This window comes from Lates calcarifer, linkage group LG17 (genome assembly GCF_001640805.2).
Source record: "Lates calcarifer isolate ASB-BC8 linkage group LG17, TLL_Latcal_v3, whole genome shotgun sequence".
Classification (NCBI taxonomy): Eukaryota; Metazoa; Chordata; class Actinopteri; family Centropomidae; genus Lates; species Lates calcarifer.
This window is the reverse complement of record NC_066849.1, coordinates 26,974,440-27,116,246: the sequence shown is the minus strand read 5'-3', so window position 1 is coordinate 27,116,246 and position 141,807 is coordinate 26,974,440. Positions and strand designations below refer to the sequence as shown.

The window sequence follows — 141,807 nt, the reverse complement described above, 5'->3', positions numbered from 1 at the left end:
ATTTAGGAGACGATTTTATGTGCTAACATGCTAACTTACTTCCTGGTTTTCACAAACTGGGACTGGGACTGAAGACTGAAACCAGGAGAGAGGAGGCTGTTAGAGCTGATCGTTAATGAACATGGAGGCAGAAGTCATGAAAAACATTTTCAGCCAAATACTTTCTCCCTGTTTTATAATGTCTGGATCTTCAGTAATCAAAGAAACACACTGTGCTAACAGCCCCTCTCCACGTCCTGAGCGTCACAGAGAAACATCGATTTTAACATTAAACTGTTTTATTCAGTGTTTTTTACTGGTTTTAATCAGCTGGACTGTTTGTTTTAAAGAGGAGACCTCTGAGGAGAATTCAGCTCCTGAACCATCAACACTGAAGGAATCTGAACCTAAAAACAAGCTAGGCTAACGTTAGCAGCTCAGCTAACAGCCAAAAAGCACCAGAAAAACAGATTTTTAATGTGAAATAGTTTTAGTCAATGTTTTTTAGTTTGAATTATCATGTCTGTTCCCAGTAAAAACCTGAACCATGAAGGAATCTGAACCGAAAAACAAGCTAAGCTAATGGTAGCAGTAGCTCAGCTAACAGCCTACAGCCCCTAACTGAAGTCTGCGTCGTTTAACAATGAAACAATGGAAACAATAACTCCTGCGAAATCTATCAGGATAAACTATTACCTATTTTAACTACCTGTAAATGTAGTTAAAATAGGGAAGGAAAGGAAATATCTATCAGTATTAACTCAGCACTTGTGGAAAACGCTGTCACACGTGGGTATAATGTTGCTGAATTTTAGGAAAATGTTGAAATAAAATACACAGATTTAAATATTTCTCAGTATAAAGTGATAAAGCTGCAGTGAACATTCAGAAACAAGGATCTGTCTGAGTAAAATAAAATACTGCTAACTTTCAAACTTTAAGTTTTGTATTTTAAAACATCTGTTTCATGAAACACGAGGATCTTTAGAGATAATCAAGAGGATTTAAATATTTACATGAACATATTTTCATAATCTTGTTACATTACGTTGGTCGTCTTAATTCAGATGAACAGTTCCTGATGAAACTGACTTCATTAAAGTCAAACTGTGACGCTGCTCAGCTTCACATGGCTGAGAGGAAACAGAAAATATGTCGAGCGTTAATGTTAAACAATTCCTGGGCCGCAGGCCGCCGGGTGGACCTGCTCTAAAATATTTAAATTGAATCTGGAACAGAGCCATGGGTGCTTGTTTTAAAATCAGTGTCTGCCCTGCAGGTTTCAGCGTGAGCGGCCTTCTTCCTCCAGCTTCAGGTCAGATATTTTCCAAAATGTAAAACTGGATGTAAATGGGACATATTCGAGCACTTAGAGGCAGCGAGGCTCGGTGAAATCCAGCCTGCAGGGCTCCAAGTGCACATGAGAGTCATCAGTCATCGCCTGTGACGAGCACCACCTGCTCGCTGGGGACGACAGTATGGAGGCCGTCCATGATTAGCGCCCCATGCTAACTGCTGTGACAGAGGGGCCCGTTCAGGGAGGAGGGGGGAGGGTCCTACCAGGCGACAGCACTGATTAGCGTAGATTAATAGTAGTTAATATCATCAGGGACTTTTCACTGTGTCGCCAGAGAACACACTCTCATTAATAAGTGCTTTTAATTACAGTCATTAGCCTGAGTTTGTCCTCTTCTAAACAGTTCAGTTTGTTTCCCAGGACCTCGATGTGTGTGACAGAAACGTCCCCGAGCGGCACGAGGACGGAAAAAACACTCCAGGCACGATGGGAGGAAGACTCAGAGACAGAAACTCAAACTGAGACGATCAGATACTCAGCTCACATCAGATTCAGAGAAGACGGACAGGAAAACAAAAAAGTAGGAGGATGAATCTAACGGAGTCAAAGCAGGCACCTGATTCCTGATTCGTCCTGCAACCTGAACACAGCAGGTGACTTCAGGGTCGTTGACGTTTGTATCACGGTTCTGGTCTCGGTTTCGAAATCGTCACACCTGCACCAGTTCTTTATCACTCGCCAGGAGCTGAAGCTCCATCACGGCTGGTTGTGGACATATTTGAGGACGTCAGAGGGACAGTTTGAGGTCCTGCTGGAGATGTTAGATGATTGTGATGCCTTTACTCACAGTGTCAAAGCTCAGAACAATTGACTTAATTACATAGACACAGTGTGACTGCTGTGTCTCCAGATCGTTGCACATTTAGAGGAAATTATTGCAAAGTTACCCAAAGAGTGAGAGGGTGAAGGTGACCACGAGGACTTGGTGCGTCCAGCCCAGACCACCAAGCCACTAAGATGCTCCATATCTTTCAATACAAAGTCCAGCTGCTCTCCTCCACAGAACCCTGGTGGTTCCTGTTCAGACTGAATCCACCTCCCTCTCTGTGTTCAGACCCCCCGCTCCGGTCTGACAGACTCTGGGTCTGCAGTGATCTTGTGTGGCTCACAGAGACCCGGAGCAGCAGAGTCTTTGTTCTTTCAGCCCCCTGTTGCTCATATAAGTTGACAGCTGCTGGGTAATAAGTGTTTAAATGAGATAATTAATGAGTGCTGTCAAACGGACACAGTCAGCTCTATTAGGGCCCAGAGCCGTCCCTCCTCCTCCTCCTGTTAACACTCAGCTTCACTGATGGGACTCGTTACTGAAAACAGTTCAAGATAAAACTGATCTGCTCACTTCATTCAGTCACACTGAAGGCTGCTGGGTCATTACAAAGACGTGAAGGGAATCAGCAGCTGCAACGTCTCTAAGAGGTTACACTTTCCCCCCAAGAAAATATACGATTTTACACAAAAAAAAGTTTTGATGTTTTCTGAGGTGGTTGTTCTTTTTTGAAAAAGAGATAATTTACTTGATGGGAGATAAAACATCTTTTCAGAATCAGTTCTGACGTAGCAACATTTCACTCATGACTGCTGTTTAGCTCTAGAGAAGAAGAAAAACAACACCTTCCATTTTCTCTCTCAGGCGCCAGCGACTGGTCTTGTTTGTCTTCATCCTCTTTTCTTTCTCCTTTTCCTTCGTCTTTGTCTTCATTTCCCATAAAAACGACTCCTCGGGTCATTTGTGCAGAAGCTAATTACGACCTGTAGTTATGTCTTCAGTTGTTGTAGTGCCCTCTAATGGCCAGTGGTAGTAATCATGACATGACCGGAGGAGGAAGTCTGCTCACAGTCGTTTCTTATCATAACCTTGACGTTATCTTAGTAAATGACTAACAAAGGAAACACTTCTAAACAACCTGTTGTGTTCAGGTTGCAGGACGAGTGGGAAAGTTTTTGAAATAATGAATCTGAGCTGCTTGATGGCTGAAGTGTTTGGTAGCAGGTGACCTGATGGCTGAATGGACCGTTTACTGAAGGTCATTCCTCTACTTTCTTTCAACCATTTCCTGTCCGTCTTCACTCAATCTAATGAATAAAGTGCTTTAAAAAGAGAATATTTTGGTACAAAGACACGTCTCTCCTGTAGAAGATAATGCAGATCACTTCTTCTTCTTCTTTAAACTGAGCCCATTTAAATGAACTAAACACATAAACAGTATGTCTGCTACAGTCGAACATAAAAAGGTGTATTTTCACTTCAGTATATTTTTTTTATTTCCTTGCCGTGTGTGCTCTTATTTCTCTTTTATCACCATCATCTTGTGTGGTTTGTGTTCTCACAGTAGCAGTGGGACAGCAGAGATGCTACAGAGGCTCCTGAGGGGCCCCCCCCCGCGGCCCCCCTGCTGGGACCGGCTTGGACCGGGACAACGCCTTTGGTCATGCTTCCAAATGTTTCCATTGATGGGCGAGAAACATGTTGGACGGCGTTCCCAGAAGAGGATCCTCCTCTCGCCGACGCAGCCGGAGCCAAAACTCAATCAGGCTTGGACGGGTGGAGGAGAGGGGTGTGGGTTCTGTTGGCAGCACAGCGTCCCATGTTGAGAGAGCGATTCGTCCCAGGCAGTATGAGCATGAATTATTGAAGGATTAGTAATGATGATGATGATGATGATGATGATGGTGGTGATGGTGGCCGAGTCTTCCCTTCCTGGCTGTGGACGGACGCAGCAGATGCCTCTGTCCGGCTCAGATGATTTTCCTGGTCACGGACTGTGATGATAACGCAGTGAAATCATCGTTACAGCTGAACAAAGTCAAACATCCTCAGACTTAAACGGTTTCTCAGCTTTATTATGTCATGTAATGACCTGTTATTCAATCAGTGGACAGGATGATCGGCCGCAACACAAGATTACTTTTCATTCAACAAAAACATTTATTAATTCAACTTGTGTTTGTAGGTTTTGTGGGCTCTTTGATTACATGCTATAAATGGTCATTATCTGTCGTTCTCGTTCGCTGGTCTGGAGGAAGATTCAGATGTTTATTTTGCACTAATTCCTACTGATAAACTGGAAACACAGTGAAATTAAACTCTGTGTACACGACAACTGTTTTTGCAGTAAACAGTAAACCTTCGTTGCGGTTTCGTTGACTCGACGACAGCATTTTCATTTCCTGAAAATGTGAACTTTTGTAGTTCTTGTGAAAACTGTGATGACACTGCCTCACCTTGTGCACGGCTCTTACATTTTCAGCAGAATAGCCATGTACGAATAGAAGAACAACAACAACAACGGCAGGTTATTGAGCTGTGTTTTTGCCGCAGACTCTCACCTACTGGCCTGGCAGGATACTGCACTTCCAGTTGCTTTTACAAAGACGGTTGTCGTGTGAATGCAGAAGCTTCTTTGAAACACAAGAAGATTCACAAACTTTTCTTGGACTCTTCCTGGGTTATATACTCCATCTCCATCGCTACACCTTTGGCAAACCAGTCATTGCTGGTTGACGCATTACTACCAGTGAAGCAGCTGCAGTCTACTGTGAAATCCCTGAGGTTTACCTGGAGCTGATCAGGCTGAATCAGTGTTGTGTAAACTAAACTGAGAGCGTGAACATAACAAAAGTCCATAAATCAGCTTCTGAAGAGGAAATATCTTTGATCAGAGGAGGATTTTCTTTCACCAATCAACAGGATGAAATACCAGCCACGTTTGTAAAGGTAGAAGCATCAAAACAGCAACTAGTCAAATGTCCAGTTCTTGGTTTTTCACATCATCTAGTTGTTATTCATTGTTTTAAACTGCAGTATATTTCATTATAGTTTATTTTTTCACTTCTTCAAATGTCATCAGTAAACATTTGTCATCCTGTGTGTGACACAGTGAATGTAAACGCTCCTCCACCTCCTCCCTGATTTACCTGCTGCCTCCCTCTGCTCAGCGGGGGAGAGATGCCGTGACTCCCCCACCGACCAAGCCCAGAGCAGAGGCGACATATGGACAGGTGCAGTGGGAGCACTGGGAGCACTGGGAGCACTGGGAGCAGTGAAGGGGAAGGAAGCTTCAGCCAGTTGACATGAAGCAGGAGGAGGAGGGTGGAACATCAGCAGAGTCTGTGATCTCTATATCCACAATGAGAGTTGACCAAATGTTTATGGTTCACCAGACGTTGCCGAGGTGACAGTTTCTTAGCCTCTTCCTCTTCCTGGATTTTTCCACCAGACAGAGAGTTACTGGTTAAGGATGAAACCTGACTGGTTCGTTTAGACTCTCACCTCTCTCCCTGAAGACTTGATTGTTCCCCCCCGCTCTGATCTTTATGCTAAGCTAGGCTAACCAGGTCGTGACTACAGCTCAACACAAAGACGTGAGATGAACATCCATGTGAACAGTGTGTCTGACTCCGTCTCAGTCTGGACTCCAACAATGTGAGTGACTGATGTGTCTATTATGGGAGGACGGTGACGGAGAGATAAAAGAGATAACAGAGTCTTTTCACCGCAGACAGCTCCCAGTCGCTGCTGATGTTCTCCAGCAGGTTCCAGTGAATGGGAGGTGCTGGGAAGATGGCCGACCCTCGGCCCAGGGAGCAGGGGGTAGTGTTTTGTGTGTCTGAGTCTGTGTCTGTGTTGATGCTCATTACACAGTTGGTTTCCACTTGTGAATGATGGAGGACAAAAACAAAAAGCACCACCAGCAGAATGGACTTCAGCAGCCTGTTGGCAGCTGTGACCCAGCTGACACTTTGTACAGTGGCTTCAGAAAGTTTTCAGACCCCTTCACTAACTCCACTCCAAAACAACATGACGTGACTTCACTGAGCTGCAGCGCCCCCTGCAGCCACGAGAGGTAAACTCTATCAATCTGAAACACTGCCCAGCGCTGTGTATTACCCATGATCCTCTTCTCCTTCTGGAGCAGGAAGTGCTGTCTCTCTAACTAACACACCAAACTCTGTTTCTAACTCTTGATCTTTCCGTCAGTTTCCTGGATGCTCAGAGACGAACGCTGGTTTTAATGACTTCTAAGTCAACTGATCTACAGTTCAGCAGTTTAAAGAGCAACTTGCAGATTTGAGACCACAGTAAATCTGAGACCACAGTGTAGGGAGATGATGTAGAGTATATATGTATACATACATGAGGGTGACTTTTAGCTGTTTTTGTGAGAGAATTTTTCTTCCACATCTGTTAGAGTGAGTTTAACATTAAAAAGCACAGATCCAAATGTGTGAGGTTTTAAATGTGTATGACCGCTAACGATGGCTAATAATCCTCCTGTATTTGTGCAGCCTACACAAATACAGTAATTAGAGATGATCACCAGAGGATATCTTGATTTAAACAGAAACAAACACCAACACACTGACTCCCCCTCCTGACATAACCTGATTTATGTCGTGTAAAACATAAACTCCTAAATAAACTTTTCAAATAGTCATTTTCAATTCAAAGACAATTCAAAGTGTAAATTTCTTTAAAAGTATAACCTCTTGAAGCGTCTGTTAGAGTGTGAGTTACACAGAGAGTCTGAAGCTGTTTTATTTTAAGCTTCAGTTGTTATATAATTTTGCTTTAATTTTACATCTGCAGAGTTTAATGTTTCTGTGCTCACGTGTTCATTTGTTCATACATGTCCATGTGTTTGTGTGTGTGTGTGTGTGTGTGTGTGTGTGTGTGTGTGTGTGTGTGTGTGTGTTTGCATGCATGCGATCCACCTCACCAGCAGATCAATTAAAAATGGTGAATGAATAAATGAAAGGTGTTTAAGCTGAGTTGCCCATTCAAGTGACAACAGCAACTAGCGTCTCTGGCAACATCTGGACCCCCCCCCCCCTTTCATATATGTATAATAGATGTGCTGCTCTCTGAGCGGCCTCAGGTGAGAACCGTCAGCTCTGCAGGTTTGAAACCTCACAGCTCTGATTTTAAATCTTTTAAACTCTTTCACCTGGTTCCTCTCAGGGTCCTGGACTCAGACACTCCGTTAAACCAGTGTGTCTTTCCTGCTGAGCTACAGGATAAAAATGCATTAATTATGAAGCGTGTGCGTTGTGAAGAAATGTGAAATATAACTCCTCGTGTGTGTTTTTCTCTGACAGCGTTTCTGTGCTGAGGTGCAGTGGAGAGGCGACGACAAGATCTGCAAACAAATATCACGACTTTACACTTTAAAAATCGACTGGGTCTTGAGGTTCAGTGATTCGACTACAGCACTGAGCAGTGCCTGCAGGTTAGATCCTTCCCATGTCCACATCACACATTTCTTTTATTCAATAAGGAGATGTTGATGCCTCAGGACTTTAGAGACCAGTAACTGAACATTTTGACTGTCACATCAGGGGTTTTAGTCATTTTACTGGTTTAACCCAAACCAGGATCTTTTCCTCACTCTAACCAAGTGGTTAAAACTGTTAAAACCAGTCTAAATATACACACAATTCACAGTTGTGTTAATGAGACCAGGTTGGTTTTCCTAGGAAACCTGGACTGTGGTTCAGCTGCTGTTTTCAGCTTTCAGCCTCCAAGTTTTCTTCTGCATTTAGTCGTTTTTTCCACTACTTTCAGCCTTGCTCTCAGCATTCACACTGCACTTTCTTCAGGAAATGCATCTTCTGGTTTGTAGTCTGTTGGTGCTACAACGGTGGAGTGAAGAGTTTAAATATAGCAGATGAGATGATCGGGAACAGGTGCAGGTGGATTGGTGGGAGAAGATCAGCAGTTATTAAAATGTTTAGTAACTGAAAATAAAGAGTTTTATGCCACAGGTCAGCTGCAGAGTGTTTCCTCTGCTCTGATGAAAGGTTTACCTTCATCACATCACAGACCAATCAGGAGCTGTAAACACAAGTCACATGGACTGACAGGAAGCTCATTCATCCGTTCACAGTTTTAGTGACTGAGTCAAACACGTCACTTTATTCATCATTAGAAACCCTGTCTCGTTCTAATTAGGTTTATATACAAGTCAGAAATGTTCTGTCTTTATCTGATTCACTGACTGCAGAGGTCGGACTGAGGTCAGAACAAAAGGTCACGACTGAGACCAGAGTACTGAAAGAGTCAAAACAGACCCAAGCTTTAGCTCGGCGCTAAGTGCTAACCAAGTGTATTAAATTAGAAATTAAACATTTAATGCAAGTAGAAGAGTTAAGTAAATTATGTAAATGTGTTGTTCAGTGTGGCGCACAATGCCGTCCTTATTTCTCTTGTTTTTATTTTGAAGGTGCTGTGTGTACTTTTTTGCTACCGCTACATAGTTAGCAATAGCATTAGCAGCTGTTTGAAGAAAAGTTCAGCATCAAACTCTATTCCTTCACTCATCAGAGGTGGAAAACAACACCAATGTTCTGCTTTTATTTTTATAATTTCTTTCCTTTGTCTCTGAACGTGGTTTCTTTCTTGAAGCAGGTTGAGGTGGAGGTGGCGCTAATGCTAACAGTCGCTTCCCATGAGTTCCAGCCGTCGTTGCCTTTACAAGATGTTAGAAAACGTCCTCTGAGCAGAGCTTCTTCTTCATCCTCTCATGTTGGTCGGAGGACAGACTGGACACTACAGTGACCCACTATCACCTCCTGAGGTACAAAGTGGTATTACAGGACAGGGACAGGCTGCGGCTAGCTGGTTAGCATGCTAACTTCAGTAGATATCTGCAACATAAGACGTGTTTGATCCAACATCAAAACTCTTATTTTTCACCTTCTGTTAATGATTTTAGTTTTTTTTATGTTTTAAACTAAATATTCAATACTTAAATACTTTAAGTTTATCATAGATTATACATATACTTTACGTAGGCTTTCTACTATATACATGGATTTTCTTCAATTAAATTCTGTATTTATTGCCATTTTCTTTTGCATCTCATGTATTTGTACTTACATATATAATTTTTAGGAGACAGTCTCACTCATTAAATCAGCTTTTATCAAAACTGATTCTTTTTTTTGTTTGTCTCCAGCATTGCTGTTTAGTTTTTGTCCTCAGTGTTTTATAGACACCAGATAATCTGCATCTGGTCAGAAAACTCGTTTTGGTTTTTAATATCTTTTAACATCTTAAACCTTTCTTTCTTTCTTTCTTTCTTTCTTTCTTTCTGTCCACCATCTCTTCCATTATCATGACCCATTAATCTGATTGTAATTCCACATATTCATGTATGAGTGTAGATGTGTGTGTGTTTACAGGCCTGCAGCAGTGTGAACTGATCTGAGACCTGCCTCAGTGTCACATGGCAGATACACGATGTTGCTGCACAATGATTTCACATCAGTCCAGCAGCTTTCTCTTTATTTTTCAGGATCCAGATTAAAGAAGCGCCTCAGGCTGATGTTTGACCTAAATCACCAGAGGAACCATGAAACCAGGATCAACTGATGGTTCATCATCTCTGAGAGGATTTGTATAAAATTTAACTCACAAATGAAACAGAGTCATGCATGTTAAACAGACTGTGTGTGTGTGTGTGTGTGTGTGTGTGTGTGTGTGTGTGTGTGTGTGTTTCATGTTGGCAGATCTGGGCTCTCCTGGTCGTTCAGTTCATTTTTCTGGCTGTGAAGTGTCTCACTGTCATCTGAGGCTCCACCAGCAGGGGGAGCTGTGCTCGTGATGCTGCAGGGCTTCACACACACACACACACACACACACACACACACACACACACACACTTGTACAGCACACACAGGTACAGAGAGGTTTGACCCTCTGTGGTTTGATGCTGAAGCTGAAATCTTTTGATTCCATAAAAACAAACAGATCAGATCCAAATATTGATTCATACTTTATTTATATGACCTGAATTTAACTGAGATTAAACTTCACCACATAACAAACAAATAAACTAAGACAGAAAACACATTTATAAAATCATGAACATTTCTAATATGATCATTTCAGTCACCACATTAAAAAACCAAAACACTGGAAGACAGTCATCCAGTGATGAACACATGCACATACAGTACTAATCCAGTATATTTAGTCTGGAATAAGAGTCTCCAGGCTCCTCAAAGGCAGAAAAAGACTGATTGTGTTGTTTTAATTTCTTAAACAGAATAAAACACTTTAAGAACAAAATGACAAAATAAAAAAGTTTTTATTGTGAAAGACTTTGGAGGAAAACTCCACAGCGGCGTCTTTTATTCTGTCTGTAAGACAGAATCATTTCAAAACAAATATTCTAATAAAGTTTAAGAGTAAAGTAACTTGATCATCAGCAGGAGTTTATGAACTGTTACCTACAGTAACAGGTGGTTTAAAGAAAGTTTTTCTGCAGTAAAAGAACTTTTCAAACCACTTAGATCAAGTTTAAAAACATGTTCACGCTGCCTTTTTATCATCTTTTAAATCAGTGTCTTTCTATTCAAATATATGAATCAGATATAAAACAAAATGATAACAAAACATGACAAGATGAACGACAGTAGATGAAACTATAACAGACAAGAAGAAACTCAGTAACAACAGCTGAATATGTGGATAAAGTGTCAGAGGAGGTTTGAATGGAAAAGTTTAAAGGTTAAATCTTCTCATCAGAACAAACAGAGTCTGTGCTCAGCTCGGGGTCATGAAGCTGCTGTTTCTGATGAACACTCACCAGTAATTGATTAAATTAACAACCACATTAACATAATCCAGTGTCTTTATGTTCTCCTCTGTGGGCGAGCGAGGCCCAGAGCTAATCCCCTCCCTCCCTCTCTCTTTCAGTCCATCCATCCATCCATCCGTCCGTCCATCAGTCAGGCTGTCCGCCCTGTCAGTCTCCATCAGTCTCCGTGGCGACGGGATGCTGGTGGTAACCCGCGGTGATGGGAGGCCACTCTAATATGTAAAGCAGGCCGTCTGGACGCGGGCCGAGCTGTCAGGCGTCCCGGCTGCCTGTAGCTGCGAGGGAGGCCGCCGCTCGGGTCGACCCAAATCTATGCTAATTTGACATTTCCAAACTCATTTGCATATGTACACATCAAAGTTAGTTTTTTTTCCTCTCCTGTAATCTCTCCTCTTTTTAACCTCCTTCCTTCTGCTGCTGCTGCTCACTGTAAACACTTCACACATGTAAACAACAACAACAACGTCATTAGCTTCACATCACAACCTAACCTAACCACAAAAAGCTCTGCACAGGAAACTGCAGTTCTCTGTCATTTTAAAGTGAGGCGTTTGTGTTTTGCTTCTGTAACACGTTTTCTTTTAGACTGGAGGAATGAAAACGTCCAAAATACACATTCAGGTCTCCACTGCACTTTTTATTTACACAACGTTTTCTCCCTAAAAACACAGTGAAAATCGATTTAACAGCTGCTCAGTATATTCTGACAAAAACTGTGAAAACCTTTTGACTTGAACATAAAAACAAAATGAAACGAGAGTTTTGAACCTGGTTTTATCCAGTGTTCAGATTTCTGTTCTGGAAAATTATGCAAATCAGCTCATATTTAATTAGATAATACCTCATTTGCATATTCAGACATTAAACTTTAATTAGTAAATGTGTAATACCTGTAGCTCATTCACTCTTTACTTTTCTGTTTTATTGTTTTTTTTAAATCTCTTTTTGTGACTGAACTACACGACATGTTTGGTGGCCTGTTAAAGACCGTGTGTGTTCAGCTAAATTATAAAGATTAAATGCATTTTGTTTTTTAATCAAAAGCAACTAATGAATTAAACAGACGCCTACATCTGTGTGGTGTTAACATGTCTTTCCACCTGCGATAAACAAGCAGTGGAACTTAAGTTTTTTGTTGTTGTTAAATTTATTTCTTGTGTAATTCTAAAACAGATTCAGTAATATGAACAAACCAGTGACGTCAGGCAGCTGATTTATTTTTTTAAATTCTATAAAATAATAAAAAAGAATTTAAAAAAACTAAAAAACAAAAGTTTCAAACATCAATCAAACAAAAGTCTGTTGATTTAAACTCAGTAAATAAAATAAATACTGAATACTAATTAATTTCTTATTTCTTGCAGAGTTTCCACACACATACACACACACACACACACACACACACACACACACACACACAGCTGTTGTGCAGCAGCAGCTCTGACATGCAGCCGTCTGTGGTCACATCCGTCTGTTTGGTGGCTGATGACAGAGCGCTAACATCTCCGGGCGAGGACGCCTCCTCCTACCCAGAAGGCCGTGCTGCTGGGGGAGCGAGGAGGAGGCTCCCCCACCTGTGTGAGGCAGAGGGAGAGCCCGGCACAGCTGTGGACGGAGGAGGAGGAGGAGGCGATCTGCACGGTGAGAAATCAAAGAATAAAAATAAGAAACTACAACAAACCTGATTCTGTCCTTTAATTGAAACACTGAGCCATTTGAATATGACCTGAAAACATCCTGATAATGTTTCCTTTAACCTCTGCTGTGATGTGCAGGACCACAGTCGACAGCTCTGCATAATGAGCGAACAGTCGGGGGTTTGGTTTTAATCCTGCGCGCTCATGTTTGACCTCCGCTCCGATTAGAAACACGATCACGGCTCCGTCGTCCCGCCTGTTTGACATTCAGAGGTTTATTCAGCTGCAGGACGCCCGCAGGCGACGGCCACCACCTCCTCCACCTCCACCTCCTCCACAGCTCTGCGTTAGCATCAGGGGAGTGGACGCAGAGGTTTAAATGACAAATGTGCTGTTTGTGAGGAGTCATTAGAGATAATTAACCACAGGTTCAGTCTGACGACTCTGGTCTTTCCCTCTGTTTGTTAAACTGATCAGATGAGATACAAATTAAACCCCTGACTCACTGAGGTCACCTGATTAACCAGCTGGACGATCAGAGTTTCAGTTCGTCTGTTGCAGTTTCCAAACACTGAAACTTCTCGGATACCTTCCTGAAAACATGAGCTAAGACACGAAATCAAGCAGATTCATGTTTAAAACTGACTGAAAACATTTTGAAAATGGAAAGAAAACCACAGAAAGAACATGTGCTGTAGTTACTTCAGTTAGTACACCACCATGTAGGACTAAAGGTGTATTCCAGTTGTACTCAGAAGAAGAGTTCCGAGTCAGAAGTTTGAACCTGAACGCCTCCTGAACTCAGAAAGCCCGAGCAACATACAAATTCAAGATGGCTGCCACTACTGTTTATAGCAGTTCAGTCTTTATCTGTGGACATGTTGCTACGCTGTTTGTAGAGCGTTGTTATCAACTGCTACAGCTAACAGCAGTTAGCAACGACAGTGGCTAGTCCGGGATACAAATTGGTTCACGTTCATGGCGAAATGTTCCTTTTTTGTCAGTTAAATTTTAACTCGTGTTTTAAGAAAATGTTTCTTCGACTTCTCAACCAGAACACAGTCAACTCCCAGATCCGAGCTCTGAACGCACCATGAGGTACGTAACATGTGACCTCAATTGTCGTCCGCCAAAAAAATATCCCCCAGCCGCTCCGCTCTCCTGTCATGAAACTGTTTTTTTCTGTTTTCCCTTTCTGGCATCTCTTGTCCTGAGGAGAACAGAGGAGGGATGAGTGAAGAGCTAGCTGCATTTCTCCGCCACAGATTCAGCCGTGAAAAAAAGACTGTTGACGTCCAGGAGGCATAAAAGACGTGAGTCCTTCCTCAGCCGCCATTTTCATAAGTTTGAAAATACAGGAAGTAGTACTCTTGAACCCTGATTTTTTATCTTAGATTTGTTTAATTTTGGAAAATGAAATCAGCCGAATTCACCGTCATCACTTCCTGTTTGCTGTTTACCTTCGGCTGTTGAGAGATTTATCACTGGATTACTGTGAAACTGAAGGACATGTAAAAACAGGAGGGTTCTCAGGCAGGTTCTGCGTCTTTTCTCAATGATTTCTGGTTTTTGACCTCCTCATTTACAAAACTTTCCCATGATTTTTTATCATATTTTTAACTTTTCAAAGCCTCTAAATCATTTGCTCGGTTACTTGTTTTTTTCCAGCCTTGTAAAATGTAAAACTGTAAAATTTGAATTTTATTTTCCTCCCTGAACAGTCTTACATTCACAGCCTGAACAACATGGAGGCAGCACGGAATCACTGGGGATGTAAATGTGACGCTGTGCAGCCGCTGTGTGTTTTACCGGCCAAACTGTCATCATGTGACGTTTTCACACCCTGAACGTCTCACACACACACACACACACACACACACACACACACACACACACACATATACATGCTGGCACTGTGCTGCTGTTCGTGGCTGCAGAGCGTCTGGGGAGAGGTGGTGGACGGACGGGTCACCCAGCGCGGTTGGCAGCTCGGCTCCGGCCTTGGCTCGGCTCGCCACCGCCGTCTGCATGCACTCATGGTGTTGGCAGGTCACACTCAACCCCCCCACCACCTCACCCCCCCAACACACACACATAAACAAACACACTCATCTACATCAGCCCTGTATAATCCTCCACACCTCCTCCTCCTGGCTGCAGATTACACACCTACATGTTAGATGGGAGATGAGGGGTGGATGGTGGGGAGGTGGGGCGGTGATGGGGGTGGGGATGCCCCAACTCCCCCAACACCTCCCACACACACACACACACACACACACACACACACACTCTCACACACACACACAGAGTCCTGATGTCAGCTGGCTGTGAAAGGCGGAGGCTGACCGCTCGCTGTGATTAAGCACCAACTGGGCTCCGGCCAGCGGACTGGAGCCTCGCCATGCTGCCCCGTCCTGCTCCTCCACCAGCCAACATCCTCCTCCTCCTCCACCTCCTTCATCTCCTCCTCCGCCTCCTCCTCCTCCTCTCTGAGGATGTGTCCACACTCAGCTGGCTGAATTTGAAAGCTCATCTTTTCTTCTCTGTTTCGGCCTGACACGTTCACACTAAGCAAATTTAACACCCAGAAAACAGAGATGTTTGGAAACCTCGTCGGTTGATTCACAATAGAAGAAAACTCTGTTTTTCTAACCTCCTCTTTAAGACCACGTCCACATAAAACTGTTTAAATCTGAGGATGTCCATCAGTGGAAACCCTTGGAAAACTCTCACTTGTCTGTAACCAGAGTCTTGAACGTGGGAATGAAAGATGTTCATGTGACATGGAGACAGTAATCAGTTGTTCTAATATTACAACGTGAGATCAAAAAGTTCTGAGACTGCACCTGTGACAAGCAAAGACCATACCTACTGATACACTGCTCCCAGATCTGTTCTGTAAGATCGACACCTCCACCGTGTGAAAACGACGACTCCCTCAGCTTGACTTTTATTTTGACGAAGGGAGACAAATCTGTCAAGTTGGACAGGTGGGGAACAACGATTGTGATTGCAGCTCTAGTTCTAGTTGGCTGACCTTCAGTGTGATCCGTCTGTACCCGAAATATTCTCACACCGCTGATTTTGTTTTGTTGATGGGGGTTCAGTTCGGGGGCGTCACGCTCCTTCCATCATGAATACAGGAACCCTGAACGTTTACCATGAGGACGGCATGACGGAAAATATTAGTGGTTTTGAAACCTTGACTTTTTACCTTGAAACCGGTAACCTGCCCACGTCTGGTTGGTGCCACTAAAAAACTTGTTCGTTGTCATCCTCTGGTCTCATATAATTTACGTTTCTTTCTCACATGTAAACTGTGATTTCCAGTTCAGTGTGAACATGGTCTGAGGCTCTGTTAAAGGTGTCGTCATGAATAATTCTGATTCGACTGTTTTGGCACAGTACGACCATCAGAGAGAGAAAGGAGGTGAGTAAACATGGACTGAGGTTATTTCTATAAAATCCAGTTTCCGTGCCCTCCCCCATCCACTCAGAAACTGTTAAACAAGGTGTGAAACGTGACAGAAATCAGAAACTGTGTTAGATACAGTGATGTACTGAGTGCGTGTCTTTGTGTCCATCAAAGTCAGTGTTTGTCCCTGACGACCGACTTCCAAAAAAACACCAACAACCAACATGCTAACTTCGGTAGCTAACTGCAACACAGGACAAAGATGTCTTAAACATCAAAACTCTTACTTCTTCACATTCTGTAGATAATTTTATTTCATTTTTAAGGTTAAAGTTAAGCAACCTTTAACCTTAGATGAGTTATTTTCATGATGATCGTATCTGATCATATGACAACAACACTGTTTCCTTAGAGTTTTGTTTATAACTGACTAATGTTTTGAAAAGCAAGATATTTCTTTCCATTTTGAAACTTTTAATCAACAACATGAGGAAATGTTATCAAGCAAAGCATCTGCAAAAAAAAAGGATTAGTTTTCCTTCAAAATGTGCTCAGATGATAATAATAAATAATCACGGTTCTGTGTAGTCATTTGGAAAGATTGTGGTTTTGGTGAAATATTTAAAAAGTCTTAACCGAACCTTAAAAGTGCTTAAAAGTACAACAGACTCAAAAAGGATCAAAATCTATGCAGCTGAACGTCGAACACTTTTACATAACGTCTGCACAGAACCAGAATATTAACATTTTCTTGGCTGGAAAAAAGACACAAAATTCAGGCAGAGATTTGTTTGTTTGCTCCAAAACATTTTAGCAGAAACTGTTCAGTCGTGTATAAAAATCCTTTCAGGAGAGGAAACCTGATCCAAACATCTCTGTTAGCGTCAGCTGAGGCTCAGGGCTCTTCCCTCTGACAACCTGAGGCACTGATCTGATATTCAATCAATACGTGATCAATCAGACTTCATCAGCTCTGTCAGATCAGAGGACGACTCCGACGTGTTTGATAAAAGTGAGAAACGAGGAGACGAGAGAAAGAAGATGGCTTCCTGTTCAAAGCAGAAACACTGAGGACGACGGCCGAGCTCCAAAGATAGAAAACACACACACACACACACACACACACACACACACACACACACACTCCCAGCAGGACAGGACAGGACTCTGGCTGATGATGCATGAAGTCCGGACTGAAGCCAACTCCTCTCCAGCCTCGCCGGGCTAATCTGAAGCTACTGCTCGCCTGCTGCTTCACTGAGCGCGCTCTGTGGGACACACGCCATCCAGCCCGCCTCGCCCCGGCCTGCAGCCCCTCCATCCATCCATCCATCCATCCATCCGTCCATCCATCCATCCATCCGTCCATCCGTCCATCCGTCCATCCAGGGACCCCCCGGGGAGAGCAGAGAGATGTCACGTCAGAAGAGTTTAGAGGAGTTTGTTCTGATATCGACACAAGATGGACGAACAAATAATTCAGAGGAAGTGACACGAGGTGACGAGAGAAGACAGCTGCTGTTTAACTCATTTAATCAGAGGACAAACCCACTGAGATGCAGCATGTCAAATGCTCACAGAGAAATTATTTATTAAGTTCTATATTTTCTCCCCCTGTTCTTCAAATGTGGTTTAAATAATCCAGGTTAACATGCAGTTATCAGGCTGAAGCAGTTTGATTGATTTCTTGAACCTGGATGAAGCCATCTTAGAATAATTTGCCCTTCCAACAAACCAAGCTAAAAACCTGTGCAGTGTTTCTCGGCCTCTCACCTCAGAGTCTGAATCTGTAAATCTCATCAAATGTCTTTATATTTTACACCATTGAATGTCTTTGGGAGTTTCCTGGAAATAACTTTAATTTGATTCTGAATTCTCTGCTGTGAAAACACCTTTAAAACAGTCAGATCCATTTCACTTCTGACTGGACTTTAACTGACTTTAAAAAAAATCTTTTTGTTTTGTGTTATTGTGAGTTTATTTTAGCATTTTTTAAACATGTGTTTTGTAAATCACTGTTATTATTGAAGGGCAGCTCCACCAGTTTTCCACCTCGACGTGTGTTTCCAGGTGTTGGTGAGCTCCAAAGGACAAAAACAAGATGGCAGCAGGAAGTATTCCTCCATCCTGAGAATGAGGTGAAATATCTCAAAGTTCTCTGTTTGATTTTTACATTGATTATCTGGGAGTTTGCTGTTAAATAATCGCTGAGAAAATTCAAATCTTCAGCTGTTTTTTCAGCGTCGGTGACAGAAACGATGTGTTCAGGGTGTAGCAGCAGGTCATGGGTGTTTTCCTCACGCTTCTGTGATTACTTCACTTGTTGTTTTGTGCGATGGAAATGTGATGACTCAGCATCAGGAGCCCTTCAGGTCTGCACTGAGATCAGAGTCAGAGTTTTGGCGTCTCGGTCGGTCTCAGCAGGTCTCACCGGCCCCCAGCTACGACCCAGAACCACTTTAATATCATGTGTGTTTGGTCGTGTGCCCAGGTTGTCCTGCCATGTTCCTGTGTTGGTGATACTGAGCGCAGGCAGCCGGGGGGGCCCTGAAGGCACCTGTTAGTCTCGTTAATGGCCCCCGTTCACATATTAATCAGATCCATGGACAACTCATCGTTAACAGGCTGATGTTGTGTGTGTGTGTGTGTGTGTGTGTTGATGAGGGTGAGAGGAAAGGTCAAGGGTCACCGCTCAGTAACGAAGGAGGAGGAGGAGGAGAGGCCGGTTGTCCTTGCGGCAGTGAACGCACCGTCGAGCCGCTTCCTCATTTCATGTGGAAAAACCAACTAATTACGTGGAAATATGATAATGTATAACGCTGGGGGAGCCGCCCGCTCCCACCCACGCTTATTACCCAGACTCCCCCTGCACCCTTCCCTCGCCCTCCCTCTCTCTCCCTCTCTCTCCCTCTCTCTCCTGGTATTTCTCCCAGGGAGTCTCGCCCTTTCACGACTGGAGAGACATTAGCGGCCGCTCCGGTTTGTTTTGCATCAAGACGACGCCTCATTTGCATAATCTGAGGATGAGCTCCTCCCTCCTCCTCGCTGCCAGGGAAGGTCAGACCCCCAAACTCCCCCCTAAACCTCCCCCTCACCCTCATCTTCCTCAGGAGGTGATACCTCCCCCTCTTTCTTCCCTCTCTTCATCTTCTCGTCTGTTTTCTCCTCCGGCCTCACCTGATACTGCCGGTCAGGCTTCAGGCCTCAGTGTGTGTGTGTGTGTGTGTGTGTGTGTGATCCACTTCTCCCTGTTGACCCAACATGAGGGGGAGGAAGGAGGGGGAGGAAGGAGGGGGGGGGGGGGGTGTCAGTCAGTCAGTCAGTGGTTGTGATGTATTGAAGCTGACAGGTTCCCAGTGCGACTCTCAGCCTCCACTGGTCACCAGTACGACTCTATAATGGGACTAATGGGCCTGAGAGAACACACACACACACACACACACACACACACACACACACACACTTGTCCTTGTATCTAACAAAAAATAGTTCAGTTTTGTTTATATCAGCTCTAACAGCTTCACTTGTACCACAGGTGTTATTTTATCATTACTTTTTGCTGCCATCCAAAAATGTACAATGTTTTCAGCAACACTTTATATAATAAATTATTTTTTCACTATAACAATTGAAAAAAATCTTCAGGCTTTATTACCTTGTTTTTTTAACTAGTAAATGAATTTTACTAATTTTGTATATTTGACTAAAACTGACCAATAATACTGAAAAAAAACATGAAAATGATGTATCCATGTGTTGGTCTTGATTTGCCCACAAAGGTGAAAAAAAGAAGTTTTTCATAATTTTTTTCTACATGTCCTAAAAACAGTCGAATGAACAACTGTATTTTCCCATATTTGAAAGTGACTCTTTAATAGGAAAAGTCTTACATCTAACAACACCTGACTGTATCATTACTAACTACTATTAAATACAGAGAAAGATGTAGGAATTTATTTTGTTCTTTTTTTATTTTTGGGTTTTTTTTGGGGTTGTTGTTTTTGTGTGAAAAATTCCTTGAGCAGAACCGGGCTCATGTTGGGCGGCCATCTGCCTTGGCCGGGTCTCACGTCTTCCATGAATAAGATGTATTTCCTTACAGTGGGTGAGGGAGGGGGAGGCAGCTTAGTTGCTGCTGGTGGATGCTGGCACCGCTGGTCTCTTCCACCTCTGAGGTTTTCTTAAACCTAGAAAATGGCGGAATCTCTTGAAGGCTGATTTCCTTGGTGCTGCTGAAGTTCCAGGTGTTTCAGTCTGGGGTGTTTCACTCAGACCATCCTCAGGATTCTCCTGCATGGTCTGGTCCTCGGTCTAGTCCGGCTGGGGAGTTTCAGTGGGTTCCTCCTCAGGAATCTCCTGCTCTTCCTCTTCCTCTATCTCGAGTTCTGTGGAGAGCTCCAGTTTGGGCGAGGGCTGAGCAGTGAGCTGAGCCTTCTCCAGATCTTTTTCCCTGAAAGAGTTTGACCTCCTCCAGAGTCTTCTGGAGACCATCCTGGTCATCCCTTGTCTTTTGGACCACGATCTTCAGTTCTTTGAGATCGGCAATTATCCATCTCTCCACCTGAAGCTCAGGTGTGAACACACACGGACCCTCCTCAAAATACCTCATCTGGTTGGGGAGTCTCATTCTTGTGGTCAGGAATCTCCTGCTCGGTCTGGTCCAGTTGGGGTGTTTCATTCGGACCCTCCTCAAGATTCTCCCGCAGAGTCTGGTTCCGGTCTGGTTCTGGTTCCTCATGAAACCACACACATAACAAACACTCATCCATTCAGAACAGTCCACAATTCATGTTCACGTCCTTCAGCTGGTCCTGTGCTCACAACTAAAACGTAACATTAACTATGGCGAAGGTAGAGGAAATATGTGCATTATAAAATCTTTATATTGTTATTATCTCAGTTAGTAAACTCTTGTTTTTCAGGTGGATAAATCCAGAGAGAGGCTTCGAGATCGGACGTGGCAAAGTCACCCAGAAAATCAAGTCAACCCTCATGTCTCCAGTCTACTGAAGGAATGAATGGACTTTGAGTGGGACTTTATATAAGTCAGTGAACACACACTCTCACACTCTGTTACCTAAATGTTCTTCAATGTTTATTATTTTATTTCACAAACTTAAAAAGACACTTTGAAGCTGAGTTTATCAAATTACAAGGTTTAGAAAAACGTGTCAGCAGTTAATTAGTTAATAATAATATCTAGTATGATGTATTGTATATGAACTGCAGTTCACAGTAGAAATCTAAATGTACAGTACATCTTGTAAAGTGCAAATAACAGTAATAAACTGCTGATCCTTCATCAGTATTTTACTGTAAAAGACGAGACAAACCCTGCTCAGTAAGCAGTGGAGCTGTGGAGGTAAAGCACAGACCCACGCCAACTCACACATGTTCCTGTACCAAAACAAACATGGACGACACCCAGCAGCTCGTGCAGAGACATTTTAGCTGAACAACAGTGGGAGAACGGAGGAAACAAAGCTCAGAGTGGAGCAGAGGGGTGAAGGACGGCAGAGCTGACAGAGATGAGGTTAAAAGGAGTCTGAAAGGTCGGAGGTCACACAGAGATTCCAGGGAGTCTGACCAGAAGCTGGATCAGAGCAATGTGATGATAAAGCTCGGTAAGACTGTCTTCCTCTCTGCTCCTGGATCCAGAGTCTTCTCTCAGTCTGAGCGTTTAAACACATGTTTGTCAGAGAAACCAGCAGGAAACCTGCTCCTCCCTCCACTCGTTTCTCTTCTCTCACCGCTCCAACCTGAACCAGCACGGGATAAAACTGGACCTGAGATATTAAAATAAAAACGGCGTCCGTCTCTCGGCCCGTCGGTCGAGGTCAGGGAGCTGTCGGCCTCCATCAGCCGAGGCCGATCAGGAATGTGTCGAGGCGTGCTGAACTCTCGGTCCAACTGTTGCCGTCAGTCACGTCCCTGACACGACAAAACCATGATTAATGTAGAATCAGTGACATTTCCCTTTAAATGAACTCCTGCAGCTCAACAATGATCCAGTCTGAGAAACCTCTTCCACATCAGTGAACGACCAACACTGAGCCTCTGAAACAGAAACCATCATGTAACCTGAGATCTCTTAAATATAATGACTTCATATTTTATCTTACACTTTAGAGCTGCAACAGTCAACTGACTGAATCTCTTTATCCTAATAAACTGAAACTTTAGGTTGAAACGTTGGACTGTGACAGACTGGATGGATGTTTTAAAGAACTGAAAACAAATCAATAAAATAATCAAATAATGTCATAATAAGGAACATTAGCTGCTCTCTGTTTACTGATGAGAAATTGGAACTATTTTTGTGCAAAAACAAATGTCAGTTTGATTAAATTGTTTGATATTAGCATCAATGAACCTCCACCATTTGAATGTGAAAGCAGATGATATTTTACTGCAGATTTAAGATCATAATTATCTGATTATTATTATCTGATTATTTTCATGTTTCTGCCTCACAGCTCCTGTGGGTTTGACTATTTATTAGCGTAGCTGCTTTTGCCATTGGCTGTAATTACTTCATATTTGTATTTATTGGTCTTATTTATTCATGTTACCAACAACACTGCAGCACTGTAAAACACTGCCTTTAAAATCCTTTGCTGTTTCTAATTCTAATGAAGTTAAACTTTTAATTTAAAGGGAGAATTTTACTGTTTTTTTTTTCAGATGAATGACTGGAAACAGCCTCAGTTTGACTCTGAATGTTAAGATGATTTAAATCCTTTAAACTCCCTGTTTCTCTGCTGTGACCTCTGCAGTCAGAGGTCAGATGAAGAAAGTTGTGTGGAGTTGAAGTGTGTCTGTCAGACTGGATTTAGGTTTGTTCGGAGGCTTCGGTGCCAGAAACGTCGCTGCGGCTCTGACTGACTTCCAGTCCGCTGTCCGGCGCTTCTCTGATTGCTTCTGACTGCTACCCTTTGCGTGGTGACTTTAGACTTTGCCACGGCGTTTGGCCCCGCGCCCACCTCCTCGGGCCCCGAGGCCCCTGTCAGCCTGACGCCGTGACTCCTCCACCGCCTGAAATTAATTTCCCTTCCTCACTGACCCGTAATTAAACCCTGGAACAGCCTGTGCCGACGAGCCGAGGCGGGAGAGAAACAAGAGGAAGAAGAATTCTGCTTTTCCTCAGAGTTACTTTGTGAACTTGTTCCTGTCCTCGTGATCGGGGGTGTTGAATCTGCAGAGGCTGCAGGCCTTCCTCCCCACACCTTCTAACAGCTCTGTTGGCCGGGAAAGAGGATCGGCCCTCGCCGCTTTGAAAGACACTTTTCTGGAGTCGAGTAATTATCAGGTAAAGCGGCCGACACCCCTCCAGTCTGAGCCACGGGTTTCTGCACAGCCTCTTTACAGCCACAAATAAAGTGAGAGATTAAAGCAGCTCGGGGTTTGGATCCGTCGGCTGAAGCCTGTGCGTTGGCAGGAGAAGCAGAGTGGGCTGCTGCCAGCCTCGTGGCACCGGTTCAGCCTGCGAAGGCGCTGGAGATGCGTCCACAGGCGGGTGGCGGGCGGTGGCGGCGTCCTCCTCCCTCACAGAGGCAGAGGAGCCGAGAAAGCAGGACGTCTTTATTAAGAGATTCAGAGTGAAAGGCTGGATATTCGTCCGTCATCACAGTGTCTGTGTGGTCCATCTGTCAGAGCTGAGACACTGAGAGGAAACAGTCACTCAGACACACTTCATCATCATCATCATCATCATCACACCTGCTCAGAGCTCGTCTCCACTTCCTGTGTGGAGGAAAACAACTGATTTCTCCACAGCCACACTTTTCTCATCGTCATCTCAAAATGGCGGCTCAGTGACGCTACAACAACACGTGGAGCAGAGAAATGAGATGAGAGAGATTATTATCAACAGTGCTGATGAAACGACTGATCAATTCATCTAAAGCAGAGAAAAGCGAGTCCAAAGCAGCATCACCGAACAAAACCCAAAAGTATTCACGTCACTGTCATGTGTGTCAGAGAAAAGCAGAAAATCCTGGAGCCAGTGAACGTTTCACGTTGTTTCAGTCGTGATCTGGTTCCAGCTTCATCAGTTTGGTGAAACAAAGACAATCGACTGTCTGAGGCATTTTAAGAGAAAATCTGAAATGAAAATCGTTTGGTTTTGAGCTGCTGGTCGGACAAAATAAAGCTGAGAAGTGAATTTTGAATTGTTCCTGGCGTTTACAGAAAAACCTCAGCAGACGTCCTGTGTTGTGTTTAGAGCCGTCACTAACGTTGGAGCGTTGTTTAAGTGCTGGGTTTCTTCAGTTTTAGTCAAATATACAAAATTAGGTCTCGTTCACTAGTAAAAAACCAGGTAATAAAACCTGAAGATTTTTTTCAATTGTTATAGTGAAAAAATAATTTATTATATAAAGTGTTGCTGAAAACATTGTACATTTTTGGATGGCAGCAAAAAGTAATGATAAAATAACACCTGTGGTACAAGTGAAGCTGTTAGAGCTGATATAAACAAAACTGAACTATTTTTTGTTAGATACAAGGACAAGTGTGTGTGTGTGTGTGTGTGTGTGTGTGTGTGTGTGTGTGTGTGTGTGTGTGTGTGGTGAACAGGTCAACTCTCTCACTCAGTTGTGAACAGCAGCTCAGTGGGGGGGGGGCTTAACGAGGCTAACAGGCTGAAAGGACTGTGACACAAACACAGGCCTCCGTCCGGAGCTACGCTAACAGTTTCCCTCTGCTTCTGCTCTTTGTGCTAAGCTAGGCTAACACGTCCTGAACCCACCTCTGTGCTGGAGGTGGAGGTGGGAGGAGATATTTTCTCTCTGGCCTCTGTTGGTATCCAGGTTTTATTCACCTTATCCGGATCTTTCCCTTAACCTGAACCATCCAACGGACAAAGTACAGATAATGTGACCTGTAACATCCATAGTCCACATGTTTGTTGTTGTGTTTGTGGAAACTGCAGGACTGTAAAAACGTGGAGAGTAAGAGTTGGATTTTCACATTAATCTGTGACAGAGAGAGAGAGAGACGAGGGGCTGTAAAAATAAAAGTCCTGGAAACCTGACAGCACATTTCCTGTCTGCTCTCTCTCTCTCTCTCTCTCTCTCTCTCTCTCTCTCTCTCTCTCTCTCTCTCTCTGTGGATTTGCTTTAGGACTCAACCGGTCGAGGAAACTCTCTCGCCCTTTGTTCTCTATCTCTCAGTTTCCCCCCTCTCTCTCTCTCCATGTTGTTGGATGCCAGACGTCTCAGGGTGACGGCGAGCTGTTGAATGGGGGGTGGTGGCAAACAGTGAGTGTGAAGTGTGTGTGTGTGTGTGTGTGTGTGTGTGTGTGTGTGACAGCATTCCTCTTCCTCTGGGCGCGTGCAGAAGGTGAAGAAGACGGAGACGAACGCAGAAGCTCCCGGTAACTCAGAGGTAGGTGCCAACCAGCTTCACACACACTCACACACACTCGGCTGTTGCTGACACACACCTTGAAACACACATCAGAGGAGAATGAGGGGATTTCCTTTCTTTTACTCTCTAATTCTTCTGTCTTTTTTGGTGGTGGTGGGTGGGGGGGGGGGCTTCTTTCTAATGTGAAACACTCACATGCTTGTAAACACACACATCCAGGGAAGTGTGTCCCTCCAGTTTTACGGGCTGAGGATGTGACTACAGCCGCAGGAGTTCAGTGGAAACTTTCTCTGAAGTATTTAGTCGAGCTCCTGCAGGTCTGAAGCTGCTACCTGCTGCACAACAACACACAGCTGCATCAGTACGCACAGATACACTCATGTACGCTAAATTCAGATATAAACAGGTAATGAATGCGTTACAGAGACAGGTTTGTGCTTGTTTTGGTTCTTGGTTTGAAGCCTGACTTCTTCACCAACAACAGTCTTAATAGTAATAATAATGGTGGCAATGAGAGCAGAAATAGGACTAATAATTTGAAGTATAACAGCAGGTGTTGAGTGGGATCATGGGAGCAGCAGGAGGCCTGACTCTGCAGAAAGAGAGAAGAGATGTGAAAGAGCACGAAACTACAGGAGAGGGAAGATATGGAGTTAGTTTAGGAACATGCAGAGAGAGGAGCTCAGTGCATCATGGGATTTACAGATTCAACAGTTAAACTCATATACAAACTAAAAATAAAAGAAGCTGTTAAATACAGGTTTGGACAGAAACTCGCATGCGAAGGCAAAACCAGGTCAGTTGCCTTAAAAATGGTTAAGTACAATGAACTGATCTGGGTTCACAGTGCAGATAAACAGTTAAACTCTTAAGTGACGTAAAACATTTAACTCAAATAAACAGGTGAACTGACTGATGTTAATTCATAACATATAAAGTGATTGTAGCCTGTGTTAGCAGGAACAGTTAGCAACACGACACCGTTCATACAGCACGTTAAGCTTTACAGTCAATAAAACAGAAACTGATGTTGCTCTGATACCAGTGGAAATGAAAAATATTTTCCTCTGTGCTTCTTCAGCAGTCGTAGCACAACAATAGTGGCAGCATTTGTTGTAGTTTTAGTTGCTGTAACTGGTATTTGTAGTAGTTTTAGTGTCTTGTGCTGCTTCACTGTTTAAAACATGGAAATCTGAGGGAAGCACCAAACACCTGGTATGTTTGGAATGAAACTAATCCAGTTTAAAGGCTTTAAATTTGGGCTCAGTCAGTGTGGGTCTGACTGTGGTCAGATCTGAAGTTAATTATCATGTTTCATTCAGAGCTGTGTCGGTTCACCTCCGAGCTGAAGTCTAATGTGTTTCCCATTCAGCAGCGGTGAGTCACTTCCAGCCGTCGCACACAGCAGCAACAGCTGGTGGATCATTTAACAGACGTCCTGCCTCAGTCCTGAGTCCAACGTTCAGTCCTTTTCTGCAGAGGAGAGACACCGGTCCACAGGATGTCCAGGTGAGATTAAAACTAACTCCTCTGTTATGTCTTCAATGAAGAACTGAAACGGACCTAAAACTTTATTGTTTTATGTAGAAGTCCTGCAAGACTAGGAGTGTGTGATCGAGCTTTGAGCTAAATGCCAAATTCTAGAGGGAAAGATTCATCCTCTGGGGAACACAAATGTCTGAGCCAGGTTAGTATTTGAATGATCTCTCCTGGGAAACGTTCATAAGACGATGGTGGCATGCTAAGAGCTTTTAGGCCTCCAAAATAAGAGCGAGCAATGATGAGATAAGATACTGGATATGATGCAAGGAGCAGGAAAAGACACTTAGACAGCAAAGGGTTGAATTTGAATTAGTCTCTGCTCTGACTGCTTTCTACTCCTTAACAATGGCTGGGTGTTAGCATTAGCAGCCAGTTTCTGCATCAAAACAGCAGATAAAGCGTGATTTCTCAGACATGAAGCTGACATAATCGAAACAAGTGGCTGTAAAATAAATCTATATAGCCTATAATCTATGTAGCCTTTAGTTGTTCATGTTAAAAATGACAGAAGTCGCTTTAACAACACCTCTGCACACCTGTGGAATCACTGTGAAGTGGGTGTGAATGTTGGGTTGTCAGTTTTGGAAATGCAGGGACACAGCTGATTCACATGAAGTCTGATGTTGGAGAGGTGCTGGTGAAAGAGGTGTCTGGGTAAAACAGCGTCTTAAAGAAGGGAATAACTGCAGAGGTCAGGCCCCCTGAGTCGGTTCAAAGCTGCACTGTAGTGAGTTCAAAACTGCTGCTACTGAGGTGATTTAACAAACGCAGATCGAAGGCAAAATAAGATCCTAACCAGCGTTTTCACAAAGTTTCCAAAAAGCTAAATAAAGGTGTCACCGTGAGGTAAACTGGCGTCCAGCTGCAGCCTCTAACTAACGAACCGACGCTCGTCTGGCTGGATGGGAAGTGACACGCCGGCTCCAGTTGGTGCCCCTGCTTTGATCCTGAAAACACCTCCCCCTCCTCTCCACCCGTCCCATGCCACTTCCAGCACCTCTGCGGGGTCACGCAGATTAACCTCTTGTTTCCTGCAGTGGGCTTTAGTTTGAAGTGAAATGGAGGGTGAAAGCGTTTTCCGGCCAGGAGTGTGGAGCAGCGGGGGCAGAAGCTGAGCCAGCCAGCTGCATGCTGGGAGTTTTTTTTTTTCTAAGGGTTTGGAGGAATTAGAGGAGTTTTGGTGTTGGCCTTAGAGCAGGAAACAGATCAGAGGTTTAAGGGATAAATTGAGGCACTGGAACACATCTCTTTGTGCTTGTCTTCTGTCTCTCAGTCTACTTTTACTCTTTTCTGTCTCTTTACAATCTGACTTTTCAACAGGAGGTAAACGTGCTGGTCCAGGGCGTCCACGTTAATTTACACCCTTCTTTCCTCTGCAGGTTGTGGTGACTCTGGAGAAGAGATGAGGCTGTGGGGCCGAGGCAGACTGACTGGAAAATGCTAAAACACTGAGACGCTTCTCAGCTGTCGTTCACCATTTTCCCTCAGAGCAACTTTTCTCACCTGAACCTGTGAAAACAAGAGGCGGCCACCTGGTCGATCCCAACATGGCTGCTGTGTGCGTGTGGTTGTTGCTGCTGGTGGTGACGGCCGTCTGCAGGGGGAGTCTGGTCGTGGTAAACTCAGGCCTGGACGTCACCAGGGGTCGCTCGGCGTTCGTCACAGAGAAGGTGCTGAAGATCGACGTGGATCCGAGCGCCGACTGTAAGGTGGAGGTGGTGATGAACGAACCCGTCTCTCAGAGAGTGGGGAGGCTGACGCCACAGGTGAGGACACACCTGCTGACCATCTGACACAGAACCAGTGCAGTGTTGTTCCTGTGGTTCTCCTCTGTCTGTGTTTGCAGGTGTTTGACTGCAGCTTCCTGGAGGACGAGGTCAAATACGTCCACAACGGCAGCCCTCTGCTGAACGAGGACACGGTGATGCTCAGAGTCTACAGGTCAGGATTAGTGAAGGACTGAACATAAAATATGTTGAAGCTCATCGTTTTCAGTTTTTATAGATTTCTCACTGAACATACCCAGATTTGTTTCAGAACTACAGATCAGTTTTAAACTGTTCTAAGCATCTTGAACTTGTGTTTTCCTGCTGCAGGACGACAGTGATCACTGCAGTAGAATATTGTTCCTGTACAGGTGTGATTCCTGCATTTGATTAAACAACATACCAATAATGCACATAGATATGAAGTGCAGAAATGATCCCTCTGGAAATAAACTGCATGTTCGAGCTGAAATAACGACGCTCACTGTAAGAATTGTGATGCTGCTGATAACGTTCCTGTATTGTGTGTAACAGCTGTGTTTGAGCTGGGGATAAAGAATCAATGTCGACAGGTAAAATGAGCAGGAACAACCTTTGACAGCTCCTGCACATGGAGATTTTAGAATCTAATTTCCACACAAGCTTTTGTTTAATTGGTCAGAAACGTTGCTAAACTCGTCATTTATCTTCTCGTGAATATTTGTCTTGAATTCATAATAAAGCCTGACTCTAACGTGCTGTGTTGAATCCGTGTGGAGGTTCACGTCCTCAGACACGCTGGTGGAGACGGTGGTCCTGCCGGTGCGGGTGGTGGACTCGGGGTCCGGTGTGGTGGAGCTGGGCAGCGCTCCCCTGGTGGTGCCTCAGTTCTACGGTTTATCCAACGCCATCGACGGCGCCGTGCTCAGCATCAGGACCGCGGCCGACCTGGTCTGCACCGTCAGGCTGATGACCGCCGACGCCCACGTCCCCGCTCTGGGTCAGCTGGTGAGGGAGGAGGACTCCACCCAGAGGAAGGGTACGTCACAACGGGGTAACTCTGCTCTAGGTTAGTGCTCAGGTAAGTCAGACGGCAGGTAACCATGGCGACAGCACTGAAGCTTCACCTGTTTGAACCTTTCAGGTGAACACCTGTTAAACTGACTGCAAACACATTTTAAAACATAAAGGAGGAATAAATATAAAATATAATAAATGATTCATTTGCTCTACTAAACAAATGTATGAATACTTTACAACATAAACACTCGTTATCAGCACAGTGTTTAATATAATAACAGCTATAATAATCATAATGATAATGTTACTAACTTCTTAAACAGCAGTGAGACATGTAGAGGTAAACAAGTAAAAGAAAGTATTAAAATATAAATGTAAATACAGTAAAATCAAATGAAATGAGAAAAAGTCAATATAAAAAAAAACATTAACATTAAAAATAAAATTAAAATTAAAAATAAAGACGACAATGACAATAAAACAACATAGATACACATAAATAAAAATGATGATGACATAGATATTTTTTACTTGTAACCTTTATTTAAGCAGGAAGTCCTTGAGATGAAATCACTGTTTCGAGGCAGACCTGGTCACGACAGCCGATCATTTCAAGGTTCCAGAAACAACAGATACATGAGACAAAATCCAATTCAGGAATAAGATTTGGTCTCTTCTTCCTGGGAGACAAACTCCTGGACGTTAGTAGAAGAGGAAATTTAATACAAAATAAATCAGAACATTTTATTATGATATCAATTCATTTACTAGTTTGGGGTCAAAGAAAGGTCAGAGGTTCTGTTTATAGTGGTTGATGTGGTTCAGTCCCAGGAGGTGGTGGAGACCAAACCCAGAGCTAAAAGCTACAGATACAGATTTTAACTTAAATAAAACTCAGGGTAAACCAGCACCAGGTGACCTCCTGTTGGTCTGTGTATGTTTGTCTTCAGGCAGAGAGACGGCGGCGCTCTGTCCAGGAAACAAACCCTGTCGTCACGACGCCAAAGAGGTCCGGTTCCTCAAAACCAGCTGCCAGGACTTCCTGAGCTCCGGCCTGAAGTACCAGCACCTCAGCCCTCCGTCACCGGAGATCGACTACATCCCCATCAGGGTGGAGCTGAGGGAGAAGGCCACCAGGGCCCTGCTGGAGGTACAGGACGCTGCCTGGATTAAAGAGAGTAATGTTTTTAATACTCCAGAGAAGAGGAGGAGGAAAACAACTTTTAGAGACGACGTGTAACAGCTGATAAACTGCAGACTCTGTCATATTGGCAGGTTTATTGGCAGTCAGAAGGCGACATCCCACTTCCACCCACTGTTCTCAGCTCTGTGGATGTGGAAGGATGTGGAGCAGGAGGTTGTGCAGGAGTTTTAAAAAATCCTAAATGTTAAAACCATTTTCTTTCTCTCCTTGTTAGCACATGAACGAACGGTGTGTGTGTGTGTGTTTCTTACAAAGACCTGTCATTTCTAACACGTCTGATTGTATATTCTGGGGCATCAGTTGCTTACTCTTCGACACCACGCAGTCGTGGCGGTATGTGTTGATTTCACGTGTCTCAGAGGGAGAGAGAAGAGGGGAAGATGTGTAGAAGCGAGAGGTGCTCTGCGGGAGAAAACATGGCGACTTTATCTTTTATCTTCACCTCTCCCTCCTCCGCTCCCAGACAGAGGCGGCATGGCTGCCGGTTTTGATCCACGGCGCGATGCAGAACCAGCCGCCGAAGGCCGCCTTCATGGCCTCCTTCATCCTGGAGGTGGACCAGTTCATCCTCACACCGCTCACCACCGCCGCCCTGGACGCCAAGGACCACGAGACGCCGCAGGAGAGGCTGGTTTTCAACGTGACCGCCCCGCCCGCCGAGGGCTACATCACCCACCTGGACGACCACACCAAGCCGATCAGGTCCTTCACCTGGCTGGACCTCCACGAGATGAAGGTGGCCTACCAGCCGCCCAACAGCAGCCAATCACAGCGCAGGAATTACGAGGTACTGGAAACCAAGGACAGATTGAAAACAGGAATCAAACCTGTAGTGAAAGATAAATGTCGCTCCTTGTATCTTCTGTAAGGTGGAGTTCCAGGCCATAGACGGTTCCTACGCGACCAGCCCACCCATCGTGGTCCACATCTCCATCAGGGCGGCCGAAACAAACGCACCCAGAGTCTCCTGGAACATGGGTATGTAAGAAATATTAACAGCCAGACAAACTACGTTATGTTAAAGTTTAGAGATTTTATTCAGGGTTTGGTCTCAGGTCTGGACCTGTTGGAGGGTCAGTCCCGACCAATCACCTGGGAGGAGCTGCAGATAGTCGACAACGACAACATCGACGCCGTCTACTTGGTGGCTGTGGACGGACCTCTGCACGGGCGTCTCAGTGTCAGAGGTAAGAGGTCAAAGGTCATTAGTTCAGAGCCAGAAACACTGTGATATGTATCAACACCAGACTCCATTAACAAAAACAGGAATTTTATTACGCAGAACTGGAATACCACTGCCTCCATCTGTTAGTGTGTTTGAGTTACTGTGTGGTACTTTTACTTATATAAAGTATCTGATTACTTCTTCCACCACTGAAAGTCACACAGTAACACAGACACACTAACAGATGGAGGCAGTGGTATTCCAGTTCTGCGTAATAAAATTCCTGTTTTTGTTAATGGAGTCTGGTAGTGATATCTAGTGATGTTTCTGGATCTTCCTCTTTAATAAAAAGGTTGTAGGGTGAACAGCTTTTGCTCAGTAGAGGACTGATGCTGATTTTCCACTTTCCTGACGTTGTTATTTTTCCACCTCAGAAGCTGCCACAGAGTCAGTTCATATTGTCAACACTCTGTAACTCATTATATAAATGGTCAAGCAGCTGATCAGGACTAGTTTTAATCCTGATGCAGTGCATCATGGTTGGGTTAGTTTTTTTAACTGTAACAGAGAGGAAACTAAGATGAAGAGGAACTCTCAGCCTGATCCTCTGTCCTCAAACCTCGGCCCTTTAATCCTGTGCTGGTATTCCGACACACACACACACACACACTGCCCTGGGAATTCCCAGAGAACGTCGTCTGGCCTTTTCCGCCCTTTTTCCTCCATGTGTTGCCCATCCGTCAGGGACCGTGGTGTGGCTGGGGAAGCATATGTCTAGTGGCCCTGCATGTGTTTTCTAATCAGGTGTAAAATGGGGCCGCGGCCACTTCGCCAGGGGCCGTGGCAGCGCCGAGGCTGCTGCCGCCGCCGCCGCCTCTTTCCGTCCACGTCTGTCCCTTCCAGCCCAGCGCGTAGGGAGACGGCCTCTTTGTCTCGAACATGGAGCGGGGGACCGAGCAGATTGGAGGGACTTAGGCCATTTCATGCCACCGTGCACAGGGAGCAGATGCACTGTCCCCAAACAGGGTCTCATGCTACCAGCTAAGAGGAGACAGTGAAGGGGAGGAGGAGGAGGAGGAGGAGGAGGAGGAGGTGGCATGAGTGCAGGGCCCCCCCGAGGGGACCAGGCAGGGAGTTAACCTTTCATGGCTGCTTTAGACGTATAGAAACAGGACGTTTTGAACTCATTCTCCGGCTCGTTTCATCAAATTAAAGGTGGATATTTAACGTGATCTCTCATGACCTGTGAATGCACCTCGCAGTGGACTTTCACTGAGGGAATCTGTGTTTGCAGATTCATTTATCTTCAAGTGGACGACTGCAAACTCAAACTTCCTGTGGCTTAAACTTTATTTGGCTTGTGCGCCCTTCAAACATTGAACTTTTCCTCCTCGTGCTGATTCATTTAAAGGATTTTCAGAGGCCTGAGCTCGAAAAAAGTCTGAATAAATAAACTTTTCTTATGAAACAAAGACAAAATTTACAACCTAAAGCTCAGGTTATTTGACAGCGATAACAGGGAATACATACTAAAAATGATCAAAATAGATAGATCCATTAAAACTGGTCCCACGTCATAGGAAGGAAACTATCAGAGTTCACAAGTAAACAGAATTTGGTGCGAAAGAAAAAGAATTTGTTCCACTGCTGGCTTTAAGTCTTTACACTGAATCAGTCATCCTGGAGGTGGAGCTGAGTTTCATCCTCAACAACCAATAAATCACAAAAAACACACAGCTAACTTAACAAAGACGTTTGCGTTTTCTGTAAATCAGATTTTATATTCGGTGCAGAGCCCATGAAAACCCACGTCACTGTACCTTTGGTTTCATCTGTAAAACTCATCAACACTCAGCTTTCTAGTTCTGAACTCTTCTATTTAAAGACTTCTGCAGCTGTGTGTGTGCAACAACAACATCAGAGCGATTTTCCAAAAGCGTTGTTGTTATTATTGGATGTAATTCAGTGTAGTTTAGTGGGTTTAATGCTTTTAAAAAACTTTAAACAGCAGAAACAACTGGAAAAAGATTCTGTCATTCCGGAGGCTGGTGTTTGTTATGATTAATGGTGGTCTAATGAATCGCTCAGCTGATTGTTGCAGCTCTGTTCATTAGCACGTTACATTAGTTGGACGGTTGTTGAAACTTTTGTCCCACTCGGCAGGTTTCCACCCTCCTCCTCCTCCTCCTCTTGTTTCTCGGACTAAAGTTTGGCTCTGCTCTCCACACATGTAGAGTGTTTTGTGGGGTGGGGGCTGCAGGAGGCAGTTGGTGGATCCTCCGGTGGAGCAGAGTCTCAGAGGAGGAGGATGCTGCTGACCCCCGGTGACGCTGCAGCGTGGGGACAGTCACTGCAGCTCCGTCCAACGCCTTCAGCCAAATGGATGGCTGCCTGTCCTGCCACACACTCCCTCTCTCTCTGCAACACACACACACACACACACACACACACACACACAGCGTCCTCCCAGCCCGTTTTTTTTTCCTTTATGGGCCTGTTGCCCAACGCCACCTTTGGGCCCAATTACCAAGTTGTTTCCATCACTTGGACCAGTAGCCGGTTCCCCTCGGTAAAGTTGCTAATGAGGTTCGGGCTCGCGACCGCTCGTCTCTCAATCTGTCTGCTGACCTTGCCCTTCTGTCTCTCTGGCACGCGCAGGGAGACAGGAAGCCCCCCCCCCTCCTCCACCACCACCACCACCTCCACCACCTCCATCCTGGCAACCGGGCGGCCACCGGGAAGGACGCCATGTTTTACCCCACCGGTGTTCACAGCACAAACCCCAGCCAGCGCCTCGCGGTGCCTTCAGGCGCTAAGAGAAACTTGTTATTTCCAAGTGACAATGGGAGAAAAAAAAAAAACTGCACGTGTTGGAGACGGTAATTGAATCAAAGTGCGGAGCTTTGGCTGGAAACACGAGCCGTCCGCCGACAACAACACATGTCCACCAGTAGGCCGCCAGTCATGTGACTGTGCTGTTAGCGTTAGCATGTTGTACGGTGTGAGGAAGGCCAGCCAGCAGCAGAGAGCTGACAGATGGACACGGCCTACATTTCATTAATGTGGGACAGAGAAGTTTTCATGTCGAGTCCAAACTCTCTCTCTGCTGCTGCGTCTGAAGCAAACAGAAGTAAAAACTTTTCTCTGGTTAAACTACATCTTTATTTTACATTTAATTTAAATCAATTGAATTTATATTTGTCATTTATCCACTTTGAAAACAGAAATTACAAAAATATATGATTTTATATCTCATTGAAAGGTGAAATTACACAGTCTGGTTGATTGGTTTTTCAGAATATCTTTTCCAATATTAATAGATATTGATAAATTTCATACACTTTTCTATTTTATTTTATTTATATAGCCACAAAACTCAAGTCAATAAAAGACTTAAATCATTATAACATGATGCTATCATCACTGAAAAGTAAGTGAATAGTATAATTGAATTATTGTTGAGTCCTCAAGTTGTTACTGTGAATTTCATTTTAAACCTGATTTAACTCAAATATTTAAACAGTTTAGGATTTAACTTTAATTTTTAGTTTCTTGTATTATTCTGGAAATAAAAGCACATCAATGACAAATCATCATTTTTATATTAAATCAATTCAATATCATCAATTTATATTTTAAATTGAGAGATTTACACTCGTGCTGAATATAAAGAAGGAGGAGGAGATGGTTTTTCATCCTAAATAAATCCTAAACATTAAATATATATACAAATATAGAACATTTTTAATTTAGACACAGAAATTAATTTTCTCATTTACAGCTCATGTTCTGTAAATGTTCCAGGCTCTAACCTCCAGTAGAAGTTGGTGTAAAAAAGTGCAGCTGAAAATCATCATCAGTACTTTTATTTAGTTTTTTATTGTATTTTCAAAGTGTTTCATGGTCCAAGACAAATTTCCCCACAAACATTTAAAATATTTTTTGTTCTAAAAGTCTTGAAAACAGAACGTACTGTGTGTTGAAATATTAAATATATTAAGAAATAAACTGTCTCTGTGTTAGTGAGTGATTCAAGGTTCTAAGTTTTGTAGGATTGTTTTGTGGTTTTAGGACGTGAAATAAATCATTTCAATCTCTTGGTTACAGCCAGTAAAATCACACGTCACCTTCGTCTTGTGTTTCCAGGTGGGAAGGCGTTCATGTTCCGTGTTCGGGACCTGAGGGAGGGCGTGGTCGTCTACCACCACTCCGACAGCGACACCACCCGGGACCACATCGTCTTCCGCATCAGCGACGGCCGTCACAGCATCCGCCACAAGTTCCCCATCAACATCCTGCCCAAAGACGACTCCCCGCCGTTCCTCATCAACAACGTGGCGGTGGAGGTGGAGGAGGGCGGCGCCGTGAGGCTGGAGGAGTACATGCTGCTGGCCTCCGACCTCGACTCCAGCGACGACTACATCCTCTACCAGGTGGTCTCCTCCGCCCGGGCCGGGCAGCTGGTCAGGAAGACCTCCACCCAGGAGACAGGTGAGGGTGGAGCTGAAACATAAACACAGTACGACTTCTGTTTCTTATCATGGACTGGTGAGTAGAAACACAACGAGGCTGTAAAGGTGGACTGGTGAGTAGATGGGTTTTCATGTTAACGTCCCCGACAACCTCTGTAGTCTCATTTAGACACTCGTTAGCAACCGCCTTTTTTAAGACACCTAAAAGCTTCAAACATCAGGAGTGGGGGATTTACTGACCCATTTTATGTCCGAGAATCAAACCTGAAAATGTCTTGAGTTTGTGTTAAAACCACAGACCTTATTTCAGACATTTAACCAGAAACACAGGAAGTGCTAACATGCTAACATGCTAACTGACTTCCTGGTTCTAGTCCTGCTTCCTAAGTGCTGTACAGGTACAGCAGGTACTAAATGTACGAAGTGTATTTGTTGCAGGAGTCCCAGTGGACAGTTTCCTGCAGAGAGACCTGATCCAGGGTCAGATCTACTACCAGCACTCAGGGGAGGAGCAGTTCGAGGACTCCTTCGACTTCACGCTGTCCGACAGCCACCAGCCGCCCAACCTCTCCCAGACATACGTGAGCTGAACAAACAGAAAACAGATGGAAAGTCCTGCTGCCTCTTTAACACTGACAGACTCCTTCCTCTCCTCAGACCGTGGTGGTCCACGTCTTCCCGGTGAAGGACCAGCTCCCGGTGGAGGTCCCCGGCAGCGTCCGCTCTCTGACGGTGAAGGAGACGGAGGTGGTTTACATCACTCAGTCTCACCTGCACTTCACGGACAGAGAACATCCAGGCACCGACCTGACCTACGTCATCACGCAGCCCTGCTTCAGCCCGCTGCATCCTGGGTAAGAACCGCATCTGTTCAGCTCGGCGTGAAACGTTTCCTCTGGGCTGTTGATTCTGATTTTGTTTATTTACTTTGAGGCTGATGGACGCAGGACGTCTGTTCTACACGGACACCACCAACGCCATGAAGAGGGACCACATGGTGCCGGTGTTAAAGTCCTTCACGCAGGTTTGAAACACAGAAACAGACTCTCTGCATCCTGAACTATTCAACACCGTTTAAACACACTCCCGCTGTGATTTCCCAGCATGCCGTGAACCACATGAAAGTGGCCTTCATGCCTCCCGTGGAGGACATCGGCCCCACGCCGCTGTTCGTCCAGTTCGTCTTCTCCGTCAGCGACCACCACGGCGGCACCGTCTCCGGCCTCCTCTTCAACATCACCGTCACCCCCGTGGACGACCAGGCGCCAGAGGTCAGAGGTCGCGCTGAGACCGAGCTTCATTTAAATCCGGTGATTTGACTTCATCTGATTTACGTTTTTTCGACGCCTGTTGTGGATCCTCAGGCCTTCACCAACCTGCTGCGGGTGGAGGAGGGCGGAGGGGCCTTTGTGACGGAGGAGCACCTCCTGGTCCAGGATCGGGACAGCGGGGAGGAGGCTCTGAGGGTGGAGGTCCAAAGGACGGCTCGTCACGGTCGACTGGAGCTGCAGGGCCGGACGCTGCTGCAGGGAGACCGGTTCACCCTGCAGGACCTAAGAGGACTGAGACTCAGGTCAGACTGGAATCATTCAGTATCTGTATTATCTCTGATGACAGTGTTGAGGGCCTAATGAAGTTTTAAAAATGGAATCAGTCCACTACTGAGCAAGAGCTTTGTAGCTAGCAACCTTTACGTTTAACCAGAAACATCACTATATATCAATACCAGACTCCACTGACAAAAACAAGGATTTAACAAAGCAGAACACAGGAGCTGCTGGAATACTGTGTGTGTTACTGTGTGACTTTCAGTGGTGGAAGAAGTAATGAGATACTTTACTGAAGTAAAAGTACCACACAGTAACACAGACACACTAACAGATGGAGGCGGTGGTATTCCAGCAGCTCCTGTGTTCTGCTCCATAAAATTCCTGTTTTTGTGAATGGAGTCTGGCAGGCAAAAGTAAATTTTCTTCTGTTTCAGTCATTTACACCCAAAACCCAGACTGAAAAACACTGGAGTTTTCCTTAAAGATGACGGAGTTAAAGACGACGTGTAACAGAAGACGGGTGGTTTGTCGGATCAGTGGCTGCAGCTACACGGAGACCAAACGTGATCAAAGCTGTGTGGATATTACAGAGGGCCAACACTAATGAGACGGTTACACACTTCAGTTCCATGATTACTCACTGCGGACATGTAAACGTTGACCCACGGGAACTGCTCCCTTTGTAAACTGTTAGTCTGCAGCCTCTTTGATTCAGCGGGTCTCGGTGGATTTAGTGTTTACAGAGTCACTGATGCAGCAGCCGAAGCCACAGAAACATAAACTAAAACCTCAGGAGGAAACTCGTTCAGTCGGAAGTGGCTGTTTGTAAATGTGGTTGTTGTGAAGAGAGTTTATGTCTGAGTTTTCTGGCCCTTTCATGTGACGTGCAGCCTCTGTAAACCACAACAAACCTGCTCTGTTTAGTTTGCTTTATTACATTTCATAAAGTTAATAAAGTGCGATTGTTGCAGGTACATCCATGACGACTCTGAGACCACTGAGGATGAAGTCGGACTGAAGGTGACGGACGGTCTGAACTCAGCTGACGTGGTCTTACCGATACAGGTGAGCTCCCAGAAACCAGAGACTGAAGAGAAAGATTTTTAAAGACTCTAAGGGTTATTTTTGAACTGGTCCTGGATTTGTGCTGAGATGTCAGTGATAGTTGTGGTGCCGACCAGCTGCAGGTGTCGACTGTGGTTGAGTTGATGCATCGTGGCCTCCTGGTGTTTGAGCTGAGATGTTCTCCAGTCCCTGTGAAGCAGCATCCATCAGCTCCCTGTCCTGTCTTTAGATCCTGCCCATGAACGACGAGCCTCCGCAGCTGGGCGGAGGTCTGAGGGGGGAGCTGATCTGTGAGGAAGGGGGCCGGGTCCAGGTGACGGTGGACTACCTGTCGGCCACAGACCGGGACAGCGACGACTCCAGACTGACCTACATGCTGGCCCGGAGTCCGGGCAGAGGGGAGCTGCAGAGAGCCGGACTCACTGTGGACAAGTTCTCCCAGCAGGACCTGCTGCAGGGCCACATCTACTACGTCCACACGGGTGAGGGTGCGAATCACCACAGACCACGAACGCACCGTGAAGTTTGGAATCGAATCCCGCTGCTTTAAGAAAAACAATCGTTTGTTGTGTTTAGGAGGAGAGGTCGGACCTGAGCCCGTGTCCGACACCGTCACCCTCATCATCTCCGACGGCGAGGCTGGAGGGACGGACAGCTGTTGCCATGGAGACGCCCCGCCCCCGCCCGTCCCCCTCCACGGCACGCTTCCCGTGTACGACCTCAACATCACCGTCCTCCCCGTCAACAACAAAGTCCCCATCGTGTCTCTGGGTAAGTCACTAATGCCATGGACGGAGGCTGTTTCCTGTTGAGCTGCAGGACGTTAGCGTTAGCAAAGTGCACCTGCATCGTTACGGTACACACCTGTCCCAGCCGGAGCCCCCCCCCCCCCCCCCAAACCATCCAGGCTCTCCCCTCGAAGCTGTGAGGATCCTCAGCAGCCAGAAACACAACAGATGAGATTTAGTTCAAACTACTGACGAGATAAAAAGGAAATAAAAGCTGAAGTTAAAGTGGTTCGTTAACGTGAAGGATTCAGAGACGTTTTCCACCTGAGCTGCAGAGTGAACGGAGCCGAGAGCCGGGAACGAGTCAGAGAGTGTGTGTGTGTGTGTGTGTGTGTGTGTGTGTGTGTGTGTGTGTTGTTGTTGTTGTTGTTGTTGTCGATGCCAACTCGTCCTGGTCTTCGCTGCTGACAATCCTCTTAATGCAGCCGAGCAGCTCTGACCCCGACAACACGCCGTCACCTATCAGTCCAACACACACTCTGCTCTGGGAGGGGGGGGGAGCTAATGTATACAACACACAACATGTAACACACACACACACACACACACACACCCTCGCTCTCTCTCTCCTGGGGAGGGTGATCGTTCTCACTGGAGTCGGAGCCAAGAAGAGGGATTGAGGAGCTCTGTGGTTATCAATGGAGACCAGTGACCACTGGGACTCACACTGGGATGACTGATGGTGTGTGTGTGTGTGTGTGTGTGTGTGTGTGTGAGGGAGGGGGTGGGGCATCATAGCGGCACGTTCTTGTTTACACACTGCAAAAAATCTCAGTTGTACGTCTGCTCCTTCAAAACGTCTTCATTTCCCTAAAACTGTTTCAGCAGAAATCTGCTTGTTTCTGATGTTTTTATATAATTAAACATATTTTTCTTCTTGTGCTTTATCCAGTCATAAGATCTTTTTTTAAGATTTCAAGAGAAGCAATTAGAATTTTTTCCACTGCACTCTACTTGAAGCAAACATTTATTTATTCCAAACATTTTCAGATGATCCTTGAAATAAGTTGATTTTAATGGAAACAGGTTGAAATATTCTCTCTGCACCGTCTGTGTGAGGATTAGAAGAGGCTTCCTGTTTCCTGTGCTTCATGTAGTTCCTCTGTTTAGTTAAGAGAATATATTTTAAAAAAACAGTAAACAGATACATATATGTATATACGTTATGAGGCTTTGTCTGTAAAAGTTCTGCATTCAAAGAAAAGTACGAAAGTATCAGCATCAACATGAAGGACCAAAAGTAAAAGTTCTGATTCTGCACAGTGGTCTGTTTCAGAATGATGTTATTGTTGCAGCTTCATCTGTTTTAATACGTCAGAATTCATACTTTGATTTTGTGTTGATGTGAATCTGCAGAGTAATCAGATAATTATAGTGCAGTAAAAAGTTCAGTATTTCAGTTCAGTTAAATTAGTTTCATCGACCAGTTTATTTCACATTAAAATCAGTTTAAAAGTTGAATGTCAGAGCAGAGTTGATGTGGCGTTGATGTTTTTTGCAGTGTGTGTCTGTTGTGTATCTGCTGAGTTGTGTGCACGTTGCATTGTGGGTGATTTTTGGCATTTGTGAGTGTGAGTGTGTCGGCTAACGAGGTTGGCGCTGATGTGTTTAAAGTGAAATCTGTCTATTGTCTGTGGGTGTTGGGTGAGATTATTATTTCCCTGTGTGTGTGTGTGTGTGTGTGTGTGGACAGTGGACAATGAACATCTTTACAGAAACAAAAGAGAAAAGAAGCACATCCCTCCTTCACAATAGCCGCCGTGTAGTAGCCGTCTCGCTGGCCGGATTACTGCAGCGCTACCAGCGGAGGGATAACTCCCTAATCCTGCCAGCATATCTCCCCATTCATTCAACACCGACACAGGCCAAACAGAGCGGGGGGGTGTGTGTGGTGTTTCTTGGTCTAATTAATTAGCAGTGAATAAAGACGCAGAGTAAGAGCATTAGCGCAGAGAAACAGGAGGAATCCAGCTTTACCTTGTTTCTTATTTTTAGAGCAGTGCTGGTTTATCAGCGGGATCCAGGACAGTCCGTCGTTAATGCAGCGTGTACGTTCACATACACTGAGCTCATAAACATGGAGTCTGAGAGGTGTTTGTGTCTGTTAATTAACAGGAGTGATGGATTCATTAGCAGCTGGGACAGATGGATGATGGGTTGATAGATGTTCGGACGGGTCCCCCCCCAGTTTAACAGGTTAAAATCCCTCCCTGATCTGGGTTTAATCATTTCCCTTCATGTACTTGCTAAAAGTTTCCTGATGAGGTGAAGCTTGTGGCAGCGTTCGATCATCATGTTGGTTTATGATCAGACGTGTCGATCTGATCTCAGGAGTCAGGAAACAGCTCGTCTCCTCCTCGGCACGGTGGTGCAGCGGGCTTCTGTTTACCGTGTTCACGAGAAGTGATATTAGGAGTGTAACGATATGTTCACACCTCCAGACAAAATGTGAATGAATGTGATACAGGACGACTGAACTACCTTGGTTGTTATCACCAAGTTCTAAAATATTTAGTTTGAGACTCTAAATGACACAACATCTGCTTTAATGTTCCAAATAGAAATGTAATGTTCAGTATATGAGACTGTGGCTCTTTACTGTGAACAGGATTGAACTGTTTTTATTAAAAGTGCAGGTTGTTTTTTATGTAAACGTCTGGTTGAAGCTCGGGAATAAAACAGTCTGATGATATTTTAGTTGCAGTTTGTGATTTGATATGAACGGAATCTGAACTCTCTGAGCAGTTTCAGGTACCGGGACGTTAGAACCAGTCCTGTAAACTGGGATGTGGAGTCGGTCCAGATCAGGCTTGTTCCAGCACCATCCTGTCTCTGGTCCGAGGTTCGATCCTCAGACCAGATCAGAACACGAGCCTCAGTAGAAATACTCTGACCGGCTGTCTGACTGTCCTGGTCCAGGTGAGTCCATGCTGGTGGTGGAGGAGGGCTCCTCGGCCTGTCTGTGTGGGGGGGTCCTGGGAGCCTCAGACCCCGACAGCCCCCCTGACCAGCTGACCTTTCACCTGGAGACCCCGCCCCTGCACGGCTTCCTGGAGAACACGCTGCCGACGCCCGGCTCGGAGAAGAGCAACGCAGGAGTCCGAGTCGGTCAGTGTGTGTGTGTGTGTGTGTGTGTGTGTGTGTCAGGTACGCCTGACCTCACCTGACCCTGGACTTTTTCTTTTCCCAGAATCCTTCAGCCTTGTCCACCTGACCTCTGGTTTCATCAACTACGTCCAATCAGAGCACAAGGGGGCGGAGCCGACGGTGGACCAGCTGTCCATCAGCGTGAGCGACGGGCTGCATCGCTCCGCCCCCGTCCCCTTCTACATCATCATCAGTCCGACCAATGACGAGACGCCTTCTCTGCTGCTCGCCGACTTCAGTGTACGTACCCTGCACCTTTAATCTGCTGTGTAACGATCACTGCGACCTCACGGCGGCGCTGTTCCTCTCGTCCTCCTGCAGGTGAAGGAGGGCGGGATCAGGGAGCTGACTCCCTCCATACTGGACGCTCTGGACCTGGACGCCCCTCCGGACCTCCTCACCTTCACGGTGGTGCGGCCGCCGGCTCACGGCCGCCTCATCAACGCCATCTACGACGCCGACCTGAGCCGCTACAGAGCGATGGGAGCCGAGCTCCTGCAGAGGAGCCTCCCCGTCACCTCCTTCACCCTGCAGGAGCTCCGATCAGGTGAGAGGGGGACCAACGAGTCCCTGAGAGTCCAGAAACAGTCACTGTGATCGAGTCTTAGCACTAACTGTCACTGCACATGTCGACGGGTGAACACAAACCTGTGTTAATATACTAATTCATATCTGATTCAGCCTGTTAGAGTCAGTAGAGATCAGTAGAGTCTGATCACAGTCAATACTCCAGAAAAATAAAATCATTAGAATTAGTGACAAAGTTGAACAAGAATCAAAACATTTTAATGAAGCAAAAAACTCATTCAGTTAAAAATAATAAACAATAAAACTGAAATAAGTGTCCAACAGTTTTAAATAAAAACAGTGATACTAATCAGACATGTTGGGAAGGACCCAGACCCTGGTCACCTTTAGTCCTGAACCAGGACCTGGATCTGAAAGTCAAACAGGAAGTGATTCTCCAGGATTCCCCCCCCCCCCCCCCGCAGGCATGAAGATCGTGTACATGCACGATGACACAGAAACCCTGAAGGACGCCGTGGCTCTGCAGCTGACAGATGGCGTCCACACAGTCCAGGGGACGGCTCAGGTCACTGTGCTGCCGGTCAACGACGAGAAACCACGACTGCTCAAGTACACACACACACACACACACACACACACACACACAGATGTGGATTTGTGAGGATTTCGTGTTTAATGCTTGTTAATGTGAGAGGTGTGTGTGAGGTCAGGGTCAGTGCAGAGTTTCTGAGGCTCATGTTCAGAGATAAGATTTTTAACATCGATATAATGTGAGTTTAAATATTAAATCAACAGTAAAGTAAAAAGGAACAGTTCAGTGATTTATATGAACTTTACATCGACTCATTAAGGAGACTTACAGGTGAGGGACGACTCTAAAGCCTCAGAGCAGCAGGAGACTTTAAATCTGAGGAAAGACATGAGACTTCAGGAGTCTGACATTTTCAGCCGACTGCTTTCTCACTGCACCAACTGTTGTGACTCTGATCTTAAACCAGATGAAGGATTTTAGTCGTCAGACGTCTGGATCTTCAGTGATCAGAGAAACAAGCTGAGCTAACAGCTGCTCTCCACGTCACAGAGAAACATCGATTCTTTATATGGAACTGTTAAGTTCTCTGGTTCGCTCAGTCTGTCATGTAAAACAGACGAGTAAAAAGACGAGTGTAAACAACCAACATGGTAAATCATCTAACCTTCATATTATATATATTAGAATCTGACAGGAGGTCAGATTCTATGAGGTTCTGATGTGTGAGAAAAACTAGAGGAATTGTCTTTAAACAGCATCAAACATGAATCTACAGGGATGAAGTGTAATTAGTGCAGCAGAGAGGGGGAGGAGGGGGGAGGAGAGAGGGGTGTGCACATGTGGCCGGTCGCTTTGCATGAATGGGTGGTTACAGAGGAAAAATCTGTGACCTCCCTCCTCCTCCTCCTCCTCCTCCTCCTCCTCCTCTTTGCATCCTTGACTGGGTTCCCCCACCACCTCCTCCACCTCCTCGCTGTCCCCGGATCAGTGGTCGGTGCGTGGCTGCGCTGGCACAGGCCGAGCTGGTACTGTAAAGCCACCGAGGCAGAAGTAACGCAGAGACTTGGCAGATGCCGGCCTCCTTGTTTTTAGTGTTTCCTGCAGGATGGACGTGGCAGCAGCTTCTCTCCTGCGTGGATTTTAGTTCCGAGTGAAGAAGCAGCCAGACGGTTTCTGATGTTCACCTCCTCCCCCTCCTCCCCCCCCCACCTCCCCCCACGATCCCGCTGGAAAAACCTGCTCTCACATCAACACAAACTTTCAACTTCCTCCTGCTTGTATCACAGTTAAAGTGCAGGTCTCCTCATAACTTCACTTAAATCAACATCATGCAGCTGTTTAAGCTGCAGAATCATTGTGATGGTTCACACAGGGAGAACGGAGCCTCGCTCATTTGAACACCTGTGGTTACAGGTTCGATCTCCCTCTGACTGACTGATAATCAGATATCAAGAGTTAGAAACAGAGTTTGGTGTTAGTTACAGCCACAGCACTTCCTGCTGCAGGAGCAGGGGATCATGGGTAATCTGTGCTGTTTGCACTGAACCGCTCAGTCTTATCCTCTACAGAGGAAAAGTGCAGGAAGGGAACAAAATCTGCAAAACTAACCCTCACCCTCATGGTCCATATTCTAACCTCTGTCTCTTCTTCGTTGGTGTCCCAGGAATGCTGGGTTGGAGGTGGACTCTGGTGAGCAGGAGGGTGATTTCCAGCGTGGCTCTGGAGGCCGAGGACGTGGACACCCCCCCAGACCAGGTGTACTACTTCATCAACGCTGCGCCGCGGTTTGGAAAACTGCAGCTCAGGGTGAGGAAGCTGCCCTGTGTGTGTGTGTGTGTGTGTGTGTGTGTGTGTGTGTCTCACCTGAAAACAAAAACCCTCTGAATACAGAGCTAACGTTGGGAGCTGCAGCTGCATGCTGACACTTCTCCATGTGAATGTGTTCATGTCTGATCTGAGGTCGAGGTCCTCCTAATCCCAGCCCACCTGCAACCACAGATAATTAGACAATAATATACACGTTGGCTTCTTGACCACTCTAAAACTTTTCAAGAAATAAGAAAACAATAAAAAACTGTGCACACTTTAATCGCTGCTAACAAACGTTAGCCGTGCTAACCCCAGCAGCCTTCTCTCCTGACAGGCTAGCATCAACACACCAGTTTATTCTGACGCAGCCTGCAGATAACTTTATTTTCATTTCCCAGATTAAAGCATCCGTCCAGCTGTACAGTCTGCTGGGTTGAAACACTGGGCATTAGTGCGAGGAGACGTAAAGTTCACTGGTGTTGCACATGAATAAAATCTAAATGGTTACTGTAACCGACCAGTGAGGGCAGCAGAGTTTAGTCAGCTGGTTGTGTTCATCTTGGAAAACAGCAGCTTGACTGAAAAAGACTCAGCTGACACGTTTGATTAGATTTATTCACCCACATTAACAGATGAGACCCAGGGATCCTCTGGCTGTTCTGATGCTTCTGAACTCTGTGACTCTCCTGCAGACGGAGTCGGGGTGGACCGAGCTGTCGGCCGCTCAGAACTTCACCCAGGACGACGTGGAGATGAACCGTCTGTGGTACAAACACACCTGCCGCCGCCTCCGCCAACACCGCCAGCTTCAGAGGTCACGACAGCTTCCGCTTCACCCTCAGCGACCTGGACAACGAGTCTCCGCCTCAGAGCTTCTTCATCTCCGTCCACACTGTGCAGAAAGGTCAGAGGTCGTCTCAGTGGTGACAGACTTATCGTCCTGGTTTACAGAGACTGACGCTCAGATTAGGAAGCAAACTTTATCAGTGACTGAAGAAAGTCAGAGAAAGGTCAGCGTGTGGGCCTCGTCCTTCTCATGCTGCTCCCTCACCTGTACAGATCACTCAGTGGTTGGATCCAGATACAGACTCTCTGAGAGCTTCTTCCTGCTGAAGTCTGGTTAGAATAAGAAAACACGTCCATTATTTGCTTTTCTTCTTTCATTGTAATAACTTTACTTAGTTCTGCTGAGTTTAACTTCAATTTAATATTTACTCATTAGTAAAATATTATCTGAAACTCTGAGGCTCTTCCTTCGAGCTAAATGCTAACACGCTAGTCAATGTGATAATGTTTAGCATGTTAGTGTGCTAACATTTAGTTAATTAGCACTAAAGTAAAGCTGAGGCTGCACTTTTGTTCACGTTGGCTTAAAAGGTGAATTTCAAATTTTTATTCTTGGCCTGGAAACGGAACAGAGTCACCTCCAGGAGGAGGAGGAGGAGGAGGAGGAGGAGGAGGAGGAGGAGGAGGTGGAGGAGGAGGAGGAGGAGGAGGAGGAGGAGGAGGAGGAGGAGGTGGAGGAGGAGGAGGAGGAGGAGTCGACGTCGACGTCATGAAGATTGTGAAATGAAAAACAGCTTAAAGATTTAAGTTTCAGACCAAAAATAAAAATGTTACTCACACACACACACACACACACACTGCACCTTCACACTCCTCCACCCTCTGTGGTCCCAGTGGCCGAACATGGTTCATACATTATTGAGCCCCCCCCCCCGCAGCTTTGCCAGTCGGGTGAACACGGCGCTGCGAGGCCTCGGCCCTTCTGGCTCCGGGCCCTCTGATCCTGGAGGAGCAGAGGTGAGAAACGGCCGGCCTCCTCAGCCGGTGAATAATTAACGGAGGGGAGGTGGAGCAGCTGTGGTGGGGCGTTGGCTCGTCTCCTCTGGGTGCTCCTCCTCCTCCTCCTCCTCCTCCTCCAAAAACAACAGCCCAAAAAAGAAACTGAGGCTTTGGCCTGTTTTTCTGGTTTTGGTTTGAGTTGAACTTAAATCATCATCTTTCCTGTCAAAGTGGACCAGAGTCAGACTTTTATTTAATATATAAGACTTTTTAATCTTTATTTTATCTCATCGATGTTCTTTTACAGAATCTCACTTTGGGTCAGATTTTGTTTTATTTTCTAAGATAATAGAAATTTGCTTGTCAATAATTCTAAAGCTTCTCATGACGTTTTATGAGGTTAATAAAATGATAAGTTGTCACACTGTCCACAGTTTTTAGAAACAAGGCAGAACTGTCCATACTAATATTTTTTAAGGGAGCAGGTTGGTTTAAACAGATTTTTAACCTGGATTTTATGATGCCACGCCCACAAATTGTTGAATTTTAAAAAACTAAAGATAAGAAGCCCTGCAGCAAACATTAAGAGGCTAACGGCTTCATCTGTTTAACGTTGTCTCCACAGGTGACATAGTGCTGATGAGCAAGGCAGTGCACCTGAGGGAAGGGCAGCGGGTCGTCCTGAACACCGACATCCTGCTGGCATCAGACTCGGCGGGTCGTCCGGAGGAGCTGGTCTACGCGGTGTCGATCCCGCCTCGACACGGCCTCGTCCACGCCGTCCAGCAGCCCGGAGTCCCGCTGACCAGCTTCACGCAGCTGGACGTCGCCGCGCACCGAGTCTGCTACACCCACGACAACAGCCACGAGTCCGAGTCCGACTCCTTCAGGTGAGAATACACAGTCGTCTGCAAAAAGTCTGAGCAAATTCCACATCCGGTTGATTTTTGAAGGGTAAAGAAGTGAATATAACACCTGCAGCCTTTCTTCAAATATTCATTTTATTTCATCAACTTAAAAAATATTTTAAAATCCTTGGATGTGTTTGATATTTAGGACTTGGACGATTTTCGGAATATAATTGTGATTTTTCTGGCAACGTAGCGAGTTGTTGATCTGTGTCCTCAGCTCAGCGGCCATTTTTCCACCTCTGATCGGTGAGCATGACTGTCTGTCAGTTAAGATTTGATCAGTCGTTCAGGCCTATTTGAGACCAGTCCCTCAGTAAAAACTTTGGACTTAAAGGTATTTCTGAACCAAATGACGTCTTAAAATGTCTCATACCAGGATCCAAACTTCCTGTAGGTGGATGTTAGACCAGCTGTGTGAGCGAGATCTGAAACTCATCAGTCAGGAGCTCAAATCAAGACTCAGAGCTGCAGTAGGAAGTGTTTGTAAACTGTGATCTCTGTCAGGAGGAGGTGCGGTGCGATCAGTCGTCACATCGCTGTGAAAGTATCAGCTCCGTATCCATACGTGACGCCTCCATGGTAAACATCCTGTTTACACCTGGAGGTCGTCAGGCTCACAGCGTGTTCAGATCCCAGGTGTAAACACACCTACGGTTTATTATCTGGATAATGTGTCTGATCAGATATTAGCTCCAGGATTTAATGGAGTTGAAGCTGCTGTGAGATTTAATCACCAGTTCATTCAATCTGAAGGAAAATCTGTCTGGAATATTTATTACATTTCTGTTTATTTGGAATAATTCAACGTCCAGATCCTCAGAGTAATATTTAATTCCACTGTGAAACGACAGAAATAAAGTCATGAGCATTTTAGAGATTGAACAGCTTTAATTCGTGAGTTGAAATAGTATATTTTAATGTTTTAATGTCTTTATTTTTATTTACTTTCATCACTTAATTTGTCTTTTACATAAAAAATAAAAATAAAAGAGTGAAATAAATAAAAGCAGGTGCGTATGGATAAACTGAATATTAATACTGATCAGAGCATGTAAAGAAAGTGATAATAAAAATAGGAAGTGATATTTAGTCGCTGGTCGATGCAGAGCAGCTGTGCTGTTTGACTTTGGCCCTCTCACTCAAGTGAAGCTATTTTGCAGCACAGCATGAAATTCTGCAAACATCAGGAGAATAAATGGCAAATTATCTGCCTGCATATTGTGAGAGGAGGATATTTCTGTCGGCACCGCGCCCCGGAAAAAGTATCACACGCAACATTTGGCCGACGAAAGAAAACTGGGCAGCGAGACGAGAGAGAAAAAACCCGTCAGCGTCGGGAGACGAGAGGCTTTCTCTGCTGCAGTATGTTTATCTGCTTTTCCAGCCAATTTGGCATCGGCAGGGTTTTTAAAGGGGGGAGGAGGAAGGGGGGAGGAGGTGGGGTGAGTGTTGGTGTGTGTGACCTGGAGTGTGTGCAGACCCCGGGTTTGTCACCCAGACCTCCGCTGCCCCAACCGGCTGGCTATCTGGCTCCGAAAGGCCGGCGAGATCGCAGCCAAGGCCGAGAGACTGAGAGGAAGAGAGAGAGAGAGAACCGGCCAATCAGACGGCCGATCAGACAGACAGGAAGTCAGTCTGTCAGAGAGATGAGTGTAAAGGAAGGAAACACCTCTGATAAAGGTGTGTGTAGAGTTTGTTGTTGTTCGTTTGTCAATGACTTCAGTTATAAATAAAGATTGAGGTCAGATCTGAGATCAGGTGACAGAGGCACAGACGCTCACTTGGACTCGAAGTCGTTAGAGTTTGATGCCCAAAGGTCAAAGGTCACTGTGTCCCTGCAGAACACGATGTCTCAGCAGCGTCTTCAGGGATTTTCTCCACATCTGGTACAAACTCTCACTTGGACTCGAAGATGAAGTCATTAGATTTAGTCAAAGGTCAAAGGTCACTGCAGGTCGTCCGCTGCGACCTGACACGTGGAGGCATAAAACCCTGAGGTGATGACTAAATGAATCAAGCAGCACAAGAAGTGAAATATTGATCATTGATTGATCATCTATTGTTGTCACACAGTGAAATAACAACTTGAACAAACCTGATTTTTCACAAACGTCTTGATCCAGATCCCGGAGCTCCTGATCCTGAACTCTGAGTCCAACGAGCTCCAGATCAATCGAGGGACTCGATCATAACATATCAACAACAGATAATGATCACTGTTTCTATCTGTGTTGTTATTATTGTTGTTGTTGTTTATTATTGTGAGATGAGACCTGGTGGTGCGTTCAATGTCTGATCATCATCTTTGTTCTGAGTGAAAAGAGGATTTAATGATTCGATGTGTGTGTTATTAGAATGTTTGGCTGTTACGCAGACTCAGGTGTGTCCACATCCGAGTAACACACACCTGTGTGTGTGTGTGTGTGTGTGTGTGACAGCAGATGATGAATGGGCATTATTAGGAGAATAACAACAGCGCTGGCACGATGGCGGCCAGAGCACCGGCCACAGACGGCCGTCCCTGGGCAAATATGGCCGACACCGGAGCCAGATGTTACACCAGGACCTGCTCTGAGTGTGTGTGTGTGTGTGTGTGTGTGTGTGTGTGTGTGTGTGAGAGGCCCGGGGCAGTTTGTCAGCTGCAGGGCTGAGAGGCAGATTGTGTTGGCAGAGGGCTGAGAGGACGACAAAACACACACGTGTACAAACACACATGCAGCTCGTTTTCAGGTCCAGTGCACTGTCGATTGTCACCACAGTGTGTGTGTGTGTGTGTGTGTGTGTGTGTGTGATGATCCGGTGAACACACACTAACGCTCACCACAGCTTCAGATGGAGACAGGTCTTTATGTGAGTGATTGATGAGTGAAGCTGCTGACGATGTTACTCAGGGGAAACTCAGGAGATTTAATTAACTCAGCTCCACCTGGAGACTCTTCACTCCTCCTCCATGTTTGTTATTTGTTTCTTCTTCTTTGTAAAAAAACAGGGAGCTGTCTTAGACAAACGTAGTCCAGCCTCATGTTGACGGAGCTCTGCAGCAATCCAGAAAAACTTACGGTATAGTTAGATAGTTCAGTCTGGTGGTTCCCAACATAGGGGTCTGGCCCCTCCAAAGGGTCACCAGATGAATCTGAGGGGTCGTCAGATGAATCATGGGAGAGGAAAGAAGAAAAAACTAAATTCTGATTCACAAATTTACATTAATTTTATTGGACTTTTCTTTAATCTTGGATAATTCCTGGTGACATACATTCCACAGTCTCAATCTGAAAAGTAGCTGCAGCTGTCTGATGAATGTGAGGCAGGAAAAAGTCAAATATTATCATCTGACATGTGCAGGAGTAGAATGTGTATAAGATGGAAACAGAGAAGAGCTAGAGAACAAATGTTCAACAATCTTATTCACACAAGATTAAAAACTGTATAAACACATAAATTCCTATGAAACAACATGAAGGATAAAACTACTAAATTCTGGAGTGACAGGAAACTTTAATCTGCTTTTTGATCCATTTGAACTTTTATTTTTGGTGTTTCTGTTTTAGTTTATAAAAGAGTTTTGGACACTGCAGGAGCAGTAGATTAATATTTCTATTTTCCATGGGATATGGGACCAGTGTAGATTCCTCACTGTCTTTTCATTCTCTGAGAAACACCACAGTGAAAATGTTTTAATGTTTGTTTTAATTCTCAGAGTGAAGCCTTCAGACCCAAAGATATTCAGATTACTGTCAAATAATTCAACTAATCGATCAAGTAATCAATTAAACAAATTATTGTTTCTGTTGTAACCTTTGCAAACAGCTTGTCTCAGATCTGTTCCTCACTAGATTTAGTTTTGTCTTTGCAGTTTCGTCGTCACCAATGGCGCCTCGTCCCGCAGCGGCTCCCTCCACTTCACCATCGAACACGGCGACCGCATCCCCCCAACCCTCGACCGCAACGCCGGCCTCCGGCTGCAGGACGGAGCCACGGAGACCGTCACCTCCGACCGGCTGCGGCTCACCGACCCCGACACCGCCGCCGCCAACCTGAGCTACGTCGTCACGCAGCCGCCGCGCCACGGTAAGCTGCTGCTGAGAGGAGTCCCGCTGACGCCGCCGCTCAGGTTCACCCAGACGGACGTGGACGGCCTGAACCTGGCTTACCGGCACGACCTGGGCAGCCCGGCGGAGATCGACAGGTTCTACTTCCTGCCGACCGACGGGAACAACAGAGGATACCTGGAATTTGGACAGCTGAGAGAAGAGCCAGCGGTGTTTAACATTCAGGTGAGCTGCACATGTACAAGTCAGTTTAATGGGTCTAACCCCGACCCCTGACCCCTGACCCCTGACCCCCCACCACGTTTGGTGCAAATAAGTTCAGTATTTTCTGTGGAATCCTGCTGACAAACAGACACAGGTGAAAACAGAGACGTCAGCTTGAGTCAGGTATCAGACCTGGGATTAAACTGCAGCTTGTGTCTGAGTATCTGAGATAAAGAGAAGTGCAGGTGTAAACGCACAGAGGAAGGTGGGAGCAGAAGATGATGATGATGATGGTGATGGCGGCAGCGCCGGGGAAGGAAGTCCTGTCTTCCAGTGTGGTGAAGAAGTGGAGAGAGCCTGGAGGAGTCACTGAAGAGATCCATGACAGATGAATGAATAACACACCTGTATGTCACCACAGAGCGTGGACGTGTCAGTTTTCCACCACAAACTCTGAATGTCCAAAGTCCTGAAGTGGCCTTGGCACATGTCCAGGAACAGTCCCCACCGTTTTTGAGGCAAATCCTCCAGACACGAAAGAACAATTGAAATCATTTTCCACCTTCAAGCTTTCTGCGTTTAACTCGTCTCCTCCTACCTTTAGGACGCAAAGACAAACTGAGGATCTGGATCTGAAGGGGAACGTGACGGTTCTAATGCTAACTCTGTACAAACAGGAGAAGGTCTCTGCTTTACAGACAGTTTTCGTAATCGTGGTCTTTGGACTGTGGAGTTTTATAGCTCAGGTTTCAGAGACATTCAGTGCTGTTTTTGTTTTTCAAAATGTAGAAAATAGTCGGCCTCATCATTCAAGAGAAAAATCCACAAACATCACCTGACTCTGAACTTACCAACTCACCTGGACGCCATGTTCGTTGACACCTCACTTCTCAGTGAGTTCATACGAGGTGTGAAGACCCAGGATTCAGATTTCACAGGTGACGCGTTCACGTCAGGTGTAACCGGGGTCTGAGAGCAGGTAGAGTCAGGATTCAGATTCAGAGCGTCGTGAAGGCAGCAGTGGTGTTAGCGAGCGTCGAGCTGAAGTTGCTGTCGACTCTCAGGTGGACGACTGAAGTACACAGATAAATATTTGAAGAAGAGAGCAGCAGGTGAGCCAAGACACCCCCCCTACCTCCCCCCACCTCCCCCACCATCACATGTTACCTGCCCCCCCCCTTCCTCCCTCTCTCGTACATGTAGAGTCAGCCAGGTGGCTAACACACTGTCCTGAGCCTCTGAGACACTGGAGGCTGTTTGTGATTGGACGATGTGTTTGGTAACGTGTGTGTGTGTGTGTGTGTTTAGTATTTTCTGTTTATTTTTCTCCTGTAACACTGAAATAAAAACTGCAGACGGAGAAAAATTCAGCTGAAGGATGAACTCTGCTGATTTTATTATTTTATTTGTAAGATATGATGTGTTGTGTTTGTTGAACAGTGAACCTCTAAACCTCTTATATTATTATTTAACTGCTCTTGTATTTAAAGTCAGTTCAGTCATTTAATCGTTGTTAATTCTCAACAAAAAATTTGATGCTGACTGACTTCTCTGATCTTTAATGATCCGTCGACTGTTGATCAGTTTTCTATATTTTACAAACCGTTCCAGCGTCAGTTTGAGGAGGTAAACAAGCTGAGAGAAATGACACTGAATCAACTAAATCATTTCTTAAAATGAAAAAAGTCAAACTGAGAAATGATGAAAACAGAAAACTTTAAAGACCAGCAGCATGTGGTCTGAGAGCTTCTGTTTCAACATGAGACAGGAGCGACATCCAGTGGAGAAAGGCTGAACTGCACTCCCTCTTTCTTTATGCATGCAGGGGAGGGGTGGACAAAATAACAGGAACAGCAGCGCAGAGGTGATAAATAACAAGTGATAGACCAGTATTTACATGTTTGGAAACTCTGCACAACATTTCTGACACACTTTGTCTCTGAAAGTCGTCGTATCATTGAGGATTTTTACTCGAATATAGATATGTGCATGTGTTTTATGATGATGTATCTTATCTTTAGAGTTTCCTTATTGATTGTTATTATGTCTTTGTGTCTAAATGATTCAAATACTCTGTTTTTCTTGCTGTGTTCAGGTGGATCGGGTGGACAGGACGCCCCCCAGTCTGACCACCAGACGGAGTCCCAGCACGGTGGTGGATCTGGGCGGCGGGCGTTATGGCATCTTCATCACCAACAAACACCTGCAGGCCTCCGACCCCGACAGCCCCACGGAGGAGCTGGAGTTCTCCATCAGCAGACCGCCACACTTTGGCTACCTGGAGAACGCCCTCACAGGTGGGCTGGCTGTCGTGGTTAACAGTTTAAAGCTCCAATAATCCGGTCACATCTGCTTTGTAGCTCGTTGGTTTCTGCAAAACAAAAACAAAAGGAAAGAGGCAACTCAGGCCGGTCCAGGCCATGAGGACGTCTGTGTTTGTCATGTGAGAAACTCTGTCTTCTCGTCCCATCAGGAGCCTACATCAAAGGTCGTTTCACCCAGCGGGACGTGGACCAGAGAGCCGTGGTGTTCGTCCTCCCGGCCGACATGGAGGTGACGGCCGACAGCTTCCAGTTCCGCCTCACCGACCCGGCAGGAAACACCATGCTGCCTGAAATGTAGGTTTGTAGAACCGAAGGGTGAGATGAACGTACAGGCCTTTATTAAACACATGCAGGTTTCTGATCACTGGCGAGTAATGATGACAGTGAGAGACAAACACAAACTAGCCTTTAACGCTCTATCACTCAGGTTTTCTGTCTGAATCTTATGGTTTCCTCGAGATCCAGTTCTGTGGAAGTTTTCTGTGGTCCAGTTCAGGTTTGGAACCTCTGATCTCGCGGTGTTGAACTGTGCAGAGATGTGAGATGTTTCTGCCTCCGTCCCCGGACGACGGAGGAGAATTCTCCTGGTTGCAACTTTGAAAATTCAGCATCTCTTCCTGGGAATATTTTCTGTCACTCAGAGGTTTTCAGACTCTGACACTGTTCACAGAGCAAACGTCTGTATATGTTTGTGTCCTAAGGTACAAGTACTAGATGAATTGAAAGTTGAAGTTCACCCCTCGTCTGTTTTTCACGTCTGTGAGTCTGGATTTGACTTAGGACCCAGAGAAGGAGTGAGTTCTTTGGCTCTGACAGTTGCCGGGGGCTGAAATGCACCAAAGGAATCAAACAACGTTGCAGCCGTGCACTGTGGACGACTTTTACCACTCTCTGTCTCCTGCAGACTGGAGCTGTCCTGGTCTCGGGTGGAGTTGTCAGCGACCTGCTACAGAACCTGTGAGACAGCAGGGACTCTTCAGATCCAGATCCAGCGCAGCGGGAGGAGCATCGATCCGGCCTACGTTGCTATCCAGGTACAACTGACCGTGACGATCACTGTGATTATCATCAGGTCAACGAGTCGGCGCTCAGTGTCTGGTGACGGTCTTGTTTGTGCAGGTGGAGGAAGGATCGGCCAAACCGGGCAGAGATTTCACTCACAGCACCGCCGCCCTCATCCAGTTTGACCCAGGTCTGACTCTGCTGGACTCGATCACAGAGCTCTGTGTCCATGAAGCAGCGTGGTGGTGACCCTCTCCTGTGTCCTGTTTCATTCCAGGAGTCAGTGTGAAAACCTGGAACGTTCACCTGATAGACGACGGTCTGGAGGAAAACCACGAGACCTTCACTGTCGCCCTGAAAAACCCGAAGAACGCCGTCCTGGGACAGAGGACCTCTGCTAGTGTTGAGATCATTGACCCCAGAGGAGGTAAACACTTTTTGTTTTGTGGCAGTTACACAGGGAAAAACCTGAAGGCTAACCGTGCCCTCACTGTCGTCTGTCAGGGAGGTGTGACCCGGACGAACTGGTGGAGGAGGACGAGAAGCAGCTCCCCCCTCCTCCTCCCAAGCCGGAGGAGGAGGAGGACCCCGTCACCGACATCGAGGCGGAGCTGCTGTGGGAGAACCAGCCTCACCCTCCCAGAGGAGATGTCCCGAACCGCCGGCCCTACCTGGACTACGGAGAGGGGGAACCACAGGACCAGGCCGCCCCCAGCTACGACCACATCCACCACCACAGCAGGCAGCTGCCGGGGACAGGAGCTGGGAGCACTGGACACAGAGTCAGAGGAGGACTAAAGGTCGCTGGAAACTAAAAAAATGTTTTATTGCTTTTTTTCTTCTTCCTCTTTCCAGCCAGCAGTTTAGTCTGAACTCTGAATTTTTTAGTTTAACTTGTTTTCATGTCCAGGTTCATCTGTCAGGAGAGAGGAAGTCTGAGGAGAAAGTCTGGACGGTAAGATTCATGTCACTTTATCCACAGTCAGATACAAACACAGACTCACACTGTGTTAACCTCCTCCTCCTCCTCCTCCTCCTCCATCAGTTCCACAGTCTGACTCCTCTCCGGCTGGAGGAGCTGAAGCCGGGTGATGCTGAGTGGAGCTGGTCGCCTCCCGGTCACCTCCAGCAGCCGCTCCGAGTCGGAGATGCTCCTCAGATGGATCATCCAGCACAAAGACACCACCCGGAGCTACGTCAGCACAAAGTACAAAGATACACACTGATTTTCTCCGTTAGTGTCAGTATGAGAAATACCTAACCCAAGAGATACTTGTTTCTGCAACACGACCTGAGAGTAAATAAGTGAGTTAGTTAAGTTTGAATTTATTGAGGGAATCTCACAGTTTCTTTTGGAAGAGAGACCAAGACCACAAATAACAAGATAACTCATCTAAAAAGCAGAATCACACACCGATTCAGGGAATCACAGCAGTATTTAAAATATCAGAAAGCAGGAATGAGGGACTGTGTGTTCTTTTACTTTGCTAAGAGGAAGAAGAAAAGGCTGTTTGGATGAAAGTCGGGTATAAATGCAGCCTCTGAACACTTGTTATTGTCTGTCTGTGACAGCTGGTTGTCTTGCAGCAGAATCGTCTCGTCGTGTGATGAATTCCTGTGTTTGTGTCCTCAGACAGGGAAGTCGGTCAGCAGCTCGTGTCCTGACGGTTGGACTCACTACAGGAGACGTTGTTACATCCTCAGCTCGTCTGTGGCCAGCTGGGCCAGCGCCGAGAGGACCTGCTCTCTGCTGTAAACACACACTTTCACTATTTATAACGACAAAATATCTTCTCATTCGTCTTTATCATGAAACTCTGTCTCAGCTGGGATGAAATCTGCCATCAGCTGCCACAAAGGCTCGTTTATGCTTCCTGTATGAAAATAGATGCATCCATCTCACACGGTGGAACTGTCACTGCCCACGTACATCCACTAGAGGGCAGCTCAGAGTCAAATGTTTTTTAATACTTGATCATTTTCAGATCTGTAAGACATTAAATACACAAAATGTAAACTTCAAGTGGAGGACACAAAGAACAAGAAGAAGTAACAGGTGGTCTGTGAGACCTTTAAATATGTATAACACTGAGCATAAACAAGTTGTCTTTGTTTGAGTGTTTAACATTTCCTCTTCACACTGTGTCAGCTTTAACAGCAGCCTGACCAGCGTGAAGTCCAGGAGAGACATGACCTGGCTGTGGAAGTTTGCCGGGAAGAAGCCATTTTGGATCGGTGAGTGAACGCTTTCATCAGTGACGGATTCAACGTGCAACAAAGATTCACAAGGTCCAGAACCGTTGTGTTCTGTGTTCAGTCCTGAAAACTCCCTGCAGGCTTTGTGCCATTCTTTGAAGTGTTATTACAGGCCTAATAAGTCTTGAATTTAATGTGGGGAACCTGCAGAAATCCTCATGGACCACAGTCCAGTTGACAGCAGTATCATTAATATTCTCTGATTGTTTCAGGTCCACTGATAAACTTGTCTTCTTTTTGTTTGCTTGCACCTTGGTAACATTTTCAGGACTTTTAAGGCTGCGATCGTGCTTCATCACCTGATACTGTGACTTTCATCAGGCTGAAACAAGTGATTTATGTAAAGTCCAGATACAGAAAAAAGAGATTTAGGATGAGAATACTAAATCATCCCCAGTGTCTGCTGAGTGTCCCGGTCAGGATCCGTCACTGTCCAGTTTCCAGGTAGCCCACTCCTCTTCCATGTTCCTCAGGTCTGTCTGGAGGTCCGGGTCGCTGGATGTGGGCTGACGGTCGGTCCGTGTCCTTCTCCAGACTGAGGGGGGCGCCGCAGGGTCGCGTCGGGTCTAACGACGGCTCGGACTGCGTGCTGGTCGAAAACCCCAGGAGCTGGATTTCCACGAGCTGCTCCGCCGAAACTCAACATACATTCATCTGTTCGTCAGCGGCCCACACTCACTGAGAGACGCGGCATATTTACCGCCATCAGCCCGTCATAACGACCCGTGTGAACTAAGTCATATTTAATGTTACGCAATGACGCTGCTCTGTACATTAGGTTTCATATGTTTGTCATAATAAAGATTGCTGCGCAAAACTAAATTCTTGACAGTTTCAATACGTCAGTTCTCAACATTGTTGGTATAAAAGTCAACAAATAACAGAATGTGTTCAAAACTGAACAAAAATAAACCATCACATCATCAAATGAATATGTAGTAGTCCTTCCATTAGCAGTAGAGCTCTAATCCTGGCTGGCATGTTCCCCACGAGCCTTTCACACTGTTGAGGGGGAATCTTGTCCCATTCTTCTTGAATTACTGCTTTTAATTCTTCTAAACTCTTTGGTTTACACTTTGAAACAGACCTTTTGATAATCCACCACAGATTTTCAGTGGGTTCTGCTGGCCCTGGATGTGTGGTGAGGAGCATTATCTTGTTGAAACATCCAGTTTTGACCTCGATGGAACAGTGCACGTGCAGAAGGGAGCATGTGGGTTTCGAGAATGGCACATTGACAGTGAGATGACCAACACCAGCAGCACTCATGCATCCCCAAACCATGATACTGCCTCCACCATGCTTGACAGTAGGTGCTGTACATGCTGGAGATAATGCTTGGCCTGGCCTTCTGCGTACCATCACATTATCAGGAGGAGGATCAAGCTGGAAACTGGATTCATCTGACCACAGAATCTTCTTCCAGTTCCTGGCTGTCCAGTTCTTGTGTGCTTGGGCTAACCTCTGTCTCTCATTGATCAGGGGCTTCTTGACAGCCTTGTAGGACCTTAAGCCATGATCTAAAAGTCGGCCACGTACAGTGCGGGTGGAACACTGGACACCAGTTTGGTTTGACGTCATTCGTCATTTGGTGTCATTCAGTGGTTTTCCCTGCACATGCGGATCAGGATGTGGTCATTTCTTGCTGAAGAAACCCTTGGACGCCCAGATCTTGGTTTGTCTTCCAAGTTGTTGGTTCGTCTGTATTTCTGCAGAGTGTATCCAGCTGCTGAAGGTCTGGCGGCAGCTGTACCCTTCCTGGCTGAGAATCTGTATCTTCAGGCGTTTCCTGCGTTAGGTTCCTTGTTTTAGCCATTTTTGTCTCTGAAGAACTTTTTAAATGTGCTGGCTTTATATAGACACGAAGCACGGCAACAAAAATCGTGTCTTTTAATAAAAAGCACGACCTTCATTAGTGGATCACTGATAAAAGCTTGTGACAAATGTTCCTGCTGTTATTCTGCAACTTCTGCTCCAGCCTCCTTCACCTCTCTGAGTTGGACCCTGAGCTCCCTCTGCACTCTGATCACCATCTTTAAAGGCCTTCTTCTTCTGATTCAGAAGGCCCTCGATGTCACTTTTGATCCAGGGCTTGTTGTTTTAACATTTAACACTGTGTCATATTATCACCAGCAGGTTTTTACCCAAATGAAACGTCTCCTCTAGACTGGTAAGTAAACACCTGCTCATGCTAACAGTGGCTATGCAGCAAACTTACAGATAACTCCTTTAACCAGCCAGATTTTAGTTAGTTAGATTGCAATAGTACAAAGCTTTACTGTTAGTTTTCTGAGTAAATGTAATTTAGCAGAACATTTCTACTGTAATACGATTATAACAGCAGATATCAAGCTTCCTAAGCATGTTCTACGTGTGCAGTTTAACATTATTCATTATGTGCGTTTTGTGAGACTGTTTGTTGTGTGATTAAACAACTTTGAGGCCATTCTAATGTTAGGTCATTACCCTTTTATGCTACCTATTTGGTGCTAATATGCTCACATGACAGAACTGTTTTGAAAGTTGATAACTTTGATTTTTTATGTTTTTGATCTTTCATGTTAAACTAAACTGAAACCTACATGAGAACTTAATACTGTGCTTTTGTTGTGATATTCAGTAAAAGAGGCACTCCAGAACCACTATACTTCAAATACACCCTAATATTTTTAATGTCTGTGAATATAACTTAATGTAATGTTCCTTCACTTTTAAATTGCAGGTCACTTTAAGTGGATGCTGAGAGACTGGAAGAAAACAACACAATAAAGTTGGATTCCTAAAACCAAATGAAAGAAAGTGAAATAGCCAAAATGGTGAGTGAGTATCTGATAAACCAATGATAAATCAATGTCTGTGAGCTGGTTCAATTTATCACAAAAAAACATCATAACATTTTTAGTTTTTTTTGTTGTTGTACCAAGTTAAGGTTACAATCATGAAATACCATTAAAAACAGGAAATACAATAAACAAAATATACGTTTTATATGTGCAAGTTGAGCTTACAAAACATTTACGCTTTAATCTCTGAAATTAAATTTTTCTGGAAAGGAATCATCCACTATAATCAAACACATTAATTATAAAAGAACTGAAAATTGAATCTTTGTCACCTCATCATTATTTAAATGTTTTAAAGTCAAGTATACACAAGCACTGAGCGATAAATTAGTGGTCGTTATACACAGAGGGTTTCTCAACATTTCCATTTTGCTGACATAGCAGCTATAAGCTAACTGAATAGTTTGCTTTAGCAAAGGTTAGCTCAAACAGTCTGGTTGTCAATAATAAAGAGCATTAGTTTTTGCTTCACTGTTACCACCATCATATTTACACTTGTAGCAGTTGACTTTTCAAATATCAGTGTGCCCACAGTTATGATGTGTATTAACAAATAAAAATAAAATGTTCATTTTAACTGATGTCTACACGTACCACATTTACAGCAGAACAGGAACAGTCTACCAAATATATCAAAAAATAACTAACGATGAAGAAGAACTTTCAAATATACACATACAGACATCAATCACTAACGTGTCTCACATTAGACTGAAAGTTACTCATCCCATTTTGGTCACATTTACTCTTCTTTATTCAGTAATTGTAATCTGAATGGTTTAATCCACCACGAGTGACAGTTATCCTTTACTTTGTCAACCCTGCACATTACTCTCCTCCCACGGACTACAGATGAAAATCACCTTTTAGCTGGATCTGGCTCAATAATAATGTGTTTAGCATTCAGTTTATTTTCACTTTTAACTATTACACTAGTTCATCTTGCAGATAAATTAATAGAAGACGTCTTAGTGAGAATTTCATTGTCCCTGGTAGTAGCTCTGAAACATAACAATAAAAACTTCTTCAGAATGTGAATAAGAAACGTATCAGAAAAAATTAAATGACAAAATAATATAAAAACATATGCATATTTAGATAGTTGTATAAGATTGGTATTTAACTCTGCACTGTGTCTTCCTTTTCATTTGCTCATGTTTTAGCTATCTGGCATAATAAATGTAATTGTTGAATAAACAATGAAATAAAATAAAAATAACCAAGTAATATTTTACAGTCAAAGTACAAATGTGAGCCCCAATTTTTAGCATTTTTTTTAACTGCTAACTATTATTTATTATTATTATATTATTACATTTCAGTTTCCCTGCTGTTAATGCCACATCTGCAACACAGAGCAATAAAAGCAAAACAACAAAAACCTCCTCAGAAAATGAAAAAAAGATGTCTTGCTTTTCATTTGCTCATGTTTTAGCTACATGTGGCATAATAAATGCAGTTGTGCATTGTCCCTGATAAACAATAACATAAAAATACAAGTTATTTATTACAGTTACAAAAAATAAAAAAAATAAAACACTGAGTGCTACATCAATGGTTCTCCTCACTCCTTGGTTTTATCAGGTGTGTTTGACATTCCTTCACAGTGAGTCACTGGCTGCCACTCTCACATTGTTCATTATATGCTTTACGTTACATAACTGTCCTAGTTTTCATACTGAATATCATAAGCAAGGGGTCCATCGATAGCAAAACCAAGATAGAAGGAAACCTTTTCAGTGCTGAAACCACTCCTTATACCAGCAATAAGAGCTGGACGCACTGGGATTTTCAGTTTACCGTAATTGGCAAACACCTCTCCTTGCTCAATGGTTCCACAAACTCGATGAAGACGGTTGATAATGGCTTTGTCTTTAAATATGTCTCCATTCCGCCAAAGTTGTGCCAAGGCATCGCGGCGCATGTCTTTAAAATTCTCATCTAGTTGGGGTTTAGAAACAAGCCTCTTGAGTCCCTCTTCTTTCCCCAGGTAGAGGTGGGCAACAGTGCTCCTGTTTCGAAACAATAAGGTCAGGCGTTTGCGATATGAGTTTCGAATTGCTTTCACATATGTCCCAATTTCTGTGTTTTCCTGAGTAGGACTTGGCCAGAGTAAGAGCAGAGCCAGGTAATATGGGTCTGGGAAGGGATACCCAAGTCCGACATCTTGTAGAGTTTTCAAAAGTAGAGCAGAGAGGGAGCTGTAACTCTTCACATGTTTAGATTTTGGTTTCAAAACATAAAGAACTATGTTTGACAAAATGTAATTGATTGTTTCCTTTGTCTTTTGTTTTTTGTTGATAAATTGTTGTTGTTGTTGCAAGAATGCATAGCATTCTGTGATCTTCTCAATTTCTTCAGCAGGTTTGTCCAAATGCTGAAGAATTCCAGCAAATGTGTCTGCTTGTCTTTCTTCAAGAAACAGTCGTCGTTCTTCAATGTCTATTTTCCAGTTGAGATTAGGATTGTTTTGTCGTTCTTTTTTTATTTCCTCTCGTGCTGTGCAAAAAAGAGTTACATACTTTTTAAAATGACTACAGACGTTCCAACGATTCTTTGAATCAAATTCTGAATTGTTCCCTTTTATGTACATGAAGTAACAGTCAAGAAGTTCAAAAGTTTCTTTTACTTCAGCTTTCAAACTTTGGAGGAACTGCTCATGTTCTTTGATGATCTCCATGTATCTGTTGTTGATCTCATTGTCCTTTTTATACACGTTGGTGATGGGAATTACTTTTTGCAGAAAACTCTGCAAGTACTTCTTCTTCATTGGATCACTTTCCTCAAAGAAAGGAAGTCTGCTCAATATCTCAAAGACCAAGAAAGCAATTTCCAGCACACCTACATAGCCATAAACATTATATGACTTTCTGGGGTAGTCCTCAGACTCATCATCTGCTGCTTTCTCCTCAGGTTCATCCTCTGTATTTGCCAGGTCTTGAGCCCTTTTAAATGCTCTGATAGCATTACCTGCTATTTTAATGTTTGTGTTTAAGTCTTCTGGATTGAGTGATGTCTCCTGTTTTTCTCTGTGGATGTTAGATTTTAAATTGCTTTTGTGGAGTTGCCCAATTGTGTCAAATGTGTATGGGTTTTCTTTAATGTTCTTGGCCTTTTCAGCCCATATTAGAGCCTCTGGGAAGTCACGCTCATTGATGTACAAGTATCTTGCCAGTGCCTGAGGAATAGATGCACTTGACACAAATCTGGACGATGCTTTCACAAAGATTTCTTGGACAGCTTGTCTCCCTTCTTGGCTGTGGATTTTGTCTATAAGAGGAGAAAATGGTTCTCTTTCATCTCCATCTTTTTTGCGCTGCCTTTCAATCAACATTCGTTGAATTGAGAGCATGAATCTGTGTTTGACGACTCCAACACTGAAGAACAGATCGCAGTGAAGAATTGCCATAGCAATATCACTTACTTTCAAATTGCAGCTCCTCTCCAACTCTTCCAGACAGGCAGATGCTATGGAGCAATGAAGGATTCTGATTCCTTTGTATCCTCCCCATTCCTCAACTGTATCTATGATGAGAAGGTTTGAATATGGCCTCATTCTTTCCAATACACTGTCTTCTTGCCAGCGAATCATTTTCATCCCAAAGAAATCCTCACAGAGAGAGAGAGAGATTTCAGACTCTGCCACATATGTATTAAGTAAGGCCAGAAAAGCAAACAGTTGGGCCTCCTTTGTGCTGAAATCAAAGTTCTCCAGTGTGTTACGAGCAAGATCATCAATGTATTTTTTGTCAAAATTGCTCTTCATGATCATGAAACTATAAAAGTTCTCAGGTTTGTCATGAGTTTCTTTGAGCTCTTTAAGTTTCTTTTCAAACTCCTTCTGTTCGTCTTGAGTCAGTGAAGCAGTGATGTATTGACACAGTCCTGGATTGTGCTGTCTGTACTGTTCTTTTGGGCTGTGAGAACGAACACAGTTAAGGATGATGACTTTGCAATTTGGTGCATCATCCACATTTACGTTCAAGCTATCCTCTACAGCAGCTTTACGTATGCAGTTAACAAGATCATGAGGATTCTCAGTTTCTTTTGAATCATCAACTAACAGCAAAACTGGACATGGTTTCTCACTTTCAAGTTTCGTGAGCCTTCTGACTTGAATGGCAACTTCTGCTTTTGGCAGTGCATTGTCTTTCAGCACAGCACATCTGAACTCCTGACGGAGATCCCACATCACATGCATTGCTAAGGTGGTTCCACCGCATCCTGGATGGTGGAAGAGATTTAGCAGAACACACATGTTTTTTGAATCTCTCAACTGAGATCTGATCATCTTCTTAACATTTTCATACTTGTCTCTTTTGATAAATGGCTTCTCTTTGTCCTTGTCACAGAAGTAGAAGTTCCACCATTTGACTTTGCCTCCTCTGTAGAATTCCTCTTCAACTCTGATTCGGTAGTCTTGAAACTCCGGACTATTTTCATCATAGGTGTTTTCACATTGATTCAGACACAAAATGTCAAGAGCTGTCATAAAATCTTCATCCTTCTGTTTCAGGACAACAACACTGGAACCAGAGGAGGGAAGCAGTCTTCCAGACGACTGATTTAATGGCCCCAGTGCCATAATAGTTCCATTGACCTCGCTGAGGGTCAGCTCATTAATGGATAGATGGTCGATGTCAAAGTCACACTTTTCTTGTATCAGCTCCCTCCACTTCTCATATGTGCTCTGAGATTCACATATGTTGATAATGCTTTCCTCTTCTGTGTGTTTCAAGAAAGACTTGTAGATGTCAAACATTGGATCTTTCTCAGTGTCCACAGGTGAGAGTAGAAGGAATACAATGAGACTCTTGCCATGGAGAAGAACTTCAGGGTTGCAAGTGAATGAAACCAACTGCTCTACATCTCTGCAAGATTTCCTCAGCCAGTTCTGGTAATCTAACTCCTTGTTTGAGTCATTGTCAAGGTCATGTCTGCCATTACAGAAAACCCAGCTGGTCTGTTTATAAAGGTTAAGGTTCTTTATCACTGAGTCAATCTGTCCTTGATACTGAGATGGAGTATGGAGATTGGCAACCCTTGACTCTCTGTAGGAATGACACAGTCCACCTGGAGCAGCAGAGTTTGGGTCAAAGTCTAACACACAGAACAGTTTCATCTTACTCAAAAACTGGAGATACTGCACTTGTTCTGGACTACTCTTGTTTATAACAACAACAAATCTGTCATAGCTGTCAAGTGAGTTTCCACCACAAGTTAACAAATTCTTTAGTTTGTCACCCTGGTTTGCTTCTTTCTTCAAAACTGCTTTTGGACGACACCGCTGCTGCAGTTGACCTGTAAGAGCAATAAAATATGTACATTATTAGGGAAACAAACACACACATCTTACAATTTCTCATTGAAAAAAAAGCTAAATAAAATTAACAATGTGTCCATCCATCAATACTGTCAACACTGAATTCCCTGCCTGGTTCTCAGCTTCAAGGCCATTGGGTGCTAGAGACCCTAACCTTCAACCCTAACCCAACTATTTGGAAGCATGTTTATACTGGTTTTCTTACCCATGTTCTTTTCCAGCTGACAGGCAAGTTCACACTGGTTGATTTCCTTTAGAATGTCTATTGTTACCCATAAAGCCCCCTCATTTCCATAGTGACTAGTCATTACTTTTGCTGTATCCATGGTGTCCTTGCCCTCCAGCCTACCCCGAGGAATAGGTTTATGCCCAGATTTTGTGTGCTCATGTAAGTAGAAATGAAACATTTTCAGGTCTCCTTTTATAAGGTTGTCCAGAGTTTTCTGGATCTCCACACTGATCTTGGATGTGTTCAGTAGGGCTGTGGTCTGCAGGAAGAAAGAGAAGTAATTATTTATAGTAAACTTTACAGTTCACTCATTGATGTTTGGAAAAATTCTGATCTTGCATTTATAATTTTTCTACATCAGAAGGTTTGGTTAACAGGCTGGAACATAGTAATGCATGGTCCATAATGAACAAAACAACATAGACATTTTACCACAACAGTTTCTTTTCTCTTGATTTCCTTGATTGGCTGCTGAATGATCTTCCTCTCTGAAGCTTTCTCAAATGGCTGCGTTTCCATTTCATCTGTTTGTGAGTCAGTTTTATCATTAGATTCTTGTTGTTTGGTTTCTTTGGCTTGATTCAGACTCAGTTCAGGTTGAATGGGTTTTGGTTCTTTTTGGTCTGTGGTGGTGTGAAGGGTGGGATGCAGCGTTGGCTCTGGCTTCTTGTTCAGCTGATGAAGCTCTGCCAGAATCTTTACAGCAGGACCGCTTTTTATATCCAGATCCAGAAAATCCTGTTTGCTGAAGTAAACAAGACAGTCTCCAGACACATCTTCATCGTGGAGTTGTTCTGCATATTTGCCACGTATTTTGACATGCTGTAGTAACCACTGGTTGACCTGCTCCTTTGTCCAGTTTTCCACGTATGCTGGGAACTGTGACTCGTGTTGTGATCCATCTTTAAGCCTCTCTAGGTAAGATGTGATTTTGACAGCAGGACCACATTTTATTCCCAAGTCTAGTATATCTTTCTTTTTGAAGAGGACTAAATATTCCCCCAACACTTCCTCTTCAATGAATCTGTCGGCACAACTCTGATGAACTTTGACCTCTGTCATCAGCCACTGGTGGACGTCTTCTGTGGTCCATTTTTCAATTGAAAGTTGAGGCTCAGGTGTTGGCTGGCTCATTTTTATTCACTAAGATTGAAACACATTTAAAAGAATGACAAAAAACTAAGAAAATATGACCTTAAGAATGCATGTCTCACTGTAGAAAGTGTTACAGTAATCGAGTAGACTTTCCAGTCTAAAGTTAATTGTATGCCTTTACGTTACATTACAGCCACATGATTGTGTTATGATTCCTCCAGGCAAGGATATTTTACCTATAGGTTGCTGACTGATTCCTAATGACCTAGATATCAGATGGGTTTCTTTATTCTACAAACGCAGTTAAAAGATAAAATTAGAGCTTGCTTAAGAAACCTAAGTTTGACTGGTGATACCCAGCCTGGTTGTATCACTTCTTTCAGGCCACAAGTGTTCTGTGAATGAGCAGAGACAGGCGAGATAAACAAGCAAGAGTTTGTTCTGCAGTTTGTAGGGGAATCGCAAATAGCCTGATGGAGACTTGTGTATGTGTGCAAGAGCCTTACCTGGTTTAACAAGGCAGCATCAACTTTTGATAAGGTTAGAATACGGCTTCTGATAACTCCCCTCTGGGCCTCCATTTTATACAGCCGGAGCACAGGAAAAACTCAGTATCTTTTATAAACATAAGACATCAGTTAAGACTATATATAGCACATAAAATTGCTTAACAAGCCATTATTGACCAAGACATAATGTTTTTACAAAACTGCACATTGGTCAAAAGGCATTGATGTTGCAGCCTGGTTGTTCTACTGAGTGAAGGTTAGTACAGGATGTTTTCAAAACCAAGTCATGCATAGTGCAACCATTAAAAAAGTCACACAGGATGTGGTGCACATCAAGAGACATAACCATTAGAAAAAGGGTGCTGAACTAGGTGGAACAGGATACTGTGGTAAAGTGTGGGCTGCAGCTACTGACTGAATTAGAAATAGAAATAGTCCATTGAAACACAAAAACTTCAATTTCTGTTTGAAGTGAAAGAATTAGCTCTCTTTTCTTATCTGTTTACCAAGGATCTGTGTAGTTAAATGATTCATCTACTTCCTGATATAAACCCTTTATCAGAATAATGACCCAACCAGTAAGGTTTCCACTACAGGTGATGAATATATTTAGCGTTGTATTTGGTGTAGATCTTAAAATATTCAGTAAAAAAAAGCCAGTACCTTTGCAATGTAGCTAGATTCAGTACAACGAACCACAGAATTTCCCACCTACTGAACTCATCAGACATCTTCCTCATCAGGCCAGGTTTCAGATCCTGACGGTCTCCTCTGGAGCATGAGATGTCCAGTGTAGCTCTTAATGGAAACAAAGCTGGACAAGCATCATTTTAGTGGAGATAATGCAGAGACCAGGACAGTCTAACAGTGAAAATATTATCCATGATGTCTGGACTCAAGTGATTGTCGTGACTCATCAGACTAGAAATGCACCCACTGCTCTGTGTAAAAGAGACTGTTCCACTCGGAAAACCACACCCACCACAGCACCTCCGTCAGGCCATAGCTTTAAAAACATATCTTACCTTTGCACTCATCAGTACTTTGTGATGCTTTTTATCTTCTGTGGCACCTGCAGAGTATTTCTGTACTTTCCTACGGCAAACCTCTTACGTGATTTTTACAATAATACCTGCCCACAAACAACCTTTTAATTAGTAAATTCACAACAGGTTTGCCTCCAGGTATAAATAAATAAATATATAGATAAAGGCAGTTTGCCATTGCACTAAACAGAGTATGCCTCCACAAGTGTGTTTTAATAAATAATAACTTTAAATCTAGATATAATATTACAAGATTATTGGGTAAAACATGTCAGCAGTGCAGTGTCTTTTAAAGACCATAAACATTACATCTCCTCTGAGCAGCTGATCACCGCCTGGAAACAGAACGAGGTCCAGGTCCATGAGGTCCAGGTCCACCTCTGATCAAACAATAAAAGATAAGGAGGAAGAACTGAATGATATCATATAAAAACTGATCATCACAGCTGTCACTGTTAAAATGTTAGTTTTACAGCTTCAGGTTCACACACAAAGATAAACATGTACAGCTGAAAATATTTCTTTCAAAGATTGAAGTCTTCACCAACAGACTGTAAACACTCATTTTCAACTTCAGGTTATTTTCTAACATTAAAGCCTGACTGCAGCTACTTTGAACCACTGAAGCTGTTTATCACTTCATTCAGGATTTAACTGTCTACAACTGTGGCTGTAATAGGTTTGTGGTGTGGCCAGCAGAGGGCGACACAACACCACAGAGAACTTTGATGATGCTTTGCGATGAAACAAAGTTGGACAGAGTAAATTACACTGTTTGCATGATGAAACTAGTTTTATTCTTCTTTTATTACATGTTTCCTGTTTCCTCCACTCTTTCAGCAGAACCTGTGTGATGACTTTTATTTCACCAGTTCACAGCACTGACATGTCTGGATGGAAGAAAGTATAATAGAAGTGAAGGAAAGTTGAGCAACTGAAACTTCAAAAATAACAGTGTTAATGACTTTAGAGTCGCAGTGTTTCTGGGTTTATTCCAGCTGCTGATCAAATGAATCTGAGCTCATTTATGACCTGGATAATTAAAATCTAATGTAATCACCTTTAGATTTTTCTTTAGCTCAGAACCTGCAGAGCGACACGTGCACACTAACGTAAATACACACGACAGCGTAGGCTACGTAGACTCTACCTGGATCCTACGTCACGTTCAAACAACCACCTGGTGGATTGTAGGAGTATTTGTACAACAGACCCGGAAAATAAACTTTCACCGGAAATCGAAGGCGTCGTCTCCGTGTTCGTAGCTAACAGCGCGCGGACCGTCAGAAAACTTCATCTGAAAGCTTCATAGTTTGAGCTGTGAGTGACTGTTGAACGTTGGGAGCGACTTTTCCAACCGTTTATTTCCGTTAGGAGCGGCTGAGCGTTACTGCGCTGATTTTAATGCAGAGGTCGAAGCTCGTCGAAGTTTAACGAAGTAAAATCGTGAGAAAAGTTGGTTTTCTGTGAGTCCAGCGCCGAGAAAGACAGGAGGGAGAAAGAGGATATAACGGAATCACAGGTTTGAACCGAACACAGCCGAGAAAACAAGAGAAGAGGACGAAACAAACAGACTGAAAGTGAAAGTATGAAGTCAGTCCAGACGCCATTTTGACTCCACAGCAGAAAGAAACAGGACGTGTGCAGGGTGAGTGATAATATCAGGTCTATAAATAATGATTGTTCACATTATTGATTCATCTGCTGAATGTTTGTGTTTAGACCGTCGTACTGTATTATAGATAAACCCCCAGTATAAAGTCACAGAGTCTCAGAGTCACATCTTCACATGTTGTTCCCTTTTTTATTTTCCTGGTTTCTTCGCTCTCACAGATAAATATGGAACATGTGATGTTTATGTGAAGTCTGAGCAGTTGTTGGGTTTAAACCACAGTCACAGTTTGTCTTTATGATGGATAGAAAATACTCATGGTTTTAATTCTACTAATGTCAAATAACTAAGATGGAGAAGTGACTGGGTTTATTAAACTGTGTGTGTGTCTCCAGTGTTACAGGTTTACCTCTCAAACCAGAGAAGATGAATGATTTGGAGGAAGAGGACAGAGCAGAGTCTCCAGGATCCAGCTGTCTGTCTATGAAGAGTGACTGGTCCAAAAATTTTAATCCTCCACTCTTCAGTAATGAACCTGGACCCTCAGACACAAACAGTCATCAGACACAGTTTCCACTGTAAGCTGACCTGAAGATGATTCAGTTTTCTAATGTTGTTTAATAACCTTTATTATAACACTGAGTTTTTAAAAATGCATCTTTAAATGAGCACTGACAGCCTTATTTCCTCCACTGAAGAGAACTCAACAACTGTTCTGAAATATTTATTGTTTTTTCTTCAACCAGTATTTCAGGTTGAGTAGCAGAGGACAGATTGTTTAGTTTGTTCCACTTCCTTTCTAGACATCTGGCTGATACTGCCACGAATACCATCTCTTGTTTTCTTCCAATCTTGGATCTGATTCATGATATTAAACATTTTTCTAAACTGTTTCTAAAACATGTTGGAAACATCCTATTTTTAGGACTTATTAATGTGTATTCCAAGATAATAAATCACCAGAACCATCTGCAAAGCTGTCGTCATTATACATGTTAAAAAAATCAAAGTTCATCCCTCACAGCTACGGACTACCTCAACTAAACTATACATCTGCTCTTTACAAGAGTTAAAATGTGTAAAGTTTGTGTTTTCTCCACAGACGGAGAGCAGAGTCTCCAGGATCCAGCTGTCTGTCTATGAAGAGTGACTGGTCCAAAGATTTTAATCCTCCAGACTTCAGTAATGAACCTGGACCCTCAGACACAAACAGTCATCAGACACAGTTTCCACTGTAAGCTGACCTGAAGATGATTCAGTTTTCTAATGTTGTTTAATAACCTTTATTACAACACTGAGTTTTTAAAAATGCATCTTTAAATGAACTGTCTCTTGTTCAAATGCATAAAAATGGAACAAGGGAATGTGAATTTCTACACACAGCCTGCTGATTCATCTTACAGATAATGTAAAGACTGTAGAGCTGCGTTCATCTTTTGAGCTGGAGGTTTGTCTTCCACTGATGTAACATCTCATAATGAATGTGTTGATGTCTTCACAGAGAGAAGAAGAGGAGTGGTGTTTCTGTGGAGGAGCAGCTGTCCTGCTGTGATCTGTGTCAGGACGTCCTGAAGTATCCAGTCTCTACAGCCAGTCAGACCAGCACTGTATGGGGCGGCTGTGGCTCAGGAGGTAGAGCAGTCATGTGTGCAAATGTGTGTGTCTGTGCTAGAAAGCACTATTGTATGGAAGTGCTGTATGAATGTGTGTGTGACTGGGGTGAATGTGATCTGTAGTGTGAAGCTCTTTGAGTGGTCGAAAAGACTAGGAAAGCGCTATATAAGTACAGTCCATTACTACACAAAGTAAGACTGAACATGTGTCTGCTGATGTCTTCATTTGTGAAAACAGGACTTGTTGTTTTCTACAGAGTCATTTGTTCTATCACACAGCTCTGACATTTAAGATGATTCTAAAGAGCACAACATGAAAAAGCTTTTCTCTGCTTGTTTTTCTGGAGCTGATGAAAAGAATCAGATTGTCTTTCTTTAGTCTGACATTGTTTGTTGTCTTTCAGCAGATAGTGGTCTGCAGGAGGTTTTAGATGAACATAAGATCAGTCTGAGGAGGAGATGTGAACGTGTGACTGAAGGAACTGATGGAACAGGAAGTAGAACCCTCCTCAACAGGATCTACACTGAGCTCTACATCACAGAGGGACAGAGTGAAGAGGTTAATACCCAACATGAGGTGAGGCAGCTGGAGACAGCTTCCAAGAAGAAGACCCTCCATGACACTCCAATCAGGTGCCAGGACATCTTTAAAGCCTTACCTGACCAACAGAGACACATCAGAGTGGTTCTGACCAACGGCGTCGCTGGTGTTGGAAAAACCTTCTCAGTGCAGAAGTTCACTCTGGACTGGGCAGAGGGCTTGGAAAACCAAGATGTCAGTCTGCTGGTTCTGCTTTCGTTCAGGGAGCTGAACCTGATCAGAGATGAGCAGTACAGTCTTCTCACGCTGCTCCATGTTTTCCATCCAACATTACAGAAGGTCACAGCAGAGAAGCTGGCTGTCTGTAAAGTTCTGTTCATCTTTGACGGCCTGGATGAAAGCAGACTTTCACTGGATTTCAACAACAGGAAGGTTGTGTCTGACGTCACACAGAAGTCATCAGTCAACGAGCTGCTGACAAACCTCATCCAGGGGAATCTGCTTCCCTCGGCTCTGGTCTGGATAACTTCCAGACCTGCAGCGGCCAATCAGATCCCTCCTTCATGTGTTGACAGGGTAACAGAAGTACGAGGCTTCACTGACCCACAGAAGGAGGAGTACTTCAGAAGGAGATCCAGTGATGAAGAGCTGTCCAACAGAACCATCTCACACATCAAGACCTCCAGGAGCCTCCACATCATGTGTCAAATCCCAGTCTTCTGCTGGATCGCTGCTACAGTTCTGGAGCACATGTTGACTACAGAGCAGAGAGGAGAGCTGCCCAAGACCATGACTGACCTGTACTCACACTTCCTGCTGGTTCAGACAAAGAGGAAGAAGAACAAGTACCATGAGGGACATGAGACGAAGCCACAGGAGCTGACGGAGGCTGACAGGGAAGTTCTTCTGAAGCTGGGGAGGCTGGCGTTTGAACAACTTGAGAAAGGAAACATCATGTTCTACCAAGAAGACCTGGAGCAGTGTGGTCTTGATGTGACAGAGGCCTTGGTGTACTCAGGAGTTTGTACAGAGATCTTCAAAAGAGAGAGTGTGATCTTCCAGAAAACAGTCTACTGCTTTGTTCATCTGAGCGTTCAGGAGTTTCTGGCTGCAGTCTACATGTTCCACTGTTTCACCAACAGGAAGACACAGGTACTGGAGGACTTCATGGGGAAAGACAGAGACTCAAAACCAAAAACTTTTCTTGGGAAGATTTCTAAGATTTTTGGAAACAGTGGTCCATCTCTGGATGACTTCCTGAGGAGAGCCATGGAGAAATCCCTTCAAAGTGAAAATGGCCACCTGGACCTGTTTGTTCGCTTCCTTCATGGCCTCTCTCTGGAGTCCAACCAGAGACTCTTAGGAGGCCTGCTGGGTCAGACAGAGAACAGTCCAGAAATCATCCAGAGGACCATCAACAACCTGAAGAAGATGAACATGTCCAACACCTCTCCTGACAGAAGCATCAACATCTTCCACTGTCTGATGGAGATGAACGACCACTCAGTCCATCAGGAGATCCAAGAGTTCCTAAAGTCAGAGAACAGATCAAAGAAGAGTCTCTCTGAGATCCAGTGCTCAGCTCTGGCCTACATGCTGCAGATGTCAGAGGAGGTTCTGGATGAGTTGGACCTGAACAAGTACAACACATCAAAGGAGGGACGACGGAGACTGATCCCAGCTGTGAGGAACTGCAGAAAGGCTCGGTGAGTCCAGACATGATCATTACAATTATCAGTCAGTAGATTAGTAGTTTAGTTGTTCAGATCTACACAGTATTAAATGATTGTCTAATGTCTAACAGGATAAGATGATGAAGTGATGACATTTTCTATCCAAAAGGTCAAACAGCAGTCACTGTGGTAACAACAAACACTTCTGGGCTAATGGTTAATGCTAAAACATGATGGAACAAGTAGAGAAAAGTCATCAAATGAGTGAAGTGACTCAGTAATGTCATTTACCAACATTATCTATTTAAAGTTTGCTGACATTAACATTAGCCTCCATCAACTACTGGTCACACCAGACCAAGAGTGAAGATGAGCTTTATTGCTTCTTCAACTTTTCATTTGAAACAGTGAAGTTGTTGAAGTTTAATGGTAATAGTTGAAAGTCTTTCCATATATGATGTTAAATGAGACAGAAACTCTCAGGTGTTTTCTCTCTTGTTGCTGTAGAGGAGAATTCAGTCTTCTTATACACACCAAAGGTCAATGTCCTGTTCTTCTGATGACATGATGTGAAAACCATGCAGCAAACAGAGATTCTATTGAATTGTTCTCTGAGCTGAACTCATCAGAAATGTTCTGGAGTCAGTTTAAAAACAGTGGACAATCTACATGTTTTTCTAAACAAGATGGCTTCATTCTGACTCTGGGATCAAATCACATGATGGAAACATAAAGGTGACGTCATTTTCCCTCCCTTCATCTGCAAAACAAAGATTCCCATTAAAAGTCTGCAGGTCTGAGAGAGAGTGATGAGAGTTATTGTTTCATGTCAAACACAATAAGATGAGATGAACTGAACCACAGATGTGAAGAGCAGATGTTGATCATGTTGTGTTGTCATATACACTGAGTGTGTTTTCATTTCAAACTCTCTGATTTTATTCTGATTTTATATTTTCTCTAATCACAGACTTGATAACTGTCGACTCTCAGAGATTCACTATGAAGTCGTGGCCTCAGCTCTGAAGTCCAACCCCTCCCATCTGACAGAACTGGACCTGAGCTGGAACAACCTGGAGGATTCAGGAGTGAAGATACTGTCCTCTGGACTGGAGAGTCCAAACTGTGGACTGGAGACTCTGAGGTCAGTTCACTGACTGGAGCTGTTTTTTGTCTATATTCAGTTCAAATCTTTAAAGTTTGAGTTTTTCATTGGTTGGTACATTTTAGTGATTTCTGTGTGAGGATTTAAAAATGAGCTGGTGAAGAGAAAAGACTCTCTGTTGTAATTAGCAGAAAAAGAAGAAGCTGAGACCAGTCACAGTGTTTGTGATTTAGAGCAGTAGAGAAGGTACAAGTTTGTTGAAATAAGAAAGTTGATGAAAATCAGATCTGCTCATTTGAACTTGACAAAAGCTGCATCTGTCTTCATCAAACAAATACTGCACCAAGCTAAAGTCACAGAGGTGATGATGATGAATGACACCATCAAATCTGAGTTTCTGAGCTTCACCTGGAGACATCACCAGGTGCTGAGGTGTCCAGCAGCAGGAAGCTCTCAGAGGTAAAGTCAGTGGATAAAAAAAGGAAACAAGATGGGATTTGACTTGTTTGAGAGGGTGAAGAACTCAGGAAGTGCATGATGCAGGACAGCTGAAGGCAGGGAGGGACTGACACATGAGAGTAGACTCAGGAAAACAGTCCATAGTTCCTCAGGAGATCACTCCCACTGATCTCAGAGCAGATGTTGTGTTGTGGACAGAAACACAGCAGGTTGTTGTGGAGCTGACAGGACCATGGGAGGACGCAGTAGAAATGTCCTATGAGAGGAAACAGCTCAGATATACAGAGCTGGCAGCAGAGGCAGAGGAGTGTGGTTGGAGACCTAAGGTCCAGTGGAGGTTGGCTGTAGGGCTTTGTTGGCAGATCAGTCCCTGTTACCTGAACTGGCTGTTAGAGAGCTGAGTCTAAAGCAGGCAGTGAAGAACATGGCTGACACTGCAGCCAGTTCCACTTCCAGGCTGTGGGTTAGAAGAAAGGTGAGACAGGCAGAGACAGGTAAGAGCAGAACCTGTAGTGTGAACTCATCAAGCTTTAAACACAAGTGTTTGACTTGTTGCTGCTAAAATGAAGAGGCTCAGCTGGTTTGTTTCGAGGATTACCAAGGTGAGTAAATATGGTGGCTCAGACAGTCTGCTTGTTAGCGTAGCACTCTGTTAGCATGCTAATTAGCCTCTTAATGATCTTAACAGGCTAGTTGTGTAAATGTGAGTGGATGCTTTGTTCCTTGCTAAGATGAGGCAGCTGAGGGTGATCACTGGGCTGTTGCTTGGTGGGTTGAGCAGGATCCTGCTGATGGTAGCAACATGCTGAGCAGTCTGACGTGGAGTTAGCTGCTTGTAGCTGGTTAGCATACTGGTGGCTGCTGATACTGGACTGAATTGAAGCTGTGGTGGAGGGTTGTGTTGAGAGTGTGGCTGGATCTGGGACACTGACACACTGTTGAGCCTTCTGGGTGTCATTGGTCCGACTCAGTGAAACAGCAGTTATTGAGAGGGTGCTCACCTGATGACCCTGTAGACTGACTGCACTCTCACACACACACATACACTCACTGTAACACCATGTTACTGCAGAGGTCAGAGGTTAAAGGCCATGATTTATTCAAACCAACAGTGAGCTCTTTGAAACTTTTCCATGCTGCTTTGCAGACTTGGACCTAATGACACAAACCTGCTCAGCTACAAAACACAGGAAGAAGAAGGTGGTGTAAAAAACCAAAGAACAAACAGACTTTTAGTCCAACGTGTCTGATCTGATATTGATCCTCTAGTTAAAGACTTGACTGAGGTCAGCAGCATGTTATGAATCTGTGTTGACATGAACAGGTGTCTGAATGTTGTGCTGACATTTGGATGATGTCTGTAGAAGGCTGACATTATGATGATCCACAATAACAGAAGGACAAAGTCACTCTACTCATTTTAGAGAAAAGATCATTGATTAGGACAGATCTGATTATCAATGATTTGATCTACATCTTTTATTCTTTATTCAGGTTGAAGAACTGCAGGTTGTCAGAGATCAGCTGTTCTTCTCTGGCCTCAGCCCTGAAGTCCAACCCCTCCCATCTGAGACATCTGGACCTGAGTAACAATGACCTGCAGGATTCAGGAGTGAAGGAGCTGTGTGGTTTTCTGCAGAGTCCAGACTGTAGACTGGAGACTCTGGGGTCAGTTCACTGTCTGTTACTGTTGGAGATCTTCTATCTTTAATCCACAACTGAACCTCATTTATCTTCACAAAGAACTTGAATGCATTGATTTAGAATGAATGACATGTTAAATAGAAATAAAACACTGCAGCACAGGATAACAAAGGAGACTCTGGAGCTGCAAAAGAATGATCCACACGCTGTTAAATATGTTTCATGATTATGAACATTTCAGTCAGTTTGACCTCTTCAGACATTTAACTACTTGTCTCCTCTCCTTTCTGCTCTGGCAGCAGAAACAGTCTAACATTACCTTTAAAAAATCTGCATCACATGTCCATGACATTTTATTCATCATCAGAAGAAATGGCATAAATAAAGTTTAGAGACTCATAAAGAAACTTAATAATAATTTCTGTCCTTATTTACCCTATGTTCTCAGTCTGATTTGAATAGCTGGAAATTATTTCTAACATTTCTTTTCTGTTCTAGTCATGTGATCATATTATTTACACCTCGTCCTATGAGTTTGGGACATTGCTATTACCAAATTTACCTGCAGATTTAAGCATTTCTTCCCATATTGTATTAAGTACTTTACTCATGGTTCTGATAATGTTACTTATAATTAACAACTCTGCATCTTGGAACATGAACATGCTCATTGCTGGATCAAGAAACCCTGGGTTGACTTAACAAGTTGAAAACCACCATGGTATGACTGCTGAGTGACACTGTGGTTGTTAGGTTGAAGAAAATCAGATAACGAAAAGATATCCTGGGTATGTTGAACTTGCTTGTAGTACATGCTTCAGGAACAGAAGGGGAACGGATGCCAAAATAAAAAAAAACAGAAACCAGCAAAAGCAAAAAAAAAAGAAGCAAAATTCAAACAGGAACAAAAAACACTAGAAATACTAGATAAACAACTTCAAACCAAAAACCCAGAAACCAAAATCATTTTGAGGGTGGTTCCTGACAGGTTGTTCCACAGTCAGTTGTCCTGATCTCACACTGAGAATTATTCCTTCAGGTTCAGTTCATTTCAGTCAGTTGTCATGAATAATGTCTGTTCACTTCAATCAAACCTTCACAACTCACACACTGGTATTTCTCCCAGTCAGAGGACTAATGTTTTCTAAATACACTGTAGAAAATGTCCAGTGGTCGTTGGTCAAAGACAATTTTTATCACAACAACAGACAGATCTATTATTATTAATAGAAATGATGATAATCATATTATTATTAATATTGTTGTTGTTACTATTATTATTATTCATTGATCATTGATCAGGACAGATCTGATTATCAATGGTTTGATCTACATCTTTTATTCTTTATTCAGGATGATGAACTGCAGGTTGTCAGAGATCAGCTGTTCTTCTCTGGTCTCAGCTCTGAAGTCCAACCCCTCCCATCTGAGAGAACTGGACCTGAGCTACAACAAGCTGCAGGATTCAGGAGTGAAGGAGCTGTGTGGTTTTCTGCAGAGTCCAGACTGTAGACTGGAGACTCTGAGGTCAGTTCACTGTCTGTTACTGTTGGAGATCTTCTATCTTTAATCCACAACTGAACCTCATTTATCTTCACACAGAACTTGAATCCATTCATTTAGAATGAATGACATGTTAAATAGTGGTTGTTCCATATTGTCAGTTGTTCTGATCTCACACTGAGAATTATTCCTTCAGGTTCAGTTCATTTCAGTCAGTTGTCATGAATAATGTCTGTTCACTTCAATCAAACCTTCACAACTCACACACTGGTATTTCTCCCAGTCAGAGGACTCATGTTTTCTAAATACACTGTAGAAAATGTCCAGTGGTCGTTGGTCAAAGACAATTTTTATCACAACAACAGACAGAAGATCCTCACAGCTGATATTTGGACATTAGATTTTTCAGTTGATTTCAGTGACCTGTCAGGATGAATGTCTGTTTGATCAAATTGTGTGTGTGTGTTTTGATCTTTAACACAAGTGTGAAAATTGTTGTATTTTTTCATCCAGTTGAATTTACTTGTTAAATGTGTGAAGGAGGAAAAGTTTAAAGGAGCTCACTGTTGGTTTGACATGTTTCACTCCATTAACTGACAATCTGGTTTTGTAAAGTTCCTCAGGTGATTTGAAAGATATTATTATTATTATTATACAAAGATCATTGATTAGGACAGATCTGATTATCAATGATTTGATCTACATCTTTTATTCTTTATTCAGGTTGAGGGGCTGCAGGTTGTCAGAGATCAGCTGTTCTTCTCTGGTCTCAGCTCTGAAGTCCAACCCCTCCCATCTGAGACATCTGGACCTGAGAGGAAACAAGCTGCAGGATTCAGGAGTGAAGGAGCTGTGTGGTTTTCTGCAGAGTCCAGACTGTAGACTGGAGACTCTGAGGTTAGACTTCATATTTTATTTCTGTGCTGAGATGAATCTGATGTGAAAGTTGTGTTGACTCTAACCTGCAGACATCAGGCTCATATTATACTGATCCACACTGAGGATCTTAATGGTAAAGTCAGTTTTCTTCTTCTGTGGTTTAGTCCAGTGACTGTTTCTCTTCAAATTTCACCTCATGAGTTTTTAAATAACAACAAAAACACATTGAATCTGTCTGACAATAACAAATCTATAATCAGTAGCTGATGGTTCCAACACTTTTCTAAGGCTCTGTAATGTTTGTACTGACTGAAATATTCAGAATAACAAGTTCTGTTTCTGTTTGTTTCTTTATTGAAGCAGCAGCATGTTGTCATTAATATTAATGAGAGCTGTTTTTCCCTTTGTGTCTCTGACTGTTTTTAACCTGCATCCTGTTGGTTCAGGTGTTTGGAGTTTCCAGTTTCTAAACTTGTTCATTCTAAACCTTCTTCAGCTCTGAACAGATGATGAAACACTGAATGGTTTCAAGCAGGAACTTTGTCTCCTAAACTCACATCTTTTATTCTTTATTCAGGTTGATGAACTGCAGTTTGTCAGAGATCAGCTGTTCTTCTCTGGTCTCAGCTCTGAAGTCCAACCCCTCCCATCTGAGAGAACTGGACCTGAGTGACAACAAGCTGCAGGATTCAGACCTGAAGGAGCTGTATGATCTTGTGCAGAGTCCAGACTGTAGACTGGAGACTGTGAGGTCAGTAGTTGGAGTCAGTCCATGCTGCTTCCATCAGTATTGTCCTAAACACAGTTAGTATCAGAGCAAAGATCCAGTGTTTCCTGTAAAGCTGGGACCTTCTCAGTGGCTGCTTTCCTCAGTGAAGCTGTGAGAGGAGAATGGTGACAGGCTTCAGGATTGGACAGAAAGACAGAGAGACAGAGAACAGTCAGCCAATCAGATCAGCCAGAAGCTGATGAAGCGAGTCTCTGTAAACACTGATTGACCTCCTCTCTGCTCTGTCTCTCTCTCTCTGCAGCTGGAAGTGAGGATGAGCTGTGTCCTGATGATCCAGATGTTGAAGCAGCAGCAGCAGCAGCTTGTGTGTAGAGAGGCTCTGACTGGACCATGTTACTGGGAGGTAGAGTGGAGAGGAGAGCTTCATCCAGCAGTGACTGACAGAGGAATCAGAAGAAGTGGAGATGACTCTCAGTGCTGCAGTCTGAACTGATCTGAGAACAGCTCCACTGTCAGACACAGAGTCCAGTCCACCATCATCCCTGTGTGTTCCTCTGGATCTGACAGAGCATCATCAGTGTGTCTGGACTTCAACTTGATAACGTTGAGCTGAAGTTAATCTGAGGCTTCAGCAGTGTTACACAAATCAAGTCATTCTCTTCCACAGTTCCAGTCTGTTTGTGTTGCTCTCAACAGTTTCCTGGCTGAGCTTCACAAAGAGGGAATTTCATTCTGAAATCACTTGAACTTTGGACCATTAGTTGAACTCAGACTGTTGAAGCCTCATGTTCTCTTCAGCTCAACTTCACACTGTATTATTGTACAGGAGGAACATGTTGTTTTTATCCTCCATCTCTTCCATTAACGTTGTGTTAAATCTTCATCTGTCCATTATAATGGTGAGTCAACAAGTATCATGGATTTCATCACTAATCACTAATTAACTGCACTTTAAATAATGTTGTGTTCTCTGCCTTATATTTGACTCGTCTTTAGTTCTGGTGTTTTTACAGCAGAATAATAATTCATTTACATTTACTCACACTGTTCCTATGAAAAAAAGAAAAGATTGTTCCTCTGTTTTTTAGTATTTCTCCATTCATCCATCATCACAGTCAGAGGACACTGCAGAGAGGTTTTAGTGAGGAAATGACAGTGACAGTCATTGAAATGGTCTGCAGCTCTGTACTTCTGTCATCAACACTCTGCTTCTTTGTTCACTGACGTTGGATGTGACATGATGTTAAAAATAAAGTGTAGATTTCATATCTGAGCCTGACAGATTTGATTTGATCTCACAGTCAGAAACACTTTGTTTTAAACTTCAGCTGCTGAAAACGTTTCCAGGTTGTAGTTGAGATATTTCCTACAGTCACCTGAAGGCAGCACAGGGTCGGTATGAACCATGCATGTAGAGAGAAGCTGATCAGAGGTCAGTGCTGGTTTGAGTTCAGGAAAGAACAACACTGAATGTTTCTGTGCTGTAACATGAAAACATGGTTTCAGTCTTTTCACCTGAGTTTTGTTGCTCCAGGTTCAAAGTGTTGAAATGAAGCAGCTGCTGATTCAGATACCTGAGCTGTTGTGTTGTATCTTCCTGATCCAGGACAGACTGCTCACCTGGACTGTTTCATTCCTCCTGTATCACCTGTGTTATATATCAGCCTGATGTAGAAACTGTCTGTATCCACCCGGTAGAACATGTGTGTTAGAACAGCACAGTTATACAGTCAATATGGAGGATTTACTCTCAGAGATTTGACAGGAATCAACAGATATTAAGGAGGTATTTTCCCTCCGAAGCAGCAGGTGGCGCTAAAGTCTCCGACACGCTGGTGACGCGGCGGAAGTGACGTAATTTTCGCGGGAAATGCAGACGGCTTCTCTCGGTGTCCTCGGTGTCTCTGTAACGTCTTCGTCCTTCACGATCCTGGTTCTGAATCGAGGCAGATAAACGGCGCAGATCGGCTTCAGTCCGGGACCAGAGTCTGTGTTTCAGTGTTTCTTCTCCTGAGTTGAATCTGACAGAGAAGAAACAGGATGAAGTATTTCACCAGACTGAGAGTCAGGAGAGTCTACAAGTGGCGTGGAGAGCCTTTAAGTTTCAACAGGAAGTTAAAAACCTGTGAATACAGGTGAGGACGACTCTTCTGTCTCCACAGCTTTGACTGTTCATCACATTTCATGCTTTTATTTTGGACAAATCAACTTCTCTGCGCTTTTATTGTGACATGAATCAAAGCGGCGCTGAGTCATTTCTCGGTCTGTGTCTCAGCTCTCTGTCCATCAGTGTGGAGGGTCTCCCGAGGACCACCGTCATCTCCACCGGCCAACACATCCTCATCGAGGGGGAGGATGAAGACAACCCGTACGTGGCCAGAGTCATCCGGCTGTTCGGTGACGGTGAGTCCCGGAGGAGGAGCCGGAAGTAGCCGAGTTTGTGGAAGACTGCACCTGTACAGAGTGTGCAGTTAGCGGTTAAAATACTGCATCATTCCAGACCTTTATTCTCATCATATATGTGTGCAGACAGGGAAAGGTAGAGGAGAGAATAAAGACACAGTTTGAAGACAAAGCCTTCCCACTGGGATCAACTACAACCGTTGGTCATGATGAGTTCAGGTTCACGTCTCTCACGTGTCTTTCCTCCTGCTGTGTGTCAGAGAGCGGGAAGCAGAAGAAGGCGGTGGTTCAGTGGTTCGTCCGCGTGTCTGAAGTGCCTCCGAGCAAACTGAAGCTGCTGGGCAGAGAGCCTCACCCGCAGGAGATCTTCTACTATCAGGGTCGCAGCTGTGACGACGAGGTCAACGCCGAGTCCATCCTCAGACCTGTGCAGGTGATTGTTGGTCCTCTCGGGGTGCAGACGGATCTGACCGCACTCTGTCAAACTTCTACCACCCACACAGTAACATCTGTCTGAAACCAGGACTGTCCCTCTGCAGCTGTGGTCCTGGTTCAGGACAGAGCAGCTTTCTTGTGTTTTTGTCTGAACTGGCCCTTTAACTCCGTCTGTTTTCCCTCACAGGTGAGGCACCTGGACGGAGCGGCCCCGTTCCCGGACTCTGACGATAAAGACACTCTGTATGTGAAGCTGTCCTGGGACTCCAAGACCTTCAGGGTGGTGGACTCTGCCTCCGCTGAACCGGCTCCGGCTTCCTCCCCTCCTCCCCGTCCCAAACCCTCCCTCCCTCCCTCGCCCCCCTGCTCCCCGCCCGCGGCAGCTCCGGCGTCTCGCGGCCCCTCTCGGCGTGCCCTGCCCACGCCGGACCCCGCCATCCTGCGCAAAGCCTCCTCAGGGGAAGTGAGGTACAGCAGGGCCACGATGAGCGCGGGGAAGGTTGCTACCGCCGCCGAGGCCGAGTCCCTGCACTCTGCCACCAAACTGTCGGCCCTAAAATGTCTGAGCGCCAAGAGGAGGAACGCCTCGAACGCCTCGGCCAGACGCCCGGAGTCCGCAAGAAGCTAGAGCTGAGCAGTGAGTGTTTAAAAACACACAGGAGGTGTTTTCACTGATCCACAGTCGACTCAGGTGTGTGTTTGTTTCCTCGTCCCGTCAGGTCCAGAGAAGATGACCCGAGAGGACATCCTGAGCCAGCTGCTGGACCAGGAGCTGGAGTCGGGGAAGGAAGTCCTGTCTTCCAGAAGTGGAGAGAGCCTAGAGGAGTCACTGAAGAGATCCATGACAGATGAGTGAATAACACACCTGTACGTCACCACAGAGTGTTTTTGTTTCTCAAAATGTAGAAAATAGTCGACCTCATCCTTCAAGAGAAAAATCCACAAACATGCGCTATGAAGCAGAAACTTCACACTTTGTCTCTGAAAGTCGTCGTATCGTTGAGCGTTTCTTTTGGAAGAGAGACCAAGACCACAAATAACAAGATAACTCATCTAAAAAGCAGAATCACACACCGATTCAGAGAATCACAGCAGTATTTAAAATATCAGAAAGCAGGAATGAGGGACTGTGTGTTCTTTTACTTTGCTAAGAGGAAGAAGAAAAGGCTGTTTGGATGAAAGTCAGGTATAAATGCAGCCTCTGAACACTTGTTATTGTCTGTCTGTGACAGCTGGTTGTCTTGCAGCAGAATCCTCTCGTCGTGTGATGAATTCCTGTGTTTGTGTCCTCAGACAGGGAAGTCGGTCAGCAGCTCGTGTCCTGACGGTTGGACTCACTACAGGAGACGTTGTTACATCCTCAGCTCGTCTGTGGCCAGCTGGGCCAGCGCCGAGAGGACCTGCTCTCTGCTGTAAACACACACTTTCACTATTTATAACGACAAAATATCTTCTCATTCGTCTTTATCATGAAACTCTGTCTCAGCTGGGATGAAATCTGCCATCAGCTGCCACAAAGGCTCGTTTATGCTTCCTGTATGAAAATAGATGCATCCATCTCACACGGTGGAACTGTCACTGCCCACGTACATCCACTAGAGGGCAGCTCAGAGTCAAATGTTTTTTAATACTTGATCATTTTCAGATCTATAAGACATTAAATACACAAAATGTAAACTTCAAGTGGAGGACACAAAGAACAAGAAGAAGTAACAGGTGGTCTGTGAGACCTTTAAATATGTATAACACTGAGCATAAACAAGTTGTCTTTGTTTGAGTGTTTAACATTTCCTCTTCCCACTGTGTCAGCTTTAACAGCAGCCTGACCAGCGTGAAGTCCAGGAGAGACATGACCTGGCTGTGGAAGTTTGCCGGGAAGAAGCCATTTTGGATCGGTGAGTGAACGCTTTCATCAGTGACGGATTCAACGTGCAACAAAGATTCACAAGGTCCAGAACCGTTGTGTTCTGTGTTCAGTCCTGAAAACTCCCTGCAGGCTTTGTGCCATTCTTTGAAGTGTTATTACAGGCCTAATAAGTCTTGAATTTAATGTGGGGAACCTGCAGAAATCCTCATGGACCACAGTCCAGTTGACAGCAGTATCATTAATATTCTCTGATTGTTTCAGGTCCACTGATAAACTTGTCTTCTTTTTGTTTGCTTGCACCTTGGTAACATTTTCAGGACTTTTAAGGCTGCGATCGTGCTTCATCACCTGATACTGTGACTTTCATCAGGCTGAAACAAGTGATTTATGTAAAGTCCAGATACAGAAAAAAGAGATTTAGGATGAGAATACTAAATCATCCCCAGTGTCTGCTGAGTGTCCCGGTCAGGATCCGTCACTGTCCAGTTTCCAGGTAGCCCACTCCTCTTCCATGTTCCTCAGGTCTGTCTGGAGGTCCGGGTCGCTGGATGTGGGCTGACGGTCGGTCCGTGTCCTTCTCCAGACTGAGGGGGGCGCCGCAGGGTCGCGTCGGGTCTAACGACGGCTCGGACTGTGTGCTGGTCGAAAACCCCAGGAGCTGGATTTCCACGAGCTGCTCTGCCGAAACTCAACATACATTCATCTGTTCGTCGGCGGCCCACACTCACTGAGAGACGCGGCATATTTACCGCCATCAGCCCGTCATAACGACCCGTGTGAACTAAGTCATATTTAATGTTACGCAATGACGCTGCTCTGTACATTAGGTTTCATATGTTTGTCATAATAAAGATTGCTGCGCAAAACTAAATTCTTGACAGTTTCAATACGTCAGTTCTCAACATTGTCGGTATAAAAGTCAACAAATAACAGAATGTGTTCAAAACTGAACAAAAATAAACCATCACATCATCAAATGAATATGTAGTAGTCCTTCCATTAGCAGTAGAGCTCTAATCCTGGCTGGCATGTTCCCCACAAGCCTTTCATACTGTTGAGGGGGAATCTTGTCCCATTCTTCTTGAGTTACTGCTTTTAATTCTTCTACATTCTTTGGTTTATGCTTTGAAACAGACCTTTTGATAATCCACCACAGATTTTCAGTGGGTTCTGCTGGCCCTGGATGTGTGGTGAGGAGCATTATCTTGTTGAAACATCCAGTTTTGACCTCGATGGAACAGTGCACGTGCAGAAGGGAGCATGTGTCCAATGTGCCATCACAGACAGTGAGATGACCAACACCAGCAGCACTCATGCATCCCCAAACCATGATACTGCCTCCACCATGCCACCAAGCTCCACCTGTGTACCCTCACATTATCAGAAGGAGGACAAAGCCGGAAACTGGACTCATCTGACCACAGAATCTTCTTCCAGTTCCTGGCTGTCCAGTTCTTGTGTGCTTGGGCCCAACGACTCCAGGCTAACCTCTGTCTCTCATTGATCAGGGGCTTCTTGACAGCCTTGTAGGACCTTAAGCCATGATCTAAAAGTCGGCCACGTACAGTGCGGGTGGAACACTGGACACCAGTTTGGTTTGACGTCATTCGTCATTTGATGTCATTCAGTGGTTTTCCCTGCACATGCGGATCAGGATGTGGTCATTTCTTGCTGAGGAAACCCTTGGACGCCCAGATCTTGGTTTGTCTTCCAAGCTGTTGGTTCGTCTGTATTTCTGCAGAGTGTATCCAGCTGCTGAAGGTCTGGCGGCAGCTGTACCCTTCCTGGCTGAGAATCTGTATCTTCAGGTGTTTCCTGCGTTAGGTTCCTTGTTTTAGCCATTTTTGTCTCTGAAGAACTTTTTAAATGTGCTGGCTTTATATAGACACGAAGCACGGCCACAAAAATGGTGTCTTTTAATAAAAAGCACGACCTTCATTAGTGGATCACTGATGAAGCTCGTGACAAATGCTCATGCTGTTATTCTGCAACTTCTGCTACATCAAGTCATCTAGGAACTGTAAATTATACATGAAGGTCTTTTAAAGACCATAAACATTACATCTCCTCTGAGCAGCTGATCACCGCCTGGAAACAGAACGAGGTCCAGGTCCATGAGGTCCAGGTCCACCTCTGATCAAACAATAAAAGATAAGGAGGAAGAACTGAATGATATCATATAAAAACTGATCATCACAGCTGTCACTGTTAAAATGTTAGTTTTACAGCTTCAGGTTCACACACAAAGATAAACATGTACAGCTGAAAATATTTCTTTCAAAGATTGAAGTCTTCACCAACAGACTGTAAACACTCATTTTCAACTTCAGGTTATTTTCTAACATTAAAGCCTGACTGCAGCTACTTTGAACCACTGAAGCTGTTTATCACTTCATTCAGGATTTAACTGTCTACAACTGTGGCTGTAATAGGTTTGTGGTGTGGCCAGCAGAGGGCGACACAACACCACAGAGAACTTTGATGATGCTTTGCGATGAAACAAAGTTGGACAGAGTAAATTACACTGTTTGCATGATGAAACTAGTTTTATTCTTCTTTTATTACATGTTTCCTGTTTCCTCCACTCTTTCAGCAGAACCTGTGTGATGACTTTTATTTCACCAGTTCACAGCACTGACATGTCTGGATGGAAGAAAGTATAATAGAAGTGAAGGAAAGTTGAGCAACTGAAACTTCAAAAATAACAGTGTTAATGACTTTAGAGTCGCAGTGTTTCTGGGTTTATTCCAGCTGCTGATCAAATGAATCTGAGCTCATTTATGACCTGGATAATTAAAATCTAATGTAATCACCTTTAGATTTTTCTTTAGCTCAGAACCTGCAGAGCGACACGTGCACACTAACGTAAATACACACGACAGCGTAGGCTACGTAGACGTGGATCCTACGTCACGTTCAAACAACCACCTGGTGGATTGTAGGAGTATTTGCAGACCCGGAAAATAAACTTTCACCGGAAATCGAAGGCGTCGTCTCCGTGTTCGTAGCTAACAGCGCGCGGACAGTCAGAAAACTTCATCTGAAAGCTTCATAGTTTGAGCTGTGAGTGACTGTTGAACGTTGGGAGCGACTTTTCCAACCGTTTATTTCCGTTAGGAGCGGCTGAGCGTTACTGCGCTGATTTTAATGCAGAGGTCGAAGCTCGTCGAAGTTTAACGAAGTAAAATCGTGAGAAAAGTTGGTTTTCTGTGGGTCCAGCGCCGAGAAAGACAGGAGGGTGAAAGAGGATATAACGGAATCACAGGTTTGAACCGAACACAGAGAAAACAAGAGAAGAGGACGAAACAAACAGACTGAAAGTGAAAGTATGAAGTCAGTCCAGACGCCATTTTGACTCCACAGCAGAAATAAACAGGACGTGTGCAGGGTGAGTGATAATATCAGGTCTATAAATAATGATTGTTCACATTATTGATTCATCTGCTGAATGTTTGTGTTTAGACCGTCGTACTGTATTATAGATAAACCCCCAGTATAAAGTCACAGAGTCTCAGAGTCACATCTTCACATGTTGTTCCCTTTTTTATTTTCCTGGTTTCTTCGCTCTCACAGATAAATATGGAACATGTGATGTTTATGTGAAGTCTGAGCAGTTGTTGGGTTTAAACCACAGTCACAGTTTGTCTTTATGATGGATAGAAAATACTCATGGTTTTAATTCTACTAATGTCAAATAACTAAGATGGAGAAGTGACTGGGTTTATTAAACTGTGTGTGTGTCTCCAGTGTTACAGGTTTACCTCTCAGACCAGAGAAGATGAAGGATTTGGAGGAAGAGGAGGACAGAGCAGAGTCTCCAGGATCCAGCTGTCTGTCTATGAAGAGTGACTGGTCCAAAAATTTTAATCCTCCAGAGTTCAGTAATGAACCTGGACCCTCAGACACAAAGTAAGAGACCGTTTCTACTGTGAACTGACCTGAAGATGATTCAGTTTTCTAATGTTGTATTTAAACATGTTGGACAGTAGATGAACATTTAAACAAATGACTGGTTGCTCCTCCTGTAAATATGACATTTTCCTGTTGTGTCGTTGACTTTGGAACATTTAATCCAGATGGCCATGTTTGTTGGTAACAACAGTGTTGCTGTTGATCATGTTTGGTTACTTTTTACGTGAAACCTGTGGTGTCAGAGAGGCAACAGAAACTAAACATGAAGATTTGATGATGGATTCATCTGCTGCAGAGCTTAATGAATCTGAGTATTTTACCAACCTGCAACTGGATCCAAAATGAACCTGGGAAGTGGAACCCATCCCCAGGAGCAGGAAGTGTACATTTCTTTAAATACAATGCTGAATCTGACATATCTCCACTGACTGATCTCTACAGCAGGAAATATGAAGTCTCAGAATAACAGGTGTAAACTCTGACTCTGTCCTTTCAGACACAGAGAGAGAAAGAGAAGTTAAAAGATGCATCATATGTTACTGGAACACAAGACAACAGAGCAACATCTGCCATGTTTCACAGAACTTTACTTCCTGATCTACGTCACTGTAATATTAAGTGTTGATGTTCAGATAGACAAGTGAACATTAGGGATCGACCGATTATCGGCCTGGCTGATTATCGGCGCCGATATTCGGCATTTGACGCATATCGAGAGATCAATTTAAAACTGGGTTATTTTGACACTGATGAAGCTGTGCCTCTCTGTCCCGCCCACAGCTCCATCTGATTGGTTACACACAGAGCCATGGCAACAGCCAATCAGAGTGAAAGCTGTGCATGCACAGTGCTCACACACACTGAGCAACTCTGCTTTCTGCAGCTCAATCTGGTGCTGCTCAGTTGGGACTACTAATTGATTTGAGATTCACATTTCTGTGCAAATTTTATTTAACTTTGTTTTATTTACTTTATAAAACTTCAGGAAGCTATTTATTTATTTAATTAAAATTTCAGTTAACTTTATAAGAGATGCTGCTGACCCTGGGAGCTCCCTGCACTTTTTGTTAGAATTTAAAAAACAAAGATGTCTATTGTCTAAGATAAAAAAAATCTTTAACATGTTGTAAATCTGAAAAGCTGTTTAATAAACATAGGCTTAAAGGCATTTAAACAAAGTTGCTGGAGTTTGTATTATTCAAAATTTTGATGCCGGTTCTGTTCGAGGTTTCTGCCTCTTAAAGGAAGTTTTTCCTTGCCACGGTCGCCTAGTGCTGCTCATGGTGGATCTGTTGGGTTTCTCTCTGTAAATTTTATAAGATAAAGAGTACGGTCTAGACCTGCTCTATATGTACAGTGCCTCCAGATAACTTCTGTTGTGAATTGGCGCTATATAAATAAAATTTGATTCGATTTGATTTGATTTGATGATTTGATGCCAATATTTTCATTTTTACTGTAAATGAATATCAGCTCCAAATATCGGTTATCGGCCTTCTTGACTACTAATAATCAGTATCGGCCCTGAAAAAACCATATCGGTCTGTCACTAGTGAACATCACTACCTTTTCCACAGACGGAGAGCAGAGTCTCCAGGATCCAGCTGTCTGTCTATGAAGAGTGACTGGTCTAAAGATCATCCTCTAAACTTCAGTAAAGAACCTGGACCTTCAGACACAAAGTAAGAGACAGTTTCTACTGTGAACTGACCTGAAGATGATTCAGTGTTGAAATGTATTTCAGCATCAGTAGTAGTTGGTGTCCTGGGTGGATATTTACTGAGAGTTTCTGGCCCCACAGTCATACAGTATGTGCATTGATTTAGTAAAGAACTGCTCAGAGGTTTTGTGCAGGAAACACTGAAGAAGAGCAGCATTTCTGTGTTGTCAAATTAACTTTCTCTTGTTCAAGTGTGCAACGAATGGAGCAAGGAATGTGAATTTATACACACAGCTTTGTGATTTGTCTCTGCAATAATATAAAGAATATGGAGCTGAATTCAACCTGTGAGCTGTGGGTTTGTCTTCCACTGATGTAACATCTCATAATGAATGTGTTGATGTCTTCACAGAGAGAAGAAGAGGAGTGGTGTCTCTGTGGAGGAGCAGCTGTCCTGCTGTGATCTGTGTCAGGACGTCCTGAAGGATCCAGTCTCTACCAGCTGTGGACACTGGTTCTGCAGACAGTGCATCACCTCATACTGGGACCAGTCTGGTCCCTCAGGAGACTCCTCCTGTCCCCAGTGTGGACAAAGATCCAGAACAAGACCTGTACTGCAGACAGCCAGTCAGACCAGCACTGTACAAAGTAAGACTGAACATGTGTCTGCTGATGTCTTCATTTCTAAAAACAGGACTTGTTGTTTTCTACAGAGTCATTTGTTCTATCACACAGCTCTGACATTTAAGATGATTCTAAAGAGCACAACATGAAAAAGCTTTTCTCTGCTTGTTTTTCTGGAGCTGATGAAAAGAATCAGATTGTCTTTCTTTAGTCTGACATTGTTTGTTGTCTTTCAGCAGATAGTGGTCTGCAGGAGGTTTTAGATGAACATAAGATCAGTCTGAGGAGGAGATGTGAACGTGTGACTGAAGGAACTGATGGAACAGGAAGTAGAACCCTCCTCAACAGGATCTACACTGAGCTCTACATCACAGAGGGACAGAGTGAAGAGGTTAATACCCAACATGAGGTGAGGCAGCTGGAGACAGCTTCCAAGGAGAAGACCCTCTATGACACTCCAATCAGGTGCCAGGACATCTTTAAAGCCTTACCTGACCAACAGAGACACATCAGAGTGGTTCTGACCAACGGCGTCGCTGGTGTTGGAAAAACCTTCTCAGTGCAGAAGTTGACTCTGGACTGGGCAGAGGGCTTGGAAAACCAAGATGTCAGTCTGCTGGTTCTGCTTTCGTTCAGGGAGCTGAACCTGGTCAGAGATGAGCAGTACAGTCTTCTCACGCTGCTCCATGTTTTCCATCCAACATTACAGAAGGTCACAGCAGAGAAGCTGGCTGTCTGTAAAGTTCTGTTCATCTTTGACGGCCTGGATGAAAGCAGACTTTCACTGGATTTCAACAGGAAGGTTGTGTCTGACGTCACACAGAAGTCATCAGTCAACGAGCTGCTGACAAACCTCATCCAGGGGAATCTGCTTCCCTCGGCTCTGGTCTGGATAACTTCCAGACCTGCAGCGGCCAATCAGATCCCTCCTTCATGTGTTGACAGGGTAACAGAAGTACGAGGCTTCACTGACCCACAGAAGGAGGAGTACTTCAGGAGGAGATCCAGTGATGAAGAGCTGTCCAACAGAACCATCTCACACATCAAGACCTCCAGGAGCCTCCACATCATGTGTCAAATCCCAGTCTTCTGCTGGATCACTGCTACAGTTCTGGAGCACATGTTGACTACAGAGCAGAGAGGAGAGCTGCCCAAGACCCTGACTGACCTGTACTCACACTTCCTGCTGGTTCAGACAAAGAGGAAGAAGAACAAGTACCATGAGGGACATGAGACGAGTCCACAGGAGCTGATGGAGGCTGACAGGGAAGTTCTTCTGAAGCTGGGGAGGCTGGCGTTTGAACAACTGGAGAAAGGAAACATCATGTTCTACCAAGAAGACCTGGAGCAGTGTGGTCTTGATGTGACAGAGGCCTTGGTGTACTCAGGAGTTTGTACAGAGATCTTCAAAAGAGAGAGTGTGATCTTCCAGAAAACAGTCTACTGCTTTGTTCATCTGAGCGTTCAGGAGTTTCTGGCTGCAGTCTACATGTTCCACTGTTTCACCAACAGGAAGACACAGGTACTGAAGAAGTTCCTGGGGAAAGACAGAGACTCAAAACCAAAAACTTTTCTTGGGAAGATTTCTAAGATTTTTGGAAACAGTGGTCCATCTCTGGATGTCTTCCTGAGCAGAGCCATGGAGAAATCCCTTCAAAGTAAAAATGGCCACCTGGACCTGTTTGTTCGCTTCCTTCATGGCCTCTCTCTGGAGTCCAACCAGAGACTCTTAGGAGGTCTGCTGGGTCAGACAGAGAACAGTCCAGAAATCATCCAGAGAGCCATCAACAACCTGAAGAAGATGAACATGTCCAACACCTCTCCTGACAGAAGCATCAACATCTTCCACTGTCTGATGGAGATGAACGACCACTCAGTCCATCAGGAGATCCAAGAGTTCCTGAAGTCAGAGAACAGATCAAAGAAGAGTCTCTCTGAGATCCAGTGCTCAGCTCTGGCCTACATGCTGCAGATGTCAGAGGAGGTTCTGGATGAGTTGGACTTAAACAAGTACAACACATCAGAGGAGGGACGACTGAGACTGATCCCAGCTGTGAGGAACTGCAGAAAGGCTCGGTGAGTCCAGACATGATCATTACAATTATCAGTCAGTAGATTAGTAGTTTAGTTGTTCAGATCTACACAGTATTAAATTATTGTCTAATGTCTAACAGGATAAGATGATGAAGTGATGACATTTTCTATCCAAAAGCTCAAACAGCAGTCACTGTGGTAACAACAAACACTTCTGGGCTAATGGTTAATGCTAAAACATGATGGAACAAGTAGAGAAAAGTCATCAAATGAGTGAAGTGACTCAGTAATGTCATTTACCAACATTATCTATTTAAAGTTTGCTGACATTAACATTAGCCTCCATCAACTACTGGTCACACCAGACCAAGAGTGAAGATGAGCTTTATTGCTTCTTCAACTTTTCATTTGAAACAGTGAAGTTGTTGAAGTTTAATGGTAATAGTTGAAAGTCTTTCCATATATGATGTTAAATGAGACAGAAACTCTCAGGTGTTTTCTCTCTTGTTGCTGTAGAGGAGAATTCAGTCTTCTTATACACACCAAAGGTCAATGTCCTGTTCTTCTGATGACATGATGTGAAAACCATGCAGCAAACAGAGATTCTATTGAATTGTTCTCTGAGCTGAACTCATCAGAAATGTTCTGGAGTCAGTTTAAAAACAGTGGACAATCTACATGTTTTTCTAAACAAGATGGCTTCATTCTGACTCTGGGATCAAATCACATGATGGAAACATAAAGGTGACGTCATTTTCCCTCCCTTCATCTGCAAAACAAAGATTCCCATTAAAAGTCTGCAGGTCTGAGAGAGAGTGATGAGAGTTATTGTTTCATGTCAAACACAATAAGATGAGATGAGCTGAACCACAGATGTGAAGAGCAGATGTTGATCATGTTGTGTTGTCATATACACTGAGTGTGTTTTCATTTCAAACTGTCTGATTTTATTCTGATTTTATATTTTCTCTAATCACAGACTTTATAACTGTGGACTCTCAGAGATTCACTGTGAAGTCGTGGCCTCAGCTCTGAAGTCCAACCCCTCCCATCTGACAGAACTGAACCTGAGTGGAAACAACCTGGAGGATTCAGGAGTGAAGATACTGTCCTATGGACTGGAGAGTCCAAACTGTAGACTGGAGACTCTGAGGTCAGTTCACTGACTGGAGCTGTTTTTTCTCTATATTCAGTTCAAATCTTTAAAGTTTGAGTTTTTCATTGGTTGGTACATTTTAGTGATTTCTGTGTGAGGATTTAAAAATGAGCTGGTGAAGAGAAAAGACTCTCTGTTGTAATTAGTAGAAAAAGAAGAAGGTGAGACCAGTCACAGTGTTTGTGATTTAGAGCAGTAGAGAAGGTACAAGTTTGTTGAAACAAGAAAGTTGATGAAAATCAGATCTGCTCATTTGAACGTGACAAAAGCTGCATCTGTCTTCATCAAACAAATACTGCACCAAGCTAAAGTCACAGAGGTGATGATGATGAATGACACCATCAAATCTGAGTTTCTGAGCTTCACCTGGAGACATCACCAGGTGCTGAGGTGTCCAGCAGCAGGAAGCTCTCAGAGGTAAAGTCAGTGGATAAAAAAAGGAAACAAGATGGGATTTGACTTGTTTGAGAGGGTGAAGAACTCAGGAAGTGCATGATGCAGGACAGCTGAAGGCAGGGAGGGACTGACACATGAGAGTAGACTCAGGAAAACAGTCCATAGTTCCTCAGGAGATCACTCCCACTGATCTCAGAGCAGATGTTGTGTTGTGGACAGAAACACAGCAGGTTGTTGTGGAGCTGACAGGACCATGGGAGGACGCAGTAGAAATGTCCTATGAGAGGAAACAGCTCAGATATACAGAGCTGGCAGCAGAGGCAGAGGAGTGTGGTTGGAGACCTAAGGTCCAGTGGAGGTTGGCTGTAGGGCTTTGTTGGCAGATCAGTCCCTGTTACCTGAACTGGCTGTTAGAGAGCTGAGTCTAAAGCAGGCAGTGAAGAACATGGCTGACACTGCAGCCAGTTCCACTTCCAGGCTGTGGGTTAGAAGAAAGGTGAGACAGGCAGAGACAGGTAAGAGCAGAACCTGTAGTGTGAACTCATCAAGCTTTAAACACAAGTGTTTGACTTGTTGCTGCTAAAATGAAGAGGCTCAGCTGGTTTGTTTCGAGGATTACCAAGGTGAGTAAATATGGTGGCTCAGACAGTCTGCTTGTTAGCGTAGCACTCTGTTAGCATGCTAATTAGCCTCTTAATGATCTTAACAGGCTAGTTGTGTAAATGTGAGTGGATGCTTTGTTCCTTGCTAAGATGAGGCAGCTGAGGGTGATCACTGGGCTGTTGCTTGGTGGGTTGAGCAGGATCCTGCTGATGGTAGCAACATGCTGAGCAGCCTGACGTGGAGTTAGCTGCTTGTAGCTGGTTAGCATACTGGTGGCTGCTGATACTGGACTGAATTGAAGCTGTGGTGGAGGGTTGTGTTGAGAGTGTGGCTGGATCTGGGACACTGACACACTGTTGAGCCTTCTGGGTGTCATTGGTCCGACTCAGTGAAACAGCAGTTATTGAGAGGGTGCTCACCTGATGACCCTGTAGACTGACTGCACTCTCACACACACATACACTCACTGTAACACCATGTTACTGCAGAGGTCAGAGGTTAAAGGCCATGATTTATTCAAACCAACAGTGAGCTCTTTGAAACTTTTCCATGCTGCTTTGCAGACTTGGACCTAATGACACAAACCTGCTCAGCTACAAAACACAGGAAGAAGAAGGTGGTGTAAAAAACCAAAGAACAAACAGACTTTTAGTCCAACGTGTCTGATCTGATATTGATCCTCTAGTTAGAGACTGACTGAGGTCAGCAGCATGTTATGAATCTGTGTTGACATGAACAGGTGTCTGAATGTTGTGCTGACATTTGGATGATGTCTGTAGAAGGCTGACATTATGATGATCCACAATAACAGAAGGACAAAGTCACTCTACTCATTTTAGAGAAAAGATCATTGATTAGGACAGATCTGATTATCAATGATTTGATCTTCATCTTTTATTCTTTATTCAGGTTGAAGAACTGCAGGTTGTCAGAGATCAGCTGTTCTTCTCTGGTCTCAGCTCTGAAGTCCAACCCCTCCCATCTGAGACATCTGGACCTGAGTAACAATGACCTGCAGGATTCAGGAGTGAAGGAGCTGTGTGGTTTTCTGCAGAGTCCAGACTGTAGACTGGAGACTCTGGGGTCAGTTCACTGTCTGTTACTGTTGGAGATCTTCTGTCTTTAATCCACAACTGAAGCTCATTTATCTTCACACAGAACTTGAATCCATTCATTTAGAATGAATGACATGTTAAATAGAAATAAATCACTGCAGCACAGGATAACAAAGGAGACTCTGGAGCTGCAAAAGAATGATCCACACGCTGTTAAATATGTTTCATGATTATGAACATTTCAGTCAGTTTGACCTCTTCAGACATTTAACTACTTGTCTCCTCTCCTTTCTGCTCTGGCAGCAGAAACAGTCTAACATTACCTTTAAAAAATCTGCATCACATGTCCATGACATTTTATTCATCATCAGAAGAAATGGCATAAATAAAGTTTAGAGACTCATAAAGAAACTTAATAATAATTTCTGTCCTTATTTACCCTATGTTCTCAGTCTGATTTGAATAGCTGGAAATTATTTCTAACATTTCTTTTCTGTTCTAGTCATGTGATCATATTATTTACACCTCGTCCTATGAGTTTGGGACATTGCTATTACCAAATTTACCTGCAGATTTAAGCATTTCTTCCCATATTGTATTAAGTACTTTACTCATGGTTCTGATAATGTTACTTATAATTAACAACTCTGCATCTTGGAACATGAACATGCTCATTGCTGGATCAAGAAACCCTGGGTTGACTTAACAAGTTGAAAACCACCATGGTATGACTGCTGAGTGACACTGTGGTTGTTAGGTTGAAGAAAATCAGATAACGAAAAGATATCCTGGGTATGTTGAACTTGCTTGTAGTACATGCTTCAGGAACAGAAGGGGAACGGATGCCAAAATAAAAAAAAACAGAAACCAGCAAAAGCAAAAAAAAAAGAAGCAAAATTCAAACAGGAACAAAAAACACTAGAAATACTAGATAAACAACTTCAAACCAAAAACCCAGAAACCAAAATCATTTTGAGGGTGGTTCCTGACAGGTTGTTCCACAGTCAGTTGTCCTGATCTCACACTGAGAATTATTCCTTCAGGTTCAGTTCATTTCAGTCAGTTGTCATGAATAATGTCTGTTCACTTCAATCAAACCTTCACAACTCACACACTGGTATTTCTCCCAGTCAGAGGACTCATGTTTTCTAAATACACTGTAGAAAATGTCCAGTGGTCGTTGGTCAAAGACAATTTTTATCACAACAACAGACAGATCTATTATTATTAATACAAATGATGATAATCATATTATTATTAATATTGTTGTTGTTACTATTATTATTATTCATTGATCAGGACAGATCTGATTATCAATGATTTGATCTTCATCTTTTATTCTTTATTCAGGTTGAGGGGCTGCTGGTTGTCAGAGATCAGCTGTTCTTCTCTGGTCTCAGCTCTGAAGTCCAACCCCTCCCATCTGAGAGATCTGGACCTGAGCTTCAACAAGCTGCAGGATTCAGGAGTGAAGGATCTGTGTGGTTTTCTGCAGAGTCCAGACTGTAGACTGGAGACTCTGGGGTCAGTTCACTGTCTGTTACTGTTGGAGATCTTCTATCTTTAATCCACAACTGAACCTCATTTATCTTCACACAGAACTTGAATCCATTCATTTAGAATGAATGACATGTTAAATAGTGGTTGTTCCATATTGTCAGTTGTTCTGATCTCACACTGAGAATTATTCCTTCAGGTTCAGTTCATTTCAGTCAGTTGTCATCAATAATGTCTGTTCACTTCAATCAAACCTTCACAACTCACACACTGGTATTTCTCCCAGTCAGAGGACTCATGTTTTCTAAATACACTGTAGAAAATGTCCAGTGGTCGTTGGTCAAAGACAATTTTTATCACAACAACAGACAGAAGATCCTCACAGCTGATATTTGGACAATGTTAGATTTTTCAGTTGATTTCAGTGACCTGTCAGGATGAATGTCTGTTTGATCAAATTGTGTGTGTGTGTGTTTTAATCTTTAACACAAGTGTGAAAATTGTTGTATTTTTTCATCCAGTTGAATTTACTTGTTAAATGTGTGAAGGAGGAAAAGTTTAAAGGAGCTCACTGTTGGTTTGACATGTTTCACTCCATTAACTGACAATCTGGTTTTGTAAAGTTCCTCAGGTGATTTGAAAGATATTATTATTATTATTATTATTATTATTATTATTATTATTATTATTATTATTATTATTATCATACAAAGATCATTGATTAGGACAGATCTGATTATCAATGATTTGATCTTCATCTTTTATTCTTTATTCAGGTTGATGAACTGCAGGTTGTCAGAGATCAGCTGTTCTTCTCTGGTCTCAGCTCTGAAGTCCAACCCCTCCCATCTGAGAGAACTGGACCTGAGTCTCAACTACCTGCAGGATTCAGGAGTGAAGGAGCTGTGTGGTTTTCTGCAGAGTCCAGACTGTAGACTGGAGACTCTGAGGTCAGACTCCATATTTTATTTCTGTGCTGAGATGAATCTGATGTGAAAGTTGTGTTGACTCTAACCTGCAGACATCCGGCTCATATTATACTGATCCACACTGAGGATCTTAATGGTAAAGTCAGTTTTCTTCTTCTGTGGTTTAGTCCAGTGACTGTTTCTCTTCAAATTTCACCTCATGAGTTTTTAAATAACAACAAAAACACATTGAATCTGTCCGACAATAACAAATCTATAATCAGTAGCTGATGGTTCCAACACTTTTCTAAGGCTCTGTAATGTTTGTACTGACTGAAATATTCAGAATAACAAGTTCTGTTTCTGTTTGTTTCAACACTGTAAAGAAGTTTTAGCAGGTTAAATATCTGAACTCAGTTCAGCAGGTTTTTTTGTCTGTCGTTCCATAAACCAGTTGATTTGATATATATTTCTATAAATGTGTTGACATTTCTCCAAAGTTCAGTCTGACATGTTTGTTCTCTTTGAAAACTTGAGGATCTTTAGTTGAATCTCAGATAAATGTGTCTGCACAGCCTGAGTTTGTATAGATGGAGCCTGTGGTGGAGCTGCAGAGTTTAAGAGCTGAAGTCACTACGTCTTTATTGAAACAGCAGCATGTTGTCATTAATATTAATGAGAGCTGTTTTTCCCTTTGTGTCTCTGACTGTTTTTAACCTGCATCCTGTTGGTTCAGGTGTTTGGAGTTTCCAGTTTCTAAACTTGTTCATTCTAAACCTTCTTCAGCTCTGAACAGATGATGAAACACTGAATGGTTTCAAGCAGGAACTTTGTCTCCTAAACTCACATCTTTTATTCTTTATTCAGGTTGAGGGGCTGCAGGTTGTCAGACATCAGCTGTTCTTCTCTGGTCTCAGCTCTGAAGTCCAACCCCTCCCATCTGAGAGATCTGGACCTGAGTGACAACAACAAGCTGCAGGATTCAGGAGTGAAGGAGCTGTGTGGTTTTCTGCAGAGTCCAGACTGTAGACTGGAGACTCTGAGGTCAGTAGTTGGAGTCAGTCCATGCTGCTTCCATCAGTATTGTCCTAAACACAGTTAGTATCAGAGCAAAGATCCAGTGTTTCCTGTAAAGCTGGGACCTTCTCAGTGGCTGCTTTCCTCAGTGAAGCTGTGAGAGGAGAATGGTGACAGGCTTCAGGATTGGACAGAAAGACAGAGAGACAGAGAACAGTCAGCCAATCAGATCAGCCAGAAGCTGATGAAGAGTCTCTGTAAACACTGATTGACCTCCTCTCTGCTCTGTCTCTCTCTCTCTGCAGCTGGAAGTGAGGATGAGCTGTGTCCTGATGATCCAGATGTTGAAGCAGCAGCAGCAGCAGCTTGTGTGTAGAGAGGCTCTGACTGGACCATGTTACTGGGAGGTAGAGTGGAGAGGAGAGCTTCATCCAGCAGTGACTGACAGAGGAATCAGAAGAAGTGGAGATGACTCTCAGTGCTGCAGTCTGAACTGATCTGAGAACAGCTCCACTGTCAGACACAGAGTCCAGTCCACCATCATCCCTGTGTGTTCCTCTGGATCTGACAGAGCAGCATCAGTGTGTCTGGACTTCAACTTGATAACGTTGAGCTGAAGTTAATCTGAGGCTTCAGCAGTGTTACACAAATCAAGTCATTCTCTTCCACAGTTTTTCTCTTTGACTCGTCTTTAGTTCTGGTGTTTTTACAGCAGAATAATAATTCATTTACATTTACTCACACTGTTCCTATGAAAAAAAGAAAAGATTGTTCCTCTGTTTTTTAGTATTTCTCCATTCATCCATCATCACAGTCAGAGGACACTGCAGAGAGGTTTTAGTGAGGAAATGACAGTGACACAGTCATTGAAATGGTCTGCAGCTCTGTACTTCTGTCATCAACACTCTGCTTCTTTGTTCACTGACGTTGGATGTGACATGATGTTAAAAATAAAGTGTAGATTTCATATCTGAGCCTGACAGATTTGATTTGATCTCACAGTCAGAAACACTTTGTTTTAAACTTCAGCTGCTGAAAACGTTTCCAGGTTGTAGTTGAGATATTTCCTACAGTCACCTGAAGGCAGCACAGGGTCAGTATGAACCATGCATGTAGAGAGAAGCTGATCAGAGGTCAGTGCTGGTTTGAGTTCAGGAAAGAACAACACTGAATGTTTCTGTGCTGTAACATGAAAACATGGTTTCAGTCTTTTCACCTGAGTTTTGTTGCTCCAGGTTCAAAGTGTTGAAATGAAGCAGCTGCTGATTCAGATACCTGAGCTGTTGTGTTGTATCTTCCTGATCCAGGACAGACTGCTCACCTGGACTGTTTCATTCCTCCTGTATCACCTGTGTTATATATCAGCCTGATGTAGAAACTGTCTGTATCCACCCGGTAGAACATGTGTGTTAGAACAGCACAGTTATACAGTCAATATGGAGGATTTACTCTCAGAGATTTGACAGGAATCAACAGATATTCAGGAGGTATTTTCCCTCCGAAGCAGCAGGTGGCGCTAAAGTCTCCGACACGCTGGTGACGCGGCGGAAGTGACGTAATTTTCGCGGGAAATGCAGACGGTTTCTCTCGGTGTCCTCGGTGTCTCTGTAACGTCTTCGTCCTTCACGATCCTGGTTCTGAATCGAGGCAGATAAACGGCGCAGATCGGCTTCAGTCCGGGACCAGAGTCTGTGTTTCAGTGTTTCTTCTCCTGAGTTGAATCTGACAGAGAAGAAACAGGATGAAGTATTTCACCAGACTGAGAGTCAGGAGAGTCTACAAGTGGCGTGGAGAGCCTTTAAGTTTCAACAGGAAGTTAAAAACCTGTGAATACAGGTGAGGACGACTCTTCTGTCTCCACAGCTTTGACTGTTCATCACATTTCATGCTTTTATTTTGGACAAATCAACTTCTCTGCGCTTTTATTGTGACATGAATCAAAGCGGCGCTGAGTCATTTCTCGGTCTGTGTCTCAGCTCTCTGTCCATCAGTGTGGAGGGTCTCCCGAGGACCACCGTCATCTCCACCGGCCAACACATCCTCATCGAGGGGGAGGATGAAGACAACCCGTACGTGGCCAGAGTCATCCGGCTGTTCGGTGACGGTGAGTCCCGGAGGAGGAGCCGGAAGTAGCCGAGTTTGTGGAAGACTGCACCTGTACAGAGTGTGCAGTTAGCGGTTAAAATACTGCATCATTCCAGACCTTTATTCTCATCATATATGTGTGCAGACAGGGAAAGGTAGAGGAGAGAATAAAGACACAGTTTGAAGACAAAGCCTTCCCACTGGGATCAACTACAACCGTTGGTCATGATGAGTTCAGGTTCACGTCTCTCACGTGTCTTTCCTCCTGCTGTGTGTCAGAGAGCGGGAAGCAGAAGAAGGCGGTGGTTCAGTGGTTCGTCCGCGTGTCTGAAGTGCCTCCGAGCAAACTGAAGCTGCTGGGCAGAGAGCCTCACCCGCAGGAGATCTTCTACTATCAGGGTCGCAGCTGTGACGACGAGGTCAACGCCGAGTCCATCCTCAGACCTGTGCAGGTGATTGTTGGTCCTCTCGGGGTGCAGACGGATCTGACCGCACTCTGTCAAACTTCTACCACCCACACAGTAACATCTGTCTGAAACCAGGACTGTCCCTCTGCAGCTGTGGTCCTGGTTCAGGACAGAGCAGCTTTCTTGTGTTTTTGTCTGAACTGGCCCTTTAACTCCGTCTGTTTTCGCTCACAGGTGAGGCACCTGGACGGAGCGGCCGCGTTCCCGGACTCTGACGATAAAGACACTCTGTATGTGAAGCTGTCCTGGGACTCCAAGACCTTCAGGGTGGTGGACTCTGCCTCCGCTGAACCGGCTCCGGCTTCCTCCCCTCCTCCCCGTCCCAAACCCTCCCTCCCTCCCTCGCCCCCCTGCTCCCCGCCCGCGGCAGCTCCGGCGTCTCGCGGCCCCTCTCGGCGCGCCCTGCCCACGCCGGACCCCGCCATCCTGCGCAAAGCCTCCTCAGGGGACGTGAGGTACAGCAGGGCCACGATGAGCGCGGGGAAGGTTGCTACCGCCGCCGAGGCCGAGTCCCTGCACTCTGCCACCAAACTGTCGGCCCTAAAATGTCTGAGCGCCAAGAGGAGGAACGCCTCGAACGCCTCGGCCAGACGCCCGGAGTCCGCAAGAAGCTGGAGCTGAGCAGTGAGTGTTTAAAAACACACAGGAGGTGTTTTCACTGATCCACAGTCGACTCAGGTGTGTGTTTGTTTCCTCGTCCCGTCAGGTCCAGAGAAGATGACCCGAGAGGACATCCTGAGCCAGCTGCTGGACCAGGAGCTGGAGTCGGGGAAGGAAGTCCTGTCTTCCAGAAGTGGAGAGAGCCTAGAGGAGTCACTGAAGAGATCCATGACAGATGAGTGAATAACACACCTGTACGTCACCACAGAGTGTTTTTGTTTCTCAAAATGTAGAAAATAGTCGACCTCATCCTTCAAGAGAAAAATCCACAAACATGCGCTATGAAGCAGAAACTTCACACTTTGTCTCTGAAAGTCGTCGTATCGTTGAGCGTTTCTTTTGGAAGAGAGACCAAGACCACAAATAACAAGATAACTCATCTAAAAAGCAGAATCACACACCGATTCAGAGAATCACAGCAGTATTTAAAATATCAGAAAGCAGGAATGAGGGACTGTGTGTTCTTTTACTTTGCTAAGAGGAAGAAGAAAAGGCTGTTTGGATGAAAGTCAGGTATAAATGCAGCCTCTGAACACTTGTTATTGTCTGTCTGTGACAGCTGGTTGTCTTGCAGCAGAATCCTCTCGTCGTGTGATGAATTCCTGTGTTTGTGTCCTCAGACAGGGAAGTCGGTCAGCAGCTCGTGTCCTGACGGTTGGACTCACTACAGGAGACGTTGTTACATCCTCAGCTCGTCTGTGGCCAGCTGGGCCAGCGCCGAGAGGACCTGCTCTCTGCTGTAAACACACACTTTCACTATTTATAACGACAAAATATCTTCTCATTCGTCTTTATCATGAAACTCTGTCTCAGCTGGGATGAAATCTGCCATCAGCTGCCACAAAGGCTCGTTTATGCTTCCTGTATGAAAATAGATGCATCCATCTCACACGGTGGAACTGTCACTGCCCACGTACATCCACTAGAGGGCAGCTCAGAGTCAAATGTTTTTTAATACTTGATCATTTTCAGATCTATAAGACATTAAATACACAAAATGTAAACTTCAAGTGGAGGACACAAAGAACAAGAAGAAGTAACAGGTGGTCTGTGAGGCCTTTAAATATGTATAACACTGAGCATAAACAAGTTGTCTTTGTTTGAGTGTTTAACATTTCCTCTTCCCACTGTGTCAGCTTTAACAGCAGCCTGACCAGTGTGAAGTCCAGGAGAGACATGACCTGGCTGTGGAAGTTTGCCGGGAAGAAGCCATTTTGGATCGGTGAGTGAACGCTTTCATCAGTGACGGATTCAACGTGCAACAAAGATTCACAAGGTCCAGAACCGTTGTGTTCTGTGTTCAGTCCTGAAAACTCCCTGCAGGCTTTGTGCCATTCTTTGAAGTGTTATTACAGGCCTAATAAGTCTTGAATTTAATGTGGGGAACCTGCAGAAATCCTCATGGACCACAGTCCAGTTGACAGCAGTATCATTAATATTCTCTGATTGTTTCAGGTCCACTGATAAACTTGTCTTCTTTTTGTTTGCTTGCACCTTGGTAACATTTTCAGGACTTTTAAGGCTGCGATCGTGCTTCATCACCTGATACTGTGACTTTCATCAGGCTGAAACAAGTGATTTATGTAAAGTCCAGATACAGAAAAAAGAGATTTAGGATGAGAATACTAAATCATCCCCAGTGTCTGCTGAGTGTCCCGGTCAGGATCCGTCACTGTCCAGTTTCCAGGTAGCCCACTCCTCTTCCATGTTCCTCAGGTCTGTCTGGAGGTCCGGGTCGCTGGATGTGGGCTGACGGTCGGTCCGTGTCCTTCTCCAGACTGAGGGGGGCGCCGCAGGGTCGCGTCGGGTCTAACGACGGCTCGGACTGCGTGCTGGTCGAAAACCCCAGGAGCTGGATTTCCACGAGCTGCTCCGCCGAAACTCAACATACATTCATCTGTTCGTCGGCGGCCCACACTCACTGAGAGACGCGGCATATTTACCGCCATCAGCCCGTCATAACGACCCGTGTGAACTAAGTCATATTTAATGTTACGCAATGACGCTGCTCTGTACATTAGGTTTCATATGTTTGTCATAATAAAGATTGCTGTGCAAAACTAAATTCTTGACAGTTTCAATACGTCAGTTCTCAACATTGTTGGTATAAAAGTCAACAAATAACAGAATGTGTTCAAAACTGAACAAAAATAAACCATCACATCATCAAATGAATATGTAGTAGTCCTTCCATTAGCAGTAGAGCTCTAATCCTGGCTGGCATGTTCCCCACGAGCCTTTCACACTGTTGAGGGGGAATCTTGTCCCATTCTTCTTGAATTACTGCTTTTAATTCTTCTAAACTCTTTGGTTTACGCTTTGAAACAGACCTTTTGATAATCCACCACAGATTTTCAATGGGGCTCATGTCCGGGGATTGAACTGGCCACTCTAAGACCTGGATACAGTGCTCCTACAGCCAAGTTCTGCTGGCCCTGGATGTGTGGTGAGGAGCATTATCTTGTTGAATCATCCAGTTTTGACCTGGACTGAACAGTGCACGTGAAGAAGGGAGCATGTGTCCAATGTGCCATCACAGACAGTGAGATGACCAACACCAGCAGCACTCATGCATCCCCAAACCATGATACTGCCTCCACCATGCCACCAAGCTCCACCTGCGTACCCTCACATTATCAGAAGGAGGACAAAGCCGGAAACTGGACTCATCTGACCACAGAATCTTCTTCCAGTTCCTGGCTGTCCAGTTCTTGTGTGCTTGGGCCCAACGACTCCGGGCTAACCTCTGTCTCTCATTGATCAGGGGCTTGATCTAAAAGTCAGCCACGTACAGTGTGGGTGGAACACTGGACACCAGTTTGGTTTGACGTCATTCGTCATTTGATGTCATTCAGTGGTTTTCCCTGCACATGCGGATCAGGATGTGGTCATTTCTTGCTGAGGAAACCCTTGGACGCCCAGATCTTGGTTTGTCTTCCAAGCTGTTGGTTCGTCTGTATTTCTGCAGAGTGTATCCAGCTGCTGAAGGTCTGGCGGCAGCTGTACCCTTCCTGGCTGAGAATCTGTATCTTCAGGTGTTTCCTGCGTTAGGTTCCTTGTTTTAGCCATTTTTGTCTCTGAAGAACTTTTTAAATGTGCTGGCTTTATATAGACACAAAGCACAGCCACAAAAATGGTGTCTTTTAATAAAAAGCACGACCTTCATTAGTGGATCACTGATGAAGCTCGTGACAAATGCTCATGCTGTTATTCTGCAACTTCTGCTACATCAAGTCATCTAGGAACTGTAAATTATACATGAAGGTCTTTTAAAGACCATAAACATTACATCTCCTCTGAGCAGCTGATCACCGCCTGGAAACAGAACGAGGTCCAGGTCCATGAGATCCAGGTCCACCTCTGATCAAACAATAAAAGATAAGGAGGAAGAACTGAATGATATCATATAAAAACTGATCATCACAGCTGTCACTGTTAAAATGTTAGTTTTACAGCTTCAGGTTCACACACAAAGATAAACATGTACAGCTGAAAATATTTCTTTCAAAGATTGAAGTCTTCACCAACAGACTGTAAACACTCATTTTCAACTTCAGGTTATTTTCTAACATTAAAGCCTGACTGCAGCTACTTTGAACCACTGAAGCTGTTTATCACTTCATTCAGGATTTAACTGTCTACAACTGTGGCTGTAATAGGTTTGTGGTGTGGCCAGCAGAGGGCGACACAACACCACAGAGAACTTTGATGATGCTTTGCGATGAAACAAAGTTGGACAGAGTAAATTACACTGTTTGCATGATGAAACTAGTTTTATTCTTCTTTTATTACATGTTTCCTGTTTCCTCCACTCTTTCAGCAGAACCTGTGTGATGACTTTTATTTCACCAGTTCACAGCACTGACATGTCTGGATGGAAGAAAGTATAATAGAAGTGAAGGAAAGTTGAGCAACTGAAACTTCAAAAATAACAGTGTTAATGACTTTAGAGTCGCAGTGTTTCTGGGTTTATTCCAGCTGCTGATCAAATGAATCTGAGCTCATTTATGACCTGGATAATTAAAATCTAATGTAATCACCTTTAGATTTTTCTTTAGCTCAGAACCTGCAGAGCGACACGTGCACACTAACGTAAATACACACGACAGCGTAGGCTACGTAGACTCTACCTGGATCCTACGCCACGTTCAAACAACCACCTGGTGGATTGTAGGAGTATTTGCACAACAGACCCGGAAAATAAACTTTCACCGGAAATCGAAGGCGTCGTCTCCGTGTTCGTAGCTAACAGCGCGCGGACAGTCAGAAAACTTCATCTGAAAGCTTCATAGTTTGAGCTGTGAGTGACTGTTGAACGTTGGGAGCGACTTTTCCAACCGTTTATTTCCGTTAGGAGCGGCTGACCGTTACTGCGCTGATTTTAATGCAGAGGTCGAAGCTCGTCGAAGTTTAACGAAGTAAAATCGTGAGAAAAGTTGGTTTTCTGTGAGTCCAGCGCCGAGAAAGACAGGAGGGAGAAAGAGGATATAACGGAATCACAGGTTTGAACCGAACACAGCCGAGAAAACAAGAGAAGAGGACGAAACAAACAGACTGAAAGTGAAAGTATGAAGTCAGTCCAGACGCCATTTTGACTCCACAGCAGAAATAAACAGGACGTGTGCAGGGTGAGTGATAATATCAGGTCTATAAATAATGATTGTTCACATTATTGATTCATCTGCTGAATGTTTGTGTTTAGACCGTCGTACTGTTTTATAGATAAACCCCCAGTATAAAGTCACAGAGTCTCAGAGTCACATCTTCACATGTTGTTCCCTTTTTTATTTTCCTGGTTTCTTCGCTCTCACAGATAAATATGGAACATGTGATGTTTATGTGAAGTCTGAGCAGTTGTTGGGTTTAAACCACAGTCACAGTTTGTCTTTATGATGGATAGAAAATACTCATGGTTTTAATTCTACTAATGTCAAATAACTAAGATGGAGAAGTGACTGGGTTTATTAAACTGTGTGTGTGTCTCCAGTGTTACAGGTTTACCTCTCAGACCAGAGAAGATGAAGGATTTGGAGGAAGAGGAGGACAGAGCAGAGTCTCCAGGATCCAGCTGTCTGTCTATGAAGAGTGACTGGTCCAAAGATTTTAATCCTCCACTCTTCAGTAATGAACCTGGACCCTCAGACAGAAAGTAAGAGACAGTTTCTACTGTAAGCTGACCTGAAGATGATTCAGTTTTCTAATGTTGTTTAATAACCTTTATTACAACACTGAGTTTTTAAAAATGCATCTTTAAATGAGCACTGACAGCCTTATTTCCTCCACTGAAGAGAACTCAACAACTGTTCTGAAATATTTATTGTTTTTTCTTCAACCAGTATTTCAGGTTCAGTAGCAGAGGACAGATGGTTTAGTTTGAGCCACTTCCTTTCTAGACATCTGGTTGATACTGCCAAAAATACCATCCTATTTTTAGGACTTATTAATGTGTATTCCAAGATAATAAATCACCAGAGCCATCTGCAAAGCTGTCGTCATTATACATGTTAAAAAAATCAAAGTTCATCCCTCACAGCTACGGACTACCTCAACTAAACTATACATCTGCTCTTTACAAGTGTTAAAATGTGTAAAGTTTGTGTTTTCTCCACAGACGGAGAGCAGAGTCTCCAGGATCCAGCTGTCTGTCTATGAAGAGTGACTGGTCCAAAGAAAAACCTCCACTCTTCAGTAATGAACCTGGACCCTCAGACACAAAGTAAGAGACAGTTTCTACTGTGAACTGACCTGAAGATGATTCAGTTTTCTAATGTTGTTTAATAACCTTTATTACAACACTGAGTTTTTAAAAATGCATCTTTAAATGAACTGTCTCTTGTTCAAATGCATAAAAATGGAACAAGGGAATGTGAATTTCTACACACAGCCTGCTGATTCATCTTACAGATAATGTAAAGACTGTAGAGCTGCGTTCATCTTTTGAGCTGGAGGTTTGTCTTCCACTGATGTAACATCTCATAATGAATGTGTTGATGTCTTCACAGAAAGAGGAAGAGGAGTGGTGTTTCTGTGGAGGAGCAGCTGTCCTGCTGTGATCTGTGTCAGGACGTCCTGAAGGATCCAGTCTCTACAGCCAGTCAGACCAGCACTGTATGGGGCGGCTGTGGCTCAGGAGGTAGAGCAGTCATGTGTAGTCATGTGTGCAAATGTGTGTGTCTGTGTTAGAAAGCACTATTGTATGGAAGTGCTGTATGAATGTGTGTGTGACTGGGGTGAATGTGATCTGTAGTGTGAAGCTCTTTGAGTGGTCGAAAAGACTAGGAAAGCGCTATATAAGTACAGTCCATTACTACACAAAGTAAGACTGAACATGTGTCTGCTGATGTCATCATTTGTGAAAACAGGACTTGTTGTTTTCTACAGAGTCATTTGTTCTATCACACAGCTCTGACATTTAAGATGATTCTAAAGAGCACAACATGAAAAAGCTTTTCTCTGCTTGTTTTTCTGGAGCTGATGAAAAGAATCAGATTGTCTTTCTTTAGTCTGACAGTGTTTGTTGTCTTTCAGCAGATAGTGGTCTGCAGGAGGTTTTAGATGAACATAAGATCAGTCTGAGGAGGAGATGTGAACGTGTGACTGAAGGAACTGATGGAACAGGAAGTAGAACCCTCCTCAACAGGATCTACACTGAGCTCTACATCACAGAGGGACAGAGTGAAGAGGTTAATACCCAACATGAGGTGATGCAGCTGGAGACAGCTTCCAAGGAGAAGACCCTCCATGACACTCCAATCAGGTGCCAGGACATCTTTAAAGCCTTACCTGACCAACAGAGACACATCAGAGTGGTTCTGACCAACGGCGTCGCTGGTGTTGGAAAAACCTTCTCAGTGCAGAAGTTCACTCTGGACTGGGCAGAGGGCTTGGAAAACCAAGATGTCAGTCTGCTGGTTCTGCTTTCGTTCAGGGAGCTGAACCTGATCAGAGATGAGCAGTACAGTCTTCTCACGCTGCTCCATGTTTTCCATCCAACATTACAGAAGGTCACAGCAGAGAAGCTGGCTGTCTGTAAAGTTCTGTTCATCTTTGACGGCCTGGATGAAAGCAGACTTTCACTGGATTTCAACAACAGGAAGGTTGTGTCTGACGTCACACAGAAGTCATCAGTCAACCAGCTGCTGACAAACCTCATCCAGGGGAATCTGCTTCCCTCGGCTCTGGTCTGGATAACTTCCAGACCTGCAGCGGCCAATCAGATCCCTCCTTCATGTGTTGACAGGGTAACAGAAGTACGAGGCTTCACTGACCCACAGAAGGAGGAGTACTTCAGGAGGAGATCCAGTGATGAAGAGCTGTCCAACAGAACCATCTCACACATCAAGACCTCCAGGAGCCTCCACATCATGTGTCAAATCCCAGTCTTCTGCTGGATCACTGCTACAGTTCTGGAGCACATGTTGACTACAGAGCAGAGAGGAGAGCTGCCCAAGACCCTGACTGACCTGTACTCACACTTCCTGCTGGTTCAGACAAAGAGGAAGAAGAACAAGTACCATGAGGGACATGAGACGAGTCCACAGGAGCTGACGGAGGCTGACAGGGAAGTTCTTCTGAAGCTGGGGAGGCTGGCGTTTGAACATCTGGAGAAAGGAAACATCATGTTCTACCAAGAAGACCTGGAGCAGTGTGGTCTTGATGTGACAGAGGCCTTGGTGTACTCAGGAGTTTGTACAGAGATCTTCAAAAGAGAGAGTGTGATCTTCCAGAAAACAGTCTACTGCTTTGTTCATCTGAGCGTTCAGGAGTTTCTGGCTGCAGTCTACATGTTCCACTGTTTCACCAACAGGAAGACACAGGTACTGGAGGACTTCCTGGGAAAAGACAGAGACTCAAAACCAAAAACTTTTCTTGGGAAGATTTCTAAGATTTTTGGAAACAGTGGTCCATCTCTGGATGTCTTCCTGAGCAGAGCCATGGAGAAATCCCTTAAAAGTAAAAATGGCCACCTGGACCTGTTTGTTCGCTTCCTTCATGGCCTCTCTCTGGAGTCCAACCAGAGACTCTTAGGAGGTCTGCTGGGTCAGACAGACAACAGTCCAGAAATCATCCAGAGAGTCATCAACAACCTGAAGAAGATGAACACGTCCAACATCTCTCCTGACAGAAGCATCAACATCTTCCACTGTCTGATGGAGATGAACGACCACTCAGTCCATCAGGAGATCCAAGAGTTCTTGAAGTCAGAGAACAGATCAGAGAAGGAACTCTCTGTGATCCAGTGCTCAGCTCTGGCCTACATGCTGCAGATGTCAGAGGAGGTTCTGGATGAGTTGGACCTGAACAAGTACAACACATCAAAGGAGGGACGACGGAGACTGATCCCAGCTGTGAGGAACTGCAGAAAGGCTCGGTGAGTCCAGACATGATCATTACAATTATCAGTCAGTAGATTAGTAGTTTAGTTGTTCAGATCTACACAGTATTAAATGATTGTCTAATGTCTAACAGGATAAGATGATGAAGTGATGACATTTTCTATCCAAAAGGTCAAACAGCAGTCACTGTGGTAACAACAAACACTTCTGGGCTAATGGTTAATGCTAAAACATGATGGAACAAGTAGAGAAAAGTCATCAAATGAGTGAAGTGACTCAGTAATGTCATTTACCAACATCATCTATTTAAAGTTTGCTGACATTAACATTAGCCTCCATCAACTACTGGTCACACCAGACCAAGAGTGAAGATGAGCTTTATTGCTTCTTCAACTTTTCATTTGAAACAGTGAAGTTGTTGAAGTTTAATGGTAATAGTTGAAAGTCTTTCCATATATGATGTTAAATGAGACAGAAACTCTCAGGTGTTTTCTCTCTTGTTGCTGTAGAGGAGAATTCAGTCTTCTTATACACACCAAAGGTCAATGTCCTGTTCTTCTGATGACATGATGTGAAAACCATGCAGCAAACAGAGATTCTATTGAATTGTTCTCTGAGCTGAACTCATCAGAAATGTTCTGGAGTCAGTTTAAAAACAGTGGACAATCTACATGTTTTTCTAAACAAGATGGCTTCATTCTGACTCTGGGATCAAATCACATGATGGAAACATAAAGGTGACGTCATTTTCCCTCCCTTCATCTGCAAAACAAAGATTCCCATTAAAAGTCTGCAGGTCTGAGAGAGAGTGATGAGAGTTATTGTTTCATGTCAAACACAATAAGATGAGATGAGCTGAACCACAGATGTGAAGAGCAGATGTTGATCATGTTGTGTTGTCATATACACTGAGTGTGTTTTCATTTCAAACTGATTTTATTCTGATTTTATATTTTCTCTAATCACAGACTTGATTACTGTCGACTCTCAAAGATTCACTGTGAAGTCGTGGCCTCAGCTCTGAAGTCCAACCCCTCCCATCTGACAGAACTGGACCTGAGTGGAAACTGGGACCTGAAGGATTCAGGAGTGAAGATACTGTCCTCAGGACTGGAGAGTCCAAACTGTAGACTGGAGACTCTGAGGTCAGTTCACTGACTGGAGCTGTTTTTTGTCTATATTCAGTTCAAATCTTGAAAGTTTGAGTTTTTCATTGGTTGGTACATTTTAGTGATTTCTGTGTGAGGATTTAAAAATGAGCTGGTGAAGAGAAAAGACTCTCTGTTGTAATTAGTAGAAAAAGAAGAAGGTGAGACCAGTCACAGTGTTTGTGATTTAGAGCAGTAGAGAAGGTACAAGTTTGTTGAAATAAGAAAGTTGATGAAAATCAGATCTGCTCATTTGAACGTGACAAAAGCTGCATCTGTCTTCATCAAACAAATACTGCACCAAGCTAAAGTCACAGAGGTGATGATGATGAATGACACCATCAAATCTGAGTTTCTGAGCTTCACCTGGAGACATCACCAGGTGCTGAGGTGTCCAGCAGCAGGAAGCTCTCAGAGGTAAAGTCAGTGGATAAAAAAAGGAAACAAGATGGGATTTGACTTGTTTGAGAGGGTGAAGAACTCAGGAAGTGCATGATGCAGGACAGCTGAAGGCAGGGAGGGACTGACACATGAGAGTAGACTCAGGAAAACAGTCCATAGTTCCTCAGGAGATCACTCCCACTGATCTCAGAGCAGATGTTGTGTTGTGGACAGAAACACAGCAGGTTGTTGTGGAGCTGACAGGACCATGGGAGGACGCAGTAGAAATGTCCTATGAGAGGAAACAGCTCAGATATACAGAGCTGGCAGCAGAGGCAGAGGAGTGTGGTTGGAGACCTAAGGTCCAGTGGAGGTTGGCTGTAGGGCTTTGTTGGCAGATCAGTCCCTGTTACCTGAACTGGCTGTTAGAGAGCTGAGTCTAAAGCAGGCAGTGAAGAACATGGCTGACACTGCAGCCAGTTCCACTTCCAGGCTGTGGGTTAGAAGAAAGGTGAGACAGGCAGAGACAGGTAAGAGCAGAACCTGTAGTGTGAACTCATCAAGCTTTAAACACAAGTGTTTGACTTGTTGCTGCTAAAATGAAGAAGCTCAGCTGGTTTGTTTCGAGGATTACCAAGGTGAGTAAATATGGTGGCTCAGGCAGTCTGCTTGTTAGCGTAGCACTCTGTTAGCATGCTAATTAGCCTCTTGATGATCTTAACAGGCTAGTTGTGTAAATGTGAGTGGATGCTTTGTTCCTTGCTAAGATGAGGCAGCTGAGGGTGATCACTGGGCTGTTGCTTGGTGGGTTGAGCAGGATCCTGCTGATGGTAGCAACATGCTGAGCAGCCTGACGTGGAGTTAGCTGCTTGTAGCTGGTTAGCATACTGGTGGCTGCTGATACTGGACTGAATTGAAGCTGTGGTGGAGGGTTGTGTTGAGAGTGTGGCTGGATCTGGGACACTGACACACTGTTGAGCCTTCTGGGTGTCATTGGTCCGACTCAGTGAAACAGCAGTTATTGAGAGGGTGCTCACCTGATGACCCTGTAGACTGACTGCACTCTCACACTCACACATACACTCACTGTAACACCATGTTACTGCAGAGGTCAGAGGTTAAAGGCCATGATTTATTCAAACCAACAGTGAGCTCTTTGAAACTTTTCCATGCTGCTTTGCAGACTTGGACCTAATGACACAAACCTGCTCAGCTACAAAACACAGGAAGAAGAAGGTGGTGTAAAAAACCAAAGAACAAACAGACTATTAGTCCAACGTGTCTGATCTGATATTGATCCTCTAGTTAGAGACTGACTGAGGTCAGCAGCATGTTATGAATCTGTGTTGACATGAACAGGTGTATGAATGTTGAGCTGACATTTGGATGATGTCTGTAGAAGGCTGACATTATGATGATCCACAATAACAGAAGGACAAAGTCCCTCTACTCATTTTAGAGAAAAGATCATTGATTAGGACAGATCTGATTATCAATGATTTGATCTGCATCTTTTATTCTTTATTCAGGTTGAAGAACTGCAGGTTGTCAGAGATCAGCTGTTCTTCTCTGGTCTCAGCTCTGAAGTCCAACCCCTCCCATCTGAGACATCTGGACCTGAGCTACAACGAGCTGCAGGATTCAGGAGTGAAGAAGTTGTGTGGCTTTCTGCAGAGTCCAGACTGTAGACTGGAGACTCTGGGGTCAGTTCACTGTCTGTTACTGTTGGAGATCTTCTATCTTTAATCCACAACTGAACCTCATTTATCTTCACACAGAACTTGAATCCATTGATTTAGAATGAATGACATGTTAAATAGTGGTTGTTCCATATTGTCAGTTGTTCTGATCTCACACTGAGAATTATTCCTTCAGGTTCAGTTCATTTCAGTCAGTTGTCATCAATAATGTCTGTTCACTTCAATCAAACCTTCACAACTCACACACTGGTATTTCTCCCAGTCAGAGGACTAATGTTTTCTAAATACACTGTAGAAAATGTCCAGTGGTCGTTGGTCAAAGACAATTTTTATCACAACAACAGACAGAAGATCCTCACAGCTGATATTTGGACAATATTAGATTTTTCAGTTGATTTCAGTGACCTGTCAGGATGAATGTCTGTTTGATCAAATTGTGTGTGTGTGTTTTGATCTTTAACACAAGTGTGAAAATTGTTGTATTTTTTCATCCAGTTGAATTTACTTGTTAAATGTGTGAAGGAGGAAAAGTTTAAAGGAGCTCACTGTTGGTTTGACATGTTTCACTCCATTAACTGACAATCTGGTTTTGTAAAGTTCCTCAGGTGATTTGAAAGATATTATTATTATTATTATTATTATTATTATTATTATTATTATCATACAAAGATCATTGATTAGGACAGATCTGATTATCAATGATTTGATCTACATCTTTTACTCTTTATTCAGGTTGTGGTTCTGCAGTTTGTCAGAGATCAGCTGTTCTTCTCTGGTCTCAGCTCTGAAGTCCAACCCCTCCCATCTGAGAGATCTGGACCTGAGCTACAACAACCTGCAGGATTCAGGAGTGAAGGATCTGTGTGGTTTTCTGCAGAGTCCAGACTGTAGACTGGAGACTCTGGGGTCAGTTCACTGTCTGTTACTGTTGGAGATCTTATATCTTTAATCCACAACTGAACCTCATTTATCTTCACACAGAACTTGAATCCATTCATTTAGAATGAATGACATGTTAAATAGAAATAAATCACTGCAGCACAGGATAACAAAGGAGACTCTGGAGCTGCAAAAGAATGATCCACACGCTGTTAAATATGTTTCATGATTATGAACATTTCAGTCAGTTTGACCTCTTCAGACATTTAACTACTTGTCTCCTCTCCTTTCTGCTCTGGCAGCAGAAACAGTCTAACATTACCTTTAAAAAATCTGCATCACATGTCCATGACATTTTATTCATCATCAGAAGAAATGGCATAAATAAAGTTTAGAAACTTAATAATAATTTCTGTCCTTATTTACCCTATGTTCTCAGTCTGATTTGAATAGCTGGAAATTATTTCTAACATTTCTTTTCTGTTCTAGTCATGTGATCATATTATTTACACCTCGTCCTATGAGTTTGGGACATTGCTATTACCAAATTTACCTGCAGATTTAAGCATTTCTTCCCATATTGTATTAAGTACTTTACTCATGGTTCTGATAATGTTACTTATAATTAACAACTCTGCATCTTGGAACATGAACATGCTCATTGCTGGATCAAGAAACCCTGGCTTGACTTAACAAGTTGAAAACCGCCGTGGTATGACTGCTGAGTGACACTGTGGTTGTTAGGTTGAAGAAAATCAGATAACAAAAAGATATCCTGGGTATGTTGAACTTGCTTGTAGTACATGCTTCAGGAACAGAAGGGGAACGGATGCCAAAATAAAAAAAAACAGAAACCAGCAAAAGCAAAAAAAAAAAAAAAAAAGCAAAATTCAAACAGGAACAAAAAACACTAGAAATACTAGATAAACAACTTCAAACCAAAAACCCAGAAACCAAAATCATTTTGAGGGTGGTTCCTGACAGGTTGTTCCACAGTCAGTTGTTCTGATCTCACACTGAGAATTATTCCTTCAGGTTCAGTTCATTTCAGTCAGTTGTCATGAATAATGTCTGTTCACTTCAATCAAACCTTCACAACTCACACACTGGTATTTCTCCCAGTCAGAGGACTAATGTTTTCTAAATACACTGTAGAAAATGTCCAGTGGTCGTTGGTCAAAGACAATTTTTATCACAACAGACAGATCTATTATTATTAATACAAATGATGATAATCATATTATTATTAATATTGTTGTTGTTAATATTATTATTATTCATTGATTAGGACAGATCTGATTATCAATGGTTTGATCTATATCTTTTATTCTTTATTCAGGTTGAAGAACTGCAGGTTGTCAGAGATCAGCTGTTCTTCTCTGGTCTCAGCTCTGAAGTCCAACCCCTCCCATCTGAGACATCTGGACCTGAGTAACAACAAGCTGCAGGATTCAGGAGTGAAGGATCTGTGTGGTTTTCTGCAGAGTCCAGACTGTAGACTGGAGACTCTGAGGTCAGTTCACTGTCTGTTACTGTTGGAGATCTTCTATCTTTAATCCACAACTGAAGCTCATTTATCTTCACACAGAACTTGAATCCATTCATTTAGAATGAATGACATGTTAAATAGTGGTTGTTCCATATTGTCAGTTGTTCTGATCTCACACTGAGAATTATTCCTTCAGGTTCAGTTCATTTCAGTCAGTTGTCATCAATAATGTCTGTTCACTTCAATCAAACCTTCACAACTCACACACTGGTATTTCTCCCAGTCAGAGGACTAATGTTTTCTAAATACACTGTAGAAAATGTCCAGTGGTCGTTGGTCAAAGACAATTTTTATCACAACAACAGACAGAAGATCCTCACAGCTGATATTTGGACAATATTAGATTTTTCAGTTGATTTCAGTGACCTGTCAGGATGAATGTCTGTTTGATCAAATTGTGTGTGTGTGTTTTGATCTTTAACACAAGTGTGAAAATTGTTGTATTTTTTCATCCAGTTGAATTTACTTGTTAAATGTGTGAAGGAGGAAAAGTTTAAAGGAGCTCACTGTTGGTTTGACATGTTTCACTCCATTAACTGACAATCTGGTTTTGTAAAGTTCCTCAGGTGATTTGAAAGATATTATTATTATTATTATACAAAGATCATTGATTAGGACAGATCTGATTATCAATGATTTGATCTACATCTTTTATTCTTTATTCAGGTTGAGGGGCTGCAGTTTGTCAGAGATCAGCTGTTCTTCTCTGGCCTCAGCTCTGAAGTCCAACCCCTCCCATCTGAGAGACCTGGACCTGAGCGACAACAACAAGCTGCAGGATTCAGGAGTGAAGGAGCTGTGTGATCTTGTGCAGAGTCCAGACTGTAGACTGAAGACTCTGAGGTCAGTAGTTGGAGTCAGTCCATGCTGCTTCCATCAGTATTGTCCTAAACACAGTTAGTATCAGAGCAAAGATCCAGTGTTTCCTGTAAAGCTGGGACCTTCTCAGTGGCTGCTTTCCTCAGTGAAGCTGTGAGAGGAGAATGGTGACAGGCTTCAGGATTGGACAGAAAGACAGAGAGACAGAGAACAGTCAGCCAATCAGATCAGCCAGAAGCTGATGAAGAGTCTCTGTAAACACTGATTGACCTCCTCTCTGCTCTGTCTCTCTCTCTCTGCAGCTGGAAGTGAGGATGAGCTGTGTCCTGATGATCCAGATGTTGAAGCAGCAGCAGCAGCAGCTTGTGTGTAGAGAGGCTCTGACTGGACCATGTTACTGGGAGGTAGAGTGGAGAGGAGAGCTTCATCCAGCAGTGACTGACAGAGGAATCAGAAGAAGTGGAGATGACTCTCAGTGCTGCAGTCTGAACTGATCTGAGAACAGCTCCACTGTCAGACACAGAGTCCAGTCCACCATCATCCCTGTGTGTTCCTCTGGATCTGACAGAGCAGCATCAGTGTGTCTGGACTTCAACTTGATAACGTTGAGCTGAAGTTAATCTGAGGCTTCAGCAGTGTTACACAAATCAAGTCATTCTCTTCCACAGTTTTTCTCTTTGACTCGTCTTTAGTTCTGGTGTTTTTACAGCAGAATAATGATTCATTTACATTTACTCACACTGTTCCTATGAAAAAAAGAAAAGATTGTTCCTCTGTTTTTTAGTATTTCTCCATTCATCCATCATCACAGTCAGAGGACACTGCAGAGAGGTTTTAGTGAGGAAATGACAGTGACACAGTCATTGAAATGGTCTGCAGCTCTGTACTTCTGTCATCAACACTCTGCTTCTTTGTTCACTGACGTTGGATGTGACATGATGTTAAAAATAAAGTGTAGATTTCATATCTGAGACTGACAGATTTGATTTGATCTCACAGTCAGAAACACTTTGTTTGAAACTTCAGCTGCTGAAAACGTTTCCAGGTTGTAGTTGAGATATTTCCTACAGTCACCTGAAGGCAGCACAGGGTCAGTATGAACCATGCATGTAGAGAGAAGCTGATCAGAGGTCAGTGCTGGTTTGAGTTCAGGAAAGAACAACACTGAATGTTTCTGTGCTGTAACATGAAAACATGGTTTCAGTCTTTTCACCTGAGTTTTGTTGCTCCAGGTTCAAAGTGTTGAAATGAAGCAGCTGCTGATTCAGATACCTGAGCTGTTGTGTTGTATCTTCCTGATCCAGGACAGACTGCTCACCTGGACTGTTTCATTCCTCCTGTATCACCTGTGTTATATATCAGCCTGATGTAGAAACTGTCTGTATCCACCAGGTAGAACGTGTGTTAGAACAGCACAGTTATACAGTCAATATGGAGGATTTACTCTCAGAGATTTGACAGGAATCAACAGATATTAAGGAGGTATTTTCCCTCCGAAGCAGCAGGTGGCGCTAAAGTCTCCGACACGCTGGTGACGCGGCGGAAGTGACGTAATTTTCGCGGGAAATGCAGACGGCTTCTCTCGGTGTCCTCGGTGTCTCTGTAACGTCTTCGTCCTTCACGATCCTGGTTCTGAATCGAGGCAGATAAACGGCGCAGATCGGCTTCAGTCCGGGACCAGAGTCTGTGTTTCAGTGTTTCTTCTCCTGAGTTGAATCTGACAGAGAAGAAACAGGATGAAGTATTTCACCAGACTGAGAGTCAGGAGAGTCTACAAGTGGCGTGGAGAGCCTTTAAGTTTCAACAGGAAGTTAAAAACCTGTGAATACAGGTGAGGACGACTCTTCTGTCTCCACAGCTTTGACTGTTCATCACATTTCATGCTTTTATTTTGGACAAATCAACTTCTCTGCGCTTTTATTGTGACATGAATCAAAGCGGCGCTGAGTCATTTCTCGGTCTGTGTCTCAGCTCTCTGTCCATCAGTGTGGAGGGTCTCCCGAGGACCACCGTCATCTCCACCGGCCAACACATCCTCATCGAGGGGGAGGATGAAGACAACCCGTACGTGGCCAGAGTCATCCGGCTGTTCGGTGACGGTGAGTCCCGGAGGAGGAGCCGGAAGTAGCCGAGTTTGTGGAAGACTGCACCTGTACAGAGTGTGCAGTTAGCGGTTAAAATACTGCATCATTCCAGACCTTTATTCTCATCATATATGTGTGCAGACAGGGAAAGGTAGAGGAGAGAATAAAGACACAGTTTGAAGACAAAGCCTTCCCACTGGGATCAACTACAACCGTTGGTCATGATGAGTTCAGGTTCACGTCTCTCACGTGTCTTTCCTCCTGCTGTGTGTCAGAGAGCGGGAAGCAGAAGAAGGCGGTGGTTCAGTGGTTCGTCCGCGTGTCTGAAGTGCCTCCGAGCAAACTGAAGCTGCTGGGCAGAGAGCCTCACCCGCAGGAGATCTTCTACTATCAGGGTCGCAGCTGTGACGACGAGGTCAACGCCGAGTCCATCCTCAGACCTGTGCAGGTGATTGTTGGTCCTCTCGGGGTGCAGACGGATCTGACCGCACTCTGTCAAACTTCTACCACCCACACAGTAACATCTGTCTGAAACCAGGACTGTCCCTCTGCAGCTGTGGTCCTGGTTCAGGACAGAGCAGCTTTCTTGTGTTTTGTCTGAACTGGCCCTTTAACTCCGTCTGTTTTCTCTCACAGGTGAGGCACCTGGACGGAGCGGCCGCGTTCCCGGACTCTGACGATAAAGACACTCTGTATGTGAAGCTGTCCTGGGACTCCAAGACCTTCAGGGTGGTGGACTCTGCCGTGGTGGACTCTGCCTCCGCTGAACCGGCTCCGGCTTCCTCCCCTCCTCCCCGTCCCAAACCCTCCCTCCCTCCCTCGCCCCCCTGCTCCCCGCCCGCGGCAGCTCCGGCGTCTCGTGGCCCCTCTCGGCGCGCCCTGCCCACGCCGGACCCCGCCATCCTGCGCAAAGCCTCCTCAGGGGAAGTGAGGTACAGCAGGGCCACGATGAGCGCGGGGAAGGTTGCTACCGCCGCCGCCGCCGAGGCCGAGTCCCTGCACTCTGCCACCAAACTGTCGGCCTCAAAATGTCTGAGCGCCAAGAGGAGGAACGCCTCGGCCAGGACGCCCGGAGTCCGCAAGAAGCTGGAGCTGAGCAGTGAGTGTTTAAAAACACACAGGAGGTGTTTTCACTGATCCACAGTCGACTCAGGTGTGTGTTTGTTTCCTCGTCCCGTCAGGTCCAGAGAAGATGACCCGAGAGGACATCCTGAGCCAGCTGCTGGACCAGGAGCTGGAGTCGGACGTGGCGTTGGCTCAGAGGCTGTCGTCGTCTCCTCCTCGGGCCCTGCCCCTCACCCACAGCCTCACCCCCCTCAGGAAGGGCTCTGTCTGCCTGAAGCCCTCCACCGTCCTCCTCAACAAACTGTCTCCCTCAGAGACCGAGAGTCGAGACGAGTCCAGCAGGTCAGAGTCGACTCTCACGCAGGGTGAAGTACTGACCCTGAGTCAGTCTGCTTTCATCAACACACAGAAACAAACAGGTTTCATCTGGTTTAAACTGGAGACGAACTGTTCTCAGTTGGTTTTAAGATGATGTTTCCCAGAGGTGAACTGGTTTCTATGGTTTTAAAATGATGGAAATCAGAGAGAAACTGGTTTAAAACGAGAGATGAATTGTTTTACGGTGTTTATTTAGACTGTGTTTAAAGCACAGACACCTCGGTGCCTCTGTCAGTCCTCAGCAGGGCGACGTGATGGAGGCAGAGTTACCAAGCGGCTCGGTGAAAACACCGAGGAGAAGAAATGCCACCCCGAGGAGAAAGAGTGCCACCAGCGGGCAGCAGTGAGTCACTGCAGTCACTGTGATGTTAGACTCAGGTTAAACCGCTGCCTGGTTTTAATGACTCTGATTTCTTTGCCTCTCCTGAGCAGCACATCAACAGGAAACTTGAAATTGAGATGCTTCACTATACCAGACTCCATTGAGAAAAACAGGGATTTAACCAGGAGCTGCTGGAATACCACTGCCTCCATCTGTTAGTGTGTCTGTGTTACTGTGTGACTTTCAGTGGTGGAAGAAGTAATCAGATACTTTATATAAGTAAAAGTACCAGACAGTAACACAAACACACTAACAGATGGAGGCAGTGGTATTCCAGTTCTGCTGGGTAAAATCCCTGTTTTTGTCAATGGAGTCTGGTAGAGATATATAGAGATGTTTCTGGTTCTTCCTCTTTAATAAACAGCTCTGTCTCTGTAGGAATCCTATCATCATGTTGTCAGACAGTCTGAGAGAACTTGTCTCCTCTCTCCTTCATGTTCCCTCTCAGCGGCTCAGAGGATGCTGGGAGTTTGAGTCCCACAGCACAACACAGTGGTGTTTCAGAAAAGGCAAAACAAAACGCATGTAATGAATTCACTTGTGTGTTGTGTTGTGGTGTGAGTGTGCACATCAGGGTGAAGAGGTGCAGAGGTTCCAGCACACGTAGACTGTGACTGGGTGAACGACGTGTCTTTCATTGTTGAACGACAGCGAGTAAACAGGTTTCTTTCTCCCGTCTCGTCCTGTTTGTCCTCAGAGTGACCACTCCGTCTCGAAAGAAGGAATCGAAAACCCTGAGGGAACCAGCTCTGGGGGTGCTGTGAGTATGACACTGTCACATCAACGCACAAACACACAGCCAATACACTAATACACTAACCACATAAAAAGTTATTAGTTTCATCTGCACACGTGGTTGATAATCTTTCAATTCTGTGACGTCAACAGAGCTGAGGTGGACAACGAAAGCTCCCCGATGCTGCCGGCCGCCGCCACGCCGAGGAGCTCCAAGAGGAAGTCGGCCCAGCTGGTGTCGTCTCGCATCAGGAAACAGCTGTGAGTGCGGAGACGGAGAGGAGCGCTGACCTCTGACCTCTGGGTCATCGTTTACCTGCTGCTTTCTCACAGAATGACACCTCAGTCATTCTCTTTGGGAAAACTTTAGTTCAGGTTTTAGTTGAAGTTCAGTCACTTTATATCAATACCAGACTCCATAGAGAAAAACAGGGATTTAACCAGGAGCTGCTGGAATACCACTGCCTCCATCTGTTAGTGTGTCTGTGTTACTGTGTGACTTTCAGTGGTGGAGGAAGTAATCAGATACTTTAGTTAAGTAAAAGTACCACACAGTAACACAGACACACTAACAGATGGAGGCAGTGGTATTCCAGCAGCTCCTGGTTAAATCCCTGTTTTTGTCAATGGAGTCTGGTAGAGATATATAGTTATAATCATTCAGTTTATTGACAGAAGTTAATCAACAACAGTTTTGACATTTGATTAATATTTTAATGTTTGGTTTTTTGTTATAAACTAAATGTAAAAATAATCCTCTGGTTAATGAGCATTGATTAAATGTTTCATCAGATGAAAACAGTTAAAACTGTATAAATTAGCTCATGTAGAAAAGCCTGTGTGTTTGTTCAGGAATCTTCTGGAGAGCCGTCAGGACCTGGACTCTGACCGAGAGGACGAGGACGAGTTCGTCCCATCGAAGAAGGAGCTGCAGAGCAGCAGTGAGGAGGAGGAGGAGGAGGCGGAGGCAGGGCTGGACAGCGACGATGAAGTGGTGATGAAGAAGAGCCGACACGCGGCAGCGGGATCTCGCACTCCTCGTTCCAAACAGAAGAGCCGCTCGTCCACCAGGACGCCGCGAAAAACCCCCAACAAGAAGGTGAAGGTCCAGACTGATGCGTTTCTCAGGTGGAGCGCACCTGTCGTCTCTGAGATCTCACTTCCTGTTTCCTCTCTGTGTGAACAGGTCGCTCCCGGCACGCCGCGGACCCCCCGACACGCCACTCCCAGCATCCCCAGCAGGTCGCTGCCGGCCCGACAGCCCGCTAACGTCCTGGAGGAGGCCAGAACCAGGTGAGAGCACTGACCTGTGAAAACCAGGACCAGGAGTGTTTTTAAGCAAAGCATCTGAACAGACAGCTGGTGTGTGTGTGTGTGTCCGTCCCATCAGGCTGCACGTGTCCTCGGTGCCCGAGTCTCTTCCCTGCAGGGAGCAGGAGTTTCAGGACATCTACAGTTTCGTGGAGAGTAAGATCATCGACGGCACCGGAGGGTGAGACCACGATCAGAACTCATCCTAGTCTGCTGGTTCACAGCCAGTCGGTGACTCGGTCTTGACTCGGCCCGTGTGCTGCTGCTGCTGTGTTTCAGGTGCATGTATATCTCCGGGGTGCCGGGCACGGGGAAGACGGCCACGGTCCACGAGGTGATGCGGTGTCTGCAGCACGCGGCCGACGTGGACGAGATCCCTCCGTTCCACTTCATCGAGATCAACGGGATGAAGATGACGGATCCTCATCAGGCCTATGTCCAGATCCTGCAGGTGAGGAGAGACCGAGACGTCGTGGAGCTTGTTCCATGTTTCACCGAAGTCTGTTTCTTTAGGTTTCAGATGAGGAAATAAAAGTTATTTTGAATATTAAATTAGACGCTGAACATGAAGACGGAGTCTCGAGTGTTAACGTTTGTAGAAAAACCTCCACCAAGTCTGTGGAGGAGAGAGATCCAGGCCCAGTGACCCGGGTCGGCCTCTCCTAGCTGCTCCTAGCTGCTGGGCTAACTGCAGGATCACGACCCAGGGTATCCTGGATCTGGAGTGTTTGGTCATCAGACGGCGACACGCTGTCAGGGTCTGCAGGTCAGGAGGTCTCTGAGATGTGACCGATCTCTCTGTCTGGTCTCTGCAGAAGCTGACGGGTCAGAAGGCCACGGCCGACCACGCAGCTGCTCTGCTGGAGAAGAGGTTCAGCAACGCTGCACCCAGGAAGGAGAGCACAGTGCTGCTGGTGGACGAGGTAAAGACTCTCGTACTTTCAGGCACCTCCCGAAATCCGTCCGGTCTCTTATAGGATAAGAAGTAGTGTTGTGGTGTTGTGTTTGTGGCCTCTGTAGTTGGACCTGTTGTGGACGAGGAAGCAGAACGTGATGTACAACCTGTTCGACTGGCCGACGCGGCGTCACGCCCGCCTGGTGGTGCTGACCATCGCCAACACCATGGACCTGCCAGAGAGGATCATGATCAACAGAGTGGCCAGCAGACTGGTGAGCGAGCGCAGGGGTTTACATTCACATTTCTCAGCCACGTCCACAGTTCCTCCTTCAGCTGGGACCTTGATGATAACACGACAAGACGCTGAGTGTTTAGCTTTTAGAGGAAAACAAAGCTTTCATCATTTTTAGAAATTTAAGGAAACGCTCCTGAGAGCTGTGCTGAGGCACCACGAGCCTCCTGAGCAGCTTCAGTGCTGTTTGGTTTTGATTCTTCCAAAACACTTTCCCTTGTCTGTCGTCGTCATTTCTGCTTCTCCACCGATTCTGCCCCTGGAACAGCTGAGTCCTGAGGGTCTGTCCGTCCATCCAGTCTCATTGACGCCTCGAGGGGAGGCCTGTAACTGAAGAATCATTTGATGTGTAGTTTGAAGGAAACCCTGGGGGGGGGGGGTGAGTGTTGGACTGAACAAAGTGTGACTGAACTTGAGTCGTGGTGTGTGAATGTTTCCAGGGTTTGACGAGGATGTCGTTCCAGCCTTACAGCTTCAAGCAGCTGCAGCAGATCATCACGTCCAGGCTGAACAAGGTGAAGGCGTTCGAGGAGGACGCCCTGCAGCTCGTGTCCAGGAAGGTGAGACGACCAGGACGCCCCCCCCACCCCGCTCCCTCCCACAGCTCCCCCTCCCTTCAGAGAGATTTCAGTGTCCCTCTCCTCTGACAGGTGGCTGCTCTGTCGGGCGACGCTCGCCGCTGTTTGGACATCTGTCGCAGGGCGACGGAGATCTGCGAGCACTCCTCCGCCGACCCTTCTGCCACGGGATTGGTGGGGATGAGTCACGTGATGGAGGCGCTGAATGAGATGTTTTCCTCCGCCTACATCACCGCCATCAAGTGAGACTCTCCCGCTGGTCACGTTAATGAGGCACCGCTGGGTTTGTGAAGGTGAACGTCAGTGTGTGTGATGAGGTGAAGTGACGGACGTGTGTTTTCAGGTGTGCGTCGCTGCAGGAGCAGCTCTTCCTCAGGGCGGTCATCGCTGAGTTTCGGCGGCTGGGGCTGGAGGAGGCCACGTTCCAACAGGTGAGACGACAGGAGGTGAACCAGGTCCTGTGGAATATGTGACGGTTGTTAAAGTGAAGCTGTTAGTTGAAGTTAATCCACAGGTGGCGTTCTCCTGGGGAACCCAAACTAAATGTCCCGTGTTTGGTCTGTCAGGTGTTTGTGCAGCACCAGGCTCTGTGTCGGGTGGAGGGTCTGCAGCCCATCAGCGTGTCGGAGGGCCTGGCCGTGTGTCAGCGTCTGGGAGCCTGTAGGTTACTGCTGCTGGAGCCGAGCCGCCTGGGAGTCCTGCAGCGCATCCGCCTCAACGTCAGCCAGGACGACGTGCTCTACGCCCTGAAGGCCGACTGAGGGCCGACTGATCCAGAGTTTTAAACCTGACATGACTCTTGTTTAGCGCTTGCTCCTTTAACACTGAGACAGAGGTCACTGTCTGTTATTTTATGATGCTGTGAATCAGCAAACGTTTGAGCTCTTCGACCACAGAACTGATCTCAGTGCAGTTAGACTCCTGTTGTTTGCCTTGTTGTGGGTTTTTTAGGTGGGAGAGTCTGTGATGTCCCCGGTTTAAATCTCATTTAAAATGTCAGATTTAGCTCTTTCTAGTTTTATTTTTAATCTCATATAGTGCGTCATATTTTTATGTTTCAGTTCTTGAATATGCAATAAAACTCCACCTTTACTATGAACTGCTGCTTTTTATTTTATTTACAGTCCATCTAAGTCTCTAAGATGTTTGTTGTTCTACAGCTGTGTTTGCTCAGCGCGTTGAGTTTGAGTCTGTGCTGCAGTTCTCTCTCTTCCTGCTTCTGTAACGTCTGTTACTGGTTGGTAATTGCAGGCTGCGTGAAGGTGGCGGAGTCGGACTCGGCTGAATGTGGAGGCGCTGAAGGAGGCAGAGAAGAGTTTAAACAGCCAGTTTATCTGCACTGAGGCGACACAGGTAGGAACCTTCCACTGTTAGGGAGGGGTGATGAGGAGGAAGCATGAAGAGCGAGAGGTGTGGGTCTAAAATAAGACCAGCAGGTGTTCTGGTCCTGTTCTTAGTCCAGTGCAGTGCAGTGGGTGGGGGATGGGGGGGGTTCACTGTTAGGAAACATAATCAATATAAGAGCAGGAAACACAGAGAACTCTTTTCTGTTCAACAGATTTATTGAATAAATCACAAACACTGATGCAGAATAAACGTCACACAAATCAATTCTCTCAAATATAAAACCACATCAAGACATTTATACAGCTGAGTCTTAGAGGCACTCACTGAAACCTCTGCTCTTTGAAAAAGCACTGTGGTGTTAAAACAACATAATCTAACTAATCTATCTATCTAATCTAACATACAGCATAACTGTCGTAGAAAATGTCCAAGGAATCAGCCAGAAACGATCTGAGCAGTGACACCACAGCTCCACTGAGAACGAGGCATTTTCAATCCACCTCTTGATCCCATGCTGTTTGTTAAGAGAACTACTAACTGGTTATTACTGTGAGAACATGAGTTGTAATATGTGCATCTACCAGTCAAACCCCACTGATCACGAATCCTGGGGATATGAGCGAACACACAAAATGATAACAGTAGTTATGAATCACAATAACTGATGATATGATGACCAACATATAACAAACAGAACATAACGCTAAATGTTAAAACAAAATAACTTGATGTGAATATAAAGACAAACAGATAATGTCACATGTGGTGTTGAAGGTAAATAAGTAGCATGATGTGTGTGCAGCTGGAGGTTAGGGGCAGCGTTCGGCGTACACCCCAGGTGTCTTCCTCAGCGTCTTATAACATCAAAAAGTAATAACAGAACTTGTTCACTGTGTGAAAAACAGCTGCAACCTCGAACGCTCTCACAGTCCACATCCTGAATCCGTCTGAGTGTGAGAGAGAAATAAAAAGGCAAGACACACAGTCCAGAATCTCAGTCAGTGAGTCCCAACCGAGCCATTTGCAGTCCAGTATCCAGTGCTGCTCGTCTATCCCGCTCCCCCTGGATCCACCTCCCAATGATGGGTATGATGCAACAATGTATGGAGCCAATGACAACCAGCTCTATTACTGTGGTTACACCAGCTTTAACTGCTAAGGCTCCTCATTCAGCAGTCATGCAGTGTTCATGCTGTTTGTGACGGTGCAGTGTTCACAGGTCAATCTTCTACCTACTAACTCTGGCCTCATCGACTGCACCCCGTCCTGTTCTGCTCCCGCCTCCATGTTTGTCATCCTTTTCCACTTCCGAAGCAGTGGTTCTAATGATTCCAAGCAGCAGTCGGTGTATCTCTGACCACCTGATGTGGTCCTTCCCAGTGTGGTTGATGCCACTTCCTCCAGAACACCTTGATATACACAAGGTCTCCTGGCTCTACAGGTTTCTCCACCTTCTGCTCCGAGCTAAAGTAGGGGTCCTTTAAAGGGACCTCTTACCAGGAATTTCACAACAGTTTCAGCACTTAAGTCTTTTGATGGTGTGGCCTCAACTCCCCAACTGAACCAACTTTTACCTCGATACTGATTTTATCGTACTGAGGCCGTCATGGGAATGAGAACATTTGGTCTCACCCAGGGACCTGCCGAGCCTCTCGCTCCACTCTCTGGGCGTGATCTTTGTTTTTCTTCAGCCTCCTTTTGCACTTTATGGAAATCTTTTAAATGCTGTCACACTTTAAGACAGTTGTGTTTAAATGTTGCTATTGCTATCACTAAATTACTGGCTAATATTGTCACAACTAAAAACTAGTGTATTAGGAGAATTACTTAATTAGTTATAGAAGACAGGGATTTAAACAGCACATGCTGCGGAAACGATTTTAGATTTTATACGTCTTAGGCTTAAACCGGTACATTTTCAGAATTAACGCTAACCTCCCTGAAGCTAACGCCATCAGAATGGTGATATTAGAGCGATTATTGGAAAATGGCGGCCCCGGCTCCACGTGTTGCTAACTGGTGTGGGCACGTTGGTGGATTTTCAGTTGACTTGCACTTCTGAAAGCCTTTCCCACAGTGGTCACAGCTGTTTCGTTTCTTTCCAGCATGAACAAGCTGGTGGCTTTTCAGACTCCCTAACTGAGAGAAAAAAGCTCCACATTGCCCACAGCCATACGGTTTCTCTCCAGTGTGAACACGCTGGTGGTTTTTCAGACTCCCTAACTGAGAGAAAAAAGCTCCACATTGCCCACAGCCATACGATTTCTCTCTAGTGTGAACACGCTGGTGGATTCTCAGACTCCCTAACTGAGAGAAAAAAGCTCCACATTGCCCACAGCCATACGGTTTCTGTCCGGTGTGAGTGCGTTTGTGATATGTTAAACTACAAAGCAGTGAAAACCCTTTCCCACATTGGTCACAAGCTGTAGGGTTTTTCCACAGCGTGGGAGCGTTTGTGGAGTTTTAGGTAGGGTGCTGTTCTAAATGCTGCTCCACACTGATCACACCTGTATGGCTTTTCTCCCGTGTGAACGAGTTTATGGACTTTTAAATGACCTAATCTAGCAAAAGATTTCCCACACTGGTCACAGCTGAACGGTTTCTCTCCTGTATGAATACGCTGATGTCTTTGTAGGTGACACAGTCTTGCAAACTTCTTCCCACACTGCTCACAACTGAACGGTTTCTCTCCAGCGTGACTGTGTTGGTGGCGTATTAAATTTGAAGAAGTTGTAAAAGTCTTTCCGCACTGCTCACAGCTGAACGGTTTCTCTCCATCCCCAGTGTGGACATATTGGTGGATCTTTAAATTACCTGAGGTTGTAAAAGTCTTCCCACACTCCTCACAGCTGTACGGTTTCTCTCCAGTGTGAATGCGTTCGTGGATTTTCAAACTACATGTCCTCGCAAAGGCTTTCCCACACTGCTCACAGCGGTATGGTTTCTCTCCAGTGTGAACGCGTTGGTGGATTTTTAAATTGTCTGAGGTTGTAAAAGCCTTCCCACACTGCTCACAGCTGTATGGTTTCTCTCCAGAGTGGACGTATTGGTGGACCTTTAAATTACCTGAGGTTGTAAAAGCCTTCCCACACTGCTCACAGCTGTATCGCTTCTCTTTAGTGTGAACTCTCCGATGTTTCTTCTTGGGTCTCTGCCTCTGTAGTGTCAGAAAGACAGAAAAACAAAAGAGAGAGAGGATTAAATCTCATGATGGAACAAGTTGTTTAAACCATCAGATAAAACAGTATTATAGGCTATACCATAAATATTTAAATACTGTGAGGTCTCAGGTCATGTGTCAGGGAACTGGACGACAGACCTCAAATCAAATCAAATTTTATTTATATAGCACCAATTCACAACAGAAGTTATCTCGAGGCTCTGTACATATAGAGCAGGTCTAGACCGTACTCTTTATCTTGTAAAAGTTTACAAAAGTTTACCTCAAACCTCAGGTCTCAGGTCTAAAGACTCTAATTGTTCTGTTTGATAAGTTTTCTGAGCTCTGACAGGAATCTGCATTATACTAATAACATAAAGTTACAGTCTTCTTTGTTGGTTGTGTGTTTATCACATACAAAATAAAACACACCTGTGTGGTGGAAAAAAAAGATGTCGGCTCAGAGTGACCAGAAAAACAGGAAATCACACACAGAGATTATAATAAAAGATTTCTTTGACAACATTCATATGATACATGTGTAATAGTAAAAAAGGAAACAAAGCCAACAAATAAACAAATATACAGAATGTATGAAATGAAAGTGGTGCAATATATATATACATATATATATATGTGTGTGTGTGTGTGTGTGTGTAAAAAAGAAACTATTGTGGTGTCCACAGTGTTTCATGTATGTTTTTACTCTTTTGGAATGTCTGAACGGTTTACATATGTTTTCACTCCTTTAAGAATTCATCTATGTTTACATTAGTCTTTGGGTTCATGTTTACGTTGATAGATAAGAATGTATATTTGTGAAACATAAACCTGTAGGTGTCAGAGGTGAGGGGCTTCCCTTCCTTCCCTCTGTTTGAGGTCATTGAATGAGGTCCAGATGTTTCCTATGGATCATGAAAACAGCTAACATATATATACTGGTGTTTAGAGCTGGTAGGCAGAGAGATCCATATTGGCTCGGATCCTCTCACAGGATACTGCAGTGCTTGTTTTGATGCTGGACTTCTTTGTAATAAACTTCTATATACAAGTAAGTCAGTGTCAGCGGAGATCTTCTCTTCATCATCTTCACATGATCACCATCAAATACACCACAATACCAAATCCACATAATATTTCTTTAAAGTCAGCTTATTGCAGTACTCTTTCTGTTAAAGGCACTTCACTCTTTGCATACCTGTTGACAAATTATATTACATCTTCATGATCTATAGGGAAACATCCAGTCCTCACTCAATGACCTCTTGTTCCAACACTTTAACAACCCCAACAAACAGAAACCATGTGAATCCTCAGACCTTCCAAGAGAATAGCAACAAAAATGGACATTCAGATACTAAATAACAAACATCCCTTTTGTTCCATATAAACTATGCGGGGGGAGTCGTGAGCACATTCTTGTGGTGTTCTGGCACCGCCCCTGATTTCCCGTTTTTCTGCTCATTCTGACCCGACACATGTTATTTTCCAGCACATATTCTAATCTTGTAAATATATCTCAGATCTAAAACTGCCTGGAGCAGCTCAGGGTCGTCTGCTCAGTAGATTCCCTGACCCTGCTCAGATCGTGTTCTGATTCCTTCGACACCAGTGAACAGCTCACTGACGCAACAACCTCTTCGACGCTTTGTCTTTAAAAACGACCTGTAAGTTATTCCTGGTTGTTAGCGACCTGTTGGCGTTACACAGCTGTTGTTTGCTAACAGTAACACTACTTTTACTGACTGTTCAGTCGGAGTATCATCGGTGAGTCCGACCTAACGGATCCAACACGGAACACTAACCGGCAGCGCAGAGTTCCCGGCGGGTTCGTTGCTCCGGTGGTCCGTGTTCTGGTCCTCCTCCTCCTCCATCCCGGACTTCTTGTGGTCCTGGTCCACGTCCCGTGTGCCGTCACCACTCATTGTTCTTGATCTCGCCTCCTGCTTGTGTAAAGAAGTTTACCACAGAGGAGTCCAGCATCAAATCAAGCAGTGCAGTAGCGAGACATCCGGACCTCACTCAATGACCCCTTATTCCAAGATAAACAGAGAGGAGGCAGGGAGGGAGGCTTCCTCTCCTCTGAAGGCCCATATATGGTTTCTGTTCTCACATGGTTTCTGTTAGCCCTGGACATAAATCTGTAGGTGTCAGGGAGAGGAGGCTCCCTCCTTCCTCTCTGTTTCTTGGAGTAAGAGGTCATTGAGTGAGGACTGTCTCTGTAGTGTCTGAAGGTCTACATATGTTTCTACTCTTAAGAATGTTTGAAATTCTATGTATGTTAACCTTTGGCGTTCATGTTTAGGATAAGGGTCAAGAATGTGAAACCTAAACTAGTAGGGGTTAAAGGTGAGGGTTTTCTCTCCCTTCCTTCCCTCTGTTTGAGGTCATTGAATGAGGTCCAGATGTTTCCTATGGATCATGAAAACAGCTAACATATATATACTGGTGTTTAGAGCTGGTAGGTAGAGAGATCCATATTGGCTCGGATCCTCTCACAGGATACTGCAGTGCTTGTTTTGATGCTGGACTTCTTTGTAATAAACTTCTATATACAAGTAAGACAGTGTCAGCGGAGATCTTCTCTTCATCAACATCACCATCTAATATACCACATCTCCTATAGATCATGAAGATAGTTAACCTATACACTGATGTTTGGAATTTATGTTATGGAAATTTCATCAGATCATCCTTGATGAGTGAAACAGTACAACTAAAGCTACAGACTAATTCCATCAAGTATATAGGATAAATTCATTTGGATACAAAGCATGTAAAATTCCGAGTCAGAGACCTCTTCATCATCTTCACATCATCACCATCCAACATACAACTCATGTTTATGTTCCCAGCTGTTAACCTAAACATGAGCCCAAAAAATACAATATATGGAAGTACAGATACTACGAAAGAAAGACAGACAGACAGAAAGAAAGCAGTGAGCAGCTCCTGGTTCAGTTTTCCTCCAGTTATTTTCATCGTCTCTTCACTGAACTTCTCAACAATAAAGTAGTAACGTGTAAAAACCACTGGTTTCTGATCTGATCTCACTCTGCTGCCATCTGTGTCCTTCTGCCAGTGTTTCCCTTGTGTTAATGTATTGATGGTCAGCAGGATATCAACACTGACCTCCACTCTCTTCTCTTAGCTTATATTTATGTTAATGACTTAACTTAGGTACAGACACAGTGTCTAGTCTGTTGTGATGCTTCTCTGTATAAACTATAAACTATGAACTGATCTCGTGCACATGAATTAATCAAACGTTGTAAAACGTGCCCTCACTGTATAACCTACACACTCATTTTCTCTCTCTATGATCAATCTGGGGACCTTATGCTCAATTCTATCACCCACGGACCGTGAACACATCACTGGATAAACTCTTGACAGGGATTCTGTCCAATCACAAAGAAGAGCTATTGTCCCCACCCTTTACGTTTTCTGAAATGTTGTTGTTGTATGGTCCACGTCCCGTACCTCACTGAACGTATGCCGTCGCCACTTATTGTTCTCGCGATCTCGCCGTGTCTCGCGATCACTGGGAGCTTGAGACGTTAGGCTTCCGCTAAGCTCCGCCTCCTAGTTACTGTTGCCAAGATACTAATGCCAACTTCCGCTGCGGTAGAAAAGTAAAAAGAAAGAAAGAAAGAAAGGTCATGAAGTCAAGAAGAGAGGTGAAGGAGAGGTCATAAGAAGTTCGACTGCACTTACACTAAACTTTTAAAACAAACTTTATTAACAACACACACAGAGAGCAGCACACTGATACACTTTAGGAACCAACACACAATCAGAGGTTTGAATGGACCGAACAGCCTGTATCTTATTCCATCAGGTCAGGTCCAGGGTTTGGTTTGGTCTCAGCAGAGGTCCTCATCGAGCCTTTGTTGATGTGGACCTGCATCATCAGGGGGCTGAGAGACTAAAGGAACTTTATAAACCTCCTCAGTTTTCCTGCCCCACCTCCTACTATCCTCTCTCTCTCTCTCTCTCTCCCATCACTTGTTTTTCATCGCTGAGAGCTTCACTGCTTCTTTCTTCAACAGCAGCTGCACCAACCAACCAGCAGCAAACCTTTCACTGAGGAGGAGACAGAGCTGCAGCCCAGGGTGAGTAACCTGTCTCTGGCTGTCAGAGCCAGAGGAGCAGGGCAGGAGGTCACTGATGAAGAGATGAATCCAAGTTAAAAGTCATCTCGTGCTGTGTCTCTGGTTTGTTGGTTTTAGTAAACTGCCTCACACTCAGCAGAGGAAACCCTGCGTCTGAAACAATCACAGGCTAATAGAAGAAATGAGATATTCTTTTAGCTAGAATTAGCTTTGTCAGTGCTCACCTGTGAGGCTCCAGGGGCCACACACATTTTAGGATACGTTTGAAGAACCTTCTGAATTTTGTCATAGTTTTAAATATTTTTTCTGTATCCCATATGGCATGTCACCCTGCTGGCTTAAAGACAGCGTCTTAAATGAGACAAATCAAAGAGATAAGATAAGATAAGATAATCCTTTATTAGTCCCACAATGGGGAAATTTACATTGTTGTAGCAGCTGATTGAAAAAGATAGAAAGACCAGATAAATGTCAGCCATGTTTCCCGTGTTTAGTCACCTCAGTCCTTAAATGGAGAGGGGTCATGGGGAGGGTCTGCAGTGAGAGGTGCAGTGTGTGGAGACACAAAAACGAATCCGGAAGTGGGGGAGGAGCTGTGTCCGTTGCGATGACGCATATTTTCCACTCTGAGTCTGCGGTAGACTTTGTGTGACTGCAGTTCTTCATCAACTAACTGCTCAGCTTCGGCCTTTGTGGAGACTTCCTGCTCTGACAGAGACACCCGGATCATTTCTACAGTTTAAAAACAGGGGTTTTCAGTTTGGACGTTATGTTTGTGGAGGATTTTCTCTCAGTCTCTGAACAGAAAATGGCTTTATCTCAGGAGGATTCTCCAGTTTCCTCGCTGCTGCTGCTGGTTTGAGACGTTTCTCAGCGGATTATTATTGGTTGTGAACCAGAGCAGAGACTCAGAGACGTGTCCAGTCTGGGTCTTCTTCTCAGACACCAGGTTGTGCGATTCTGCCACAAAAACCGGTTGTTCTACATCGACAGTAGGGAGTGCGAGTTGAACAAACATGGCGACGGTTCTTGCAGTTGGTGAGAGCGTCACATTCCTCCTGCTCCCTCATCAGCTCAGCCGCGCGCCCTGCTCGTCACTTCGGAGTGAGTCCACGGAGTGAGACCAGTCCAGCTGCTGCACAGGTTAAAACAACCGAGCTGCAACTGACATTTTACATTGAAGAGGAGATAAATCCGCAGGGTGAGTACAATTTTTCCCAGTGAGCAATAATTCAACATGTAATGCAGGGATTTGCTGTTTAAAGACAAAAATAACTAAAACCAGAGGCAGCCTGCTGCAGGACCTGCAATAACCACAGGCTCACTGAAGACAGTAGATTAATATAATCTAGCTTTTAACTAACTGTCTTTAACTAACTACCATAGGACACAAAATACAGACCGGTAAACCTCACAGAGGAAAATCTAAATCTAAATTAAATAAAAAGTGTAACTTATATAAATAAAAAATATAAATTAGGGGGAAAAAGGACAAGAGTTCAGAGAGAGAGCATAACACACACTAAGGTTTGTGTCATAACAAACTGTAGCTCTACAGCTTTTCCCAGGGCAGGTCGATACGCCCGGACCTCACCCTACAAGATGCAGAGGCACCCAGGCAGTCAAGAAATGGATCAAATGGTAGCTCCAGATGTAGATGGTGCTTGAAAATTCTATGAAACAGTTGAACAATTAGGATCCGGAACTGAATTGAATCCAGAATGATCTACACTGAGATTACTGAGGGTCTTATGAAGTAAAGTAAAGGAGTTGGAGGAACAGCCAGTCCTCCGGTAAGATCTTTCAAATTACACAGAATAAACTTTCGAACTTGTAGAAATTTAATGAAATCCTTCACCTAGTGGTGAACCCAATATTTGCTTTCCACTTGTTGGAGTGTGAGGATTGAGCCTCCCTGAGCCGTGTCCCCTTTTGCTCCCAGTCAGAAGGGGATCCTTTCTAAAGAGGCTGCAGACGGATTCAGGTAAAAAGGGAATGAAGGTGCGGCTAAGCCACTATCTTTAACAAATTTTGTGCCCGTGAGGGGGGCGTGGGCGGTGTAGGTGTCGGATGTGTGAAGCTGAACAGAGTCATTTAACTCTGCCCGGAACCTGTCAGAATAAAAGCTATAAGTCAGCGCAAAGTAACGCATTTGCTGCATAAACGAACTTTTATTTTGTACGGAAACATGAGGAAGTGAATGTGGCTAACTTCGACACCGTCGTCATTAGTTTAAAAACTCCGTGAAGGCATTTTCCTGATCTTCCCGAGGCCGACAGCTGATCGATTCCCTGCTCTCTTCATTTTCTATGTACCGTGATTTATTCGCCCTTTCTTTTTCCTGCTGCTCTCTGTGCTGCTGTGTTTGTATTATTTTGATTTGCTGCATGTGTCTTGACATTTCTTCAGATTGTAGCTTGTTGTTGTTAGCTTAGCCTAGCATATAGCTTCGGAAATCTTGCCTGTTAGGGACCGGCATACAGTACTGCTGTTAGACCGGGACAGAAGGGGTGTGTTGCCGTGTGTAGCTAAGTCCTGCTCGGTCCTGCCAGGTGTTTCATTCCTTGTTAGCTTTATTATTGTGATTTGTTACCTGCTGTCTTGACATTTTCTCAGCTAACTTGCTTGCTGCTGTTAGCTTAGCCTAGCATATAGCCTAGCGTCTATCGCTGAGGCATGGGAATGGCTTGTGTTTGCTGTTCCGCTCCTGTAAACACAGTGTCCGTGTTAGAGAGATGTGTCCGTCTGCTAAAACAGCTCCTTTCTCCCAGCGTTACCTCAGATATGGAGGACGCCTGGGCGTTTTTCACAGACTCGATAGCGAGTCTGTTAGCATTAGCACAGCCCCGTCTGTGTGCGTCGCTCAGCCTAGCTTACCTACTCTTGTAGTTTCCATTGTAGCTTTTACCTTTCATTGTGGTCAGATAACAACATTTCATCACTAACTGTGTTGTAGTGCAGCCTGACCTGTACAGAGACCAGCTCCTCTGCACAGACCTGCTGATGAGTGCTGTTAAGATTCACCTGGAAAAATACATCCTGCACCTGATGATCCTCTCTCTCTCTCTCTCTCTCTCTCTCTCTCTCTCTCTCTCTCTCTCTCTCTGTGTGTGTGTCTTTTCTCTCTCGTCCTCTCAGTCTCTCAGGATGGTCTACACCTGCTACACCTCTGACCCAGGTGCAGTAAACGCCACCAAGCTGTACGACGACAGAAACGGCAGTGGTCATTTCTGGATGAGAGATCCACAGACCCCCCTCCCTCCCTGCTCCAACCACTCTCCTACCTCCACCTGCTGGGTTTGTACCTTCCAGAAAACCATCTATGCTGTGTGCCGTCAGCTGGAGGACGGTGTAGAGATGGTGATGGAGGGTGACGGAGTCAGCATCAACATCCAGAGAAGCAGTAAGCAGCTCCTGGTTCAGTTTTCCTCCACTTATTCTCAGTCTCTTCGCTAGGGATGCACCAATACATTTTTTCAATCCGATTACAAGTACAAGTACTTACATTTCTGTACTTGCCAATACCGAGTACTGATATGAGTACTTATTAATGCCATTATACTTAGTACATTTACTTGAAAACGTGTTTTATTTTCATCAGATATTGTTTTATTCTCTGGCTGTAAGAAGTTGCTGTGACTGACATTTGAACATTCCATGATATATGGCACTGCCACACATTTCACTCAAACAGAAGTACTGTTAAAGTACTGTTATTGATATTTTAGCATTCAACTGCATCTTTTTTTAACAAACAGAATATCTTCAAGGCAGGAGCAGGCTAAGGCAGAATGTTTGGAAGCCCTAAATTGTTCTGCATGCAGGACGACTCTTCGCGGAGTAAAATCCTCGTCAGTCTGCTGTGCAGTTAAACTGATGAGGGACACCGGGCTAACGCTGCTCGTCCAAATATCAGTGGTGAAGCTGAGGTTAGGGATCTGGTTGTTGCTGCCGTTATTAGCAAACTCTTTGAACTCGGCGTCGTGTTGGTTTTTTAGGTATCGGAACACTTCTACGAGTACGAGTACAGGAACAGTGTATCGGACTGATACCTGATCCTGGTATTGCTATCGGTGCGTCCCTACTCTTCAAAGTAGTAACGTGTGTGTTCCTGACCTGATGCTATAAACAGTGTGTGCACAGCTTCAGCTGATCATGATGACTGACTGTGATCTGTGTCTCTGTCCCTGCAGGATGTCCTGATCCCCCCTCTGATGGTAAGAGGCTTTTACTTTTCTCCTTCACTCTTTTCTTGTCACAGAACAGGAATGTGTCACAGGTGGTGATGCTCCAAGTACTGCAGTCCTTTACTGAGGTACAGCTAGAAATACTGCAGTGTAGATCTGAGGTCAGAGGTCAGAGGTCAGAGGTTTACCTAAAGCACAGGTGGTGATGGTCCAAGTACTGCAGTCCTTTACTGAGGTACAGCTAGAAATACTGCAGTGTAGATCTGAGGTCAGAGGTCAGAGGTTTACCTAAAGCACAGGTGGTGATGGTCCAAGTACTGCAGTGCAGAGCCTGTAGTTCATCTGTAACTCAGACAGAGCTCCTTGAAGAGACTTTACAGAGGCTGTGGTCGCCTGAATCAAACTCCACTCTCTAATGCTGCCAACAGACAGACTCCTGGGTCTGTACCGTCCACCTGGACTCAGCCACAGCAGAACTGGCTGCTCGGCCTGAGCCTGAAACCAGAGTCTGATGTTCCCCTGCAGCTTCATCACTGTTGTTCCCTCTGTGTCTCACATGTTCACACAGGACAGAGCAGTACCATCATCATCACCGTGGCCATCCTCCTCCTCCTCCTCCTCCTCATCATCGGGGGGGTGGTTTGGTATAGACATTACAGGAGGAGCAGGCAGCAGACTAGGTAAGAGTCTGGAGTTACACTCATGGTTCATTACAGACAGGAAGCGACTAATTCAGCAGAAACAAACAAGACTCACTGAATCCATGGCAACAGCACAACAACACTGTCCTGTCTCCACAGACCTGAGCAGGGACCTGAACCTTCGACCCAGATTCCGATGCTGGAGAACGGTGCTGCACCACATGACCCGACCAACACAGCTGGAGATCGGTCCCCAGTGGCCCCCACTAACTACACTGACCCTGTCCCAGATTCAGTGGATTAATACTTGACTGCTGTAATTAGCTCTGTTACAGCAGCAGCGTGCCAAACATCAATGTTCGCATTCACACTATTGCTCTTCAAATCTTTATTAATATTATAATCAGTAATACTATTTAACTGCTCTGCCAGTTGTGCCGCTGAAGACCACAGGGTACTGTGTGGTGCTAAGATCAATTGTAGTGAAAATGCAAAAAGTGTAAACGGTTCATAATGCCCTCTGCTGTTATTATTATTATCATTGCTTTTCTCAGGAGGGGTTTGATATTTGTCTGGGGCGGAGCTTGAACACGAGAGCTTGGGTTGGTAGGCATCTGTGTTACCAAGCTCACCACTGAAGATTTAACACACTCCCTTCATGGGCAGCTGTGGCTCAGGAGGCAGAGCAGTCACCCACCAATCAGAAGGTCGGTGGTTCGATTCCCGTGATCTGTACTTTGAGTGGTCGAAAAGACTAGAAAAGCTCTATATAAGAACAGTCCATTTACCATTTCCCTTCCGTTCATATCAGATCACAAACGGCAACTAAAATATCATCAGACTGTTTTATTCCTGAGCTTCAACCAGTTCACATTAAAGCAGGACCATGTGTAAATGTTATTCCTGTTTAGTCAAAATCAGAACACCTGTGTTGTGTCTCCGTTGGTTAAAGGAGCAGCAGTGAGTGTGTGTAGCTGTGTGTAGCTGTGTGTAGCTGTGTGTAGCTGTGTGTAGCTGTGTGTAGCTGTGTGTAGCTGTGTGTAGCTGAGTCCTCATCATGTGGCTGCCCTCTCTCTTATGAATTAGTTTTGTCTGTCGCAGCAGCTTCACACACTCCTGCAGCTTCAACTGAACTAAGCACACACTGTTAAACTGATTATTGATCAGTCAGACCTGTGAGTGCAGACACATTTAAAACCACTGTACTGAAAACTGGAAACATCATGTGCACTTTTTTTTATCAGATGTCTGTACATTTGGTTTTATTTTTAAAATAAAATAAATATTTTTCTCCTTTACTCGGATGTAAATCATGTCTGTGAAGCTAGATATTTGACTCTCCATATAAATGTTAGTCATGTCTCTGGGTGACTCACTCACTTGGCTCTGATCCCAGATCTCAGTCCTCCAGGAGGAGGGGGCCCCTCTTCTGGGTTGTATGAGGGTTTTGTGTTTCCCTCCACACCCTCAGTGTGACTCACTCACAGTTTTGAGGAGCTGTGGGAATGGGATACAACTCAGCAGAGAGGTCTGTTTATTTTTCTGCTAATGAATCAGTGGAACATCAGGTCTCTGTCTGCTCCTTTTAGGATCAAAGCTCAGACTAAAGACCAGTGGACTCTGGTCCAGTAACAGTATGTCTCAGGTGTAGGACTGTACACAGATATTATAGTTCCTCCTCAGTTTCTAAAACACTTTCCTCAAAACTAAGCCTCTAAACCCAAAACTCAGCTCCAGAAACCTCCAGCTTCCAGGTCCAAACTGAACCCTCCACTCCAC

General features: G+C 44.4%; 6 protein-coding genes across 61 annotated transcripts; 4 read left to right on the top strand and 2 right to left on the bottom strand.

Annotated features, from left to right (window-relative positions):
- Positions 1 to 25,108: 25,108 nt before the first annotated feature.
- Positions 25,109 to 59,388, top strand: frem1b (Fras1 related extracellular matrix 1b). Its single transcript, XM_051077048.1, is given in 39 exon segments — positions 25,109 to 25,380; positions 26,738 to 26,871; positions 28,284 to 28,670; positions 28,751 to 28,845; positions 29,429 to 29,688; positions 30,620 to 30,819; positions 31,337 to 31,660; positions 31,743 to 31,851; positions 31,929 to 32,060; positions 36,185 to 36,529; positions 36,949 to 37,091; positions 37,168 to 37,364; positions 37,444 to 37,533; positions 37,535 to 37,781; positions 37,875 to 38,083; positions 39,032 to 39,125; positions 39,355 to 39,607; positions 39,702 to 39,896; positions 42,833 to 43,021; positions 43,104 to 43,300; positions 43,382 to 43,607; positions 44,053 to 44,197; positions 45,784 to 45,808; positions 45,810 to 45,926; positions 46,622 to 46,723; positions 46,725 to 46,833; positions 48,340 to 48,604; positions 52,479 to 52,899; positions 54,974 to 55,175; positions 55,352 to 55,496; positions 56,107 to 56,236; positions 56,322 to 56,394; positions 56,482 to 56,631; positions 56,709 to 57,004; positions 57,115 to 57,159; positions 57,250 to 57,411; positions 57,838 to 57,956; positions 58,354 to 58,439; positions 58,934 to 59,388. Coding segments are annotated over 37 exon segments (6,525 nt in total). The 5' UTR covers positions 25,109 to 25,380; positions 26,738 to 26,871; positions 28,284 to 28,451; the 3' UTR covers positions 59,143 to 59,388.
- A 1,800-nt stretch (positions 59,389 to 61,188) lies between these two features.
- Positions 61,189 to 69,871, bottom strand: LOC108883317 (sterile alpha motif domain-containing protein 9). 3 transcript variants are annotated; one of them, XM_018676287.2, is made up of 5 exons: positions 69,123 to 69,871; positions 68,457 to 68,565; positions 67,288 to 67,998; positions 66,832 to 67,114; positions 61,189 to 66,604 (listed from the first exon to the last, which is right to left on the bottom strand). In XM_018676287.2, exons 3-5 carry the CDS (start codon positions 67,987 to 67,989, stop codon positions 62,970 to 62,972), a joined length of 4,620 nt encoding a protein of 1,539 aa, XP_018531803.1. In that variant the 5' UTR covers positions 67,990 to 67,998; positions 68,457 to 68,565; positions 69,123 to 69,871; the 3' UTR covers positions 61,189 to 62,969. The 3 variants fall into 3 exon arrangements, with proteins under 3 accessions (XP_018531803.1, XP_018531812.1, XP_018531820.1); XM_018676296.2 differs by having other exon boundaries at positions 69,171 to 69,871; XM_018676304.2 differs by having other exon boundaries at positions 69,175 to 69,871.
- Positions 69,872 to 70,705: 834 nt separating this feature from the next.
- On the top strand, positions 70,706 to 119,819 carry LOC108883302 (uncharacterized). 50 transcript variants are annotated; one of them, XM_051077000.1, is made up of 29 exons: positions 70,709 to 71,153; positions 71,513 to 71,695; positions 72,220 to 72,351; positions 72,619 to 72,749; positions 73,138 to 74,977; positions 75,915 to 76,088; positions 78,003 to 78,176; positions 79,506 to 79,679; positions 80,379 to 80,552; positions 81,112 to 81,285; positions 89,717 to 89,878; positions 91,459 to 91,563; positions 91,954 to 92,189; positions 92,402 to 94,241; positions 95,179 to 95,352; positions 97,264 to 97,437; positions 98,760 to 98,933; positions 99,683 to 99,856; positions 100,682 to 100,858; positions 109,031 to 109,192; positions 109,655 to 109,759; positions 110,046 to 110,176; positions 110,572 to 112,414; positions 113,348 to 113,524; positions 115,438 to 115,611; positions 116,341 to 116,514; positions 117,827 to 118,000; positions 118,703 to 118,879; positions 119,158 to 119,819. In XM_051077000.1, the coding sequence occupies exons 2-29, from the start codon at positions 71,544 to 71,546 to the stop codon at positions 119,165 to 119,167; spliced, it is 9,468 nt and encodes a 3,155-aa protein (XP_050932957.1). In that variant the 5' UTR covers positions 70,709 to 71,153; positions 71,513 to 71,543; the 3' UTR covers positions 119,168 to 119,819. The 50 variants fall into 50 exon arrangements, with proteins under 50 accessions (XP_050932993.1, XP_050932991.1, XP_050932989.1 ...); XM_051077002.1 differs by having other exon boundaries at positions 73,135 to 74,977; positions 92,405 to 94,241; XM_051077001.1 differs by having other exon boundaries at positions 73,135 to 74,977; positions 110,575 to 112,414.
- LOC108883357 (origin recognition complex subunit 1) lies at positions 82,684 to 105,814 on the top strand. Of its 5 annotated transcripts, XR_007814866.1 has the most exons (8): positions 82,684 to 83,399; positions 83,540 to 83,667; positions 83,928 to 84,100; positions 84,290 to 84,739; positions 84,822 to 84,969; positions 104,664 to 104,782; positions 105,180 to 105,265; positions 105,760 to 105,814. XR_007814866.1 is itself a non-coding variant. In XM_051077050.1 (5 exons), exons 1-4 carry the CDS (start codon positions 83,305 to 83,307, stop codon positions 84,728 to 84,730), a joined length of 837 nt encoding a protein of 278 aa, XP_050933007.1. In that variant the 5' UTR covers positions 82,684 to 83,304; the 3' UTR covers positions 84,731 to 84,739; positions 84,822 to 85,389. The 5 variants fall into 5 exon arrangements, 1 of the variants encoding a protein (XP_050933007.1); XR_007814868.1 differs by lacking the exons at positions 104,664 to 104,782; positions 105,760 to 105,814 and adding an exon at positions 85,396 to 85,514 and having other exon boundaries at positions 105,180 to 105,198; XR_007814867.1 differs by lacking the exons at positions 104,664 to 104,782; positions 105,180 to 105,265; positions 105,760 to 105,814 and adding exons at positions 85,396 to 85,514; positions 85,912 to 85,930.
- Positions 119,820 to 120,282: 463 nt separating the features above from the next.
- On the top strand, positions 120,283 to 127,677 carry orc1 (origin recognition complex, subunit 1). Its single transcript, XM_018676317.2, has 18 exons — positions 120,283 to 120,686; positions 120,827 to 120,954; positions 121,215 to 121,387; positions 121,576 to 122,038; positions 122,121 to 122,346; positions 122,618 to 122,725; positions 123,462 to 123,524; positions 123,653 to 123,760; positions 124,352 to 124,598; positions 124,686 to 124,792; positions 124,890 to 124,991; positions 125,090 to 125,261; positions 125,626 to 125,733; positions 125,831 to 125,980; positions 126,441 to 126,560; positions 126,651 to 126,820; positions 126,922 to 127,009; positions 127,145 to 127,677. The coding sequence occupies exons 1-18, from the start codon at positions 120,592 to 120,594 to the stop codon at positions 127,337 to 127,339; spliced, it is 2,823 nt and encodes a 940-aa protein (XP_018531833.1). The 5' UTR covers positions 120,283 to 120,591; the 3' UTR covers positions 127,340 to 127,677.
- A 2,518-nt stretch (positions 127,678 to 130,195) lies between these two features.
- LOC108883350 (zinc finger protein 239) lies at positions 130,196 to 133,831 on the bottom strand. The gene is made up of 2 exons (XM_018676347.2): positions 132,891 to 133,831; positions 130,196 to 131,082 (listed from the first exon to the last, which is right to left on the bottom strand). Exons 1-2 carry the CDS (start codon positions 133,008 to 133,010, stop codon positions 130,342 to 130,344), a joined length of 861 nt encoding a protein of 286 aa, XP_018531863.1. The 5' UTR covers positions 133,011 to 133,831; the 3' UTR covers positions 130,196 to 130,341.
- Between the last annotated feature and the right edge of the window lie 7,976 nt (positions 133,832 to 141,807).

Coding starts and splice junctions, on each gene's coding strand:
- LOC108883317 (XM_018676287.2), bottom strand. CDS start 67,989: ATGAGCCAGCCAACACCTGAGCCTCAACTTTCAATTGAAAAATGGACC. Junction 67,115..67,287: donor AGAGAAAAGAAACTGTTGTG/GTAAAATGTCTA, acceptor TTCTTCCTGCAG/ACCACAGCCCTACTGAACAC. Junction 66,605..66,831: donor TCAGCTGGAAAAGAACATGG/GTAAGAAAACCA, acceptor TTGCTCTTACAG/GTCAACTGCAGCAGCGGTGT.
- LOC108883302 (XM_051076999.1), top strand. CDS start 71,544: ATGAATGATTTGGAGGAAGAGGACAGAGCAGAGTCTCCAGGATCCAGC. Junction 98,934..99,682: donor TGTAGACTGGAGACTCTGGG/GTCAGTTCACTG, acceptor TTCTTTATTCAG/GTTGATGAACTGCAGGTTGT. Junction 100,859..109,030: donor TGTAGACTGGAGACTCTGAG/GTCAGTAGTTGG, acceptor GTGTGTCTCCAG/TGTTACAGGTTTACCTCTCA.
- LOC108883357 (XM_051077050.1), top strand. CDS start 83,305: ATGAAGTATTTCACCAGACTGAGAGTCAGGAGAGTCTACAAGTGGCGT. Junction 83,400..83,539: donor TTAAAAACCTGTGAATACAG/GTGAGGACGACT, acceptor TCTGTGTCTCAG/CTCTCTGTCCATCAGTGTGG. Junction 83,668..83,927: donor CATCCGGCTGTTCGGTGACG/GTGAGTCCCGGA, acceptor GCTGTGTGTCAG/AGAGCGGGAAGCAGAAGAAG.
- orc1 (XM_018676317.2), top strand. CDS start 120,592: ATGAAGTATTTCACCAGACTGAGAGTCAGGAGAGTCTACAAGTGGCGT. Junction 124,599..124,685: donor GAAAAACCCCCAACAAGAAG/GTGAAGGTCCAG, acceptor CTGTGTGAACAG/GTCGCTCCCGGCACGCCGCG. Junction 126,561..126,650: donor TGCAGCTCGTGTCCAGGAAG/GTGAGACGACCA, acceptor CTCCTCTGACAG/GTGGCTGCTCTGTCGGGCGA.
- LOC108883350 (XM_018676347.2), bottom strand. CDS start 133,010: ATGAGTGGTGACGGCACACGGGACGTGGACCAGGACCACAAGAAGTCC. Junction 131,083..132,890: donor CCGGGAACTCTGCGCTGCCG/GTTAGTGTTCCG, acceptor CTGACACTACAG/AGGCAGAGACCCAAGAAGAA.